At 49.2% G+C, this 141,207-nt stretch overlaps 4 protein-coding genes across 9 annotated transcripts; 3 read left to right on the top strand and 1 right to left on the bottom strand.

The window, feature by feature from the left end:
- Positions 1–2,123: 2,123 nt before the first annotated feature.
- CUNH20orf202 (chromosome unknown C20orf202 homolog) lies at positions 2,124–8,093 on the top strand. The gene is made up of 2 exons (XM_037143133.2): positions 2,124–2,279; positions 7,713–8,093. Exons 1-2 carry the CDS (start codon positions 2,214–2,216, stop codon positions 7,944–7,946), a joined length of 300 nt encoding a protein of 99 aa, XP_036999028.1. The 5' UTR covers positions 2,124–2,213; the 3' UTR covers positions 7,947–8,093.
- Positions 8,094–17,428: 9,335 nt separating this feature from the next.
- RAD21L1 (RAD21 cohesin complex component like 1) lies at positions 17,429–48,275 on the top strand. 2 transcript variants are annotated; one of them, XM_053671335.1, is made up of 13 exons: positions 17,429–17,572; positions 19,561–19,690; positions 21,203–21,296; positions 23,837–23,943; positions 25,683–25,853; positions 26,962–27,057; positions 28,264–28,371; positions 30,259–30,485; positions 30,722–30,821; positions 31,662–31,786; positions 34,615–34,698; positions 39,682–39,759; positions 48,087–48,275. In XM_053671335.1, the coding sequence occupies exons 1-13, from the start codon at positions 17,429–17,431 to the stop codon at positions 48,273–48,275; spliced, it is 1,653 nt and encodes a 550-aa protein (XP_053527310.1). The 2 variants fall into 2 exon arrangements, with proteins under 2 accessions (XP_053527310.1, XP_053527309.1); XM_053671334.1 differs by having other exon boundaries at positions 34,612–34,698.
- An 8,360-nt stretch (positions 48,276–56,635) lies between these two features.
- SNPH (syntaphilin) lies at positions 56,636–95,014 on the top strand. Of its 4 annotated transcripts, XM_037143148.2 has the most exons (7): positions 56,636–56,740; positions 56,988–57,095; positions 82,624–82,651; positions 83,399–83,973; positions 84,704–84,811; positions 87,720–87,869; positions 90,766–95,014. In XM_037143148.2, exons 4-7 carry the CDS (start codon positions 83,792–83,794, stop codon positions 91,934–91,936), a joined length of 1,611 nt encoding a protein of 536 aa, XP_036999043.2. In that variant the 5' UTR covers positions 56,636–56,740; positions 56,988–57,095; positions 82,624–82,651; positions 83,399–83,791; the 3' UTR covers positions 91,937–95,014. The 4 variants fall into 4 exon arrangements, with proteins under 4 accessions (XP_036999043.2, XP_036999045.2, XP_036999044.2 ...); XM_037143150.2 differs by lacking the exon at positions 82,624–82,651 and having other exon boundaries at positions 83,877–83,973; XM_037143149.2 differs by lacking the exon at positions 82,624–82,651.
- A 544-nt stretch (positions 95,015–95,558) lies between these two features.
- SDCBP2 (syndecan binding protein 2) lies at positions 95,559–111,924 on the bottom strand. 2 transcript variants are annotated; one of them, XM_037143146.2, is made up of 9 exons: positions 111,624–111,924; positions 104,342–104,414; positions 103,643–103,712; positions 102,800–102,900; positions 99,285–99,443; positions 98,538–98,713; positions 98,288–98,459; positions 96,263–96,354; positions 95,559–96,018 (listed from the first exon to the last, which is right to left on the bottom strand). In XM_037143146.2, exons 2-9 carry the CDS (start codon positions 104,393–104,395, stop codon positions 95,964–95,966), a joined length of 879 nt encoding a protein of 292 aa, XP_036999041.2. In that variant the 5' UTR covers positions 104,396–104,414; positions 111,624–111,924; the 3' UTR covers positions 95,559–95,963. The 2 variants fall into 2 exon arrangements, with proteins under 2 accessions (XP_036999041.2, XP_036999040.2); XM_037143145.2 differs by lacking the exon at positions 111,624–111,924 and having other exon boundaries at positions 104,342–104,570.
- Positions 111,925–141,207: the final 29,283 nt, after the last annotated feature.

Genomic DNA, 141,207 nt, shown 5'->3' with positions numbered 1-141,207 from the left:
AAGCAGCCCCAGGCCCCACTGCTGAGCAGCAAAGCCCCTACTCCAGCCTCCCTGATCGTCTGGGCTGTGCTTCCGCACTGCACTGAGTGCCCACCGCTTGGAAGATTTCCAAGCAACGCTTGCCTCCTACTGAGTCCCAATCTGCCTCCCTGCGTCCTGTACCTACTGCCCTGGCTCTATATTCCAGAGCTACACTCAATGTGCACTTTTTTCTTTAATTCATAAACATTTGCTACAGTTTGTACTTCTATAAATTCTATTTATTTCTTTTTCAAATCTGCCTTTTTACTGAGGTGTAATTGACATGAGCTCTCTATTAGTTTCCAGTGTATGACAGAGTGATTTGATGTTTGCATGTATTGCAGCATGATCGCCACAATAAATGCAGTTACCATCCATCACCACACATGTTACAGGGTATTTGTTTCCTGTGATGAGAACTTTGGAGAGTTACTCACTCAGCAACTTCCAACATGCAACACAGCACTGTTAACCACAGTCGTCACACTGGGTGTCCGGGTGTTGCACCCCCATTACTTATTTATTTTATAACCAAGTTTGCACCTTTTCACTCTCTTTTCCCATGTCACCCCCCACCCCGCCCACCTCTGGCAACCACCAGTCTCTCAAGTCTGCCTTTTAAAAATAGTGTCTTTATTCTTACATTTTTTATTTCTTTTTGTATGACTTTGATTTTTTAATCCTTTTCAAAATACTTTGTTAACCTCATCGGAAGTTCTTTGGGGAGGAGGGGTCTGACCCTGCTGTTGAACATGTCTGCGGACTCCCACTTACGGTGGGTTGTTTCTTTGTGTGTTTTGTAACTTTGGATTGTGATTCCTCTTCAGGGAAGTTTTATCCACGGGCAGCTTGGTAGCCTGGGTTCAGAGCAGCCCCTCCAGAATGGTTTACACTTGTTTTGTGGGTCACCTCACCTCTTTATCTGAGATCACTCTGTTAAGTTTAGTTTGGGGTTCCTAGCTCATGTGGATAAAATAAAAAGTCGTCACGAATCTACATGAGCATAAGTCTTCCTTATTTTCATCATAACATCAATTTGATTATTGTTCGTGTTTGTCCCCTCTGATGCCGGCCCTGGGAAAGCAGAACATGAGTCTCTGATTTCGAGCGATCGCTCCGGTGCCTTCAGCAGAACTCGACGCACAGTAGGCACTCAGTGTTTGCTGAAGGAGAGAATGAAGGCACATCCACTTCAGAGTGTGTCGTGAAGGGCACGTGGTGTGTCAGTTATTAGGGCTGTGTTCGCTCGTTAGAAATGCGGTTTATGTACATGAACAGCAATTAAAATACAAGAAAAGAAATGAGGTTTATTGTCTCACAAAACAGGCAAACGCTCAATTCTGTGAGGCAGGGGTTTCAAAAGCCTGGGCGATTTTCCTGTCTCAGGGTTGCAAGATGGTTACTGTAGCTCCAGGCATCACGTCCACATTCAAGGCAGAAGGATGGGGAAGAAAGTGGGAACAAAGGGGGAGCATCACTGACATTCTTCCTTGTATCAGCAGGGTGAACGTTTTCCTAGAGGTCAAATGGTAAATTTCTGTTTTGATCTCATTTGCTGGAAATGGGGTGGCTGGGCACCCCAGAAGCAGGGGGACTTGGAGAGCGAGCACCTTTATCTAGACTGTATGGATAGGTGTGGAAGAAAGGGAGGGGGTTGGGGACACAGGTGGAATAGATGGGGTATTTGTCCCAGATGACTCTACACATGTATATATCAAATATATTGTCATATATGACACATATTATATAATAAGTAACGAATGAGGTTTTACATATAAACAATAGACATATATACTTTATAGAGAGAGATTATAGGTACATGTACCCTACAGCCCTCAGAAGGGGACACCTGTCCTTATGACAATTACTGCTCTTATGACACCAAGCTTTGCAGTCTCTGTGATTCTACTGATGTCAGACCCTGGATCCCGGAACTCACAGGCACGGAGGCACCGATATCCGGGTGGTCTCCCTCCAGCCCTCCCTCCTTTTTCACTTCAGAGCACTGACGCCCTTTAAAAAAGAATCAACCTACATTTTCCAATGCGAGCCACTTCCTGATCTCATTAACTTCATCCTCGGTGACTTGGCCAGAGCCTGCTTCCAGCTCGCAGCAGGCGGGAGACGTGTAAGTCAAAGGTCCCTCAGCCCCATCTCCGGGTCAGCATCAAGGTCTCTCCAAGGACACTGAGATGAAGACAGCAGAGGAGCCAGCCCCGAATCTTGGGCAGACCCTGGAGTGGCTGAGAAAGGAACTGGTAAGGCTTCGCGTTTCTTTTTACCTGATGCCTGCACCCCAAATATCCTAAGGTCTGTTGGTGTCCCCTCCCCAGGTGCCCCACTGGCTGGGACAGAGACGGCAGGCTGGGGCGTAGGCCCTGCAGGCACCCCCTGGGGCCAGCCACGCAGTGCACAATTGCCATCTCAGGTGCAGGGATAAGTAGGTCATGGCCTACATAGGCGGCTCTGGGGGCAGTGCTTGCCAGACTGGTTCTAGAATATACTGAATCCTGGGTATGGGCCCGCCTCTGCCGCCAAGTGGCTCCTAGCAAGGGGCTTTCCCTCTTCGAGCCTCAGTTTCCTTGTGTAAGGCGGGGATAACAGTAGTGTCAACACTGCAGGGGTTACTGTGGGAATTCGGGGAGGAGATGTAATTCACTCGGTGTTGCCTGCTTGGCATATCTACGCAGGCTATTCCAGTCCTGACCCGGGTGGGCCTGGAGTACACTCACGTCTTAGCCTGGGTGTACAGCGGGTCCAGCCGGTCAGGACTGTAAACGGAGGCTCAGGCTCGCACACAGAGTGGGGAACTAAGGATTTACTTGGAGGTGCAAGCCCAGAGCAGTGAGAGTGAGGGAAAAAGCAAGTGGAGACAGAAGCTGAGGCTGTGGGAGGTGAGACATGCACTGGGTTACCAAGCTGACAGCCACTTCAGAAGGAGTCTTGAGGAGGCCCAGCGGATGGATCTCTCAGGAGTGGGCTTATCTGGCTGCAGGTTTTCTCTGCAGGGGTTGAGGGATGAGCTGCACCCCGGGGGAGAGAGAAAGAAGAAGAGAGGTATCTGCCCAGCTAACCCGGGTCTCCCACTGCCCGATGGTGAAGGTCCGCCCAGGGGCGCTAACTCTCCTGAACTGAACTCTCCACATTCTGTTTCTTCATCTCTCGGTGGCTGCTGCAGATGCTAGGTCTTATGCCACTCCCTGTGGTTTTTCCCCAAGTACAAAATTAGAAGGTGGCCCAAAGTGTAGGGGGGACATTAGCTAAGAGCAAGAGGCAGTTCAGGGAACCCCTGAAGACACCCATAGTGTATATCCCATAATACCCCAGATTCTCCTTCTCGGGAAGGACAGGTAGGACTGTCCAAAAATGACCTCTCTGGATCGTCTGGCAACAGATCAACAGGAATCCAGCCCTGTCCGCACCCAGGTGAGTGGGGCTGACCCGTAGGGCTTCTCTTGGGACCAGGGGACTCCAGATGCAGGAGCTGGAGCTTGTTGGAGTCCTCAGGCCCCCAGGGGCTGGCCAATGGGCCTTCCTCGTGCTCCCCTAAATACTGGGCACCTGTGCTTGGCTGCCTGGTGCCCATACCCAAAGTGCCAGCTTCCCGCTGATAAAGCACCTCTCTCTCACCCCGTGGAGAGGGAAAACAGGCAGGGTTGGAGGAGTCTATGTGGGGCATGGCCTCCGAGGTCCAGGAACCTCCCTGCACGCTATGCGAAAAGGTGGGAGCCTTGAGTCTCCTCTTGCCAATTCCTGACTCGTGAACTTCCCATTCCAGCCCATTTTTACCTCTGTCACGTAACTCCATCAGGTCCCCTGTGGAGCCCAGCCAAGAAGCCCCACCTGACTGGCAGGGGAGGACCAGCACTGGATAGTGACTTTCTGTAGCAGAAGGAAAAAATCAGTAACACCGGTGACTACCGTGGACCAAAGTTCAGTGCGCTCCCTCCTCCCCAGGATGGTGGAAGCCCCCAAGTTCTGCTGGGATCTAAAGGAGGGGAGACCCACCAATCCCACTTCTGGGAATATAATGTAAAAACCCCAAAACACTAATTTGAAAGAATCTATATGCACCCCTATGTTCATTGCAGCATTATTTACAATAGCCAAGATCTGAAATTAGCCCGTGTCCATCAGTAGATGAGTGGATAAAAAAAAAAACCTGTGGTATCTTTATACAATGAAATACTACTCAGCCCTAAAAAGAAGGAAATCTTACCTTTTGTGACAGTGTGGGTGACCTAGAGATTATTGTGCTAAGTGAAATAAGCCAGTCAGAGAAAGAAAAATACCACATGATCTCACTCATATATGGAATCTAATGAACAGAGTAAACTGAGGAACAAAATAGAAAGAGAGGCGTAGATACATGGAACCCACTGACAGCTGTCAGAGGGGAGGGAGGTTGGGAGACTGGATGAAAGAAGGTGAAGGGATTAACCAAGAAATACATGTATATAACACACAGATACAGGCAACAGTGTGGTAACCACCAGAGGGTAGGAGGAGGTGGGCCAAGGGGGCAAAAATGGGGATGAAAAGAAACTTGGCTTGGGGCGATGGGTATGAGATGCTGCGTGCAGAGGATGTCTTATTGAGTGGTACACTTGAAACCTGTATGGTTTGCGGAACCAGTGTCACCCCGATAAATTCAATTAAAAATAAATAAAAGAGGGGAGAGAGCTGCAGCCGTCTGTGACAACAGGGCAAACCAGCCGGATGACGAAGCGTCATCATTCAGGAGGGACAGAGCTGCCTGCTGCAGAGCTCCAGCCCCCTGAGCTCCGGCCTGCTGAGCCCCGCACCTCCCGCCTTGTGAGGCAGGACGCTTCCCTGCTGTCCAAGGCGGTTTAGCCTGGGTTTTTGGCCCTCTAGGCCACGGACATGGAGCCCACCACCTTTCTTAACACTGCCTTTATGTCCAGTGAACACATACCCAGACCTGGTGCTAAAGGGCAGACGGGTAGGGGGAAAGCGTGGGTGGAAAAACACAGACAACATTTTCCCAGGAATTAGGAAGGGATGGCCCTGCCACCACCCGAGGCGCAGCTGGGGGAATCCCTGTGTTCTCGGAAGGGGTCACCTTCAAGTGTCCTCTTTCTAGCTCTCTCCTCTCTTGGTAGCCTGGCTACTGCTGGAGTGGAGGAAATGGGCTTTGTCTTCTTATTTGTCAAGTAATTAGTTTGTCATGAGAGTAAAAATAAAAGTAAGTAGTATTTTTAATAGAGAAATGTCTGTCACTATCTTTTAGAGAAAGAGAGACAGAGAGACAGGGTGAGGATGCACATCCTGGTCAGCGGTCCTCCGGCTGCCTCGGCAGGGACACCTAGTCCCCGGGGTCACCTCTGCGGGAGGAGCCTGGGTTGTCACACAGAGGGATGAGGCGGGGGTACTCTACACTATAAGCCCCAGTGCGGCTTTGAAATTTTATATCATGGATAAGAATGACCTAGTCAGGATGTAATTTCAACATCTTACAAGAGGAGGCGCAAGAGGGAAAACGTAGGAAGGGAAAACACCCTCAGGGGAAGTGGGAGGAGTGGAGGTGATGAGGGAGCATTGTAGGGTCTTGAAGCAGCACTTCTCAAAGTTTTTGGTCTTAGAACCCTTCACATTCTTAAAAGTGACTAAGGACACAGAAAAGCTCTTGTTTATATGAGTTATAGCTATCAATATCGATCAAATCAGATGACAAAATTGAGAAATTTTTAGCAGTTATTTATTCATGAATTTAAAAATAACAGTAGTTGCCCTGGCTACTGTGGCTCAATAGACTGAGTGCTGGCCTGGGAACCAAAGTGTCGAATGTTCAGTTCCCAGTCAGGGCACATGCCTGGGTCGTGAGCCAGGTCCCCAGTAGGGGGCGCAGGAGAGGCAACCACACATTGGTGTTTCTCTCCCTCTCATTCTCCTTCTCTTCCCCTCTCTCTAAATATAAATAAACAGCCTGGCTGGTGTAGCCCAGTGGATTGAGCACGGGCCTGCGAACCAGACAATCACGGTTCGATTCTCAGTCAGGGCACATGCCTGGGTTGCAGGCTGGTTCCCTGCAGGCCAGTTCCCAGCAGGGGACGCACGAAAGGCAACCATACATTGATGTTTCTCTCCCTCTCTCCTTCCCTTCCCCTCTAAAGATAAACAAATAAAATCTTAAATATATATATACAAAATCTTTAAAATAAAATAAAAACAATAATAATAGCAATTATTGCTATTAACATGTAATAGCACTCATTACATGTTAATAAAATATTTTATTTAAAATAACTATATTTTTGCCCTGGCCTGGTGACCCAGTTAGTTGGAGCGTTGTCCTATGTACCAAAAGGTTGTGGGTTCAGTCCCTGGTCAGGGCACCTATAGATGATATTTCTCTCTCACGTTGACGTTTCTTTCTCTCTGTCTCTGTTTCTCTCTCTCTAAAATCAATAAGCATATCCTCCGGTAAGAATTAAAAATAATAATAGCAGCTATATTTTCCAAAGAAAATACTCAATGAGAGAGGGCACCGTTTCTCCACGTGGCAAATCTCCTTAGCGTCTCCCTCAATGGGGCAGGACTAGATTCTGTCCGCCTCTGTACCCAATCTGAAGCCATGTCACATGACATAGCTTGTGAAAAACTTTGCTGTATGTTCATCAGATGAAAGCGAAAAGAGCAATAATATCTTAGCATTGGAATGAAAGTTGCTGACTCCCTGAAAAGGCTTTTGGGACCCAAGGATTCCCCGGACCTTGTACTGAGAATCAGTGCTCTACAGCGCCCCTGCCAGCCTGCAGGGTGAACTTCACTTCGCTATGAAGTCACCATCACCTGAATAGCTTAGCTATAAAAGGATTTGTTACAGTGGGGATTAAAGCATATAAGTGGGGTCGTAAATGAGAAAAATAATATTTAATATCGATGATGATGATGATAATGAAGACAATCATACATCTTGGTAGGGCGGCATGCCGTGTTTTAGAGCGGGAACCAATTCATTTGGTCCTTGTAATGTTCCTGGGCCGATGTCTGTGTGCCCAGGGCTTCATAAGGCTGGAACTCAAGGCGTCAGGGCTTGGAGTAAGGGAAGGTGTATCCATCAAGAAGACACCAACCGAGAAGGCAGGACACCTACTGGTGCCTCAAATCCACCTTACTTGCTGGACTGGGTTAAGGGTTTTTGTGGGGTTTGGGGGAACCGGTATGCAAAAGTGCTGGTGGGGGACCTTGGTACTTGGCCATTTATAGTAAAGGGGCATCAGTATCAGGTCTTCCTGGATAACGGACCTCTGGCTTCTGAAAGGTCCCAGTGTTCAAGTTCTGGTTATGTCCTGGTCATTTGGTTCCATAGGGGGTAGGGATGGGGTACAGTGAACTTTGGTTCTGGCTGCAGCTGGAGGCCAAAGTTCTCTCCTCTGTGCCATGCCCCAGCTGCCTGACTGTGGTCTTGGTCCCTTGTCGGTGAAAAGCAGCTCAGTATCTTGTTCAACAGTATAATAGGACCATTTTGAGCTGGTTACAGTAAAAGCCTTGAAAAGTTACCGTGGTAAGTAATTTGCTTTCCACTTTGCAGAAGAAGAAGCTGAGGCTTTGGTGGAACCAGCTTCCTCAAGGTTGTAGGCTTGTCTCTGGTCAGACAGTGACGTGAATGGGCTTTCAGCAGGTCCAGTACTCTGCCCGCCCCCTCACAGACTTGTTTTCTCTCCTAGGCTGAGATGCAGATCCAAGACCAGAAGCTCCTGCTCACACTGAGGCACCTGCACAGCGTCCTGGAGGAGCTGCGTTCTGAGAGTGCCCACTGGGAGGACTCCAGGTCCAGCGGAGGGGCATCACCTATCAGAGCTCGAGCAGGCTCCGAAGGCAGGGGTCACCCTCCCATGTCATCCAGGCGGCTGGCCCAGCTCCTCCAAGGGGTAGATAGCAGGCGAAGCTCCCTTCCTTAACTGGCTAGAGGTGACCGTGGTCTTGAACCCCCCTACCACTAGTCTAAGTTTTGTGATGTTGTTGGGGGAGAGCACTGGAATGGGAGTCAGGGAGTCCCTAGTTTAACTTCCGCCCTCATCCACTGAGTGTTCCTGGGTGCCCCTGGACCCATCACTCAGTGTCTCTATGTCACTAGTCCCTTTTCTGTCACTTATCAGCATTTTTGATGAGATGTCACAAAATTGGAGGGGAATATGCTTTGAAAAACACAGCTATTTTACATGGCTTCTGGAAAGCACCATGAAGTAGGCTTATCTTTGGGCATTTCTCAAAAAATGATTGTTAAAACAAAAAGCTTAATGTGTGAGGATGTTCATCCAGCCTTGCCATCGTGAACAACATAACACTGTGTGATGAGAGGATGGTGGTTTGCTGTTTTCCCAGCAGGACTTCTCGTTCCCCTTGATCTGAAAGCAACAGACCCTGCCGCCCTCTGGCCATAGGGATGGACATGTGGTCAGGCCTGCCCAATTTTAATGCATGGTCACCCTGACAACATGATTGGCCCAGTGGGTTGGCATGTGACTCACCATAGCCAATTACAGCCCTTCTCTGGGATTGCTAGCTGGATATTTGTTCTTCTGCAGTTGCAAAGCTGGGGATGCCAGGGTCCATATTCCCTGGCAGGTGGGGCAGACCTGTCTGTGCTTGGAAAGAAAGAGCCTAACTTAACGGAGAAATAGAGAAAAGGCCACACAAGAGATGGAGTTACTCTTGCCTTCTTTCCAGTGACTGAAACTAGTAAATTCCACCACCATCACACACACCAATTTGGTTTTGCTTAAGCTGATTTGAATAGGGTGTCCCTCCTTTGCACCCAAAACAGTCCTGAGGAATACAATGCAGATGGTCAAAGAAGCAAAGGAGGGAAATGATGAAGGAAACAGCCCCCCACTCATTCAGAGTTGGCAGTAATGACGCTGTAACAGCAGACAGCAAGGTTTGTGATGTGGCAGAACACCAGGCTGCATGGGGTGATGGGGTTGAAACTCTGAAAATTTTGTCTGCCTGTGAGGAAGACTTTAAAATGGAAGAGGTAAATATAAAAAGTCCTGTTGTTAAGATGGTCTGATTATTGGTAGGCCTTTTTATTTTTGATTGACTTGCATGTTGTTAGAATATGTTGTTTTTGTGGCTTTGAAAAAGTAAACCCATTGCATATAGAAGCAAATTGAGGGTGTTGCTTATATGTACGTTTATTGTCAGACTAACCTGGGATATTTTATATGATATACGATAATATAAAAAGTAGCTCAGTTGGTTGGAGCATTGTCCTGATATGCCAAGGTTATGGGATCAAGCCCCAGCCAGGGCACATACAAGAATCAACCAATGAATGCATAAATAAGTAGAACAACAAATCGATAAGTAGAACAACAAATCGATGTCTCTCTCTCCCCTCCTCTCTCACTTTAAAATCAATAAAGTTAAAAATTAGTATTTCCCCATCCATTGACAGCCGAATAGATAAACAAAATATGATATACACATAAAATGGAATTTCATTGAGCCTTAAAGAGGAAGGAAATTCTGGTACATGCTACAACATGGATGAAATTTGAAGACATGATGCTAAGTGAAATAGGCCAGTCAGTTACAAAAGGACAAATACATGATTCCGTTTATGGAAGATGCCGAGAGTAATCAAACCCATACAGACACAAAGTAGAATGGAGAGGATGCCATGGCTTTGGAGAGCGAGGAGGGAGAAGTCGTTGTTCAGTGGACACAGAGTTTCAGTTTTGCAAGAGGAAAAAATTCTGGAGATGCGTGGCGTGGCGGTGAGGGCGGTACAACAATGTGTACACAGCTGATGCCACTGAACTATACACTGAATAATGTTACAATGGTAACACTTATGTTATCTTTTATCACAGTTAAAAATAAGTGCTTATTAAAAAACAACAACCTGTACTGTGATGCCGGGGCCGGGGCCCCAAGAAGCGCATTTCTGCTCCAGGTGAGAGTTTGTTAGACTTTGCCGACCATCAGGGTAGGCTGGAGGGACACCCCTGGGCTGGAGGAGGCAGAAAGAACTTGGTTCTTCATCTTTGATCTGTGTAGCTTCCCGTTCCTATGAGCACCACCCAGCAACAACGCTTCTTCATCTCACAGCAGCAATTCCTCCCCACGGCTCGAGCCAGCATGCCCTTCTCAAGCCTCTAGGTCCTAGACCCCGCAGGCATTCACCAGATACTGCAGCAAGGAAGATACATTTGGAGATTCACATACAGGGCCTTTCACACTTTAGTCAGGATGTGATGTGTGTTTCTGCCTCCCACAGCCCATGGGCTAGAATAAGCCATGGGGTCTGTCCCAGGAGGCAGCTGGGGCATGTGGGGAACAGAGGGAGAGGCTGGTGAGTGCCAGAGTGTCAGACGCATGCTCCGTTCTCTCTCAACAGCCCAGCTTCCTCGTCCTGCCAGAGCACTAGGAGCATCTCCGGTTCTAATACTTGTCTTTGACCTTGACACGGAACTCCTAAAACCCCTGTAAATTCCTAAGTGGCGTTGACTCTAGGAGGGCCCCTGGGTGGCTCCTGGATGGGGACTGGTCACCAGAAAGACTCATTATTAGAAGCTTGGGATTTTCAGCCCCACCCCCATCCTCCAGAGAGGAGAGAGGGGCTGGAAATGGGGGTAATAATTGTTCATGCGTGCTTGAGGAAGTCTTCATAAAATCCCAGTAGCAGGGAATTCAGGGAGCTTCCTGTTTGGGAAACACACCCACATACCAGGAGGCTGTAGATGTTCCTCTGCCCTGGGGACCCTCCCAGACCTTGTCTTATGTTATCTCCTTATCTGGCCGTTTGTCCGTATCCTTTAATAAACTGCTAAAGGTAAGTGTCCCTGAGTCCTGTGAGCCATTCTAGCAAATTAATTGAACTAAGGAGAGAGTCAGGGGAACCTCTGATTTTTAACCCAGTTGGACAGAAGTTGTCGGTAACCCGGGGACCTACTGCTTTCAATTGGCTTCTGAAGTGGGTGGGGGCAGTCCTGTGGGACTGAGCCCTTCAGCTGTGAGATCTCCAGGTAGAGTCAGAATTGTGTTAAATTGTAGGACACCCAGCTGTTGTTGCGAGTTGCTTGGTGTGGGGAAAAACACCCACACATCTGGTGACCAGGCGTCAGAAGTGAAGTATTCTGTGTAAACGTAAAGGAGAAATACACAGGAGGTGGAGAACTGGGTTCTTTCCTAATCAGGAGGGAAAGACTAGGTTCTTCTATTCAGGCTTAAAAAGCAATGGCCAAGGAAGCAAATGCAGGAAAGTCGAGAACAAATTAAACTGCCTGTTCGAAGTTTGGTTGGAATGGCTTGTGTACCTTAACCAAGTGCTGTCAGCCTAGGGTAACTACTCTGTGGGTGGGCGCCACCTACTGTCCGTGCTCAGTAATTCTTCCGGGAACCCGCCTGCTTTGGGGTGTAAGACCGGCTCCTTCACCACTTACTTTCTTACTGTGGGACATCTTATGGAGAGGGCCAAGGAGGATAAGGTTTTCTGGCGTTGAGGTCTGGGTTTGAGTTTCAGCTCTGCCCCTGAATGACACGGGGCAAATCACTTCTCCTCTGAGCTTCCATTTAACCTTAACTCTAAAATAAAAATGAGACCTCTCGGGTCTGTGAAGAGAATCTTGGGAAAATGCTTTGTAAACTGGGAATAACCAGAGGCGATGGAAAGAGCATTGTCTGCAGTTCCATAGGCCTGGATTCATTAAAAAAAAAACAAACCTTACTGCTCACCAGCTGCAGCCCAGCCACTATTCTGCATGTGGGAATGTAGCAATGAAGAAAACAGACAAAATTCATGTTTTCATGTAGCTGACATTCTAGCATTTCAGTTTCTGAGTCATTCATTCATTCATCTACAAATACTTTTCTGATATTATTATGTGCCAGGCACTTTCATAAGCAGTGGGCACAGAGGGACTCCCATACGGCTAGAGCACAGGAAGCAAAAAAACAGGGTTGGGCTAAGACAGAGCCAGGTTTTGCAGTACTTGAAGCTTTTCAGATTTGGATACTGTTTTCTTAAGAAGAATAAATGTCATACATACTGAATTTTGTTAGAAAGGAAATTTTTGTAAAACGACAGAAGAAATAACAAATTACCAAATTTAAAAATCTGACAAATATCACGAACATCATACAATCTAGACATAACATATTTTTATTAATTAGCTCCATGATATTGCTCTATAATAATTTTTCTTGTACAATTCTGCTGTAGATTCTGTGATCATCTAGTCCTAAGACAATTAGTTTTGTTGTCTTTCTATAAACATATAAAGACAATAATTCAGTCTTTACAAGATTAACTTTTGTGTGAATAGTTTAAACAATTTTCTTTAAGTAGTAAAACTTGATGCCATGTTAATTTTTAAGACTACTGTCAAACTTGGGACCCCCCTCTAAGTTTTTTCCAGATGCAAGATGTGGGTCTTTGGAGATAGTGACTGATTTTGAGTCTTTGAGTTGGTAGCACTTTGACCAGTTTATTTGCCAGTTCCTCCTGACATGATGAAATCTTCATCCATGCCAGTATTTTGTGTCAAATAAGTGAGAAATTTAAATATTTTCCCAATGTATTTATATAATATACTCTTTTTAATTAATTAGATAAGGAATTTTCAACCATTGTGTTGCCACAGACACACTGGTGAGCTGCAAGAATTTTTAAAACCTGCAATACCTAACAATTCAGTCAAGGGTGCTGACCCCTCTTCCCTCAGATTGTCAAATTAAAAAATGACAACAGCTAACACAACAATAGCCATCTGGTGTGAATAAATCCAAATTGTACTGATTTTTTGGTAAGATCAGCAAAATATATATATTTTTGGTGTGCTGCAGAATTTTAGTAATTAGTTTATGTGTGTCATGTGATAAAAAAAGTAGAAAATCATTGAATTAGATTATCCGACCATCGAAGTCCATTCATAACTTTGATTTGAAAGTTATGAGTATGATCTGCAGATCATTGCACCTTGTAAGCACCAGACATCACTAGTAATGACAAATAAGAATGACCCAACAGAATGAGATCATAAAACAGTAACTTCCCACTCACTGTTTACAGTATGGTCACATATTTGCCACACAGCCTACAAACACAGGAGTTTTATTTCTCTAGTTTGTGCAATCCCTACTACAAAGGAAGAAAAAAGCATGCAGGGTACACTTAATTGTATATGCTATTCAGCCCAATATATTTCTGATAGGAACGAACTTCTGCTTTAACTAAGATTTACTGAGAAACACATTCTCTGCTTATTGTTTAAGATGTTTGATGACTGGGAGAATTTTCCATAGACTAGCTTCTGGCTCTGCATATTTCAAATCTCGTCTCCAACCCGCTATGTGCCTACTCCTGATGCTAGCTAGGCACTAATACAAAGTATGGCCCTGCACCTTCATGTCACAATGCAAGGTGAGATGGCACTGTGGGCAGTAATTCCTACACTGAGAGGGACAGCAATGACGTTACTACAGATGAAAGTGACAGTGAACCATATAAATGGATCTCTCTTGCCTTAGTCTTTCAGGTTGCCATAGCAAACTACCATAGACTGAGGGCTTGAACAACAAACATTTCTTTCTCACAGTTTGAGTCTGGGAAATCCAAGATCAAGGTGCTTGCATACTCAGTGTCTGGTGAGGACCTGCTTTCTGGTTCACAGATGGCTCTTTCCTGCCGTGTCCTTCCAGGATAGAAGCAACAAGGGAGCTCTCAGGGGTCCCTATTATAAGGGCACTAATCCCACTCACGAGGGCTCCACTCTGATGACCTAATCACCTCACAAAGGCCACCTTCTGATTCCATTACATGGCGGGGAGGGGTTAGGATTTCAACCTATGAGTTATTTGCAGGAGACACATTCAATCCAAAATACCTTGGAACCTAAATGAAATGTGTACCTAACTCAGCTCTGCCTTGGCTGCATCCTCAGGTCTTCCTTTGCCACCTCCAACGTAGCCTGACAGAGGGAGAGTTGGAGTAGAAAGAGATATTGATCTTAAAGGATTACAGTTAAATATCTTACTTCTGCCACATTTACAAAAACATATGCCCAAATGAACACAGACTATGTTTCCTCCAGGGCCTTGGAGGGGACGATGCAAGCAAGGGCCCTGAAACTGAGGGTTCATTGTCGTCAAGGGAATTCCACCCCCATCTGAAGTGATGGGGTGGACCACAAGCAGTGTTAGAAGGGAGTTTGGGTTTTATTCTAAAGGCAACAGGAAAACTACAAGGGCTTTAAATGAGGATGTCAGGGGGTAATGTGATTTGACTTATGTTTTTCAAAGACCCCTCTGGCTTCAGTGTGAACAATGGGCTTAAGGAGGCAAGTGACATGAAAGGAGACTGCTGAGGGAGCTGCTGGAGCTTTTTCAGGAGAGTGGTGGCTTAGACAAGGGTTGAGTGAGTAGATAGCAAGATGCGAATAAAGTCATATTTGAAGGTGGAGTGATGGGCTTGCCGATGGCTTGACATTAAGGTAGAGGCAAGAGTGGCATCAAGGCTGTCTCTCAGATACTGGCTTGAGTGGTTGCTGGGACGCTGTTCCCTGAGGTGGGGAAGTGGGACATGGGAGCCAACCCTGAGTCTGAGTCCTGTCTCTACCATTCCCAGCTACGTAACCCTGCTCGGGTTGCTTCTCCTCTCCGGGCCATATCCTCATTGCAAAAGAGGCACTACCTTGTAAGGGTGTTTGAAGAGTGAACGAGATAACCTGTCAGCAAGGAGACTGAGACCTTATCAATAACCTACACATTAGATGCCATTGCTGTTCCAAGATTTATTACTATTTACGATGAAGCTCAAGGGAGAAAGCCAACCTAGAGAATAGCCAACCTAGGCTCTAGTATGATTTTTCTTTTATGTTTCAGCAAGAAAGCTGTGATATTCCAGGCAGAAACATATTTTCTCTCCCAAGAGGGTGAATCAACGTGAATAATCTTTTTAATAACAACAGTTAATAACAGCTAATATTTAGTAAGCATTAATTATTGCTAGGCTCTTTACATGCTTCATCTCATTTATCTTTTACGATACATAGGGCACAGATACTTTTATTATCATTTCTAGTTTTCAGATGAGAAAAACTGAGGTTCAAGGGATTAAATAACTTCTCCCCTTTAGCTAGTAAGTGGAAGAGATGCGACTCCATCCTAAGGATGTTCAGAGACCAGGGAGAGGGGTCAGAACTTCCCACCTTTCACAATCCTTCTGTAGCTATTGTTCTGTAGTCCAGGCCCCACCCCTGTCATCCCCCTGCACCTGTGAGATCCAAGGTCAGAGTGCCTCGCTGCGCCCTTTGCGCACTGCCCCGCCCTTAGCCCCACCTAACCCATGAGGACCCGCCCCATCCCCTGTAGCCCCGCCTCTAGCCCTGCGCTGCTCGTGCCCGCCCCACTCCTGCCTTTGCCCCGCCCATTCTTGGCCACTCTGCCGACTTGTCCCGCCCCTGTCTTTGCCCGCCCCGCCCCTCACTAGCTGACGCCCCGCCCCTGTGGGAGCGAAACACTTCACATCCGACCGGCTGACAGGGGCAGGGCTCCTCGCAGCCCTGACACCAGCGCATGTTTCCTCAGATCCTGCGCTAAAAGTAGGGCTCAGCCAGAGGGGCCGGGCGGGACCTGGAGGCTGAAAGCCCGCAGAGCGATAGAGCCCGCAGCACCCCGCATCCCCGCAACCTTGCCAGTCTCCTCACTGGCCGGAGCCCTGAGGCCCCCGCCTGAGGGAGAAACTCCCTGGGCTGGAGGCGCGGCTGGGTTCTCCCCGCTACACCAAAGTGGGGTGAAGGGTGGAGGGGTGGAAGGGCGCTAGCGGTCGCCGCTCTGGGAGCACCCGGCCTTGAACTCCAGGAGGCGTCTGTGGGAGGAGCTCTGGGTATCAATGCGCCCGGCGCTGGTCGTCTTCTCCCAACCCTGGACGCCCGCGCCCCGGGACCTTCCCTTTCCTCGCCCGTCGCCCCGGCCCCCGCGTGCCCCCCACCCCGGGAAGCTCCCCCTCGGCTCTCCCGCGAGCGTCCCGGTTCCCCTCGCGCACCGCGCTCCCCCCCTTCCCTGGGGCTCGGCTGGAGCTAGTCCGTTCCCTGGCTCCTAGGTCCGCGCACTGTCGTCAGCTTTACTTTGCACGGAGCAAATTCATCTCGGCGTCCCCTGGAGGACGTTCGGGGTGTGTGTGTGTGGGGGGGGGGGGTTGTTGTGCGGGAAGGAGGTGCTCAAGAAAAACTGATGTCTCAGGAATATTAAATCACAAGGCTGTTTGTTTTTTCTTTTTCTTAAAATACATTAATAAGCGTTCAACTGGGAGCAATTGTGAAAGATGAACTGGAATTTTTCCAAGGTACCAAGCACACAGACTAGGGAGAAGAAAAGTGGAACCAAGGCAGACACAGGCCATAAACATTAAAATCTGTAGCTGCCCCGCTGGGGAATGTGGTTTGGTGGGTTGCGTGACCTTTCTGTGGGGCCCAGTGATTTGATTCTTGGTGTGGAAATGGGCATTGATCAAAGCTAAATTTTTAATTCTGTGACTGATACTGTTTTCGTGTTCCTTTTGGCTCCATTTGCTCTCTTCTCAGAACTTAAGAAACAAAAAGAAGCTTTTATAGTGGCTGCTTAAGCTCACATCTGTGAGAAATAAATTAGTTTGATTCTCCTCTAGAAGTCAGCCAAAGTATTATAACATCCCTTAATAATGGGACCTTGTGATGTTATTGGCAATAGTACGATTTGTAGAAAAATGCGTAAATTCTTTGTCTTTGTTTCAAGTGGTTTACTTTTACCACTCTTATGTCAAAACATTTTAATTTTATTTTTGTTTCCTTTCTTGCCTTCTTATTCTTTTCTTATAGTTTCTTGTTTTATTTTAACTTCAAAAATTAATATATTATTGGATAAACCAGAGCATCTTAAAGAGAACATAGAAATTCAACTCCTGGTTATAAATCAATGATCCGACATTTATCGAATTCTTTAGTTTTAGGGAGAAAAAAAAAAGGAGACCTGGGTTCTCTTAGTTTGGTCTACCTTTTCCAGTTCATTGATTTTTCCCCCCGTTTCCATCTCCTATTTTTTCCAGGCTTTCTCCTCTATTTAGTTGACCATATTAATAAGAGAACTCACACTCCTTATAAGATAAAATAAGTAAAATGTAAAAAGTGATCAGGATACATTTAAACCAGGTGTGAGTCACAATCTAATAGAGCTCTGTAACATTTATTACTTTGTATTTCAACTAATGGTTCCTTCTTTACAAGAAATAATTTGAATTGAATCATGTATTGAACTAGAAGATAATCTGAGTGTTATTTTATAGAATTAACAATATTTTTGCTGCCTGAAAATTAGCACTAAATGGTTTTTGTAATCAAATTTTAAATGTCTTTTAATGTTCTCTCTAGTTCATTAAATACAACTAAGGAATACAGGCAATATGTTCTACACACATGTACTTATGAGTAAGAGAGGGCCATTGGCCAAAATCTGGCTTGCAGCTCACTGGGAGAAGAAACTCACGAAGGCCCATGTGTCTGAATGTAATCTAGAGATAACCATTGAAAAAATTATTTCACCTAAGGTATGCTATTGATTAAATTGTAGTATGTATTTGCCGTGACTTATGGAAAGGAAATGAATTAAAATACATTGTATCATGAAATACATTCCCAAGGATGTTTTACTTCTCAAATGGTCTTCACTCTTAGCTTCTATAGAATTTACTATCTGAATATATCCATATATTGGTTTTTGTTAGTAATTAACTATTTTATGTTCATCATAAATAGAGTGGACCCTAAAGGATAAAGACCACATTCTATACATATTTTGTAATCCTTTGTTATTCCCTGTCAAATTACTATATACATAGTAGTATCAAATAAGTATTTATTAAAAAAATAATGAATGAATAAAGAGGGAGAGTAGAAAAAAGGAGGATGGTGTATGACTGAAAATATATATGAAAACACTTCATAAACAATAAAGTACTATACTCATTATAAAAATATAATGAGCTATTAGAATTTACCTTAAAAGATTCTTTTAATATTTTATAAGTTAAGTATTTTTCTGCTTGAGAGAAGGGGAAATTATAATTGAAAACCAACCATGTGTAAGGCACTAGACTAGATTTTATGTTCATTAGTCTTTTTTTTTATTTTTCTTTCTTTATTTTTTAGATAGAGGGGAAGTGGAGGAGAAAGAGTGGGAAAGAAACATCAATGTGTGGTTGCCTCTAATGTGTCCCCTACTGGGGACCTGGCCTGCAACCCAGGCATGTGCCCTGACTGGGAATCAAACCAGCAACCCTTTGCTTCGCAGGCCCGTGCTCAATCCCCTGAGCTACACCAGCCAGGACTGTTCATTAGTCTTTTTAATCTGCACAACAGTCCTGTGTGATGGGCTTCTTTTGCCTCCGTGAAGTGAGGTGGTTAAGAGTATGAACTTCTGAGTTTGTCAAGTTTAAATTGAATTCCTGTTCCATCACTTAATACTTGTATTAGTTTGGGCATACTACTTAACATATGAGTCTCAGTTTTTTCTTCTGTAAATAGTTGTTGTTGTCAAAATTAAATAAATTAATGAATCAAAAGCCCTTAGGACAGTGACTGTCACAGAATAAGTAAATAATAAATTATAGCCATTATTAATAAATCAAAGTTCAGGAATATTAAATGACCCAGCCTCAGCAACTAAGCCAAGGCTTGAACCCAACTCTGCTTGACTTGGGACTTTTATTCTTCCCATAAAGCCAGTAATAGCACACACCACTTAAATGTCAAATTAAATTATCTTCATTGAAGAAAATAACTATTGGGTTGGCCAAAACGTTCATTTAGGTTTTTTTTCCATTAAATAAAAGACACATTTTCATTTTCACCAGTAATTTTATTGATTTGTATATTTTGAGTATATTGGCTTATCTCCCGCTATCGGCTTCTAGTGGGTAGAGGCCAGGGGTGCTGCTAAACATCTCCCAATGCATGAGACAGCCCCACAGCAAAGAATTATTTGGCCAAAGTGTCAATAGTACCAATAAACGTCACAAACCACTTTTGATACTTTAGATCAGTTACAGCACCTTCTCCACACACTGCTCAGATCTTTTTTTTTTTTTGGTTGTGTTTTTACCTTTCTTGAAATAATAAAGCATAATATGCCAAAAATGTCGTGTATTTTCTTCCATCTTCAATATTTAAATGGCTGCACAAAAATTCACCAATTTTGATACATTTTTAAAATGCACACTGATATAACAGCTGTCACAATACAATCTAACAAAATTGTTTTGAATGAAGTTCAATCTAAACACTAAACAACTAAATACTAAACAACTAAATATTACTTAAAATATTTATATTTTATGTCATATGGAAAAAGTAAATGAACTTCTTGGCCAACCCGATATTTTACAAGGTGAGGTAAAAGTTAAGTGGTTCACTTTAAATAAGAATACAAAATACCTGCTTTTTAAAGAGAGGAAATTCTTATGACTTTGTAATTGTCAAAGAACAGGGCTTATGAATCTAATTTTTCATATTCTAATACTTGAAAAATTATTGAAAGGTGAAAATTGCACTTCGAACTTCAGGACACCTTCTTTTGGGAGTCGTTCGCATCTATAATAGGAAGGCAAAATACCTTTTGGCAGATTGCAGCGAAGCGTTGCTTAAAATGAAGATGACGTTCCGCCCAGGTATACGTGCACGTGGACTTGTCTCGCTTGTCTTGGTTCCCTTTCACGTTTTACTTTGGGTGGGCTTTTCTCATTGACAGCCCTTTATGATCCCAGGGTGAGTAGAGTGAGAGTAATCTTTCTTTTGACTGAGTCTAAGTTCAGTTCTTTCCTTCTCTTTTTCCTGTGTTTTCAGGGAAAGATTCTGCTTTCAACAACTTGTAATGTTTCTGCATGTTTACCTGTGAAATATACTTAAAGCTACCACGCTTGCGCAACAAACTCTGATACTCAGTTTTTATCTGTTATGTGGTTTGCAGTATCTGTTTTTGCCTTTTGAGATAAACTGGAAGTAATGTGACTGATGAAACCTAGATATCAGTAATTGTCATTGCTTTCACAATTCTCAAGACTCCTTAAGTAGCATGCTAGTAATAAAATATAAAAAAAACTCTAGACATCTCAAAGCACTAGAGATTTACATATAATATAAATATAATGCCTTTAAATTTAACTTTAAGACATTCATCATTTTCCATCTTGTATTATGGTTATTTAGGTATAGGCTTGCCTCTCACACTGGTCTGTAAGCTCCTTGAAGGCAAAATGTTAGCATTTATTTCCTGAATTTCTTATAGTACTTTTATCAGTGCATTGCACATACTATTCCCTCAGTTAATATTTGTTGAATCAGGATTGACAGGCTTTTCCTTTTATTTAAAATATTTGTAGAATCTCTATGTAAATTTATAATAGTATCAAATATGGTTCATTTGTTCATTATTTCATTTATCTATTTCACAAATGTCTATTGACCTCATACTTTATGTGAAACACTATGCTAGGCTCTGGGATACAAGGATGAGCAAGATAAATAAGGTCCTTTGTGCTCTGGTGAGATAAAAAAATTTTAAGTATTAGAATACTTATAGATTGTGATTGTGCTGTGAAGAAATATAAAAAGAATGCTACAACAGAAAATAACAGCAAACTTTATTTTAGTTAGTCTAGCCAAGGGGAGGCAAAGGAGAGAAACCTTTTTGAGAGGATAGAATTTAACTCAAACTTGAAGAATGAGGAATATCCTGAGGGAATAGCATTCCGGGCAGAGGGAACTGGGAGAGCAAAGGTCTTGAGGTGAAAAAGTGCTTAACTTGTTCAGGGAACAAAAAGACCAGTATGGTTGGAGTATAGTTCATGAGGAAAAGAGTGTCCTTAGATGATGCTGATAGGTTTGTAGGGCTGCAGAGGCCCTGATTAGACATTGGGACTCTATTTAAATGCACAAGGGAAGTCACTGAATCATTTTAAGCGTGGGAGTGATCTGATCTGATTTCGTACTGAAAATATCACTCTGGTTGCCGTGTAGAGAATGGACTGAAGAGGGGCAGGAGTGGATACAGGGAAAGCAGCCAGGAGACTAAGCAGCAGTCCAGTGAAAGTCTCACTTAAATAAAAGAGATTTATTTGGGAATTTCTTATTTTACATAGCATCATTGCTTATTGAATGTGATTTTTTAAAATTCTTTTCAGGACTAGTTGACCTTCCAAAAGAGAATTTTGAAGCAACTTATACTGCTATCACACTGCCGGAAGAATTTCATGATTTTGAAATCCAGAATGTGAAGTAAATTGTTTTATTTATTTGCCTTCAATTTCTTTCTTGATACTGTGCTGTTTTCATCTTCAGATTTCACGAGTGCAAATGCCGTGTAGTTAACCACTGAAGTAAACATGCCATTGACAGAGACTTAAATTTAGTGTGCAATTGCAAAGTACACCAAAATGTATGTATCATTATTATATTTGGTAAATGCACTCAATATGCGCTGAGTGTCTTCCGTATGCCAGGCGTTATTCTAGGTATTGAAGAGATAGCAGTAAATAAAGCAAAGCCCCCAGTGGCATGAATCCAACATTTGCTTGGAGTAGACAGACAATAAACAAATAACTAGCTCTGCTGTATGTTAGAAGATGATCGTCCTTAGGAAGAGAAATCCAATATAAAATAAAATAAATAGTGGAATGGTCAAGCAAGGCTTTTCCGATAGGGTCAGAACAGACACTTGAAGGACGGACGTAGAGGAACAAATCTTTCAATCATGTGAGAAAGAAGGACTCATGCTGAGCAAGTGAAAGGAGCTAAGGCAGGGTACACTGGACACTCTCAAGGAACAGCCGGGAGGCAAGGAGACCGCAGTGGAGTGAATGAGGGTCTGAGTGGTAAGAAATGCAGTCAGAGAGGCAGCCAGGAATGCAGAGGTAGGCGTTGTAGGCTCCATTGAGGAATTCATTTCACTGGGGAGCACAGGAGGGTTTTGACTGGAGAGGGACACAATGAATTTGACTCGCTGTCCCTGTGCTCCTTAGGGCTACTTATTATATTATAAGGGGCAAAGAGAGGAAGCAGGGAGCCTGTGAGGAGATTATGGCAGTAAATAGTCCAGGTAAGATATGACAGTATATGTCATCGGTTCTCAATCTTCATCTTACTACAATGAAGATTTTACAGTATAAAGGAGAATTTCCCCAATCTGGCAAAGGAAGTAGACTTCCAAGAAATCCAGGAAGCTCAGAGAGTCCCAAAGAAGTTGGACCCAAGAAGGAACACACCAAGGCACATCATCATTACATTAGCCAAGATTCAAATGAAGGAGAGAATCCTAGAAGCAGCAAGAGCTAAGGGGACAGTCACCTACAAAGGAGTCCCCATCAGACTGTCAGCAGATTTCTCAAAAGAGACCTTACAGGCAAGAAGGGGCTGGAAAGAGGTATTCCAAGTCATGAAATCCAAAGACCTACAACCAAGATTGCTCTATCCAGCAAAACTTTCATTTAGAATGCAAGGACAGATAAGGTGCTTCTCAGATAAGATCAAATTCAAGGAGTTCATCATCACCAAGCCCTTATTATATGAAATGTTAAAGGAACTTATCTAAGAAAAAGAAGTTAAAGAAACATGAACAGTGAAAGGACAGCAAACTCACAGTTATTAACAACCACACCTAAAACAAAAGCAAACTAAAAGGACAGCTAGATCAGGAGTGGAAACATAGAAATGAAGATCTCAAGGAGGGTTAGCAACAGGGGAGTGGGAGGAGGAGAAGGGGGCAGAAGGTACAGAAAATAAGTAGCATAGACAGTAGATAGAAAATAGATGGGGGGGGCAAGAATAGCATGGGAAATATAGAATCTAAAGGAATTGAGACACATGGTCATAAACTAAAGGGGGGGTAATGTTGGGGATGGGGGGGTAGGGTGGAGGGGAATGAAGGGGGGAATAGAACAACTGTAACAGCATAATCAATAAAAAAATTAGAAAAAAAGATTTTACAGTCAGATTATGCATCTGTTTTGAAGTCAGAGCCAACAGAATTTGCTGACTGGATATGGCTTTAAGAGAAAGAGAGAAGTAAAGGATGACTAGGGGGTTTTGGCATAAGAATGGAGACACCACTTAATGGTATCAGGGTAACTATGGAATGGCAGGTTTAAGAGGGGCAGGGTGAAGGAATTATATTAGGTTTTGGACATAAGTTCTATGGTGATTGTTATGCATGTGAGGGGAGTATGTAGGTAGTTGAATATCTGGGCATAAGATCCAGGAAAGAAGTCTGGATGGGATATATAAGTTTGGGAGACATAAATGGAACTTCAACCATGAACCATAGGCAATCCCCAAGGGAGTAAGCATAGGTTGAAAAGGGAGAGAGGGCATAAGGGAGAGAATGAGATGGAGACCTGAGGATTGAGTGTTATTGGGTCTTTCCTAAGCGTTAATAGTCTGGGAGATGAGAAAGGACTAATAAAGAAGATGGAAAAGGAGCAGCCAATGAGGTAGAAAGAAAACCAAGATGGAGTGGTATTCCAGAGGCCAAAAGTAGAAAGTATTCCATAAGGAAGGAAGTTAACATCCATTTCAAATGCTATGGGTTAGGGTAAATAAGAGGACTGAGAGCTGACCATTGGATTTGGCAACCTGGAGATCATATACACATACAAGAAACTAGTATTTATAAATAATACTGTCGAGAAAATAAAAATCTCCTTTATTTTTATAATAAAACATAGGGTTTTTTTGTTTTAGGAGTTTTAGTTGTTGTTTTGCAGTATACTACAAAATATGTTGTGTTCACCTGTTTCTCTCAATCTTATATTTCTCCATAGTGCCATTAATGTTTTAGAAAAATTTGCTCAGAACCAAAGCAGACCAGAAGAAATCACGCTTAAAGACTATTATCACAATGATTTACTTTTCCGAGCTGTGAGCTTTGGTGAGAATATTTGGGAAATCAAAATTATATCATAACCAGTTATATTTGCATTTTTATATTGAAATGATGCCAGTAGAAATATCTTTAGAATGAATCTTTTGATGTATAAATGTAACCCTCCAATAATTTTAGCATTGCCTTTTTCTAGTATATGTGGGAAGAACGTGCTCTTCATATACCAACCGACAGACCTGGATTTGAATCTGGGCTTTCTCTGTTTACTTGCTGTGTGATCCTGGGTTAATTACCTGACTGCTCTGAGCCTTACTGCCCTATTCTTTACTACTTTACTCCCCTATATTGGGATACTACTAGCAACATCACAGGGTTATTTTCATTATACCCTCCTTTAGTCTTTTCTATCAGTAAGTTATTTTTCTCTTCAAAAACTAAATCAAACCTGATGTTCTTCAAGAACTGTTTGATATGAACCCATCCTATTCTGGATATCAATATAAAATTGAAGGCAGTGGTTATTTCATTAATTGTTTTGTAATAATCTCAGGTTCTTGGGATGCTCAGTGCTAAGAATACAGTGTCTCTTCATAAATGTTATCTTATTGACCAGACTTTTTCTTTTGGCAGCTGCACCTGGAACAAGTGGACATAGTCTTAGTTCTTTTTGAAAAGTCAGTCTTTTCTTTTGAGCAAATGTTTAGGCCAGGCCAGTGATGGCTGCCTTTTAAACTCTTACTTTCTAGAATATGAGTGCATATAGAAGAACTTTCAATATGAGTGATACTTCATTATTTTTTTTTACTGAATTGCACTTCCATGGGCTGTTAGAGGGTGGGCAGGAAAGACGAAATGCTGACCCTCAGGGCTTTCAGACTCCTGGGCCTAGAGATTCAAACCCAAGGCAGGGAAAGAATATGTGCTCTTAGCTAATCTTGAAGTAGGCCAGTTTGAAGTAGGGAGTTTATTTTATCTGCTGCTGTAAGAATCTTAGGAGTTTTCTGTCATAAATCTCCACTTGGCAAACTATTTTACCAGTTGACCATTCTAACACTGATGTGTCTGCTGGGTTCAGATCCTGGCTTTGCCATTTATTAGAGTTTGACTATGTGCACATACAAAACTTTTCTGTGATTGCATTTCCTTGTCTGTACAATGAGTATTGTAATAGTATTTCTATTGCATGATATCATGCACGGAGTAAGCACTCACTTAATGTGAGTTGACTGGTTTTTGTCTTTGTAATGGCTGTTTCTCCAGTCCCTAGCACATTGCCTAATACCCTGTCATTCAATGAATATCTATTGAACTAATGTTGTAAGCCCATTCTTTAATATTTTACCCACGTGTCCATTCCTAAGAAGGCAGATATGTTCCTTATTTTCCAAAGCCCCATTATGGAGAAACAACACAAGCAATTACCCTTCAAATAATATGAAATAATACTTGTTCAAGCAGAACATGACCTACCTAAAGTAGAAGAATCATTCCACTGCCAGTAACAACCTGGGAAAGTATTAAACTGTACCATAATCAGAAACTATCCTGATGTTTTAGCTTTTTCTTTTCTTATTGTATTGGAAAAAGTATTAGACTAAAAATCTAGTATCCGCTGATTAACTGAGTGACTTTAGTTTAATAATTCAAATCAGTGTTTTAGCTCTCATTTTCCTTGTCTGTAAAATGAGGGGGGTGCTATATAAGATGATATCTGAATTCCCTTCTAACCCTAAAATTCTGTGTTGTTCTGACTAATTCAGTATTAATGATATATATTTATTTAGGGGAGGAATCTGAAATTCTCAGAAGCCGTAGCTTCTTTGATGACAACATATTGCTGAATTCCAGTGGTGCTGTAATTGAATATAGTTCTGGAAGCTTCAATGGAGAAAAATCTCTCTTCTATGACAGTGGGGATGGATTTGGTGATGAAGGGGCTACAGGAGAAATGATTGGTATGCTGTCCCGTTCTATAGAAATTAAGTGTTTATTCCTATGAAATGACTGTAGTGCATTAGTAGATATGTTAGATCAAGCTAAACCAATCAGGTATGTGTCTACCACAAATCAACACATTGCTTACACGAGTTTTCAAAGTGTGTAGTATATTTAAACATTTAAGCTAGGTCTAAGTAGATAGCCATCTGTTTAAACACATTTTAATAAAGATTGTGAAATACCGATTGTTTTCATTTTTTTAAATTTCTAAAATTTAGAAGGGAAATAATGAGGTTAGTATATTCCTCACAAAATATACTAAATTATATACCAAAAAATTGTTTTCTTTAACAGAAACTATAGGAGAGCTATTATAAAAGATCTGTCCAACATTTTATATTGCTCATTTTATTTTTATATTATATTAATCATAGTAGCATAGGCAAAAACTAAGAAACCCAAATGCACATATTTTAAAGATATTGACTGCTACATATCACATCTTTTTAAAATTTTTCTAATTTATATCAAAAGGCTGGTGGCCGTGGCAGGGTAGTTCAGTTGGTTAGAGCATTGTCCTGATACACCAAGGTTGTGGATTCTATCCCCTGGTCAGGGCACATGCGAGAATCAACCAATGAAGGAGTAAATAAGTGGAACAACAAAATCAATGTGTCTCTCTCTCCACCACCTTTCTCTCTCCCTCAAACCAGTCCATTATTTTTAAAAAACTGGTTATGGCAAACTTCTGGAATTTTAGAAATATGAAAACACAGTAGCTCTACCTTTGATCTCCACCAAAGGAGTGTGAACACTTTCACTTCTTTATATGAAACTAAGCATGGTTTTGTAATAAGGCTACTATCTTGGTATTAGTTTAGAGTAAATGTTTTATGAAACTGAACATCTAAAAATAGATTTCAATAAAGGAAAGAAAATTAAGTATGTAAAATTATGTCATTCTACATGAAATGTGATAGTCTGTCCAACCAAATCTAATTAAGTAGGGCTCACTTATGTTTGTACCTTTCACAATTTCTTACATACAATCATATCAATCAAAGTTTAGTGAGCAAATGATAGCTTCAATCCTGTATCACAGAAGTATTTGTTGTGTTTTTCAAGACAATCTGTTGCAACATAATGAGAATGTCCTGTTAGAAGATGTGTCTTCGAACAGAGAGATTTCCCTGCCTCCTGAGCCTCCTGATAATATAGTGGGTATGTTGAAATTTTCCTTTGTGTAGAAAGCGAACAGTTGGTAGTGTTCAAATGGAGCCTCGGGTCTTTTGAGTCTGTGTATCATATAGTATATCAAAACATAATAAAAAATGTCCCTCCAACTCTTAGTCTGACTCAAGACTGTGTAGAATAAGAAACTGGGTTCTGAGAAAGGTACAATAATGGTTATTTAACCAGTACTGGGTAGATTTCATATGAGAGCATGTTTAAATACTCTGCCAAAATATCGTGCTTTTGAATCACTAAAATAACATGTTACATGGTAAAAACATTATTAACTTCTGATATAAAATGGTTATTAATTATGTTAATGCCATACTATGGTTTGATAACCTATATATGATTGGAGATAAATTGTAAATGGGGGGCATATTTTCTACTTGAAATTTATGTAAGGTACCTCAAATGATTTGAGTTCTTTTAATTGGATTTTTAAAAGAATTAAATATATGAGCCCTGACTGGTGTAGCTCAGTGGATTGAGCACGGGCCTGCGAACCAAAGGATCACGGTTCGATTCCCAGTCAGGGCACATACCTAGGTTGCAGGCCAGTTCCCAGCAGGGGCCAGTTCCCAGCAGGGGATGCATGAGAAGCAACCATACATTGATATTTCTCTCCCTCTCTTCTTCCCTTCCCTTCTAAAGATAAATAAATAAAAATTTAAAATAAATAAATTTTTAAAAGAATTAAATATATAATTAGCCTCATTTTTATTTTTTTACTCTTTTTGACATTACATGTGCTCTCTAACACAATAGTGAAAATTTAAAATGTGAAACAAGATGGGCAATTAAAATTTCATTACAGTTTTTTGTGGGTCAACTAATAATTAAGTGATTTAACAGAATACAAAATTTTTAGCAGGCACACAGATTTAAACCAGTCATTTATCATGGTTGGTACCATGTTTTCACTTTGTGACTATAGTCACAGTCATATCAGAGTCCAGCCTTAGATGTCACATGTGCAAAGGAAGGTAATGACACTTGACTCACCTGGACACTGTAGGTCCCAGACTACGTGATAGCTGATCCTGCCCAACTCTATTAAATACATCATTCTGAGAATTCATATGTGGCTCTACTTAGCAACATAAATCTTCAATTAGTTTATCCTTCACTTAAATGATCATAGAGTCCTCTGGTTATTATTTTTCTAATTTTTATGGTGATGTTCATTGGTAGAACCAGATCACCCAGAATGTATACATCTACTAGAAAATGGAAGAACGTATGAAACCACATTATCAAATGAAGGGGAAGGATTTACCCTTGACCCCATTGATGCTTCAGGTGAGAGTCATTCATGTTTCTATTTTTATTTTTGATACCTACTATCTTACTTACAGTTAGATATTTGAAAAATCTATGAGGTACAATAAAAGGTAGTCAGTCTAGTAATAGCATTTGTAATAAAATAGGGGAAGAGTGTTAAGGAAGTTTGAGGTGGTCTTTTCATTCCATTCAGTTATGGTCAAAACATATTTCCAGTCTGGGAAACTGGAAAATTTTAAACTGAGTTCAGTAGTAGTTATTGAGCCATTACTCTGTATTGAGCACAAATGAAGAAGACATAGTTCCTGCTTTTAAGAAACTTAATATAAATATTAATGTATATAATATACAGGGCCTGGTAGAAGTAATGCCATTGAGTGTGGTTGGTAGGGTACATGAATATCTTGCATGCGATGGACAGCAATTTGAACATTTCACCTAAAATGTCATAGGGTATGCTCAAGTGTGATGTTGTTATGTTACAGAATTACATCCTTGTAATTTTGTAATAAAAGGTTTTATGTAATAAAAAGGGGCATTATTTATGCTGGACCCTATATATTATTATATACTAATATATATGTGTATATACATATACAGACAAGAGCAGTATGGTGACAGCCAGAGGGAAAGGTGGGCAGGGAGTTGGATGAGGGCAAAGTGGGGATAAATGGGGACAGAAACAGACTTTACTCTGGCCAATGGGTGCATGATACAGTGTGCAGATGATGTTTTGTTGAGTTGCACCCTTGAAACCTGTCTGGTTTTGTTAACCAATGTCACCTCCATAGACTCAATTAAAAAAATTCACAATCTGATCAGGAAATAAATAAACATGTAAATTAATATAAAATAAGGCAGAATAAAAGAATCAGAAGACAGGCACTCTCCTGACATTTAACTTCAAGTATGTTTTTAGGAATAAACAATAAATATGAATCTAATATGTAACCAGACTTTTAAAGAATGCACTAGTTTTAAGTAGTGTAATTGATCTGGATTTTAGTTTACAAACTCAGGCATGTAAAGAATAGAGCATTCATATTTTTTTTTTCTTTACCAAATTTAACCTTGAGCCTCCATTCCACTGGGCTGGCAAGAATTTCAGCCTACATGGCTCCATTATCCTGCCCTATGCTGTGTAGTGTTGCTGTGTAGTGTCAAAATTTGGGGGCAGTTTGTGGCAAGTGGAAGGGAACCTTTGGTCATCAGCCATACCAGTCCGTAGTGCCCACTGTCCCAGCCTGCATGGCCTCTGGAGTCATCACGCAGCCAGCCCCTCTGGGATCTCATGTTCCCAGGATTTTACTGAGGCCCATCAGCAAGCTGGTGCCTATTCCTTCTGGCTCCATCTGATCTCAGATTTTCACTCATTCTTGGAAATGTAATCCTCCCTCCCCTTTTGCATCTTTACTAAGGAAAAAAATGACTTCCACTTTCTACCTAGTAAAATTACCTATAGGCACGAAATCCCGTGGGCTACCCACTTGGACTTTGTATATGAATTTCAGTGAGGGAAAAATACACTGGACAAATACAAGTTATTGTTTTAAAAAGTTATTCTGCTATGTAGATATTTTAAGGAACCTCAGAATTCAGTGAGTTTCCTATCAATATACCCTCTGTTCCCCATTTCCTCTGTTGTCCACTGTGTAGGTCAACAGAGTCCTCCCTCAGAAACTTTGAGCAACACCTTACAAAATGTGTGAAGTCTTGGCTTCTCAGACACTCTAGTTGTGCAAAAACTTTGTCAACTGTAATTTTCAGTAGAGAGAATGGGATTTTCCTCTCTGTGCAACTCTGTAGGTTGAATTGTGGTCAATATTTCTTTGATATGCACTGCCTAGAATACCATTTTACAAAGTTGTACAACCAATCACATTTGTGCCTATTTCTTATATTTAGACATTGCTTGGAAGAGGAAAAGCAAAAAGAGGAAATTGCTCATAGATCCAGTCAAGGAGATCAGTAGCAAAATTATGCATAAACAACTTACTTCCTTTGCTGACACTCTCATGGTTTTGGAACTTGCACCGCCTACCCAAAAACTGATGATGTGGAAAAAGAAGGGAGGAGTCGATACACTTCTGTCAACTGCCACCCAGGATCTGACTCATAATGAACTGAAAATGGTAATAGCTTCCATACTTTTGCATGTGTGAGGTGTTTAGTTATAAACAAATAAATGCATATTTATATTCATATATTCAATAATTTAAACTTATGAAAAAATACCCCCTTATTTTGAATTAATTGGCTGGATATGTGTGCATGAATTATAATTTTCACTTTTTGGCATATGTGCTTATATTTTATTGAGTTGTTTTATTTGTACAGAAACTAGAAACAAAAATGTGTATTTTTGCAGTTGTTTACAAAATGCTTTCTAGCCTGTGGCTTTAAACTTGGAAGAAAATTGATGCAGAAGGAATCAGTAAGGGAAGAAATGAGAGGTGGAAACATAGAAGGTAAGACATCCTAATTTTGTTGATTTTGAGGAATGTTGTAGAAACAAAAAATTTTCATTTTGCATTACAAAATGAGGATGGAATCCATTTTCATATTCCCAACTATCAATGCTATCTCCAGAAGAGTATTTGAATTTAAAAGAAATGTTATAGCATCATTATATTTTTCTGCTTTGCAGATTAATTTTTGTCCACAAAGCTGCATTAAACAGATAGTTTATATACAAGGTGCACCATACTTATTCTCATGCTTTCCTACTTCCCACGCCCCTAAAGGCAGTATTCGAAAACCTTCAACAAAGAAAATTTTGGTACCTAGTAAGATAATATTTCGCTTTAAAACAACTAACATGAAAAGTCACCTGGTGAATAAGAATAGCATTTAAACAATACAATTAACCTGAGACAGATATTTCCATATACCCAGAGGTTACACAGGGTATTAATAATTGCTGATTATTATTGTGACTATTATAAAGAAATAATGAAACCAACCTATGTGGTGAGTGAGCCTCTGCTTCCTAATAACCCTTCCTGAAATCATTAAAATCTGCCAAATGATATGCCAAGGGGGACTTGAACTACCCATGTTGTCTTGTGAGTAAATGTATGGGTGTGAGTGCTGAGGAGGGCGGTGGTGGAGGACGGGAAGTGGAGGTGACAGGGGCAGATGTGGGGAATGGGAAGATAAATATGTGAGATTTGGGAGCTGTAGAGAGTTTGTATACCCTCTGCTTAAATGGATTCCAGTGCCAAAAGTTTCCTTTTGTAACAATCATATTCTAATTTAAGTTGAAAAGATATTTTGATAAAATCTTCTTTACTTCCTTAATAATTCAGAGACCTCTATGGTGAAAGATCTAAATTCCCAGCAAGAGTTAAATCAACCCAAAACTTGGAAGGATGTGATTAATGGTTCAAATGGTAGCTCTCATGAGGATACCAATAAAAATATTAGTTCTGAGGTAAGTTAACCAAAAAGAATAATCAAAATATTATTATTTTTTCTGACACAGATATAGTGAAGGAACATCGAGACTCTGATTAGTATTGTCTTACATTTTTATAATTTATCTCATCATCCTATAATTTCTTTAGTAGGTAGCAATACTACAGGGTAAAACATTATTTTCAACTGCAGAACAGTATTTTCTGGAACTTTAGGATAGTAACACACAAGATAAGTAGTTTCATATGGAAATGGTATTTTGCATAGTACATTAAATAAGTGATTGTACCTGAATCTGGTTATATGCTGAGGATACTCCTAGGCCCCACATTCAATATGTCATGGAGTTGTAGGAATCTAGACAATACACCTATATTTTGATTTTGATCATAAATTCACCCTTCCCAGCTATAAGAATAATGTGTTTTATTGTTCGGAAGCACTCTGCCTGGTTTTGGAAGCTGTAACCCCCCATGGCTAAAGCTGAGTAAAAAAATCCTGGGACCATAAGCCACTAAGGAGACAAAGCTTATCTTCCTGGCTGCAGCACTGCCTCTCTCCCCTTTACTTCACCCTGCCTGGCCCCCAAGTAGATGACTGGTTAGCCAATGACTGGTAAGATTCCTCAAGAGAGGGACGACCTAAGACAGACATGGTCATGATGGGGCCACCAGGGAAGGACTTGGGGGGGCTATAGAAAAAGAGGGTGATGGACCTTCACCCCTCAGCTTTGACATAGCCTGAGTCCTCATTCTGTCTGTGAGAAGTCTCCTAATCTCTTGGCTGCCTTACTTCCCCTGCCTGATTTAAACCTGAAACAATGCTGGAGGGTGGTGCAGCCCTGGGCGGGGATGGGCGGTTCCCCAGGGCGATCAGGCCTGAGAGAGAATTTATAAAATCCCATGAAACCTGCTTTGGTAAGAATGTTCTCAATTTTCTGATAAGGGTCCAAGCATAAAATGAGTTTGTTTCCCAAAGTTTTATGGCCCTTTAGCTAACCGACCCTGACTCAGAATAAGCCTTCATAGTTCTTTGAATGTTATCTATTGTTTGATCATTACTTCCTGACAATGATTGATGAGCTTTACTTGTATACCTGTGCAAGTTGAACCCAGTAACAACCCACTGAGGAACAGAGTCAAGGTCTTTCTTTGAGAGATTGGCCATCTTTCCTCCCCAAGCAGAATATGTCTTGGTAGACTTATTCTCACCCATAGTGGGTGGGGTCACTCTGTGGTGGAGCCCCCCACATTTTAGACCTACCAGTTACCTCAGTCTTGACTCTAAAAGACTATCTAAAGATCCATGACCAAAATTAAATTTTTTAAATAATTATTATTTGAAGACATAACTTTTATTTGAAAAACATAGTTATTTGAAAACATACTTGGAAACAATTTACTTTATAATATTTTCTCAATTGTTACTTTATTGATTGTACAAATGTAAATATTATAGCCATACCAGATAAAAATAAACCAGTGCTTTTCTAGTCTGTTTCATCATCACTGTACTTTGATAACCACTCAGGGAATTCAAAGTCAGTCCACATTGAAACCGAATGCCCTTGGAAGGAAAGACAACTTCATAATGCATTAAAAGAGAAAGTGTTTTACTAAATATTTGATAACATGCTAGATATTGAGATACTGGGTTGCCATTACTATTCTCCTCTTTATTTGGGCTCAGACATTTCTTAGAGTACAACCACTGAAAATTCTGATTAAGCAAGCTTGTTTACTTTATGACTTTTTAACATATTAACAAAATTGGGTTTTCCCAGGTGCTTGAAGTAAAAGAAAGAGATTGGTGCACTTGTTCTTTTGAACCTTTTGCTTTTATCCTCTGCTTATGCTTCAACCTTCAATTCCATTCTTATTCTACTTACAAAAATGGTGAACAGATGTGAAATATAGTCAGTAATGGGAGCACAGTCAGTTTGGAGAGGCAGGAAATACTGATTCTGATTTGTCATTTTCTATCTTCATAAAAGAAAATGTTCTTGTCAAGTAACTGCAAAATTGAGAGTATCTAAAATGTAGGATATTCATAGAAATTAAAAGAGAAAAACATGGTTTTCACAAATATGTATATTAAAGAATAAAATGCAACTCCTTATATTCACTAAAATTTTAAAAAGCTGAAGTGAAAAATTAAGTAAACTGTTGTAGGAAGCTTCTAAACTTAATCAAGATCAGAAATGACAGCTGGGGAAGGAAGCTTGGTGACAGGGTGAAGTGAAAATGGGTCTGACAGCTTCTATAGCAATGAAAAAGGGAGAAGAGGGGGAATGGAGAATTTCTGGCTTTCTCTTCTTCCTTTTCCCTTCATGTCTTTGCTCTGCTTCCAGATACAGTTTTTCTTCCCTTTTGCCAGTGACAGCTCCAGCACTGGTGGCAAGAGCCCTGTCGTGGCTGTAGGTAGGGATATTAATATCCCTTGCTTTGTATCACTGCCTCTGTTTGCAGATCTCCTTCTTCTGCCACCTGGTACTGGCATGAGAATAGAGGTAGGGAACTGGGGCTAGATAAAATGCTTCAAAGGAAAGTGGCCTCCGCCACATAGCAGCAGAGACTTTTGATATGAGAGCTGCAGAGGCAAACGAAACAGGAGTGACAAGGATAGGAAGCAATGGGGGAAGGGGCATAAGAGCTCTTCATTTGTGGGAGACATGGAAAAGAGGGATGTTTAAGTCAGAGGCTGCCTGCCTGGGATATGGTACTTTAAATTAGTTTTATAAATGAGCATGCATGTGATTAAAGCATTTATCAGAATGTTATTGTTCCTGTGATGACTACTACTACTGTGATAACTTACCTATTTTTTTCTAATTTGCTTTAGCAGGATATTGTTTCTTTGGCTGCTGAGGAATCCTCTTTAGTGAATGCCATCTCGGCACCAGAAATTGAAAATTGTCCAGTTGAATTGGCAAGTATATGTATAGTCTTGGAAATGTTCTTAAAAACTTTGTTCCTAAATGTTTAACACCTTCTTTACCTAAGCATTAGTTTTTAGAGCTGTTGTGTTACTTTTTGAAATTATAATTTATATTGGTGATCTCAACAAAGATGCGTATGAATGGTTTGATAATACATATTCAGAATTACTTTGACTTTTTATTTTGAAACTTCACATAATTCTAAAGGAAGGGAAGAAATTTTTATGCTTATCAAAAGTAGTCACAGATTTAAAATGTTGAGAATCACTATTTTAAGTTATTCTTATAACATCTCTAGAGAAACAGAGCTATATTAGGGATATGGCCCGGGGCACTTGAAATTTTACTTTAGAGGGCTTCCAGTCAAGATGGCAGCATAGTACTCACATCCTCCCGCAACCACATCAAAATTACAACTCAACTACAGAAGAACCATTGTTAAGCACTGCCTGAAATCTTCCTAAATGGAAGTCCTACAAGTAGGGAATTTAAAAAGCCACATCAAGACTGGAAGGAGAGGTGGAGATACGAAATGAGCTGGTCCCACACTTGTGTGGTAGATAAAAATCTGGAAGGAAATCTTGGCTGTAGAGGTCCCCCATGAGGAGCGAGGGGTCCCAGCTCCACACCAGGCCCCCAGCCCAGGGCTCTAGTGCCAGGAAGAGAAGTTCCCATAACTTCTGGCTATAAAACCAGTGGGGATTGAGGCTGAGTGAAACAGAGGCTTCTGGAGTCCCAGACAGTTCCCATTTAAGGACCTGTGCATGGATTTACTCATACTCACTTATTTGAGTTCGGGCACTGGGGCAGCAGCTTAAAAGGCACTGAAGACATGTGGGAAGGAACTGAATGTCCAGTATCAGGGTGAGAGCTGGAGGGGCAGCTTTCTCCCAGACAGAAGTGCTAGCAGAGACCACTGTTCCTTTGATGAGCCTTCCCTTGACAGAGCTGGCAGGCAGGCATCATCTCTGAGACTCCATCAACCTGGCTCACACTGTTTGCCCCACCCTGTTGATTCTCTGGGGCACTGCCCCACCCACTTCAGGCCCACCCTACCTGTTTCCAGTGGCTTTTTCATATGAATGGCCTGTCCTGGTTTATATTTCAGGTTTTCTTAAAATCTCTCAAACAAACAGCATCTTGCATGGTCAGAGTTAGCCTGTTCTGGGATAAATGAGCTCATCCCATTACTAATGTTGATTTTTGTTTTTGAATACATAGAATGCTATTTTTGAAATATAAAAAGCAATTGTCCAACTCTTTGTTAAAAATTCATGAGACTGAAGCTTCTCCCATACTGTACAACTAAACTAACCAGGAAAAGGCTCAGGAGAAATAGTGTGTGTGCTTTGCTGAAGCCTGTCCAATCGATCCATCTGGACACCCTACAGCTGAATCCATTGTGTGGAAAGCTCAGTGGATTATTAAAACAGCTGAACTTGTGCTGTGTTGTACTTTGCTTGACCCTGTATGAAAATAACCTGTGTCTATAGAGGCAAAGAGAAAGAGAAAAATGAATCAGCCCACTTCTGGCTCAGCTGTTTAAATGTTTCGGATAAAAAGTTCAGGTATTTATTCTGTCCTAGCTTACCCAGAGAATTCAGTCCTTTTTTCTCACATATGAAAAAAACAGTAATAGTCTTAGAGCTCATCATAATGATAATTTGCTTAAAAGCAAAAGTAATATCAGGCATTACATGTTTTGATATTATTTACTAAAAAAATGTCTAAAATTCATTACAGTCTTAAAATACCTTTATACTCTGGGACAAAAACTACAGACATAAAACAATACTATATATGGAATTAGTCAGGTCAGATGTTATTTCTAGCTTTGCTATTGACTTGTGGCCCTTTGAGCAGAAGTCATATATATAGATATGGGACTTGAGTCATACAATGTTTTAGAAAAAATACATTTTTTCAGGCTCATCAGCACATTTCTGTTCTCAACTCATAATGTTATAGTTGGTAAGGGCTTGGAGTGAATTCTTGTAAAGGGATTTCAATGTTACAATTTTTCAGTACTGAAGTGTTTCTGAAGATTTAAAGATTGAAAAGAATGAATCTATTCACATAACATGACAGGCAATTGGTTGATCTTCACCCTCAAAATCTGAGTTTTCTACCCCAATTGTATACAAACTACTAAATATCAGTTATTGTTAGAGCTTCTGTATTTCTAAGTTCAGATAAAGGCCTTTACAAGGCAATTTTTTAATAGTTTTATGTTTACTCCTGTTAACTGAGTTTAGATTGACCAGAGCTGGGATAAGTTCTGGCCACAAGTGATGGTCTTTGCTGCCTACTTTTCAAAGTAAGGGCCTGATGCCCTGGGATGCATTACCAGTAAAGACTGAAGATTCTCCTACTCTGGAGCCCCTGATCAGAAGATAGCCTGGGCAGATGACATGATACTCTACATAAAGAACCCTAAAGATTTTAGCAAACTACTGCTAGAGCTGATCAATGAATTCAGCAAAGTAGCAGTATACAAAATAAATATGCAGAAATCAGTTGCATTTATATACACCAACAGTGAACTATCAGAAAGGGAAACTAAGCAAACAATTCTGCTTACACTTGCATCAATAAAAGTAAAATAAAATAAAAAAATAAAAAATACCTAGGAATAAATTTAACCAAGGATGTAAAAGACCTGTACTCAGAAAATTATAAGACACTGAAGAAAGAAATTAAAGAAGATACAAATAAGTGTGTTCATGGATGGGAAGAATTACCATCATTAAAATGTGCATAGTACCCAAAGCAATCTATAAATTCAATGCAGTTTCTATTAAGATACCAATGGTATATTTCACAGAACTAAAATAAATATTCCAAAAATGTATAAAGAACCCAAAGATCCCAAATAGCCCCAGCAATGTTGAGAAAGAAGAAGAAAGTTTGAGGAATCAAGCTGTACTACAAGGCCATAGTAATCAAAAGAGCATGGTACTGGCATAAAAACAGACATACAGATCAATGGAACAGAATAGAAAGCCCAGAAATAAACTTATGCTTTTATGATTAATTAATATTTGATAAAGGAGACAAGAACATACAAGTGGGTAAAGGTAGTCTATTCAGTAAATGGTGTTAGAAAAATTGGATAGTTAAGTCAAAAAAAAAAGAAAAGAAACTAAACCACCTTCTTACACCATACATAAGAATAAACTCAAAACAAACTAAAGACTTAAAAGTTATACTCAAAACCATAAAAGCCCTAGAAGAAAACATAGGCAGTAAAATCTCAGACATTGCTCATAGCAATATTTTTTCTGGTATATCTCCTTGGGCAAGGGAAACAAAAGAAAAAATGAACAAATGGGACTACATCAGACTGAAAAGTTTTTCAGCAAAGGAAACCATCAACAAAATTAAAACACAACCTACTAAATGAGAGACCATAATTGACAATGATATATCTGATGAGTTAATATCCAAAATGTATGAAGAACTTATAAAACTCAACACCAAAAAAGCAAACAGCCCAATTTAAAAAAATGGGCAAAGGACCTGAATAGACACTTCTCCAAGGAGGACATACAGATGGCCAATAGACACATGAAAAGATGCTTCATGTCACTATCATCAGAGAAATGCAATTTAAAGTCACAGTGAGTTATCACCTCACACCTCCCAGAATGGCTATTGTCAGTAAATCAACAAACAAGTGTTTATGAGGATGCAGAGAAAAGGGAACCCTTGTGCACTGTTGGTTGGGATGCAGATTTGTGCAGCCACTGTGGAAAGCAGTATGGAGCTATCTTAAAAAATTAAAAATGGAACTTCCTTTTGACCCAGTGATTCCACTTCTGGGAACATATCTGAAAACACCTGAAACATTAATTTGAAAGAATACATGCACCCCCTATATTCATTGCAGTGTTATTTCTGATTAGTGATGTTCAGCATTTTTTCATATGCCATTGGCCATATGTAGCCCAAGTGACCATCAGTAAATGGGTGGATGAAAAAGCTGTGATTCATTTATACAATAAAATAATATTGATACTTGGCTGTAAAAAATAAGGAAACCTTAACCATTTGTGACAGCATGGATGGACCTGAAGAGTATTATGCTCAGTAAAATAAGCCAGTCAGAAAAGGCAAGTACCATATGATTTCATTTATATGTAGAATCAAATGAATAAAATAAACTAACAAACAAAATAGAAATAGACTTACGGATACAGAGAACAGACTGACAACTGTCAGAAGAAATGGGGGTTGGGGAGCTGGGTGAAAAGGTTTTTTTTTTTTTGTTTTTTTTAACATTTTATTTATTTATCTTTAGAGGGGAAGGGAAGGAGAGAGGGAGGACATCAATGTATGGTTGCCTTTCTGTAGAAAGGTTTTTTTAAAGCAAGGTCTTAATACAAATGAAACCTTTTTTATGTTTTTGTTGAGGCCAAATTCTACTAGGCATGATTATGAACAGTATGTGTAAAACTAAATACGGCAGTTTGTTTTTTGGTGTTTACATCAAAACAATTTTAATCAGAAATTCTTGTTTTTAATTTTTTTTTTTGCTTTTTTAAGCAAAAAAAAAAAACCCTCATAGACACAGACAACAGTATGGTAATCATCAGAGTAAAGGGGGTTGGGGGGGTGGAAGAGGTTAAGGTGAGGGTAAGTGGTGATGGAAGGAGACTTGGGGTAGTTAACATACAATACAAAATACAGGTGATGTATTATAGAATTGTACACCTAAAACCTATATAATTTATTAACTAATGTCACCTGATGAGTTCAATTAATTTTTTTCGTAAAAGATTACCTGGGGAGTATAGATGTAATCCTGCAACCTCTATGCTACTTTTATTCTCTCTGCTATCAGACTGTAAGCTCTTTATTTGGCAGGACCCACTGTTATAACTGTTTCTTGCAGCAGCGAACACCATGCCTGACAAATAGTAAACATTCACTAAATTTGCTTAAGTGAAATATTTTCTCAATCATTCAAACAGGAGTCACTGGGAAGTGAACAAAATGGTGAGGGGGAGAGATGGAACCAAAGAACACGTCAGATGTTAAACGCTTTGCAGGTAAGATGATAGAGTTTGTTAATCCTATTTTTATTTTTAAAAATAAGTAAACCATTGACTTCAGTTTTCTAGATATTAATAAAAATTAAACCATTTTTATTATGTTTTTGTTGAGGCTAAATTCTAGACATGATTATGAGCAGTATGTGTAAAACTAAATTCAGGAGTTTGGTTTTGGTGTCTACATCAAAAATTTTAATTAGAAATTCTTTTTTTTTAAATATATTTTATTGATTATGCTATTACAGTTGTCCCATTATTTTCTACCCTTTATTTCCCTCCACCCTGCATACCCTCTCCCACCAGCATTCCCCCGCCCCCTTAATTCATGTCCATGGGTCGTACATACATATAAGTTCTTCGGCTCTTCTATTTCCCATACTATTCTTAACCTCCCCCTGTCTATTTTGTACCTACCATTTATGCTTCTTATTCCCTGTACCTTTTCCCCCATTCTACCCACTTCCTCTCCCCACTGATAACCCTCCATGTGATCTCCATTTCTGTGATTCTGTTCCTGTTCTAGTTGTATACTTAGTTTTTTTGTTGTTTTTGTTGTTTTGTTTTGTTTTGTTTTGTAGGTCAGTTGTTGATTGTTGTGAGTTTCTTGTCATTTTACTGTTCGTAGTTTTGATCATCTTTTTCATAGATAAGTCCCTTTAACATTTTATATAATAAGGGTGTAGTGACGATGAACTCCTTTAACTTGGCATTATCTGGGAAGTACTTTATCTTCCAGTCTAAATGATAGCTTTGCTAGATAGAGTAATTTTGGATGTAGGTCCTTGCCTTTCTTGACTTTGAACACTTCTTTCCAGCCCCTTCTTGCCTGCAAGGTTTCTTTTAAGAAATCAGCTGATAGTCTTATGGGAACTCCTTTGTAGATAACTGTCTCCTTTTGTCTTGCTGCTTTTAAGATTCTCTCCTTATGTTTAATGTTGGGTAATGTAATTATGATGTGCCTTGGTTTGTGCTTCCTTGGGTCCAACGTTTTTGGGATTTTCTGAGCTTCTTGAACTTCCTGAAAGTCTATTTCCTTTGCCAGATTGCGGAAGTTCTCCTTCATTATTTTTTCAAGTAAGTTTTCCATTTCTTGCTCTTCCTCTTCTTCTGGCATCTCAATGATTTGGATGTTAGAATATTTAAAGTTGTCCTGGAGATTCCTTAGCCTCTCCTCGTTGTTTCTGAATTCTTGTTTCTTCAGCCTGTTCTGGTTGAATGTTTATTTCTTCCTTCTGGTCCAAACCGTTGATTTGAGTCCTGGTTTCTTTCCTGTCACTGTTATTTCCCTGTACATTTGCTCTTATTTCACTTTTCATAGCCTTCATTTCTTCCTCTATTTTGCAACCATACCCAACCATTTCTCTAAGCTTCCTGATTACCAGTGTTTTGAACTGTGCATCTGAGAGGTTGGCTATCTCTTCATCACCTAGTTCTATTTTTGGAGCTTTGATTTGTTCTTTCATTTGGGCCATATTTTTTTTTGTCTCCATGTGCCCGTTACATGGTAAGGGGTGGAGCCTTAAGGTATTTACCAGTGTGGGGCAACCCACTTTGCTGCACTGTGGCACTGTATGTGGGGGAGAGGTCCAAGAGTGACCAATGTCACTTGCTTGGCTCTTGGCTGGCTTCAAGTTACTTCTGCCACTACCCATAAGCAAATTGGGTCCTTCTGGTGCTGATTCCCAGATGGGTGGGTTGTGTAAGTTCTAGGATCCTGTGGGTCTTTCCAATGAACTCTTCTGTGAGGCTGGGAGTTTCTCCTGCTGCCACAACCTCCACAGTTCTTTACAGGTTTTGAGTCTTTCTTTTCCCTCCCTGGAACCCTGGGTTGAATGGTCTGTCTCACTCCCCAGTTGTTTATCTGCACACCAATGTGGGACTGCCTGGTCTGCCAGCCTCCACCTTGCCAAGAGCCCTCTCCACCCCAGCTGCTGGTCTCTGCCACTCTTACTGGTCTGGATGAATGTTTCTTATTTAACTCCCTAGTTATTGGGCTTCCATACAGTTTGATTTCCTTGCAGTTCTGGTGATTTTTTGTTTTTAAATTTTTGTTGTCCTTCTTTTGGTTACACAAAGAGGAAAAGTGTATCTACCTATGCCTCCATCTTGGCCAGAAGTCCTTAATTAGAAAGTCTAATTAATGTCTTATGCATACTCATGCCCCTAGACATCTATTTTATGTTTCATTCTCATTTTTAGCAGACTGCTAGTAAATATTCAATGTGGACCTTGGTTTATAACCATTTAAAAGTGAAATAGAATATTTAAATTTAACTGATATTTTTATCAAAATAATACATGTATGTAATTTTAAAAGTTTAATAGTACTATGCTGAAAAGGAAACACATAAGTCCTTTGCCCTGCCCCTTCTTGTCACTAAGTCCTGCTCACCAAAAGCAACTTTATTAAAAGTTTCTTTTAGCATTTATATCCATATTTCTGATGACTTATTTTACTGTTTTTTCTTGATAGTTTAGAGTTAAATTTTATTTATTACTTCTTTCAACAGAAAAATGAAAATTCAGCTTCATTACATCTCTCTCTTCCTCAGTGTATTTTTAACACAGTATTCAGTGCTCACAGTGTCATAATTTTAATAATTATGGAGCATGTTTAATTGTGACAGAAAGCGAAAATATCAGTGACTTAAAAAGATGGTTCACTTCTCCCTCCTGTAAAAGTACAATCTGGTGTGGCAGCTATGCTCACGAAGTCCTCAGAGACCCACTCTCCACCCCATTTTCATTATTCTCAGGGTCTGAAAGGACTAACTACCCACCATGCCTGCATTCCAAGCAGCAGCAAAGTTCTTTGAAGGGCACAGTGTAGTTATTGTGTGTACATTTCTCTCATTTCACTGACTAGCACTTAGTCTCACCTTGCCACGTGTCGCTGGGAAATGCAGTCCTTCTCTGACAACCTGAGGCCCAGGTCACACTTCTGTTGCCGTGGAATAGGAGGAGAGTGGACATCAAGGAACAGCAAGCAGTTGCTGCCCAAAGGCTATGTCAAAATTAGTTCACATCAAAACTTCGTAGTGTAATTGCATTTCTTTTCTTGTCAACTTTATGGGGATTGGGGACAGGGGGAGAGTTAATCATTACTTCAGGTTTTCATTAGCCTAGTGTCTAATACCCATCTCAATTCTCTCTCCAAACTCTCTGACACCATAATAAAACCCCTTTTAATACAGGCAAATATATCAATTAGTTTATCAGTTCTACTCTCCTTTTCTTGAAGATGTCCCCTCTGGAGCTCACCATCCTGTTGTTCTAATCTGAATTAGTTGCTCCCTAGGTCTGCTCCACAGTTTTTGTCTTGGGTCATTTCTTTACCATAACATGGGATTCCCTTGTCTTTTCCCTCTATTAGTGCTTCTGCTTCCTGGTACTTTGATCTTCCTTGGTTAACATCCTCTCCTAATTTCCTTAGGTAAAGAGTGCATAGGAGTCCTGGCTGGGAGGAGCTCCGTTGGTTGGAGCATCCACCCACCAAAAAAAAAAGGTAAAGGTTGAAGGTTCAATCCCCAGTCAGGGCACATAGGGAGGCAACCAATAAATATTTGTCTTTCATGTAGGTGACTCTCTCTCTCCCTTCCTCTCTCTCTAAAATCAATAAGTATATCTTCAGGTGAGGATTTTTTTTAAAAAGTGTGCATAAGACACCTTACATACAAGTCTGAAAATATTTTAATTTTACCTTTAACTTGTTTGGTATGTCTCTGAACGTGGTTTGAAAATATTATATCTCAAATGTTGAAGGCTTCGTAACATTTCTGGGCTTCTTGGTTGTTACTGAAAAGTCAGGTGCTGCTTGGTTGGTGATCCTTTGTCAGTGACCTTTATTTTCACACAGGAAGCTCTTAGATATTTTATTTATCCCTATCCTGGAATTTCATGATGATGTACTTTGGCATTTTTTTAAATTGGGCTGAGCATATAGTAGGTTCTTTATTCTGAAAATTCATATCCTGAGTTCTAGAGAATTTTTGTATTTCTTGGATTTCTTCCTTGTTCTCAGTCTATTCTCTCTTTCTGGATTGCCAGATGGGACCAGATGAGTCAGATCTTGGATCTCCTAAATTGCACCTTTAATTTTTTTTAAAAATTCTTGTATCTCCTATATTAATTTCCTTTGTTGGTTTTTTCGACTGTCTAGAAGATTTCTTCAACTTTATCTTCCAGTCTATTGAATTTTATTTCTGCTTTTCCTTTTTATGTTTTCCAAGAGTTTTTTTTCCTAGGTTTTAGTTATTCTTTTGTTTTATAGCATCCCAACCTTTTTATTTAGTTAGTTTCAACAGCTTGATTGAGGTATGACTAATATACAATAACCCATACCTATTTAAAGTATCTGGCTAGATAAGTTTTGACATACGAATACCCTGTGAAACCATCACCACAATCGAGATCGTGAACATATGTACAATCCCAGCAAGTTTCCTTGGGCCTCTTGATAGTGCCCTGTCCCGCCTCTCCCATCCCCAGGCAAACCACTGCTCTGCTTTCTCTCTGTCTCATCCTAATCATTTTTCACTGATGCAGTGTCTTTTCTTAACTTTTAGATGATATAGGTTTCTTGGGCTCCTTGCACTATCTGCATTTCCTTAGTAATTCTTTTGAATTCATTGTTTTTTGCTCTCGGACTTTAGAAATTTTACTGAAGTGTCTGGCAGACTTTGGTTATCTGTTTTTATTTAAGAGTGATCACCCAAAAATCTGATTGGAAGTTATAAATGCATGAGTGCAGCTTGTAGGTTTGTGGTCTTCACTGCAAGGTAGGTAGGTAGTCCTCCCTCCCTGGCCCTGCAACAGATGTCTTTATCTGCAGGTGTTTTTTCCTCACAATGGACAGTTTTCCCAGCTTAATCTTCACATCTACTGCCTAGGAGATATAAGCATGCTGTCCATGGTCTGGGAACCAGAAGTGGGTCAGGGAGAGGCTGGCTCTCTCCTTGTTTAGGGTGTAGAATTTCACTTAACCCCCTTGTTTCTGGTCTGACACTTCTCTACCATCCACAGCGCCTGGTGTCCTGAGGCTCAAGTCTCAGTGGTTCTTATCTCTAGAAAAACACTTTCCTGTCTCTTTCATTTTAGAGGGTTTTCTGAAGGAAACAGGATAAACACGTGTGTTTAGTCTCGCACATTTGCCCCCTTGGGGTATTTTTCAAAAGGATTGTTGAACTTGGAAAGACTGTCCCTGATCTCTCCCAAAGAAATAGTCTTGCTAGGGTATGGGAGTCGCCTGTCTTGGTTCAGTGAAGTGGTGCAGGGCTCCTGAGGGTCTCACTGTTGGCAAGACGACTTTCAAGAAATTCTCCTGTTTGCTGCTTCACCCCCTATCTCCAGCTTATCATATACAGTTACTTCTAATTCCTGAGCTTTCCAAAGGCTCTGTAGCTCAAATTGGCTTCCTTTTTTGTTGGCTGTCTTCCCTGTTGGCACTAGTTTCAGCTTTGTCCACTCTGCTAAGTCAGCTAGTCTTGCCCTTTCTTTGTCTTTATCTCCTCTCTTTGTCACCTTTTATTTTTTTAAATATATTTTCTTGATTATGCCATTACAGTTGTCCTATTCCCCCCTTCACTCCCCTCCACCCTGCACACCCCTTCCCGCCCATTTCCCCCATTTAGTTTATGTCCATGTGTCACAAGTTCTTTAGATTTTATATTTCCCATACTATTCTTGCCCTCCCCCTATCTATTTTCTACCTACCATCTATGCTACTTATTTTCTGTACCTTCTCCCCACTTCTTCTCCTCCCACTCCCCTGTTGCTAACCTTCCATGTGATCTCCATTTCTATGGTTCTGCTCCTGATCTAGCTGTCATCTTAGATTGCTTTTGTTTTAGGTGTGGTTGTTAATAATTGTGAGTTTGCTGTCCTTTCACTGTTCATATTTTTTTATCTTCTTTTTCTTAGGTAAGTCCCTTTAACATTTCATACAATAAGGGCTTGGTGATGATGAACTCCTTGAATTTGATCTTATCTGAGAAGCACTTTATTTGCCCTTCCATTCTAAATGAAAGCTTTGCTGGATAGAGCAATCTTGGATGTAAGTCCTTGCCTTTCATGACTTGGAATACTTCTCAGCCCCTTCTTGCCTGTAAGATCTCTTTTGAGAAATCAGCTGACAGTCTGATGGGAACTCCTTTGTAGGTGACTGTCCCCTTATCTCTTGCTGCTTCTAGGATTCTCTCCTTCATTTAAATCTTGGGTAATGTAATGATGATGTGCCTTGGTGTGTTCTTTCTTGGGTCCAACTTCTTTGGGACTCTCTGAGCTTCCTGGATTTCCTAGAAGTCTGTTGCCTTTGCCATATTTGGGAAGTTCTCCTTTATTATTTGTTCAAATAAGTTTTCCACTTGCTCTTCCTCTTCCCCTTCTGGTACTCCTATAATTCGGATATTGGAACGTTTAAAGATGTCCTGGAGGTTCCTAAGCCCTCTCCTCATTTTTTTGAATTCTTGTTTCTTCATACTTTTCTGTTTGGTCATCTTTTTCTTTCTTCTGGTCCACTCCCTTGATTTGAGTCCCAGTTTCCTTTCCAATACTATTGGTTTCCTGTGCATTTCCCTTCATTCCAATTAGTTTAGCCTTCATATGTTCCTCTAATTTGTGACTAAAATCAACCAGTTCTGTGAGCATCCTGATCACCAGTGTTTTAAACTGTGCATCTGATAGGTTGGCTATCTCTTGGTCGCTTAGAATTATTGCCTCTGGAGCTTTGAGCTGTTCTTGAGCCATAATGTTTTGGTCTGTTTGTGCCTGTTACATATGAGGAGTGGAGCCTTAGGTGTTCACCAGGGTGGGGTGACCCAGTCACTGGGTTGTGACGGGGTCTGGCTGAATGGTTCGTTGTTGTCAGACTTCAGTACAGTTCAATTTTCTGTGTTTGGCTGCATTTTTGTTATTAAAACTTTATTGTCTTTAAACTTGGTTGTCTGAGGAGGCACAGTGTTTCCACCTCCACCTCCATCTTGGCCGGAAGTCCTTATTTCTTTTCCTTCATTTTAGAGGTGTTTTTGGAGGGAACAGGACAAGCACATGTGTTTAGTCTTGCATATTTGTCCATAAAGGGTGTTTTTCCAAAGGATTCTTGAAATTAAAGGGGTATCCCTGCTCCCTTCCAGGAAAAAAGCCACCCAACCCACATCTGCTGGGGAGGCACCATATTTCCTCAGGAGTGGGAATGAGTGAAGGCTTGTCAGGCCATTGCTGAATGGCCGCCAAGATTGGGCCACCCTTTGGTTGAGATAAAGTGTGATAAAGTATCAACTTATTAATTTGTTAAATGTTATAAACTGGTAGGAAAAAACTTGTATATCACATTTCTAAAAGTGCTTCACAACTGTTTGGGGGGCACAGTACTCACAGGGATATGGACCAGTATTCATCACAGTATTATACTGAAAAGTCACACTTCTGATGCCAAGTACCAGTCTCATAAAAGGAGTTATCTTCATTCATAATTGAACACTTTACTGGACCTCAACTTTTTGCAGTAGGTTCACAGGTGCCCTATGGCAAATCCAACATCTTTTAACTTGTGCGAAGAACTGAGAGATGTTTATAAAGTGATACTGCCCTGCCGTAGAGGTGTACAAATATAATTCTACATTTAACACTAGAGTTTTGTATTCAACGCTTCCACTCTGCAGTACCTTTGAGAAAAAGGAGTCTGGTAGGCTCATAATCTTCATTGCATTTAAGCCTCCCAAGTCCCGTGGACTTTTTTATCCCTATAGGTCTAAATTAATTGGAGCCGTTTATGTTAACATCAATTTTTTAAGATTTTTATTTGTTTTTAAAACTAAATTGTTAGCAGAATAGTTTTAGATTTACAGAAACATGGTAAAGACAGTGGAGCAAGCTCTCATGCACCCCACAGCCAAAGTCCCGTGTTAGTCACATCTTGCACACTCGTCACAATTGGTCAGCCAATATTGAAACATTATCATTAACCAAAGTCCATACTTTGGTCAGATTTCTTAATTTTTTTTCTGTTACAGGATCCCATCGAGGATACCACGTTACATTTAGTTTAACATCAGTTTCTTTAATGACATGACATTTGTATAGCACATTAAGCATTTTCATAACACGTTAGAGTTCCTTTGCATGCATTTTCTCAATGGCCCGAGCTTGTGATCCGTGGCCTGCATGGCTTTTAAGCTTACTAAATAGTCATTTGAATTTCTCCATTTAAGGATTTTGCAGTCACTTATCAAAAATGTCAATGTTTTGTTGTTCATTATACACCCACCTACTCTGCTTTTAATTATCTTGTCTCCCTTTCCTTTCCTCTTTTCTAATTATTTTCCCAGGAATCCAGCAAGGCAGGAATGAAGCGCTTCAGTCTGATGACTCTCTGCAGAAATAGTGACCGGAAACAAGCTGCTGCCAGATTTTATAGCTTTCTTGTTCTGAAAAAACACCGGGCTATTGAGCTGAGCCAGAGTGCCCCCTATGCAGATATTATAGCTACAGTGGGACCCATGTTCCATAAAATATAAAGGGAATCCCAAACCTGCAGATTTGTGTCATCACTGAAATTTCTTATAGCTTGTTTGGTTTAATGCAGCCGCTGTCTGCAAGCAGCTGAAGGTCTGATCCATTTCATAAGCAGGTTAACCTACCATTTCTTCTTTGTAAGTTCTGAACAATCATAGCCAGAACTGGAAACTTATATGCTTACAGAAGTACTGAATTATAGCTAAGTAATAGTTTGTATCCTCACCCAAGGACATTCTTAATGATTTTAGAGAGAGCAGATGGAAGAGAGAGGGAGAGAAACATTGATTGACTGCCTTTCACCTGTGCCCCGACTGGGACCGAACCCCAAACCTAGGCATGTGCCCTGATTGGGAATTGAACCCAAGACCTTTTGGTTTATGGGACAACACTCCAACCAACTGAGCCACACTGGCCAGGGCTAGCTAAGTAATATTTTAATTTAGCTGGCTTGAATGTATAGCATTTATTACCTCCCTGACTTGAATGCTGCATTTCAAATACATTTTGTTAAATACTACATGTCTTCAAGAAACATTCAAGGATGTTATTAAAAGGCTATCTTACATTGGATTATTTACTTAAAAGTTATGGGATTAATTAATAATTAACACTTCCTTATTTCTCCACAGGCAATAATTATTTAATTCAAATTCACATCATCCTTGATTTGACGTAGTGCCATGGTTTTTAATCTAATATCTTAATTGAAGAGTTATAAAATTCATCTTCATTTTAAGTTATCTGAGGGGCTTTCAGTCCATTTATAGGTCATTAAGCCTTTTTATTCACTCTTTAATGATTATTATAACCACCATTCATGTGTCAGCAAAATTAAGTATGTTTCTTATGTTAACAAATTAGCATAGTGTCTACAGATGGGATTCAAGTCACTGAAATAAATGTTCTCTTACATGGTGCTTATTGAACACTTTTTACAGTAACACTATTGTTCTTCTTTTTCCTTATTTGAAGTTTGTTGGGAAATGTTCATACAGTGCTCTGGGAGCTCCCTAATACACTGTACAATGAAGCCTGTGGTCCTCTCTAAAACCCTGGTGTGCTACAAATGGGATTCTAAATGACCTCTTTGAATGCATCAGCTGTAAGATTTAAATGTCCAGTTGCCTTTTTAAAAATGTATTAGTTTTTTTAATTCTTATACAGAAAAATTGACTTTCTCATTTTGGTGCACAGTGCTGTCAGTTTTTACACACAGGTGGACTCCTGTACCCACCAGCATAAGCAGGACACCAAGAGTACTGTTGTCCCAAAACACTGCCTTGCGCCAGCCCTTCGGACTCAAGCACCTCCCCCATTCTAACTCCTGGCAGCCTCTCTTCCACACGAATATAGTTTTATTCTTATTTTTCCCTTGTCACGTAAATGGAATCATATAGTATGTAACCTTTTGGAGTCTGGCTTATTTCACTCAGTGTAATGTCTTTGAGATTAGCCCAAATTGTTACACATGTTTATTGCTGAGTATTATTCTGTTGTCTGGATATCCCATAGTTTATGTATCTATTTATCCCCTGAAAGACACTTGTTTCCAGTTTTTGACAATTATAAACATGGGTGCTACATAACATACACTTGTGTCAGTTATTGTGTAAATATGTTTCCATTTCTCTAGAATACGCATCTAGGAGTAAGGTTGCTGGGTCATATGGTAAGTGCATGTTCCACTTTATAAGAAATTACAAAATTATTTTCCAGAGTGGTTGTACCTTTTTGTGATCACACTAGCAATGAATGAGAGTTTTCACTTGACTTTCAGTTTGCTCTTTATTTTCAGATAATTGTAGGCTCACATGCAGTGTAAAAAATAACACAGCAAGATCCGTGTGCCCTTCGTCCAGTTTTCCCCAAAGGTAACATCCTGCGTAATTATAATATGGTATCACTGGAAATTCACATTGATACAGTCCACGCACCTCATTCATATTTCATCAGTTTTGCATGCACTTATTTGTTTGTTACTGAGGCCATGCAATTTTATCACCTGTGTAGCTTCATGTAGCAGAACAGGAGTCCCATCGCCGGGATTGCTCGTGCCTCCCTTTTGAGTTCACCGCCGCCTCCTTCCATTCCCCTCCCTTGCCCCTGACAATCACTAATCCGTTCCCCATTTCTATAACTTTGCCGTTAATACAATGGACCTTTGTAGATTACTTTTGTATCCTGAGACCTTGCTGAACTCACGCATTTCTTCTAGGAGTTTGTTTTTCTATAGATTCCTTGGGATTTTCTACCCAATCATGTTGTCCACAAATAGAGACAGTTTCATCTTATTCTTTACCACGCGTCCCCAATGCAAGGAGGGACACACTCACTCTTTGCCCATGAAGTATGTTGTTAGTTACAGTATGTTGTTACAGCTGCTTGTGTGTGGGGGGTGTGTAGGTAATTTTTATCAGGTCGGGGGATGTTTCTTTCTATTTCTATTGCTGAGAAGTTTGTGGATTTTTTTAAATCATAGAAGTATGTTGAATTTTAATTACTTTTCATAGATTGATTGGATCATGAGGTTTTTCTTCTTTAGACTGTTAATAGGATGGATTTTTAAGTTTTTAACCAGTTTTGCATTTCCAGGATAAACTTTACTTTGTTGTGGTATTATTATTTTTATGTATCACTGGCTTCAGTTTGCTAATATATTTCAACAGCTTTATTGAGATATAATTCACAAAGCATAAAATTCACCCTTTTTAAAGTGTTCAGTTCATGGCTTCCGGTACACTTACAGTATTATGCACCCATGACTGTTACCTAGTTGTAGAACATTTTCATTATCCAAAAAGAAACCTCATGCTCCCTAGCCATCACTCCGCACTTCCTCGCTCCCTATAGCTCCTGGTGGCCACTACCTTTCTTTCTGTCTCTGGCCTTTTGAATCTGCCTTCTTTCACTTAGCATAATGTTGTTAAGGGTGATCCATGTTTTAGGGTATATTGTGCTTTGTGGGTTTTTTTGCGGCCAAGTGAATATCCCATTACGTGGATATACGTTTTGTTTATCCATTCATCAGTTGGTAGACCTGTGGGTTGTTTTCCACTTTCTGACGATTATTAATAATACTGTTATGAATATTACTATATAAGTTTTTGTATGTATATGTTTTCACCTTTCTGGGATATATATCTAGGAATGCAACTGCTGATGTATCATGTGATACCATATGTATATGATAAGTCGTGTTTAACGTTTGAGGAAAAGTGGCTGCATCACTGTGTGTTTCCACCAGTAACACACGAGAGTTCCAATTTCTCTGTACCTTTGCTGGTGCTTTTGTTATTGACCCTTTTTTTGGTTATAGTAATCCGAGTGCATATGAAGTGGTATCTCATGGTTTTGATTTGCAGTTTCCTAGTAGCTAATGACGTTAAGCATCTTTGCTAATATTTTGTTTAGGATTTTTGCATCTGTGTTCATGAGGAATACTGGTCTGTATTTGTCTTTTCTTGTAGTGTCTTTTTCTGAGTTTTGGTATCAGGGTAAAATATAAGTAACTTGGAAAGTGTCCCTACCATTTTATTTTTTGGAAGAGACTGTGTAGAATTGGTGTTATTTCTTTTTTAAAAGTTTGGTAGAATTCACACACGAAGCCATCTGGATCCAGAGATTTATATTTTGGAAGATTTTAAACTATGAATTCAATTTTTAAATAGTTGTTGAGCTATTCAGTTACCTATTTCACTTGCTGTGAGTTTTGGTAACTGTGGTTTGCAAGGAATTATTCCATTTCGTTTAAATTAATGATTATGTATATGGTTGTTAGGAGTCTTCTCTTATTCTCTTTTTATTGTCTAAGTCCACAGTGATGATCCTTCTTTCATTCCACGTACTATTAATTTATATCTTTTAGTTCTTTCTCTTTTCAGTAGTTTTAGAGGTTTACTAATTTTATTGGTCTCTTCAAAGAACCAGCTTTCAGTTTCATTGATTTTTCTCTTTTTTTTCTTTTGTTTTCCTTTTTTCCATTTTACTGATTTCTGCTCTGATATTTATTTCCTTCCTTTGGCTTGCTTTGGATTTATTTTGCTTTTATTTTTCTAGTTTTCTAAAAAGATTTTATTTATTTATTCTCAGAGAGAGGGCAAGGGAAGGAGAAAGAAAGGGAGAGAAACATCAATGTATGGTTGCCTCTCACTTCACCCCATGCTAGAGACCTGGCCTGCGACACAGGCATGTGCCCTGACAGGGAATCGAACTGGTCACCTCTTGGTTTGCAGGCCAGCACTCAATCCACTGCCAATCAAAACAGCCAGGGCTATTTTTCTAGTTTGATTAAGGTGGAAGCTTAATTGATATGAGACCTTCCTTCTTTTCTAATATAAATGCTTAACGGTATATATTTTCCTCCAAAAACTGCTTTCGCTTTTAAAGATTTTATTTATTTATTTTCAGAGAGAGGGGAAGGGAGGGAGACAAAGAGAGGGAGAGCAACATCAATGTGTGGTTGTCTTACACGTGACCCCTACTGGGGACCTGGCCTGCAACACAGGCATGTGCCCTGACTGGGAACTGAATCAGCAACCCTTTGATTCATAGGCCAGTGTTCAATCCACTGAGCCACACCAGCCAGGGCTGCATTGCATAAATTTTGATATGTTGTATTTTCACTTTTGTTCAATCCAAAATATTTTCTAATTTTCCTTGAGACTTCCTCCTTGACCTGTGGAGGAATTATTTAGAAGTATATTGTTTAATCTCCAGCAGAGATTTTCCTATTCTTTTTCTGTAATTCGTTTCTAGTTTATGTCATTAAAGAACATACCTTAAATGATTTTGATTCTAAATTTACGTAAGGTTTGTGTTATGACCTAGAATAGAATCTGACTTGGTAGGTGGAATCCTCCTACCAATTCTGGGTCCAGCTGGAATAGTTGAACATTTTTTAGAATTCCGTTTTAATTTATCTGTTTATTTTTACTGCATCTTTTGTTATATTTTTACACGAGTGCTCTAAGAAATAAATACAAAACGCATGCTTACCTTTTCACATTCTACTTTGAATCAGTATTTGACCACTTCCAGTAGAGTGTAGGAAGCTTGCAGCATGTGAGTTCCTTTACACGCCCTCCTTTATATGCTGTTGTCTTATGTTTTAGATTATGTACATCGAAAGCCCATCAGACAATGTTGCAATTTTTTCTTTCAACTGTCCAACATACCTTAAAGAATTCAAGAGGAGAAGAAAAGGCTATTAAATCTACTCAAATATTTACCATTTTGATTGTTCTTTCTTCCCTTCTGGATGTTCCAAGTTTCCTTTTAATATAGTTTCCCTTCTAACTAAAGAATTTTGTTTAGCAGTTCCTTTAGAGCTGGCAATGAATTCTCTTAGTTTTTCCTTATTTGAGAATGTCTTTATATTTCCCAGAGGGTATTTTCTCTGGGTGCACAATTCTGCTTGACTACCCTCTTCTCTCATCAGTTTAGATTTCTTCCCCCGTTGTACTGCTGCCCTGCATGGTTTCAGCGAGAAATTTGGTTATTCAAATCACTCCTCCTGTATAATTAACACATCATTTTTCTCTGATCGCTTTCGATATTTTTTCTTCGTTTTTAGTTTTCAAAAGTAACCGGAAGTTATTGCTTTTTCTATTGTATCATTTGGTTTATCCTCTTTGGCATTCACCAGAAAGCCGGAGCCCGGAGCCTCACTACTCTGCTCTGTTTCGCTGCCTTCTCCCCACAGTTGACCCTGCACCTGGAGCCAAATGGTGGGGGACAGAAAGACACACAAACAGCAGAGGCTCATCCTCTCCCAGCACCAGAGCTACTCCGATGGAGAAGCTTCTCCTCCCTCAGGAGGGAGGCCCCTGTGGGTCCCTGTGGTCACAGCCACCACTGCAGCGTTGCCTGAAGGGTCATGAGACAACAGAGAAAAGACTGGAAAAGAAAAGAAAAACTATTTTCCCCACTCCCCCTGAGCATTTGGGGTCTGCTTTCCTGATCCTCACGTCAGAACTAGGGAAACTTTGAGAGCCCTCTTTGTGTTGATTATTCTACAGTTTGGCTGCCTTGATCAGACCAGGGATATCGGAGGAAACAAAAATTCAGTGGTAAATCAAATTTTGGCCTTCCCCAATTTGCCTGCTAGTATTTTCTCTTCAGAGTCCTCAAGTAGTTGTTCTATGCGTTTTGTTCAGGTTCTGCTGCTGCATTCACTGGGAAGGATGTGCTTAGCCAAAACCAGAATCAAAATTGCCTTGAAACTAAACAAATTTAAGTATTTTCTGTTTCGTATGAAACAAAACTACTGAGTTTTTAGAATAATTTTGTTTTATGCTTAAAATGCTCATTTGTTGCGATTTACATTGTAACTGAACACTGGTACTTCCGACCACATGCTTGATGATGAGGAGGAGCGGGCCCTGTACCAGCTCCCACCGTTCTGGAGGGAGAATTGTGGGCGGAGGTGCTTGTAACTTAGGGAAGTTCCTTGTGGAGGTTGCTGGGAAATGTAGTCTTCTAGGTACTGAACCAAAACAAACAAACATGGGGATCAGACAAAAAAGTATATTTTTAACCAGAATCTCAGTAATTATCTCCTGATAAACAAACAGTAATTCCACAGCTTCCTTTGGTTTTACTTTAAGTATAAAAAATGTTGCTTATATAATTTAGGTGGGCCCGAGGGCAGAAAAAAACATTTAATTAATTAACTTGGACAATACAACATTAGGGTTTTTTTAGACAGCGGGCTTTATTTCACGTGGCTTTTTCAACTACAGTTTCCTATTCCTGCTGCAACTGCTCTCCATGTTTTCCCACAAAGCATAATGTGCTGATGGACATTGGCCCTCCGATTAGAACATTCGATTTAATTGAACAGAGGGAGAAATATAACCAATGATGTATAGGCCTTTGTTGCAAGAGTATAGGCATTATATTGTTATAGGCATCATAGGCAAAGAGTGATTTATCACAAATCAGGGCTACAGAAAAAGATTCACTTTTGAAAAGTCACAATTAATTGAATATTCATTTTATTTAACTATTAATTCTCTTTCACGTGCATTAGAAATAGTAACCAAGCCGGTATTGCAGAGTCACCATATAAAATCAGTGAAGTCACTTTACAAGTCCTCTGGAAAAGTCTGCCTAGGGAGAAGGGTAGAGGGTCCCAAGTGCATTCTTGCTGCAAGAAGACAGAGACTCAAGGACCTGGTGTTGGTACGGAAGACTAGTGCCCGGCACCATGGTGCTTGCTCACTCGTTCACTTCGTCAATATTTATTAAACACCTAAATAAGTGTTGGGCACTATTCTAGGCACTAGGGACACAGTAGTAGAGGAGAAAGAAAGTCCCTCCCCTCACAGAGTGTACATTCTAGTGGGCGTGACCGTGACGGACTAACAAATAGTATACTACACATCAGCTGGTGGAGAAATGCAGCGAAATAGGGCAGAAGGAGAGGGGAAGAAGGGCAGTGCGAAGGCCTCTGGGGAGCAGCGACACTGGACAGGGATCTGGAAGAGGTGAGGGGTGGCTCTGAGCAGCGGAGGGACTGATCCCATCGCCAGGGCTGCTTCGGAAGGAGGTAGCCCCTGCCCACTGCTCCCCACTTCCCACACGGGCACCGCCTGAGAAAGCAGGCCCGGAGAGCGGCCGTCAGGAGAGAGGCTGGACAGGGAGATGCGGACACCCCTGCTACCCAGCAGCTAAGAGAGGGAGGGCGAGGCAAGGACTCCGGTTTTCTGGGCTTTCCCCCACGTTTCCCTCTGGTTTCTCCTGTGATAGTGGTGGGAGACTGAGGGAAAAGCTGTTTCACCGACATTTACTTTAGATTGTGATTATGTACATTTCCATCTTTCCAATGGTTCACCATCCTAACTTCAAAGAAAAACATTTTCGTTCTCAGTTATTTAAGAGTCTTGCTATCATTTTTCTTAGTAGTCCAAGAGCAGTTTTCTGTAAATCACCCTGGTACTTGGAGGTACTCGGTTCGGGGGGTGGAAAATGTTCCTAAAGAAAATCGGATCAAATCACTATTTCACGTAAGTCAACTGTGTGCCGGGAAGCGAGATTGGTCTCACCGTCCCGTGTCACAAGCCAGAAAGCCGAGGCCCAGAGAGGTCAGGGACTCGCCGGGGGTCACACAGCCTGTCCGGAACCAGCGCGCTTCCGGCGAGGCCCCGCGGCCCAGCTGTGAGCACAGGCCGGTGAGTCAGTGCGAGAGGACGCTTCTCTCCGCGCTCGCGCCCCCATTCCCACGCCCTTCGGAGCGAGGTGCCAACTATCTCTTTAAGAAGGAAAGTGAAGACCAGCCGCTTACGCAGCCGCCTGCGAGCCGTGGACTGGCTGGTCCCTTCCGTCCGCCTCCCCCTCCCCTGCCTGCCCCTCCCTCCCGGCAGCCCCAGCCCCTGCGCGCACACAGTTAGCGCTTCCAGCAGGGACTCCGGAGAGCAGTCCGGCCGCCCTGGCGGGGCAGCCGAAGCCATGGAAGCCTCCGCAGGTGATGACGGGACCCTGGGGACCTCCGGGGTCACCCCCCCAGCGGCGCCCTGTGCAGCCCAGAGTGCCAAGTGCGGGGCGGGGGAGGGGAGACGCGGACCGCACCGGCGAGCAGAGCGAGGCAGCCTGCCCTCCCAGGTCCGCGGCCGTGGCTCGGCCCAGCTGTCAGCGGCCGAGGGCTCAGCTACCCGGGTGTCTCCGCCCGCATTCATCCGCATCTGTCTGTCCTTTTCCCCCCGCCGCCGCAGGTTGCTGATCAGGGCCAGGCAGCTGCAGCAGCGACTGCAGAGGCGCTGCGCCAAGCCGGGGCCGAAGTGGTGCGAGCCGGCCGAGCTGCGGAGGGCGAGTGGACACAGGTGAGGAGGCCGCTGCGGGCCAGGAGGGACCCGTGCGCTGCACCGCGGTGGGCGGCGGGCGGGGGCCGCTCGCTGCGGTAGAATCCTCTGAGGGCACCGGCCGAGGAGGGGTTAACTGTGACTCATTCTCACCCTCCTTCATTCCCCTACATCCTTCTAATTGCACCCCCCTGCCGCCACCACCACCCTGAAATTCACAACTAGGGGATGCTAATTGCAACAGGAAAGATGCCCAAGGTGGGCGATTAGGAGGGTTTTAGGGTCTACCCTATTCCCATTTGTTTTCCTCTTCCAGCATCTGGCAAACATTCAAGCCTCTTTTCTCTTGGAGAAGGAGAGGGGTACCTGGGGGTGGGAGAAGGATGGAACCCCACACCCAACCCAAGGTCAAGGGCCAGTGACTGCCTCCTTCCCCTAATCCCCCCTGCCCCTCCCCCCCAAGCATCAGGGCCCTGCAGTAGATCTGGAAAAAATGCCCATGACCTCTAGGGTGAGAGATCACGGCCTCAGGCCTCAGTCTCCCCGCAGCCTCCATGGGATGTGGAGCTGAGCTGTTCTCCTGGCCTGGCCGGGGAAGCCCCATATGTAGCCCCATCCTCGGCCCTGCAGATGAGGAGGGGCTGGTTACTCCTTGCCGGCTTCCTCTGTGAGCTCTGCCTGTCTGCAGGTGTGGGATGGGCTGGAGTTGCTCCCTGGGAAAAGGCGATCTCCGCAGGCCGGGCGGTGTGGGCAAAGTGCGGCAGACTGGGGTTCTGGTCCCTTTGCTTGCTGCTAGGCCACTAGTAGCCATTTTAAAATTCTTTAGGCGTGGGTGTCTTTCTGCTCCTCTGTTCAATGCAGGGGTTGGATTAGATGGTCCAGACAATGGTGATGTGCCACTCAAGCGGCTCTAACACCTCAGGGGGCCTCTGTCTTAAAGCAACCCAGGGTTTAAACTTGAGTGCGTGAAATAAGTAGGGTTTCCTCAGTTGATCGCTTTCAACTCTGGACTTCTCAGGTGAAACATTGACCTTGTGGGTCTCGTGGAACCGAAGGCGTCAGGCAGCCCTGGGCGGGCGTCCCTGTGCCCTCACTGGGGTAACCTGGGTCAAGTTACTTCCCTTCCCATGCGTCAGTTCCCTCACCTGTAAATCTGGAAGGAGGGTACATGTCTCAGAGGGCTGATGTCAGGGCTAAAGGAAACACTTAAAATTGCACCTGTGTCCAGCACGGAGTAGGTCCTCAGAGACAGGACGGGATTTGGCAGACAGACTGGGAAAAGAGGAGTGGCTTCTCGTAGTGCTCTCCCCACCCCACCCCACCCCTGCCAGTCTCTTCTCCACCCCTGTGGATGGTGCCCCTGCCCAGGGGCAGTGAATGCCAGGGTGTGCTGGGCTGCTGGGCTGAGGGCCTAGGAAGCAACCAGGAGACAGAAATGTTTCCACTGCAAGGGCTGTGACATCATTTTAGCAAATGATGGTCCCAAGGAGGCACATACAGCCCAGCACTGTCTTTGGAAAATCTTGGCTTCTGAGAGCAGAGTTCTGAAGAGAACAGCAGCCTCAGACTCCTGGGTGCCAGCGGAGGGGCAGGGACCAAGGCCTCCTGATGTCAGATGGCCCCGCGGCTGCTCCCTTACCCTCCCCGGGGTCTCACACGAGAACCTCCCCGAGACGAGGCAGCTGAGCTTTTGGTGTCCGGATTTTCTATTCTTTACCTTCACTCCTGCTCTCATCTTCAGCCTCGCCTTCACCCTTCCTTGCTCTGGCTTGTTCCACAGTCTGCCTCCTGACAGCACGGGAAAGAAGTCTCCCCGTGGGAAGGGGGGGACATTTTGCTGCTGTACCGTTTCGGCCAAAAGAAGTTGTGCTGTCTCCACCTGCCCTATGTCCTCCCTGCAGAGGCCCCCTTACTGCTCTGTGTCTCCAACCTCTAGTCCGTGGCTAGGCGCAAAGTAGGTCTTCAGTGAGTTTGAGGAAGTTACGCCCCTAAGCCAACTAGGTTAGGGAGCAGTTGCTGGGATGTGTTGTTGGAGGTGTGGGCGAGGGCACTTTGAAGCCCAGGGCATTGCGCACTTGTCGGTTGTCATTTCTGTTCTAATACTGTTGCCATCACGATCGCCAGCGGCCACCAGAGGTTTTACCCTCTCCTCAAGTCAGGTTCAAGGGGGCCAGATGTGCCTGGGAGAGTGGCATTGTCAGTAAGCCGATGGTGCTAATACGACCGTCAAGGGAAGACAATTGGGAAGAGTGATGCTGTCCACTTGCTGTGTTTGGGGCAGGGGGTGGCAGAGAAGAAGAATCAGTTGGTCAAAATGGATGCACAGTAGAAAATCAGAGGAGACCCAGGTCCCAAGTCTCACTCTGCAGCCTCATTGTGTGACCTTGGGCCAGTCTCACCTCCACTCTAGGCCTCTGGGCCTCCGGTTTTGGAGGACTGGATTACCTGATTCCTAAGGCCCCTTCTGGTTCTGACATTTGTTTCTAGTGGATTTTGTTGGGTAAACTTGAGACCAGTATTACTCTCGGTATCATTGATGGAGCGCCAGACCATGAGTATCGCAGGTAATCCTCATGACGAAGTGAACCCGGTTGAAAGGTGATGAGACCGAGGCTTAGAGAGGTCGACTCGCCTAAGGCTGCGCAGCTGGAAGCGGCAGAACTCCTGCCTGACCGCGGGTCTGTCTGACTCGGAAGAGCGTGCTGGCACGAAGGTTTCGCTGCCTCCCCGTCAGACCTCACTGTCAGCGCTGTGAGCTGTGTGCGCTGCACGTGTGCGCAGGGGTTTGAGAAGGGAAAGGGGTTTCCCCAAAGTGATCACCGCAGAGCACCGGCTGGGGGGAGAGTGCGTAAGTCAGTGCTGAAAAGCCCTCCTTTCACTGTGAGCCCTGCTGTACGCGTGGGTGGCGGGTGCCCCTTTACCACGGAGGGCGGCTAGGAGTGAATGACAGTCACGACAGACACACTGTCTGAGCCTGTCCTGTGCGTGGTGTTGTCTTACAGGGGTTCATTTTTTTTATTGCTCGGACGATCCCGTTATGTGGGCACTAGGATCTCACCCATTTTGCAATGAGAAAGCCGGGGCAGAGAGGCAAGGGGTCTGGCCCAGAGTCACATAGCTGATCTGTGGTGGAACCAGAGAAGGTTTTGCTGGAAGAGGGTGGTCTGCACTGGGAGTCGGGGAGACCTGTCAGCCTGGGCCGTCTCATTGACTGATCAGCTTTGCGGAAGCCAGTTCCCTCTGAATGTCGGTGCTCCCATCCCCCAAATGGGCCGATGCATCTACTGGCTCTAAAAGACCTGAATGCCACGCTGGCCCAGAAGAGGAGTGGAGGGGATTCCTTGTCTAGCTAAACATTAATCAGCATTTGTTTATTTGTCAGTCACGCCCTGGATAAGTGCACGGGATACAGGAAAGAGTAAGAGTTCACCTTCAGTTTAAGAAGCTTGCGGCTGACCAAGGAGACAAATACTTAAATGGTCTGGGAACTGTGATGACACTGACGTGGGGTGGAGTGGGTCAGGGAGAAGGGTGGTCCTTCCCACTCAGCAGTCAGGAAAGCTTTAGAGAGATGGCACCATTGTCAACCCCTTATTTTTGGTATTGCGTTTGTGTGTGATGATAATGAGGAGGAGGATACATGTTCTACCTAGCTTTGGATATTACCAAACAGTTTTAGAGACTCGTTGGTTGTTGAACCCAAAACGTGGCCGCAGACGTCTGGGGGACAACTCAGGCTCACTCTGTGGCACGTTCTGGTGGAGCTTCCATCTGTCCCGGTGGGTGCAAACCTTCTCAGCCCTACGTGCGTCCAGAGACAGGGCTCTGACATTCATTCCTCTGGGAAAGCCCGGTGGGCACCTGCAACCTCGCAGTAGGCTTGGGGACCTCTTCCTCACGTCTTTTCTCAGCCTTCCTCCTGTCTGCAGCACCCAGCCCGGAGAGGTGAAGGCATTACCCAGGATTACTCAGCAAGGCTGGGAGCACAGCTCTGGCCCGATGGGAATGGCGCTTCTCTGCTGTGTGCAGTCATTCTGCATCCAGGTCACCCGAGGCCTGAGGGGCCATCTCTGCACCGGATGGGCAACTCGTACTGGGGGAAGGTTTGACGCAGGTGCTGTGAAGCTTGAGCCCAGGGCCCTGGACAGGGAGACGCCTGTGTTCCCTTGGTTGCTTTGCACTTCTTAATAAACAGATGTTTATGAAGCGTTTATCACATGCTCTGCACTGTCCTCCAAATTGAGGTGCTGAGTCAACCAAGAGGGACTCTCTGGGAAGCAGCCCGGTGCAGTGGGAAGAGCCAGGGCTGGGGAGTTAGGGGACTCACCTGGGCTCTGCTGTCCCTGCCACAGGCTCCCTGGGTGGCCTGAAGCCCGGCCCTTATGTTTCCACACCTGCAAAATGAGAGTCAAAGGTGATCTCTAAGGGCTTTTCAAGCTCTGACTGGCTCACAATTCAGCAGCTCTTGCTTCTGTTCTGTAGCCACTTTAGGGGGTGCGGGAGTGGGGAGGACACTGATAACTGGATAACTGTAACTCGAGGAAGGATGAGATAACCACAACAAGAGGCGTGAACAAATGCTCTGTGGGGTTGCTGCAGGGAGAGAGCTTGGGAACGGCCGGTTCAAAAGCCGCCTCTTCGGCGTTAGGATGAGATGCAGATACAGGCGGTTCGAACCAGGAGGAGCAGCGGAAGCGTGCTGGCGTTCTGGGACAGGAGGGCTTCATAGCAGAGCGGTGGCCCCCAGACTTCAATTTCAAATATGCATACTTTGGGGGAGCTCTCCTAGGTTAGCCAGGGTTTTATTTTGCCTTATAAGAACATTCAAATGGCATTTATTAGCACCAGGGTCTAACCAGCCGAGCTACCTGGCCATCCTCGAGTGATGGTTGAGTCCTGTTTATTATCACCATCGTATAGTGAAAGAGCATTGTAACACCTCTGTCCCCAGAGAAAGAAGGCTAGGTAATTCCAGGGAAGGAAAAGGTACTCCTTCAATTGAATGCATTTTGCTTCATGAAACACTCACTGCATTGCCTGTATTTTGCTCATTTTACCGCAGACTAGTGTCCTTGTGTTTGACTTTGGATTCGGGCTGCTTGGGTTTGAACTCTGGCCAAGTTACTTTTTTTTCTCAGAGCCTCTGTTTCCTCATCTGAAAAATGGGGAAATGATGCTGTCTACCTCATAAGGTCATCAGGAAGTCCACAGGCCATAATGATGCATGCGAAGTGAGAGACCGCAAACCCGGTTGTCTACACGGGCAGAATGGGTTGGGCTGTTTGGGGGTTATAGCAAACTGAAAAGTGCTTGCTTGAAGGAGGCAGCTGCTAGCCGGCACCTGGGCCCAATACCGTCAGATGTTCTGATTTCTAAGACAGAAATCTGGATGTTTGTTTGTGACATCTCTTAATGTTTAACATGTAGCCAACTAGGCAACATTTTAAATGCACCTATTAAACTGTATCTGCGGCAGGTCATCCGTCTGTGTCCTGTGGTGTTAAGTTCCAGATGCTGGACACGTAGTGCCTGGTGGATGTCAGCTGAGCATGGGGGCGGAGATGGGAGATGAGGCTGCAAAGGGGGGCCTGGGCCAGGGCCTGCCTTGTCTGTGAGGCTGGGCACCACGTTCCTTTGGCGGCTGGTGATTGTCTGCTTCTGGGCTCTCTGCTTCAAAGGTCCTGTTTGTGTCCCTTTCTGCGGCCCTGTCGGGATTGAGTCTCTAGGGACCGAGGCCTCCAGACACCTCTGTGCCCCCTTGAAGTTGGCACTGGCCGGGCTTCCCTAGCCCAGGGTCTTTGGAATCTCGGTCGGCAGCCTCAGAAGTGGGAACTTGGCTGATGGCCCGTGCAGCCTGGCACAGAAGCCACCTTGAGAGACGGGCGTGGCGAGAGGCTCTGGCGGCTCCTCGGTGGCAGGGAGGGGTGGCTCCTGGCCTTTGGAAGACACACTGGCCTTGCTGCCGAGGTCCTGCCACCCTCTGCTTGCACCGTGTGAGGTCCGAGCCGTCAGCAGTCTCTGTGTGTACATCTCTGCCACACGACCACCCCTGAGGAGAAGTGGGGACCTGGTTGTGGAGGAAGCCTAGAGCGTCCTCTGAGAAAGCCCTCGCGGAGTTCCGGATTAGGAGGGGCAGCCGCGCTGACCAGGTCTCAGGGCATCCTGGGATTCAGATTGGAGCCTCTAATGACAGTTTATACTGTGCGGCTCCAGTTAATCAAATATTCATCAGGCGCCTACCGTGGTACGGCTTTGTCCCGGCCACTGTGGGGAAACGCAGAGAAGTATTTACATCCATCCATTCTACCAGTATGCACGGAGCGTCCAGGCACCGAGACGCAGTCCTACCCTCGGGGGGCTTTTTGGCTTGGTAAAGGTACACAGAGGGTGCCCAGGGCCTGACTCATCAGAATATTAATGACAGCTGCCGTTGGGTGTGTCACTGAATATTGGGCACTAGCCGTGCAGTACCGTTTCAGAGGGTGGAAACGGGGACTGACTGCAGGGCACACAACGCGCCGCCCTCCACGCAGAGAAGCTCCGGGAGAGGGCGGCTGCGTGCGCGCTATAACCTGGAACACCGCGAAGTTCCAGAAGAAAGGTCAGGACGCGTGCGGGTCAGCGAGCACAGGGGCAGCTAACAGTTCAGGCCCACCCAGCACGTGGGCAGGTCAGGGTATAGGTGAGGACGCGGAGGCGCGGAGAGGGTGCGGTTTGTCCAGTTGCCTGGCCGCTGTGCAGCGGAGCCTCCACGTCAGTGCTGGGCTGCTTGGCCGGGAAGCTCTGCTCTCCCCTAAGCCGTGTTGCCTCTAAACTAGTGATTAATGATAAAAAATAATGAAACTACCACACACAGATGATGAAGCACAGTTCCCCTGGTGAGGTAGGGGGTTTGTAGTTGAGAAAACTGGGACCTTCGGAAAGAGGACACTGGACAGAGTTACATGTAACCATGGAGCGGTGGGGTCGGGACCCCAGCCCGGGTGTATTACACGTGGCTTCCCACACTGTCGGGACAGAATACTCTTCAGGGGTTAGCGATAACTGTCTGCAGATACTCAAAGTAGAGTCACTGGAGGGCGCCTGGGCTGAGCACAGAGGTCTGGACACTCTGGAAGGAGTTCGTGCAAGGGGGATGGAGTTTGGAATGGCCGTGCTTGACAGTCTTGCAGCCCAGAGGATCTGGAATTCCAGTAGGACCAGTCACAGGTGTTGCGAGTGGTGGGTGCCACTGGCGTTCCCAGGAGAAAGAATAACTGTAGGCTGGGACTATCTAGGAAGACTTCCTGGAGGTGGAGGAAGAACTAGTGCAGGAGCTAAAGGTCTGGCAGAGTAAGGGCGTGGGAACAAACCCTAGGGGAGTGAGTGCACCGGTCTGGCTGGGCCACAGGGCTGGGGCCCCTCAGCAGAGGGCATCTCCCAGCTCTCTTGAGTTTTTAAATGGTGGGAATGGAGGCACGGCGAACCCTGGGTCTTGCCCAAAGTCTCCTGCGGAGGCCAGTTTGGCTCCACTTCCACCTCTTACCTCCCCTCATTGCACCACTCACCTTCCTCCCAGCCTCCCTTTCGGGAGTGGCAGACTTTGGACACCAAGCCTGGTGGGGAGAAAGGCACGCCAAGCTTCGCCTCTGCTGTGAAGGCCATGATAGGGCCTAAGAGGGACAGCCTAGGCCATCTTCTTCACATTTGGGGCACAGAGCCAGCGTTTGGGGAGGCTTGGCTTATTCCACTGCGGCAGCCCGGGGCCTCCTAGGAGCTACTTGCTGCTCAGGGTGAGCGCTGGCTTCAGAGTCATCTCCAGTTCTGCTGCCTGTTAGCCTGGGATCTCAGCCCAATCCCTTACCCCCAGGGCCATGTTCCCGTCCACCAAAGAGGGGTCTGCTAGGTCCTGTGTGTGGAAGGGCCGGGAATACAGCAGATGCCCCCTCTCGACACACGTCAGTTGCTTCCCTGCCCCTCTGCAACCCAGCTCTTGTCCGGGCTAAAGAAGAAGCTACACTGCACAGCAGGTGCAGGGTGTGTACCTTAGAGCATCGTCCTGCAGCTCTGCAGAGGGAAGTACTATTATGGAGGAAGTGGAGTCACAGGGGATTTAACAGCCCACCCACGGTCCCACAGCCGTTACGTAGGGCTGAGCTACCAAGTCCCTGGCACCGGGGCCTGCGTCCTCCATGACCACCACTACCACCCTTTTCCTTCCTTTGCTTCCTCATTCTTTCTCTCCCTCTTTGTCCTCTCAGGCCTGTGGATATCCATTCCTTCCTCCTCAGCCCTTAGCTGGATTCATAAGAGTGATTTTCCCAGCCTGGGGCCTCGCTGGAAGGAGCCTGCCTGAGACCTAGAGAAGAGCATTGGGAAGCTTTGTCACTTCAGAGATGTCCCTAAGGGGCCCTCGGGTGCATTCTGCCCCAGGTCTGCAGCACTCGCTCCATGGGCCATTCCTTTCCACCTCAATTACTTTTACTCACCCCGGTTCCCTCTGCCTCCAATTTTCTTCCTGCCACCACTGCTGTCTCCCGTGTTCCTGTCTGTCTCAAGGCGCAGCTCAAATGCCATCTTTCAGGGCCCCTCTCCGGACCCCCAGAGCCCCTTCTCAGAGCCCAGGCTCTGAGGCACCTGCTACGCTTCACGCTGTCAGGGGGTGAACAGCACCTGACCCTCCCTGCACACCCCTGCTGCCCTGCAGGGACTGGCCATGCTGGGAGGTTACTGGGCCCAGACTGGAGCTGCAGGCCAGCCAGAGCTGGCTCCTTGTCTTGTGGCTTCCTTCTGGCAAGCCGCTCTCCACCCCCACAGGAGGGGGCCTCTCACTCTGAGGGTCCTGTGCCTGGGAAGTGAGGAGCCTCAGAGTTTGGTGGGCCTGGCAGGAGCTTGTCATTGTGAGGAATCCCAGAGGTCCGCATCCAGGTGAAGGAAACCAGGGTCCAAACCTAGAAGGTGGCAGACCCTTTGCCTGGAGAGGTCAAGAACAGAAAGCATGGACTTGGGAGCTAGACACGCCTGGTGGCCATCTTGGTCTCTACCACGGACTCACCTGGTGACCGTGAGCAAGTCTCTGGCTTCTCTGACCCTTTGTTTCCTCGGCAGTGAAAATGGGTGCCCTAATCACAACCCTGGCCTCTTCGGAGCAAAGTTGGCATGATAATTAAACTAGACTAGAAATTTCACATGTCTGAGCACCCTGCACAGGGTTTAGCACACAGTAGGTGCTTCATAAATGGCATACCCTTCCATTCGCAGTCAGAAAGATAGAACTTTATAACTTGTCTAGTTTTCCAAAGATCCATTGCATCTTCAGTCAGTAGTGAGCTCCCCTCTCACCGGAGGTATTCAAACCAGGCCTGAGGAATGTTGTTCAGAGAAATGGAGCTTCAGACAGATGGCTGTTGGGCTTCGAAACCTTCATTCTTCTCTGCCCCGAATGCCTGTGATTCTGTGAAGACTTGACTCAGACCTCATTAGTCAATTATTAGAAATCAGTTGGGGTTTGGCGTGGATGCCTGTTTAGCACAGATAGAAGGATGCTGCTGGAGCTGGGTGTCTCCCGGGAGGTGACGAGGCCGGAACCACATGCAGGCCCGGAAGAGCTCCGACAGGTCCTGGGAAGGGAGCCCGGCTGGGGTGGTCGGGGCACGTGGCTCCATGTGTGGGCTGAATTCCGGCAAGGCTCTGCCGTGACTGACAGAATGAACCGTCTAAGGCAAGGACTGTATTTGACTTACCTCTGCTTCTCAGTGCCCAGATCCTGCCAGGCACACAGGAAGTACTCTGGACAAAATAAAACGAGCAAATGCAAAGTAGCCTTGGCGTCTGTAGCAGGTTGAATCCTGGCTTGAGTGGCTCTCAGAGTAACCCTAGAGGCCGGGCAGCCGCTCCGTACCCCACACACGTGTCTGTGTGCACACACCTGGCTTTCTGAGCAAAACTTGTCCTGCCTGCTGCTGTTCCTTCCCCTGCTTCTCCTGTGCCAGCTTCATTGAGCTGTTGTCAGCACACAACAAGCTGCATGTGTTTAAAGTGTACGGTTGGGTTTCTACATGGTATACAACTCACAAGACCATCGCCACACTTAGTGATGGGCGCCTCCATCACCCCCAGACGTTTCCTCTCGCCCCTTTGCAGTTCCTCCCTCTGTGCCTTTCCCCACCTGCCCCCGGCAGCCACGGCTCTGCTCTTACTATCGTTTACCTCACATTCTCTAGAATTTCACATAAATGGAATCATACAGTGTGCACGTTTTTGGGGGTCTGGCGTCTTTCCCTCGGCATAATTATTGGAGATTCATTTTCTGTGTCTCAATGGTTTATCCCTTTTTACTGCTGTTAGTACTCCATTGCGTGGAGGGATAAGCCATGGTTCATTTATTTCTTCATTTGTTGAACATTTGGAGGTGTTTTAAGAAATAAAGCTGCCGGAAGCATTTGTGTATAACTCTTTGTGTAGGAACATACTTCCCTATTCTCCTGGGTACATACCGAGGAGTGGAATGGCTGGATTACTCAGTAAATCTGTAGTTACGTTTTTAAGAAACTACCCAAGTGTGTCTCCAAAGCGGCTGGACCACCAGCATACGAGAGCGCCCGTCCCTCCACATCCTCACCAGCACTTAATCGTAACCATTCTGACAGGTGTGCATCGTAGCTCTTCGTGGCTTTCATTTGCATTTTTCAATAAGTAATGATGTTGAGCACCTTTTATGGGCTGGTTTATCATCCCTAAGCCTTCTTTGGTGAAGTGTCTGTTCGAAAATTTTGCCCACTTTTAAACCTTTAAGTGTTTGGTTGTTGGTCATCTTATTATTGTGTTGTAACAATTCCTTACATATTACGGCTGGAAGTTCTTTGTCAAGTGTATATTTTGCAGATATTTCTTCCCAGTCTGAGTCTTGCCACAGAGGGCCCCGTGGGAGCTTGGGGCTCTGCACATATGTGAGTGTGCGTGTGAATGTATGTGTGAGAGAGAGAGACCGGCTTCCTGAGAGACTCCCGCTCTGGATTCCGTTCTTCCCCAACAACATCTAGAAGCCTGGAAAGGCAGCGCCCACGGGTGCTAGAGTTCACGCGTCTCACCAGCTTCACTTTGCAGACAGGGCACCTGAGTGCTTGAGACCCCGTGGGGTGCAGGCCAGAGCTCACACGGACCTCCGACCTCCCGCAGGAGCAGGCCCTGGGCTGGATGCCTTGGCTTCTTTCACTCCTGTGACTCCGGGTGAGTCGGGTAACTTTTCCGAGCTCCTCTCACCCCGGCCGTGAGGCGGGCACGGTGGAGACTGCCTGTGGGCGAGCAGCTGGGGCGGCCTTCCAGCCGACCACCCGCACCTCAGGCACCCTCTGTTGCCATCCCAAGGCCTTTGGGAGGCAGGGGCAGGCAGCCACGCCCGGCCGGGTTGGGGATGTGCCGGCTGCAGCAGAGCCGGGCTGTGTGGCGCCAGGCTGAGGGCGACTTCACTGCTTCTGCCGCCGCCCCGCACAGCTCACCAGCAGCACACACGCTTCAACCAGATGCCTCTGTGTGGGAGGATGTGCACGAGTGTGTGAATGTGGTGTGCAGGAGCGTGAGTGTCTATAGGCTCAGGAACTCTCCAAAGATGGTCTCCAGGTGGAGACGTGTGTACACAGCCTGGGCCTGTTGGGGTGAGAAGTACTTTAAAAACAGCGAGTGCAGCGCCCTCCCCGGGGGGGGGGGGCAGACTCGAACTCCGTGTCCCATGAAGCTCTGCCCAGGCGTCCCTGCCTGAATTGGAAGAGAAGCAGGTAGAGGAACCTTGGAAGGGTTTTCTAGACAAAGGGCACCCCATGGGCAGAAGCATGGCAAGCCCACAGTGAGCCCGGGAGAGGATGTGCTGGGGGACAGAGCTGACAGGACAGCAGAGGTCAGGGGTCACAACAGCTCTGTGAGGTGGGGGGCGCTATCTCCATTTTACACATGGGGGCCCTGAGGCACCACGAGATGGAGAGAATGTGTCCTTAGACCTGTGTGTCAGTGGCAGAGCTGAGTGTCGTGGCCCCCACTGCTGTGCTCTGTCTGCTGTGTCCCCGGGGAAATGGCTCTTCCCACGGCCCCTTGTCTGGTCCCTGGCTGGTGCGTGGGACTCTCAGGACTCCAGGCCGCCTGGTGGGCTGCCTGGCTCCCTTCAGCAGGTGTTGGCTGGGCCCTGACTCTCAGTGCAGCCCTTTCCCAGCACCTGGGAAGACTCGCAGCCGTTGAACACATGGCGCCCACTCTGCTGGCAGCGCTCACAGGCTGCAGGACAATGGGCCAAATTCTCAAGTGCAGCCATTGCCACGGACAGTGCACAGGCCACTGTCGCTCTGGGGACTTGTGTGTGTTAAACTGGCTATATTGCCACCCTTGAACAAAAATGGGGTTCTGTTACTAAGGGAGGGGGCACTGAATGTTCGGTGGGCAGCTATTAGCCTCCATTACCCCTACCTACCCCGAGACCTGGTCACCACCACGATTCTGCCCAGTCCCACGTTCCCGACAGCCCAGCGCCCCAGGGGCCCTGGAGAGTCCACCTCTGATGTTTCCCTCGAATCCATCTTTGCTCTCCCCCCACTCCTGTCTCGATGTCCTGGTGCCTCTCATCAGAGCCGGTCCAGGGTTGTCCTCTGTGATATAAACCTGACCTTGTCACTCCTCTGCCCAGAACTTCTTCCTGCAGGCTCAGACGGCACTCCCAGCCTTGCGCCCTGCTCCCCTCCTGCCCCCACACTATCTGGTCTGCGACACCCAGCCCCTTGGGTCTCGCCCCTTCATGCCCCTGCAGGGTAACTCCTGTCCCCTGCTTTGAATGGAGGGCTTCTGCACAGGCAGCTGCACAGCCAGTTGTGCAGACCCTCAGAACCCTGCTCAAGGGTCCCTCCTCCTGAGCTCTGCGCCTGAGACTCTCGCCCTCCTCCACCCGGCCCCTTCCTGGCCCGATCACTGGGACTGTCAGAGGAGGACCGAGCACAGTGGACACTTGGTAAATGTGGACCAAGATGGCCCTCCCAGAGCTGCCACATGGAGAAACCCTGCCATTGTGAGAGGGACTTTGGGGGGACTTGCTTTCAGTCTTGGAGCTGGGCCACGACTGAGCCAGGTCTCTCCTGGGGGCCTCGGCGTTCCCCTTCACCACAGGGCCGAAGAGACAGAAAGATCATCTGGGGTGATGCTTGAGTGTGAACTTGAACTCCTGGCCTTTTAGGAGGCAAGGCTAAGTGCCAGTGGTATTGTCGAGTGGAAAACACAGCTGATGTGCCTGTTACGGGGGAGGGGAGTCCGCCGGCAACTCCGCCGTCTAGGAAAGCAGTCTGGCAGCATCTTTATACTTTTTGACCTTACGCATCCCCTGGGGACCCATCCTGAGGAAATGAATCTAAATATGGAAACGTGATTATGCACAAAGATATCTACTATAGCATTCGTTTTGATAGGGAGAAAGTCTAAATGTTCCACAGAGAGGATCCATGAAATGAAATGGTACGCAGCCCATAAAATAATTCGAATAAAGCATATACCATATTATGGGCAATTCTTACACTGTGTTAAATTTTTTAAAGATACAAAGGTCCATATTTACCATGAACTGTGTGGCTTTAAAGGTTATAACTGTATGAAATTACCCCCCAAAAAAGTTTTCTTCTGTGCCTAGAAAAAAACTAGAAGAGGCAGCAAGAAAATTAATCAGTGGTATATCTTTAAGTGGCAAAACTGGACTTTTTTTTAAAGGTATATGCTACTCTGAGACTGTAATAACTACTGTCATAAATATATTTAACGTTTGAAAAACACCCAGGCAGAGGTAAGGGAGCACGTTTTAATTCATGACCTTCTTGGGATGAATTATTCACTTGTCTCTGGGCCTTGGTGTATAAAATAAGGGAGAGAAGCTAGTGTTCATCGGGCAGTGTGCGCCAGGCCCTTCGCCGAATTATCTAATGAAATCATCGGCGTTGAAACCCTGTTTTGCAGATGAGGGAGCTACGGTTCGTGGTCAGTCTGCTCTGAACTAGGTTCCCAGCTGCATCCTGCCTGAGAACAGTGCCCCTGCGCTGCAGGCCTCCCCAGGGCCCCTGTGATTGTGACGGTCCCTGCCTGCCCCAGGTGGGGGGGGGGAGGTAGAAGGGACACCTGAGAGCACTGTGTCAACAGAGCCTCACAGGAGTTTCTCTTACTGGGCGGGAGGTCGGTGTGTGCCAGCAGGTGGGAAGAGGAGCGGTTTGCTGCCTGCAGCCAGAGCTGGTGCTCACGGCTGTGCCTCTAACCCAGCAGCCTTTTCCTGCACGGGATGTCCCCCTCAGCCCAAGTCCCCTGTCCTGTCTTCTGGACTTCCTTGTGCATCCCAGCTCCTCGAATTCAGAGCTGCAAGCCTAGGGCTCCAGTGCTAGGCGGCTACCACGACAGCCCAGGGGCGAGAGCAAGAGCTCCGATAAAACGAGGGCCCACCTTCGCCATGCTGGAATGAGATGCGTGCACTGCAGGATCTTTGGGGTTCTTTGAGACAAGCTAGAAATCTGGACCTATTAAAATATGAAAGCTCCCAATCTGTAAATGCTGACTAAAATTAAAATACATGCACATACAAGGAAAGTTGTCTGCGGGCACTATGGGAACTGTGGGCTGCTGGTCTGGGACCCCTGTGGTTGCCTGACTCTGAGCCCCTCTGGCATTGACCCTGTGGTTCCGGATTCCTGCAGCACACACCCCACTGGAGATGCAGTGCTGCGCAGAGGGAGGGCAGGTCTGCCAGAGTAGGAAGGTCAGTGTGCCAAGTAGAAACGAGCCCTAAGATTGGCTCTCCTGGGCCCACGTACACACCCTAGGCAAATACTCAGGCCTTATAAGGCTCTGTCCTGCTGCCTGCCAGAAACTGTCCCAGCTGTGGCTTGTGGGTTGCTGTGTACCAGCCGCTGTGCTTGGCAGCTTGACCCCACTTCCTGGTCATGGCAATGATTAACCTCAGGTACAGATTGGGAAAGTGACCCTAAGTGTGATTGGGCTGAAGGCACCTAATGCTCGGGGAATCCAGACAGGGCTGAGTACCCACTGTGCGCATGCGTGATAGTCGTTCGCCCCAGCGGGGACCACTGGTGCTCAAGGCAGTGTTCAGGACAGGGAGCGGAGAGCACGCAGATGAGTGTGATTACGTGTGCACACACGCGTGAACACAACTAGACCTAATGTGTGCACGTCTGTGGACTGGACAGATGTGCCCAGTATAGTTGGTTCTCCTTGTCTGTAATGGCTGTGTTCTGCAGAGCTGCCGTAGACCCTGACCTAGCCAGTGCAGACCGTTGCTCCTGAGAACACAGGGCCAGGTCCCCGCGGGCCTCCGGGCGCAGCAGCTTCATCAGCTGATCGATAGCTAACCTCGTTTTCTGTGTATTTCCGCTTAAAGACGCCTTCCTCAATATAGATTGTTGATTCCTTCATACTGCGCTCACGCCAACAGCCCTGTGATTTACACCCGAATGGAGCTTCTCGGACACGTCCTCTGCATCAGGCACGTCTCGGGGACACTAGACAGCACGTCAGCCCTGCACCCTCGGGCCACATTAAACAACCACGTCACCAAAAGTGCGTGACATTGATAGATCGCGGAAAGGAAGCTTGTTGAGGGACTGAGAAATGAAACAAGCAGGTTGCCTTGTTCCACCTCAACAGAAAATGTGGGCGTCAGGCAACTCACATGGGTGTCGGGCACGCTCAGCGCATGTCCAAGATTGACATGCGAGAACCATGGGTGCTGACTTGAGGGTTACCAATAAATTGGAGAGAGTGGGTTCATTCAGAGTCAGAATCCGCAGATCAGGAGGACCGGCTGTGTGTCTTTCACCTTTTTCTGGGGCTGCTGTTGGGGTTTGGGGTTGACTAATTGGATTTGCTGAGTGCAGGTGTCATTTGGAGGGGCCTCTGGCATCGGTTCTGCGTCCCACTCTGGGTGTGGCCACCGACTTGCCGTGCGCCCTCCTGCAGATTCCCTGGTCTCTGCAGCCTGAGCTTCCTTGGGGGTAAAATGGAGAGACCACCCTCTATAGTCTAGGGGACTACGTAAGAGGGAACTGAGAGAATAAATGTGGAACACACTCAAGACGGTGCCTGGCCAGACGCCGATGAAGTAACAGCCTGGACACCATGCCCCTCGAGTTCCTGCTTTCCCGGAAGATGCCGTTACTGGCAGTTTAGCCCTCGGGACCCTGCTAGATGCTGAAGGCTCAGAGGTGACCGAAACCCTCAGGCTCGTAACAGCATAGGAGAGACAAGCCACCTAAATGGATACTGTGTGTTAAGAAAAAAACGATAATGCTATGAACAAAGAGGCACCGAGCTTTTTTGCCCCTTGTTTGATTTACTGAGGAGCCTGCCCTCACTGGTGTGGCTTCATCAGTGAGTGTAGACCTCCACCTTCACTCAGAGATATTTACTGAAGGCCTGCGGTGCCCTGGGCACTGAGAATTAAATAAAGAACAAAATGGGCAGAAATTCTTGCCTTTCTGGAGCTTATAGTCCAGAGACAGTACACAACATAAATGTGTAAACATATTAGCTGTGTCTAAGAACTGGGGAGAAAATAAAGCATGGGAAGAAAGAGGGGGGCGCTGAGGGAGTGAGGGATGTAATTTAAATGAAGTGAGCAAGGTCAGTTCACTGAGAGGGTGACGTTGGAGCGAAGACCTGGAGGGAGAGAACATGCCGGGCAGAGGGGCAGAGGGAACAGCACCTGCGAAGGCTCTGAATGCGCACGGGCAGCAGCGTGGCTGGAGCAGCGTGAATGAGGGGTCGTGTTACCGGGTCAGAGGGAGAAGGGGGCGGGGACGGGGCGGGGGCGGGGCTTTACCTGAGCCCCAGTAAGGACCTGGGCTTCTGTTCCAGTCCAAGAGCGTTCAGTCTCCCTCACCGCCAGAACAAGATGGGAGCACTGGAAAAGGTTTTGAGGGGAGGAGTGACATGATCCGATTCATATTCTAGAAGGATCCCTCTGGCCACTGTGTCGTCTGGGACAGAGGTGGTGGCTTGGACCAGGGAGGGAGCATAAGACGCTGAGTGGTATCACATTCAAAGCAGGAGTTCCTGTTCGGACCAAGTCACTTTAAGATGCTCTGCGGGATCAACGTGGCGATGGGCTGGAATCTCTTGTTTTGTAGACAGTGATTGGTTAGTGACTTTTTTCCCTGCTGCACCGCGCATGTGTGAGAATGACTGTGCAAGAACCGTGAGTGCTGACTCCAGGGTTGCCAGTAAACTGGAGGCAGTGGGTGAATGCGGAGCCAGAATCCACGGATCGGAAGGATCAGCTGTGTGTCCTTCACCTCTTCCTGGGGCTGCCATCAGGGGTTGGGACTGCTGACTAGTTGACTTTGCTGAGTGCCATTTGGAGGGGCCGTTGGCAACAGTCCTGGGTCCCACTCTCGGCGTGGCCACTGACTTGCATGTACTTCGTGCAGGTTCACTGGTCTCTACAGCCAGTGCACCTAAGTAGGTATAAACAATTCTGTAGTCAAGGACCCCGAGATACAAACTATTACAACATTTCAGATTAAGATTTTGGAGTGGGATAAAGATGTAATTATATATAAAGAACACTAAGAATAAGACTGTACTTAGGTGGCTGTAGCCAAGTGGCTCAGTTGGTCGGAGCATCGTCCTATACACCAAAACGTTCTGTGGGTTTGATCCCTGGTCAGGGCACGCACCTAGGTTGCGGGTTCAGTCCCCGGTCCGGGTGCATACAGGAGGCAACCAGTCAATGTTTCTCTCTCACGCCAACGTCTCCCTCCCTCTCTCTCTTTCCCCTCCTCCCCTTCTTTTCTCTAAAAAAATCAATAAGCATATCCTTGTGTAAGGATTTTTTTAAAGACTGTATTTGGGGGAATAAATAGTCAGTCAGTGCGAGGTGTGAGGCACGCACTCTCACCGACCGTGACCACACACAGCAGTGGTGATCCGCCCGCCTGGCAGAAGGCGAGTGCTGAGCGACAGGAAGTGGCTTCCCGCCGCCATAGAGGTAGAGCATGGTGGAGTCTGGAATCCAAAGCCAGGTGTATCTGAGCCCACAGTTTCTCTCTGTTAGGTTAGTCGGCTTCTCAGCAACAAAGGGCTTTTTAAGTAGGACATAGATATTTCTTTTCCCCTTTGAAAAGATTTTTAAATGTTCACTTTAGCTAAATTAACACATAGGACAGCTTCTCCAGAGAGGGAAGGCTTCTTGGAAGAGGGGTTTGTACTTCCCAGACCTCAGCAAGCCCGAGCCGTGCGGGATCCCGTTGAAGGCCCTGGACCTTAGCAAAGGCAAATGAATATGGCCTGACATGGGAAATGCCATTGGAAATCAGCTGGACAGGAGTCAGCTGCGTGGATGGCCGAGAAGCTGGCAGCTGGGGAGCAGAGATCTGGGAGCAGAGATGAAGGCTTCTGACTCCGTGGGTAGCAACTCCACGCAGAGCCTCCAGGAACTGCCAGGAGATAGATGAGACTTGGCTTCCAACAGGAGCAGTGTGTCCAGAGTGCTTGGTGGGACCGGGATCAGCTGGCTTTCAGCCCCATGCGCCTGCTTCTGTAGCTCACACTGTGGCCTCTGGCAAGTCCTCTGTTTTTTGCTTAGAAAATATGGCAGTTGGACTGGATTGCCGTGAAATGCCAGGAGAGGGAGAAAGGAAATGAATGAGAGCGAATTTGCGGGGTTCCCAGCTTGGGATTCCCAGGAAGAGGTGAAGTTCTGGGATTTCAGGTTGAGTCAGAAACGACCTCCATGCAAAGGGGCAGTGGGTGGTCCGAGGCAGACGGGATTCACCACCGCATGCCCATAGCTCTCCAGCCCTTGTGTTCCCCGGGGCCTTCTCCCTCGCGAAGCACAGCACACACAGGGCGACTTGGGTGAGCTCCGAGGGCGGCGCCTTTCCTCTGTCTTAGGACCTCCTGGTCCGACAGCAAACCCCATGCAAAAATATTTCTCTTAGCGTTCCTTTGAGGGAGGGGCTTTATTTCTCCTAAAGAATTGGTCTGCTTCCCACTCCCCCTAACCCTGAGAACAAGAAGACCGGGCATAATTTCTCGTTTTGTGTGTGTGTGTGTGTGGTCGGGCTGTGGTGTCCCTGTCCTCCTGGGCCTCGGTTCAATGTCTGCTTTACAAGGCCCGTGTGCTTCGTGAGCTGCCTGCGAGTTGGTGTGGCTCCTCCTGTCTTGCTTCTGGGCTTTCCTTCCATGACTTCTTTACTCCTAAAGCTGCGCTTCACTCTTATTTGATCACGCTTCTGCCTGCATTCAAATGCGAGGGAGGGGTGGGGGCTGTGGCGCAGAAGCTGGAGTCGGAAGGGAAGCTCCCGGCCCAGGCTCCGACCCAAGGCCACCTCAGACAAATCACAGGCTCGCTCTGGGGGCTCAGTTTCTCTTGTAAAACAATGGGCCGTGACAAAGTCTACCCAAGATCCTTTCCATTCTAGAATTCGGAGAGTGTGTTAGCCCTTGTTGGTACTTGGGATTTGTTGTACTTGGGATAAAAGCAGGGAGGGCACCAACACAAGGACCCTGAAAACCAGGACAGAGATCTGGGAAAAAGGGAGAATCCCTAGAGATGGAGCCCCCATCTTCTTCCCCCTCCCGTGATGCCTTAGAGCTGGCACCTCAGGAGCAGGGGCAGGTCCAGGAGCCGGGCTGAGGCTTGGCAGCTCCGTCAGCCAGGAAGCCCAGGAAAGCATATGCTGCAGCCAAGGTCGCTGAAGGGCCTCCATCTGCCGGGAGCCACTTGCCAGGCAGCCACCGAGCTGGGACTGGCCCCACGGCCCCTCTGTTTCTGACTCCTCCCCACGGCTGTCTGCAGAGGGGCCGCCCTAGCACGCGGCTGGCTGGCAGGGGCATGGAAACCAGCACTCCACCTGCTGCTTCTCCCCGTGCTGGAGGCCTGCCAGACGTTGCCCTGGAGAGTCACCCAGGGCAGATGGCCTGGCAGAGGTGCCTGGAATTTCAGACTCACCCCCCTGGGCCTGCTCTGACCTCGAGGGGTATAGCCATAACTATCTCTGGAGAAGAAAGGGAGAGACCCCCCCCTTCAAGAAGTGGTGGTTGGAGTAACAAAAAATGTTCAGTCTTTCAGTTGCCCAAGAACGTCCCCCGTCCCTGCATTCCTTGCCTTGGCTGGATCCCCAAAGAGACAGGCAGGGTCAGGAGGGAGATTCCCAACGAATACACGAGGCAGCTGAGACTGCAAGAGGTTAAGGCCTGAGGTCACTGAGCTGGCAACATGCCTCGGGGAGCCGAGGGCCTCTCAGTGGTGGGCTGGCACAGGACCCAGTGGGCTACAGACTGGGTCGCAGCAGCTGTTGGAAGAACTGAGAACAGTGGTCCTCATGGCGAGGGCTTCTCCTTGGCCCCCGTGGCTGATCATTGGAGGAACAGGGAAAGACACACAGTCTTCCTCGCCCTGCCCGCCTCCTGTTTCTGGGAGGTCTGCTTTTGTGGAAGCACAAGGAGACCAGGATGTAGGGCTGCAACCCCGCTCCTCTCACCGTGGCCTGAGAGTCTCCTGGGAAGGTGGAGTTCTCCTCTTTTATGCAGCCTTTAAATGACATGTGCCCCAGATCTCTCGTACTGTGCGACCTTCGTGGGGCAGTAGCAGTGCAGGCGCTCGTGACCTGGAAGTCCACGGCATGACCTTGAGTGATCTTACAGCCTGTGCAGCCTCGGGTTTCCCGGGTGTCACGCGGAATAGGCTCCACCTGGCCTCCCTCCCCAGGGGTCAGATGGGGTGTGCCTTTGCAAAGCCTTCCAACGGGGTGGCCTCAGTCGCTGTCCCCCCCAGGCTGACCGGGAGTCGGGGCGCCAGGGAAGAGCCCGAAGTCAGGAATACGGAGAAGGGCTGGTTCTGGTCCCTGTCCCATCCTGTCGCCATCCCGGGCAGCTTTCCTTGCCCTCCCTGGACCACGCTGTCCGTTCACAGCTGTTCAGTTAAAACAGACAGCTTCTAGATTTTTACATTTGTTTTTATGGAGATACCATTCACATACCGTAAAATTCACCTTTTTAAAATGTACAAAGCAAGGGTTTTTAGTGTGTTCCCAAAGTTGGGTATCCACCATCTAATTTCAAAACATTTTTATCAGTCCAGAAAGAAACTTCACACCAGTTGAGTTATTTCCTATCTCCCCCCTTCTGCCAGGCCTTGGCAGCCACTAGTCTGCGCGCTCTCTCTCTCTCTCTGGATTCTCTTGTACTGGATGTTTCCTGTAACCGGAATCATACAACATGCCGCCTTTGTGTTGGGCTTCTTTCCTTCAGCCTAAGGTTTGGCCCGTGTTCGTGGGTGAGGTGGAATGCATCAGGACCTCAGCAGCTTTCATGACTAAATGATGTTCAGTTCTGTGTGCCCCGCATCTGCTCACCCGTCGTCCGTCGGCGGGGACCCTCCTTCTGGCTGTCGTGAATAGTGGTGCGGTGAGCGTTCCCGGGCGGGTTTCTGTTCTCTGGGGTGCGCACCCACTGGTGGGGTTGCTGGGTCACGTGGCAACTCTGTGTTTAACTTCTGAGGAACCACAGACCGTTCTCCATCCCTCCAGGGGTGCGTGAAGATTCCCATTTCTCCACACTCTCACCGAGACTTGCCCGTCTTTTTTATAATGGCCATCCTAGTGGACGTGAAGTAATATCTCATTGTGGGAAATAACATGTTACGTAGATTTTTAACCCACGAAACCTTCGTAAAAAGTGGTCTTCCTTCCGACAGTCCATATGTGGATCCCACGCAAGAGGGGCCTCCTGGGGTGTGCCGGGGAGGAGGCCGGGCTCGCCCCGCAGCAGCCCCAGAGGCTCGTTCTCTGGGGGCATCCAGACCGCTGCGCCCCGCACCCTCCAAGCCCTGGAATGCGAGTCTCACTGCCAGTCTCAGCCTGGTTGCCGGGGACGCCAGACAGCCTTGGCCCCGCTGTGGGCCTGCCCTGCCATTGTGCAGGGGTTGCCACGGTGAGGTGGAGGGGTGCAGGGGTTCCCATCTGTGGTTCCAGCTCCGGGGGACGCTCGGGCAGGAGACTCGAAGCAAGCTGGAGAAATGCCACCCCCGCCTCCCTTCCCAAGGCCAGGAAGACCGGTCTCAGGTCTCCCTGACAGGGCAGAGGAATGTGGTGGCTGATGGGGTCTCTGAGCCAGTGGGAGGTTTACTGAGGTCAGCCCTGAGTGACCACCGCAGCGCTAGTCCTGTGAGAGCCAGAGTGAGGCAGCCGGGAGGCTCCCGGGCCGGTCCTTCACTCCCGGGCCGGTCCTTCATCTCCCGCTTCTCTCTGCATTAGAATTCTGGAGCGCCCTCCCGGCCGGGCACTCTGCTGTTTGATGGGTGGGATGTTCTGCGTTCCGTGTTGCCTTGGCAGCGAGACGGATCCCCCATCCCTGCCCCCCAGGTTCTGTTCTGTTGGTTGTGATGCTCTGCTTTCCACAGCCACGGAGGCTCGAGTCCTAGACATTGATTGTTCCGTTCCCTGGACTGGGTTTTAGGGCAGCTTGCTTCTTCTGTTGACAGCTAGTGTTTTGGAAAAAAGACAACTTATAGTATACACAGGGACTTTCACTTAGCTGGCATATTAGATCAACTCCAGGACCTGGTTTCTCCCCCGTGACTTGCTGATTCAGTAAAATGCTAGTGTCTCTTTGAAGAATGCAGCTTCCCAGGTTTGCGCAGCTGTGGAACCGGGAACCCAGGAGTCCTTGTCGTCGAAGGGGAAGAAAGCGTCCCCAGAGGTCCCTCACTTCATTCATAGGCCTGGAATCCTGTAACTCTAGAATCAGCGTGTTGGATCCAGAAACGTCTTAGAGACCATCTGATCCCACCCAGCCGGCCTTTCAGACCTGCCTGTGTGAACCATTGTGTTACCTTCAGCTGCGTGTTGACTGTGCTTATTATTATGAAATTCCCCGGAGGGAGGTGTTCCAGCCGAGCATGGTTTGCTAAGGGGCCCAGACTGGAAGTTCCGGGAGAGGCCCCGGCGGGTGGCGTGAGCTTGAGGACGGGGCAGGGACGGAGCTGCTGGGTGGGCAGACGGCCCAGGCAGAGATGTGGGTGCAGAGGACAGGGCTCCCCGGGGGGTCAGCAGGCAGCAAGCGCGGGTTGGAAAGGGTGCAGAGGAGAGGGCCCTGAGCGCCAGGATCAAGAGTTTGCCCTGATCTTACCTAACCGGGGGCCTCCGACGAACTTGGAGGAAGTTTCAAGCCCTCTTCTCCACTGCTCCCGCTGGTGCCCTGGCATGGGCCCGTCTGGTTTCTCACCTGGGAGCTTCGGATAACCTCCCGACTCCTCTCCCTGCTTCTGTTTTGTCCCTTCCCAGCCCTACTCCACACAGGCCCCCTACCCAGGGGCTTTCTAAAATGCAAATCTGATTGCGTTTCCCCATCTTTTAAGGGCTTCCATGACACCCTGTGGCCTACAGGACAAGGTCCTGGCTTATGTCGCTCTGTGCGGTTGGGCCTCACCATCCACCGGCTCGCCCCACGCTGTGACTCTGCCCTCAGCAGGCCTCCTCGTTTCCTGAGCCGTTCTGCTGTTGAGTCACAGCCTGTGCCCAGGCTTCCTTCTTGCTACTCACTGTCTCTGCCTGGCGAACTCCTATTCACCCTTCAACACCCCGTGTAAATTTCTGTTAGAAGGTTTCCCTGACCCTCCTGAGGCTACCCCTGTGCCTTGAATGCATTTCTGTTTTGAAGTTCGCATTACGTTGCGGTGAGGCCCTTCCAGAACACTGGCAGTCGCTGTTTCTGAGTGGTGGTTGTGCGACGGGCACTGGGTGAGCCCCGTGCGTGCGTTATCCAGTGTTGTCCTCACAGGGACGTGCGAGGTGCACTCCGGCGTGGCCCCACACACAGATGGGGAAGCTCACACCCAGAGAGGGGGCGTGACGGGCCCGAGCCATGCAGCCGGGGGGCGGCAGAGCTGGGGTTTGAACCCACATCTGTCAGGCTCTATTTCTGCGTCTTCCCTCCGCTGTTTCCTGGATCCTGCGGTGTCCCCCGCACCCCTGTGTAGGTCCTCAGGACGTGCTGGGCGTGTGAGGGGCCGATCAGAGAGGTGACATAGCAGGGTGGCCATGGGGAGACGGAGGGAGCTGGACTGAGAAGGGGCCGGCCAGACTCTGGGGTTGAGGGGACAGGAGACTACAAGCCCAGCCCCTCATAGCTCTGGGTTTGCTTTCCACCCTCTGTTCCAAGTGGCAGCTTCTGGCCACCTGGGGACTGGCCTGTGGGACTCCGGGCCGAGCAGGCAGCACAGTGACAAATGCCATAGCAACCTGCCTCCTCTCTGGGGCCTACGGGGGGAGGAGGAACTGAGAGCACAGCCCCACACTGAGACTTCTGAGCTGGATCCTAGAGGGGTGGCTCCTGGTGAGCCTGGGTGACTTCTGCCTTCCCATGAGGGACCCCTGCCTACGAGGTCTGATCCCTGCAGGGGAAATGCCACTTCCACCTCCGTCCTGAATGAATGGCTGGCTCTTGCCTCCCAGGAGACTGTAGGCTCCATCCAGATACAAACGCAGTCCCCTTCCCACCCCCGGCCACAGAGGAAGGAAGAGGGAGCTCAAGAGGAGGAGGCATAGGGTTGCCGAGCAAGGTAGGAGCAGAGACAGCTGGGACAAAGCCCTCATTGTACCCCGGCCACACGCAGCTCCAGGGCACACCGGGCGTCTTGCCTGCCTAGGCCTAGACTGCCACCTGGCCTTTCCAGGCTAAGCCACTTAGCAGCCCTCATCCAAGCTGGCCTGGAAGCGGGAGGCTTGTCCTCAGATCCAAGCCTGCCTCTGCTGGGAAGTCCTCCCGAAGGCACAGTCTCCTCTGTGCATCCTGTCGAAAGCCAGAGGGAGGGTGTGATGCTGGGAAAGTGCCATGGAAGCCAAGCTGGGCGGGGCTAGAAACCAAGGGCTGTCGGACCTGCAGCCGCATGACCTTGGCGGAAATGCGATAACAAATCCTGACCGCCTTGAAGGATTGCTCTTTGAAGAAGTGGACCGGGGCTCAGAAAAGCACCCAGCATGGTCACCTGGCCACAAAGGGTTTAGTCCGTGTGCTCAGGGGCAGGTGGCAGTCAGCCCCTGGTAGCCTTCTTGACAAGTGTGGGGGCACTGTTGTCACCCCAGCCCCTGTCCCGTGGCTCCTCCTCCAGGTGCCGGCCCTGCAGTTCCCAGAGGCCCTGCCTGGGGGATTGGGGCGTGATGGGTGGGACGTGTTGCCAACCAGGGGCGAGGAGCTCAGGTGACAGGCATGGTGTCGGAGGCTCCTGCGCCAGCATCCGACACCTCTGCACAGACAATGCTGGCTGTGTCCAGGCCCTCCTGGGGAACAGGCTGCCTCTGTGTCACAGCCAGGAAACAGGCCACCTGAGTAGTGCCTTTGTCTGCTCAGGAGGCAGCTCGCCACTGGCGGGGATGACCAGGCCCCCCACCCCAGGAGGCCCTGACGTGGGAAGGGCGGTGCCCTTGGCCGGGGACTCCAGGGTTTGAGGTCCAGCCCCCCACCATCAAGAGGGTGTGACTTGAGCAAGTCCCTTCGGTCTTGGACTCCTCACCTGTAAGGCACTAATCACAGCACTTCCTCATAGGGCTGTTGAGAGGAGTCCATGGCGTGATGTACGTAACGTGCTTGGCCTGGGGCCTGACGGCCAGCGGGGCTTGGTGGACGCTTGTTTCCCAGCATGGGGGAAGGTGCGAGGTGCTGTGTCCTCAGCCGAGTCTCCTGTGGGCCAGGCTACCGTCCGTAGTCCCAGGCTACCGTCCGTAGTGACCTGGAAGAAGAGAACGGGGGTCTGCATGTGGGCTGCAGAGAGCCCGGGCGCCCCCACCTGGGACTCCAGGCAGCTGCTGATGCCTGCCCAGCAGGGGGCGTCCCCCTCCTTAAACTCCCGTAGGGCTGCCCTTGGAGCCCAAGCCCCTTCCCAGGAGAGGGGCCCAGTGACTCCTCAGCAGGAGCCGGAGGGCCTGAGTCCCCCTACCGGCTTGTCAAGAGGACCACAGATGGGTCTCTGCAAACACGGTCCCTTCCCACCGGGCCCAGCCCAGCGAGACGGCCCCGTGGGAGGGCTCCTGCCCCTGCCCCCCCCCCCCGTCATCTGCTCTGAGCCTGTTCCCAGTGCCTGGTGCATGCCCCAGTCAGCATGGGCTTTCGCATGGATGGGTGCGGGCCGCGTGTGTGCAGCGCGTGTGCGGGAGGGCCCGGCTGCATGTCCTGCACTGTGCGTAGTCCCCTGAGCATGTCCCCTGAGGCCTGTGCAGCACGTCATGGAATGTCAGGGCTGTGGTGCCTTTTTGTGACTGTGCGTATCCATGTGTCTTTCTACACGTGTGCTGGTATGTTGGTCTGTCTTGTCTCCCCTGTAGACGGGAAGCCCGAGCCACATGCCAACGGGCACTCTGGGAAGGTGACGTCAAGACTAGCCCAGCATATCTGGGGTTCCTGGTCCTGCTCCAGGAGTCCTCCGACCTGCTGCCCCCACCGAGGAGGGAGGATTGACCAGCGCAGGGGTGGGGTCCGAGTGTCAGGGGTCCGGGGGCCTGGCTCGTAGCATAGAGGACACAGCGCTGCGCCGATGCCCGTGTGACCTTGGGCACGGCCTTCGGTCTCTGTGGGGCACGGCCACTCATCTGGAGGACACGGGGTTGGACTGGTGATTCCTGGCGGCCCCAAGGCTCTGCCAACAATTTTAAGTCGGGCGGCCAGAGCCAGCTGTGGCCAGAGCCCGGGTGTCCTGCTGAAGGGCGAGAGGAGACGCCATGCCAGGCAGCGGCCCCAGCGAGAGGATGACGTGGCCCGGCCCGGCCCTCCCCACGGCACCCCCAACGCGCCCTCTCTCCTCAGCCCCCGGGACTCCACCCATCCCGCCCCTCACCCGGACCCGCAGCCTCATGGCCATGTCCCTGTCGGGCAGTAGACGGGCCTCGGCTGGATCCCGCAGGTGAGTCTCCCCCTTGCCCGGAGCCTTGGCCTCAGAGGATGGGGGAGGGGCGGTGCCCACTCCACCACCGGCTTGCAGTGTGACTTTGGACAAGTCACTTCCCTAGTTTTCCTGTCTTTAAAATGGACTTGCTCACACTGGCCTCCTCCTGGAGCTATTAAGGGCTCAAATGACGCAGTGGATATAAAGTTCTATATAAAGTTCTCTGACAACATGAACCGTTGGGTTCCGGCCGACATCAGCACTGTGTGATCGTCACCGTTGCCGGGTGGCAGCGGGGCGGGCGCCGTGCGGCCTTCCACTCGGCTCGCCAGGCCCCCCTTCATTTCTGCCCCCGTGTGCTCCTCCTCCTGTCACTGCTCCTGCCTGCCCCATTCTTCTCCCCCTGGACTCAGCCCCTGCGGGGACCTCCTCTTCTGGGCTCCGAGGACCCTGGAAGCTGAGGCCTCTTTAAGGCCACATGGGGCCCCAGCCTTGGCCTCCACCCCGCCCAGCCTCCATTCTTGTCTTGGGGGGCCAGGAGGACCGGCCTCCTTCTGATTTTCCATCTCGATTTGCACTGTCTGTTCTGTGACCCCTGTCTGTGCACCCCCATTTCCCCTCTGCTTCTCTCTCGGCGGTGACCCCGAAGTCGGGGCCCTCTGGGCCGCAGCGGCCTGGCAGTGTTCGCCCACTGTCCGCAGCTGCCCACCGGCCAGAACGAGCACCTGCCTCTTCTTCCTGCCTCCAGGCGCACCTCTCCACCCGTGAGCGTGCGGGACGCCTACGGCGCCTCTTCTCTCAGCAGCAGCAGCAACTCGGGCTCCTGCAAGGGCAGTGACAGCAGCCCCACCCCCAGGTAACCGCCCGCCCTCTGGCCTGGCCCAGCCCGGCACCCCTGGGAGCCCTGGGGGAGGGGAAGAGTGGGTGTGCTAACCGTCCCCAACACTCATTGGCTTGCGACCTTAAGCGAGTCACTTCCTGTCTGTAAGGTGGGTGTGATACTGCCCAGCTACACTGCACATAAGTAGACCATGTATTGGACAAACTAGGAGTGATGCTTTCAGAACGAGCGGCCAGAGGCAGGCAGCTCTCCGAAGCGTCAGAAGCCCCGTCTCCTGCCTCCCCACTCCACTGTGCTGGGTGTAGAGCTCTGGTCCTTGGTGTCACCAGGTGGCTCCTACACCTCCAGGTGGATGTCCAGGAAGGACAGAGGATGTCCAGGAAGGCCAGAACCCCCACCCCCTACCCCCCACCCCCAGGGGCTCATGTTTTCTGACAAGGGACGCCTTCCCCAGAGAGTTCCGTGTGCACCGCACTGGCTGGAGCTGGGCGATGTGGCTGACAGGCAGCAGGACCGGGAGGAGGGAGAGTTAGTGGTCCCCCTGGTCCGAGGTGGGAGGGCAGCGTCTGCCCCTTCCTTTCCCCGGGGGCCACTCTACGGCTGAGAGAGGTGGAGTGGGTTTGGAAAGCAAAGCGTGTGACCAAGGCTACGCTGTGCTCCCAGCAAAGGCGAACAGAGACTCTCAAAGCAGGACTGGGTTGGGGAGGCAGGAGAGGGGAGCGGGGCCTCGAAGACCAGGACATTAGAGCCATAATGGTGCCAGAGCCCTGCTTCCCCAGCTCTGAAATGCTGGTGGAGGCACAAGAACTCGGGCTTGGGATTTGGTCGCCTCCCTCCTCCGTTCCATGACGTGGAAAATGGAGCTGGCCACCCGGAGGCTTCAGTGGGTTGCTGTCTCTCGGTGGCCCGTAGCAGGACTCCAGTCCTACTTGGGAGTCGTGGGCCAGAGCCGCGGGCTGCGGCCCCCGGGGCCAGACACCCCCGGGCAGGCTCCTCTTGCCCGTTCTAGTGGAGAGGGTGTCGTTTATGTGAAGCAGTGCCCAGCTCATGCTGAGGCAACAGTTCTCTGGTTTTTCCACCATGGCATGACTGGTGGGCAACACACGTGATGAGTGACACACGCATGCAGGCCTGACCCCCAGCACTCTGTCTGCAACCACGCCCCAAACCACGAGGCGTGAGTAAGATGGATGCACGTACTCACGTTTTAGAAAATACATGATTGGCAACTTTAAACTCTGGTTTCGGGGGAAGATTTTTGTGGTGCAGGTCATAACTGCAGCCCCTGGGGACAGTCCCTACCCCGGGGCTGACAGCTGCCTCGGTGGAAGGGTCTCCTTGCCCGGATGAGAGCCGCCGCCGCCGGGGGAGCAGGGGGCCAGGCATTCCAAGTCTTGAGTCGCTGAGAGACAGGAATTGTAGTTAATTTTTCTTCTTATCTATATATACATTTTTCCCACAAAGATAGAGCTAGTGACTAAAAATGTTAAATGTTATGTTGGGGGAAATACTCATGAGGGCGAGTGAAACAGTTAAAATAGTTACTTCCTCTCTGAGCCTCACCACTTCCTCGCTTAACTAACCCTGGTCCCTCCACCCAGGCGCACAGGCCTGGCGTGTGGGGCTTTGGGCCCTCGGGGTCCATGGTGCTTGCTGGCTGCCTTCTCTTTTGGAAAGAGGTTTCTGAGAGCCCCCCAGAGGGGTACCCCCCGAGCTCCCAGCCCACGCCATCCCTCTGCCCTCGGCCACCCAGAAAACAGGAGCGCTTGTGATCTGGCCGGAGGTAAATGTAAGGACCACTCGTTGAGTGCCGAAAATCGTTTCTTTCTCTCCACCTCGGTCTCTGCTTTCTTTTCAACAATTTATAGTGAACGAGTATGCTTTCCTTGGTAAACATTAGGCAGTCTCTACCAAGCTTTTAAAACTGCCTCCAGCTGCAGCCGATGGCCTTCACCAGGGCCTGCCTGTCTTTTCCAGGCCCATGATATGTCATTGCCCCTCCTTACACTTGGGAGGCCCCATCCCTAAAGAGCAGAGCTAGGTAGCAGCAAGTCTCCTGCCAAGCTGTGTGAGAACACGTCCAGGCTTTCAGGCCAAGATGCAAGGGGGTTCCTCTGTGGACAGAACAGCCAGCAGCTGGGAAGTCAAGGAGGCCGGGCCGTGGTCTGCTGGGGGAGTTGAGGTGCCCTTCTCCCCTGGGCGCAAGCCTCGGCCTCCCTCCTGCGCCGTACCGGTGGGACCAGAGTGTGCTCACTGCGCATGCGTATGCGCCGCCTCGAGCTAGGTTGCACGGGGCCACCAGGGCAGTGCTGCCACCTCAGGCTCAGGGTGCAGCGTGTCAGTGCCCAGAGCCAGCAGCATCCACACATGTGTTCATATGTGTGTTCACAGAGGGGCACGCACATTTCTATGGGTACACGCGTGGGCTGGTGCCTGCGAGGCGTCAGAGAGAGGGTGGGATGCGCATGCACGCACAGGTGTGTATATTCACGTCTGTGGATGTGCAGGCGCAAGCAGACGGGGAAGCCACGTACTCAAATGTGCACTCAAGTGAATGTGTGCGCGCAGATTAGGAGGAGGGAGGGTCCGTCCCAGCCTGGCCTCCAGCCCCAAACTCGTTCTCCGGGTTGGGAGGCTGGACGGATGGTGACGGTGCCAGGCTTGTGCGCGTGCTCTGCAGCACACCTCCCCCACCCCAAGGAGAGCAGTCGGGACTCCCCGCCCTGACGCTGTAGTCTTCACCCAGAAGAGCTTCGAAAAAGCCCACCTTCCAGAAGAGGGCTGGGTGTTCTCCTGCACCCCCGGGCCCAGTCGGGGAGGCTGACCTAGGACCCTCTGGTGGTGGTGGGACCAGGATGGCGAGTCTGGCCTCCTGCTGCTGCTCTTTTCTCCGTCCCTCCTGGTGACAAGCGTCCCCTTGCAGGCGCTCCTTGAAGTACATGCTGTGCAGCGACAACCATGGCATCAAGCCGCCCACCCCCGAGCAGTACCTGACCCCCCTGCAGCAGAAGGAGGTGTGCATCCGGCACCTGAAGGCCAGGCTGAAGGACACACAGGACCGGCTCCAGGACCGGTGAGCCGTGGCCAGGGCCAGCCCTCGGCAGCCCTGGGGCCATGCTCCGCACTGGGAGGAGCCAGGGCTCTGGGGCGCCTCTGGGAGGAAGGGGTGGCCGGAGCCCATGTCCACAGCACCTGCCTGTCCAGACCTCCCCGCAGCTGCTCTCCTAGACTAGGCAGCTACTTGGGGCCAGGGCAGGAGCACTGCCCCCTGTGAGGGCTTGTCAGACTTCCCCCAGGCCTGTCCTGGCTTTGTCCTGGCAGCCCCCTTCTGGCCCCTTCTTCTGCCTGGCTCCTCCCTACGTGGGGAGGTGGGGCACAGGGCTGTCTTCCTGGTTTCCCTTCTCTCTGGGGGGAGAAACAACCCACTGGGCTTGCTGGTCACCAGGGGACTCTCAACCTGGGCCCCAGAGGCCTTCCCCTCATCTGCTTATAGATGGTGCAGTCAGGAGAAACTTTGTGCTGAGGGCCAAGGCTTCCCTCCCAGCCTCTCCCTTCCAGGCTGGTGGCTTCATCCGCATGATGGCCCCTGCTGTCCTCATCTCCTTGACTCTCTTCTCCAGACTGTGTGGATTTTAACGTGCAGCAGAGCGAGAGCTGGTGAGGGCGCCATGCGAGGCACCACAGGTCAGGGCAGGCCACCTGACCACATGTCCCGTGGTCTTTCCTCTTTTTCTATACGACTTTATCAAGATGTAATTCGCATCCCACACCACGCGATTATTTTTACTGTGTTCACAGAACTCTGCACCCGTCACCCGTATCTGATTCCAGAACATCTTTTCATCCTAAAAAGAAACCCCACCCCCAGTGGCAACCATGCCCCTCTTCTCTGCAGTCACCCCAGTCCCTGGTAGCCGCGAATCTCGCTGTCCCTACAGCTTTGTCTGTCCTGGACACTGCAGATGAATGGAGGTGTCCAGCCCGCACGGCCACATCTCCTTGACCAGAGTGCAGCCGGTCCAGTTTGGCTTTGCTGCGGTTTGACCTGTGGGGGTTACAGGTGGCCCTCTGTGCGCCTCCCTGCCCGGATAGCTGGGACCGCATTTCCCTGGCCTTCTCGGAGGTGCCCCAGGTCTGCTCGGCTGCCGCACTCATGTCCTCAGGAAGGAGGCGGCCCATCTCACAGCTTCCCTTCTAGGCCTGGCCTTGCGGCCCAGAGCTGCCCTCTGCTGTGTGGTTAGGCAGGGTGCCACATGACGAAGGGCCTTGATCCCTGGCTGCTTCCCTGCCTGCCGCCCTGGCACGAACCTGCGGCATTTCCTCCCCTGCTTTATGGTCACACTCCTCGCTCTCTCCACATACGCAGTTGGCGCCGGCCGTTCCGGCGGCAGCCTACCTTCTCCTGGAAAACCTTTGTGCCTTTGGAAGCTGTGTCCCCACTTCCTGCAATGGCCTTTCTTGCTTCCTTGGCAAACGTTTCCTTTAGGATGCAGTTTGGAAATAATATTCTAGGCAAGGCTGGGTGGCCATAACTCCCAGGCGTCTTGCTGGCTCCAAGGAGAAGGAGCAGGGCCTGCAGATCTGAGCATGCGCAGGCCCTTCATCCAGACTCACTCTTCCTCCCTGGGCTCAGTGTCAGTGAGGAGGGTCAGCCTGCAGAGCCCCCTCCCTGAGACAGAAGGAGGGAAGGGCAAGTACCCCCATGCCTGTTGGCATAGCTGTTGTTGCCGGTCTGAGCCCTCTTGCTGCCATCACCGAGTTGTGTCCCTTAAGTGGTCTATCCCCTTTAGGGTGGTGGCCGCTGCAGCTCCGCAGCCCAGGCCCTTCATCAGACTGTGGTGTGAGGTTCCTGGGCCTGTCCCCTGAACTGAATTCCCAATCTCATGCTGGAAATACACGGTGCTTGATCTGGACCTCAGCTCCAACAGGCTCTCCTGACCCCAAAGGGGCGTTGGGCCCTTGGTGGGTTTCATGCACATGGGTGCGGGGAGCGCCTGCGCACGCGCCTCACCGAGAGGTGGGCCGAGCGGGCCGCCCAGGGCAGGATTTCCAATCTCCCTCCCTTCTCACTGCCTTCCGCCCACCTGGTTTTACCTCTGGACTTGAGGGCATCCTTGCCTACCTTGCCCCCACTGCCCTGTGCCCCCCAAATCATCCGAGACTTGGGGATTTGAAAGGCCCGTGAGTTTCGAGACAGGAGGAGTCTGCTGTCTGTCCGCTTTGCCTGGCACTGGCCTCCGCTCTCAGGAGTCGCTGTGTGCTTTTCTCACAGTGTTTAGTTTTGTTGGGTTTTGGGGTTTGCTTTGCTTTGCTTTCCTCTTTACAGTGGGCATGAAAAAGAAGTAAATGCCCACCTGGATAAAAGAACACCGCCCTGTCTTCACCGTTCTCCTCTGGTTCATCGCTTCTCCTCTCTCCACGTGAGGGAAGGCGGCACCTGCTCTCAGGAGAACCACAGTTGTCCCTGCCCCCTCCCCGGGGCCTCTGGCCAAATACCCCTGCATTTCAAATTTCCACAGCTGAGCTGGCTGTTATAAGAGGCCACGTCCCTTTCTACAGAGCAGAGCTTTTAGGGTTCATTTTGTTGTTTGATGTTAAGATTTTTAAGGGTGTTTTTGGCTTTTACAGTAGTAGCATTTTTAAATTGAGGTAATGGATTTAAATGTGGACAATCGGGGGCATTTCGAACTCTGGGCTGGGACTGCCCGGTGTGTCTTACCGCCATTCCTTCTCCTGCGCACCCAGGAGGAGGCCTCTCCGGTCTTCACCGCCTGACCCCGCCCCCACGTCCCCTCCCTGCCCCGCCCCCGGGAATAAAGACAGGAAGGGAGGGGCGTGGAGAAGTCCCTTCTGTTTTTAACTCCGTGGCAGCGCACAGGCCCTCGGAGCTTGGTGTCCGTCGCTCCGTGCCTGTCCTTGGTGGTGGTGCCAGGCGAGGCAGTGAGCCCGTGCGTCCCGTCTGCCCACAGGGACACGGAGATCGACGACCTGAAGACGCAGCTGTCACGCATGCAGGAGGACTGGATCGAGGAGGAGTGCCACCGAGTGGAAGCCCAGCTGGCCTTGAAGGAGGCCCGCAAGGAGATCAAGCAGCTCAAGCAGGTCATCGACACTGTCAAGAACAACCTGATTGACAAGGACAAGGGGCTGCAGAAGTACTTCGTGGACATCAACATCCAGAACAAGAAGCTGGAGACGCTGCTGCACAGCATGGAGGTGGCCCAGAACGGCGCGGCCAAGGAGGACGGCGCCGGGGAGTCGGCCGGCGGCTCCCCCGCCCGCTCCCTCACCCGCAGCTCCACCTACACCAAGCTCAGTGACCCGGCCGTCTGTGGGGACCGGCCCCCTGGGGACCACCCTGGCTCCTACACTGAGGACGGGCCCGACAGTGGCTTCGTGGCAAATGATGACACAATGAGCCGGACAGATGTGCTGGAGGCCAGCAGCCTGCTGTCGTCGGGGGTGGACTGCGGCCCCGAGGAGGCCTCCCCGAACAGCTCCTTCAGCATGGCTCCCCGGTTCCCGGCCGGCAGCGCCTACTCGAAGCTGCTCTGCGGCACGGAGGCCGGCGTACAGGCCAGCTGCATGCAGGAGCGCGCCATCCAGACAGACCTCGTGCAGTACCAGCCTGACCCAGACGCCATTCTGGAGAAGGTGGCCATGGCCCAGGTCTGCGGGGCGGGTCCCCAGTCAGGGGACAGGTGCCTGCAGCTGGATCCCCACCCCCCAGGGCCCAGAGACCCCAGCTCAGCAGTGGTGGTGACAGTGGGTGATGAGCTTGAGGTCCCAGAGCCTGTCACTCGTGGGCCGACCCCGCACCAGCCTGACGCCAATCCCAACCCCCACCTGTCAGTGAGTGTGGCGTGCCCCGTGGAAGAAGAGGAGGAGGCGGCTTCCGCCGAGAAGGAGCCCAAGAGCTACTGGAGCCGTCACTACATTGTGGATCTGCTGGCCGTGGTGGTGCCGGCCGTGCCCACGGTGGCCTGGCTCTGCCGCTCCCAGCGGCGCCAGGGCCAGCCCATTTACAACATCAGCTCCCTGCTGCGGGGCTGCTGCACCGTGGCCTTGCACTCCATCCGCAGGATCAGCTGCCGCTCGCTCGGCCCCAGTACGGCGGGCGGGGGCAGCTCCCAGCTCTGAGGAGGCCGGCCCAGCCAGTGGCTCCGTGGCCTGACCGCTGATCGTAGGGGTGCCGTCCTCCCTCTCACACATTCCCGTGGAGCACCATCTTATTTATTTAGTTTTTGTTTTGGAAGTGGTTCTTTCAGGATGTTAGCAGTGCTGGGAGCTGGGAGTCAGGGCGTTGGTGGAGGTCATCCCACAGCTTGGACAGGAGAGAAGGGAAGAGAGACCCAGGGCAGGGGGGCACGCCGTGGGACAGAGCGCAGGGGGGGACCAGTGAAGTCCTCAGCCCAGCCCCTTCCACTTGGCCCCTCGCAAGGGCGGCCGCTGCTCAGGAAGCCTCTGGCGTATTGATCTGGGGAGGCCGGGCCTCGGCTGCCCCACCTCTCCCCCTGCACGTCCTGCTCAGTCCCCTGATCACCCCACGCCACCCCTTGCCCTCGGCCCGGCTTCGGGGGCGGTGTTATTCCTTCGAAGAGGCAGCTGCAACCCAAAGTACAGGCACCTGACCCAGGACTCCAAGCAGGGTCTGGAACTGCCAGTCCTGGGCTGGAGCCCCGCCCTCCTCAGTCTGCCCACCCCCCTCGCGTGGAAAGCCAGTGATGGGCAAGAGGTGGCAGAGGGCAGTGTGGGCTCGGTGTCTGTCTGTCTGTCTGTCCTGGACCTTCCCCATGATCCATTTTCCCCTTGGCGCTCCCGGGTGTGTGTGACGACTCTTTTCGTGAACGCTAAGCCAGGCAGGCTCTGCCCTGGGCAGGAAGGCTTTCCTCCAGAGCATTTGCCAGCCAGCGCAGGAGAGGAGGTGGGGTTGGTAGCTCAGGGCTCGTCCTCCCGCCTGGCCTGTAGAGATGGGACTCTGTGGCCTGGGAGGCAGGGCTGGACTCATTGGTCCTCAGCTGGTGCAAAAAGCCAGAGGCCACGATGGCCCCCGGAGCTCACCCTGACTTTCTCTGGGGCCTCAGGCCCAATTTCTGCTTTGCACTATACTCACTTTGGGCTTGGTTCCCACGCATCCCCGGATCTCCTGCAAGGTGTCTGCTTACTTTCTAGGGTGAGGGTTCCTGATCTTAGACTTACCTGCCTCAGGGGACATTTCTGGCAGGATGAATGGCGAGATGGGTCTGGGTCGAAGCAGGTGCCCTGAGACCTGTCCCTGGTTGGGGGCAGGGGGCCTGGCTGGTGGGAGCCCTGCAGCCTCCTACTCCCAGCCAGAGCCCGGTAGGCCTGGGACGGTTCACTGTCCTCCCTCCTTCCCCGGGACACCCCCCCCCGGGCCCCCAGCCAAGCTGCTGACATTTTACTACCATTATTACAGAGCAAACCCAGTTGTTGCTCCCTGCAGGGTTTCCACCCATCTGGTTGTCCCATCCACTCTTCAGAGTCAGCCCCACATTTAGGGGGGTCGGTGGGACCCGGCGTCCTACCCACCGCTCGGGCCTCGGGGCCACTCTGGTTCTCTGCCAAGGTTGCTTGCCCAGCCCTGCTGCTCCAGCAGCCATTTCCTGACTCGTGGGCTCTGTCCGTCCTTCCTGTGCCCCCCACTCGAGGCAGGGCACCTGCATGCACCAGGAGTGGGCGGCCACCCAGCCATCGGGGCAGCAGCCCCTCTGCCACGCGCTTTGTGCCTCCGCAGCTCCCCCTCCTCAGCCGGGGCCTCAGACCAGCCATCCTCTGTGGAGCGCCCCCGCCCCAGCTGAACGAAGCCCAGCTCCTGGGGCCTGGCCAGGGCTGCCCCTAGGGCACTGGGGTTGTGGTGGAGGGGCAGCGGGCAAACCCACTCCAAAGCCAAGCCAGGACCGGCCGCGGCACCAGCATCCTGTGCCGTGTGCTCACGGAGCTGAGTAGTGTCTTCTTAGAAGTAGTCAAAGCTTTGCTGACAAAATAAATGTATGACTCTACTTGACAACATAAAATCTATTTTCACCGCCGGCATTTACTGGAGCTGCACAGGCCCTCTGCTCCCACCCGTGTCTTGCTGTCTGTGGCCTTCCTGTTGTGTCCTGTGTTCTGGTGGATGTGGTTGGGGCTGGGGCCACAGTCCACGCTGTCCCAGCTGCTGGAGAAGCCACTGGCAAAAGTCTGACCAGGGCTTGGACCCCAGGCCTCCCAGGGAGATGAGGGGCCAGCTGCCGTCCTGTCAGCCTGCTCCCGCCGGAGACCTGCCTGTCTGGGCCCTCGCCCACCGTACGGAGGGTCCTGTCTTTGGGGGAGGGGGAGTCTGGTGGGGCCTCCGACAGGCTTTTCTCCTTCCTGTTCGTGGAGGAGGCAGCTTACTGGCCAGCCCTGGAGCAGACCCTGGGACCCTGTTGGTCAGCGGCCCTGAGCGCTCCCGTGTGTATGTGTGTGTGTGTGTGTGTGTGCTCAGTGTCCGCATCTATGCAAAATGTGCAGCTCTAGGCAGTGGAGGGGCGGCGGCCTGTCCCCGACTGTGCAGGGCACAGAGTGTGGGGCTGGAGGGCAAGGCTGGGGCCGGGCTGTGGAGTGCTGGTCCTCCAGACGCCTGCTTAATACCTCCTCCTGTTGGCCTGTGACCCTCCCCTCCTGCCCTCAGCTCCTGGAGCAGAAATCTCTGGGGCCTCCACTTCCCCTATAGCCTTGACCAGAGCTGATTAGATCCTAAGGGACAGTGTTTCCAGGAGCCACTTTCTGGAACTGCTGGTCCCTTGGAGCCCAGCAGCCGGAAATGGCTTCTTAATCATGACGTCCAGGCCAGAGCGGCACCGCCGCCGCTTCTCTGGTCCGGGCTCAGGTGGGCGTCAAAGTCGAGGCTGGGACTCTGCACACAGAGCTGGCCTCGAGCGGAGTTCACTAACACCTTAGCTTTTCACTGTACGCCCTTCCCAATCCCCAGGTGCGCAGGGGGGTCTGACGGCGCCGTGGGGGTGGGTGGGCAAGTGACCAGGTTCTGGGGCAAAGGTCTACTGCGGGGCCTCTGCCCAGTGACCTCACGATCCCCTCTGTGACCCAGGGGCACAGTGCAAATGCATCCCAGGGCACTCTCACATTCCGCCACCCCCTCGGCAGAATTCGGGGGATCGGGAAGGGGGGAGGGACGGAGGGGTAGTCACTTTTGTCTCCTTTGTCCTTCTGTTCACACAGAGCTGTCCCTGCAGCAGACAGCTCTGAATTAAAGCATGAAAACACACGGGATCCTCGGCCTGCTTTCTTTACGTGGTCGTTCTCCTGAGGGGGCCGGGCTGCGAAGCCGGCTCACGCTGTCCCCACCTGCACCGGAGGCAGAACGTGCGATCTTTCCCCAGGTCAAGGGAACGGGAGAGCCGCCTGCTGGTTCAGCTCTGCGGTGCAGCTGCGGGGGCAGCTGGGCCACCCCTCCTCTCAGGCACCCCTGAAGTCGTTCTCACGCCCATTCTGCGTGTGCAGAAGCCGTCTGCAGCCAGGGAGCCGGTGCCCCTCCTCCAGAGCCCCACACTGGCCCCCCTCTCCACTACCCCCCATCAGAGGGGGGCAGCGTGTGCCAGGGTGTGCACGCACTCAGAGGCAGTTCGGAGGAAAGGCCTTAGTCTCACACTTGCCTGAAAGAAAACCAGCCCTGGCATGTCCCGGGACCGAAATTCTGGGATTTTCAATTACTTTTCAGGCAGGAATTTTATTAAAACCAAAGCTTTATTCAAAACACAGGAGTTACAACTATGTACAGTTTGTGACCAAGATCAAGTGAAGGAAAAAGAAAAAACTTGTGCAAAGAACGTGTTTCTGTTCTCAGTACGCAGGACTGTTTTTCTTGGAGAGGCAAAATGTTGAGAGGGACCAGGCTGCAACTGCGAGAAGCCCTTAGCCGGTCGGCCGGCCTGCCCGCCCCGAGTTTCAACCGGCTCGGAGGGCAGGCCGCCCGTGAGCGCTGCCCCTGCCTCAGTGCGGTCAGGAGTCTGAGGCTCCAAGGAGGCCTGCGTCAGCAATGACAGGTGACGTGATCCGCCGTCACCCCGCCTGGAACACACCCCCGTGGAGACACCCGTGCCCGAGGCGGCAGGTCCCAGAGGGCTCTCCCTTTCCCGCCGGAGGGTGGGGGAGCCGAGCTGCGCCTTCAGACATCGGGGACGGAGTGGTCCATGCCGTGGTGGAGCAAGGTCGGGGACAACCTACAAGCAGCAACAGCGACAGTGGCCAGAACGGCCAGTGCCTCCCCTCCTCCCTGCAGCCTGTGCACCCCACCTGGGCCTCCACTCTGATTTCTAAGACCTGCAGACCACCGGGAGCCACCAGGCACCGTGAGGGAGGCGGGGGGGGGGGGGGAGGGGGGGTGGGCGGCGCACTGGTGAGCCTGGAGGGGAGGGGGGGCAGCGGAGGGGGGGTGAGATGGGGAGGGAGAGGGGCCCGCCTTACTTTTTGACCATGTGCTCGTAGATCACAGTTGGGATGATGGTCAGGGTGACGACGTTCCCGGCCATGGCCAGGATCTCTGTGACCTTTTTGTCCTACAGAGGAGGCAAGCGAGCGGTCACCCTGGGGCCCAGACGGGTCAGTGTAGCACCTGCTAGAGTCAGGCACCACTGCCACCCGGCTGCACAGTCCGAGCCACCCCTCCGGTGAGGGCCCCAGGCAGACACACAGGGGAGGCTCTGCTGGAGCGAGACTGCGGCCCGTCCCCGAGGAGCCCCATGGCAGAACGAGCGTGCCACTCCCCACCTCCAGGGACAGTCCCAGGGGCCTGGCCCGTAACAGGGCCTTGCAAGCCTTACGGCCCTCCTTCCCTCCCCGACTTAGGCCCCAGAATCTCACCAGGCCCCATCTTCGATCCCATCTCCCTGGCCCCAGTCATACTGGGCTCCCGGCCCCAAAGCAGGAAGAGAACCACCAGGCAGTGGGGGACATCGGGGGCACCCTCCCCCCGCCCGGCCCCTGCCAGCCAGCCAGCCGGCCTGAGCTGAGCCCACAGGGGACGGACATCTCCCCCTTACATCATGTTCAGTGAAAAGAGAAAGGCCACAGAAGCCGCTGAGATTCCGGGGAGCACGGGAAACAAGAGTCTCCACGCAAAGTACGCCAAGCAGGCCGAACGTGACGCAATGGCAACAGCGATGGCCCTCACTCGGAGGCTGACGCCCTTGACCTTACTTGTTTCTCTAACTCGGTTTGTGTTTTCTTAGTTGTTCCAGGATAAATGGGAGAAGACGTGCCGGGTAGAACTAGTGATGGCCACAGAGTGAAAGTAGGTAAACTCTGAAAACATAATCTCAGGAAGCAGAGCCGTCTGGGGCCATTCAGAAAAGGGACCAGCCCCACCGTGAGAGCTTCCCAACAACTGTGGTTTGGCGGGGTAACCGGAAAGTCCATTCTGAAGCCTGGTGCGTACAATGGCTGCCCCTCAGCCGTTAGGGTCAATGAGCTGCAATGCTTTGAAAGGGTGCATTCACTACTACCTGAAAGAGTCGGCTGCTCAGAATCGTTATCAGTGTTCTCTGCATTTCAGTTTTAGTGGGTTCCCTTTGGATCGTCCTGCCTGACCCCTGACGGGGGAGATGCAAGAGCAGGGACCTTGGACAGACCTCAGGAAGAACTTCCTGAACCTCCAGAATAAGCCTCTGGGGAAGGTGGGAGTGACTGTCAGGCACAGGGAAGCAGCCATGTGACCGCAATGGCTTGGTGAGGGGTGGGAGGCTGGCCTGAAAGACCGTGGCAGCTGAGGAATGAACAGCACCACCCAGGCCACTTCCGGCAGGGGAACCCTGCCACGTGAGCCCAAAGCCCTGGCTGCGGGAGGCAGAGGGACCCTCCTCTAAATTACACCTGGGATGAGGACCACTCGGAGTCCAGGGCACATCAAGTCAGGATAAAATCACTTTCACTTGTCCAGAGCCCTAAAGGCATGTGACTGGTCATCATCCACTGTCCCTTGGCTGAAGGCACCTGCCTCTCAGTCCACACCCACAGCACCGACTCCAGACCACCGGCTCCTTCTTATGTTTCAGAGATAAAAGTCGCCACGCTCACCGGCCTCCAGAAATGAGCAGAGGTCGGTAATGGGTTTCCGAATACCAGCTTCTGAAATACGCCTGTCATGTGAACCAGGACGCAAACAGAAGCACCACACAAAGGAGGGAGGTGTTTGTGCAGCCAGTAGCCACCTGGTCACCTGGGTCCTTTCACGGGTCACCACATCTCCTCTTTCTGCCACATCACTGGCCTCCATGTGTTAATATCAACACTAATATTTATTCAGCACTGAACTACGTGCCCAAAGTTTTATGTACTTATTATCTTACTGAATCCTTGCAGCAACCTCAGGATGAAGAAGCTGAGGCTGGAAACTCGGATGGGAGCAGCAGCCTGCCCACAGCGTGGGCCCTCCCGCCGCCCAGCCGTCTCCCTGCCCCTGCAGTTCTGGGACGGAGCCGGCCGCTGGCTTACCTTCAGCCCGATGACATTCTGCCCATTCACTTCACACACATAGTGGTTGGTGAGGAGCCCGTTGCGGGCCGCAGAACTGCCTTTGACTATGGAGACCACCTTCCCCTTCTTGATGACGAAGCCCACGTGGCCAGTGCCATCCTTGTGCATGGTGACAGCCCGCTGGAATGGCCTGCCGGGAAGGGACAGTGGCTTGGACCTGGGATGTGGCTGGAGGCGAGCAGAGAGGCTCCTGCAATTGGCTACTCACCTGTCCCGAACGACCATGACAATCTTCTCCGCTGACGCCTTCTTCACTGCGCGGTGGGCCTTGTCTGCGCTCCACCCGGCACAGTCTCGCCCATCAATCTGCAGGATCTGGTCTCCAAAGCGCAGCCCCACGAGGGATGCGGGGGTGTTGGCCTGTACCAACTGCACAAAGAGCCCCTGGGAGAGGCAGGGCCCCAGTCAGCTCCCCTCGCCCGGAGTCCAGGTCGCTCCTCCCAGCTGGTGTTTTCCTCCTGGTTCTCCCGGGCCACCAGCAGGTGCGCTGGTTACCCCATCCTCCCGGGGAGGAAACACTCCAGGCCACACAGCTAGGGAGCAGCTGAGTCCGAAGTTCAACCCTGGCTGGAGGCTGCACCCACAACCACTAGACTGCACAGCCTCTCACAATGGCAGGAAGACCCTATAGACAGCCGGCTGGCCGCAGATCCCCGTGAACTGGGGGACAGTGGAATGGGAAGCCCCTGATAGGCTGGTGGCAGGTCTCTGCTGCAATCCAGCACCAGCCCGTGAGCCTTGGGGGTGGGGTTGAGAGGAGGAGCCTGGGCTGGAGGGTTAGGAGGCTTTGCTCCCAGCACTCTGCATCTTCCTCACTGTGGACGACCACTCCACCCCCACTCCACGCTGTCCTGTCCTCTCCGGGCTTGGGTGGCTCAGAATGCTTAGCGTGCTGTCCTGCCCGCCCATCGCCCTCCGAAGGGCCCCTCCCCTCCCTCCCGGCCCCCAGCCCCACCTTGTCGATGGCCCGCAGCCGCAAGCCGGTCTTGCCACGCTCATCCTTGCACAGATGGATCTCCCGCACCCCGGGCTTAATCTCCGCACGCCGCACGCCCAGGTTGTTCCCGGACACCGGCGCCACCACCTGGCCGGGCAAGGGGCCAGAGACCACAGTCTGCAGACACCAGGGAAGGAAAGGGTCAGCCAGCCCCCGGGGCCAAGGAAGGATGGGGAAAAGAGGATTCGATGGTCCCTGGGGCCCATCCCACCCGCAGTTCACACGCTTCTCCGCAGGAGCCGAGAAACATGACTCCATGAAGCCACTAGGGGGCACCAAAGTCTATACTCTTGAGAAACAGCCAGGCACTATACAGGAAAGAGGCCCTCGTTTTCCAAGGCTCATTGATAACAGGAAAAGACTCCTTCAAAATTCATGTAAAAACAAAAGAAACATTTCATAGCAATAGTGACCAATGGGAAAAAAGTGAGCTGGATTTGTTTTTTGTCTGAAAAAAATAAGCTATAAGTGTAAAAATGAATAAATGCTTTCCCCCTAAGATCCAGAACAAGGCAAAATGCCCAAGTGCACCACCACTATTAAGTACAGCACCAGAAGAACTAGCCAGGGCAATGAGGCAAGGAAGGAAAAGAAAGGAAAAGGAAAGAAAAGGCCTACAGATTGGAAAAGAAGAAATAAGATGGCCCCTATTTGCAGATGACATTATGCCCTACTAGAAAATGTCAAGGAATCTATGAGCAAACTCCTAGAACCATTAAGTGAATTCAGCGAGGCCACAGGGAGCAAGATCAACACACAAAAATCAAGTGTCCTTTAACATACTAACAATGAGCTTGTAGAGCGTATGCTGAAACTGACAAACACTGGTGAAAGATACCAAAAATGACAGGAATAAATGGAAAGACAGTCTGCATTTGCGGATTGAAAGAACAAAGTAAAGCTGTCAGATGTCCCCAAATTGATGATACAGATTGAATGCAATTTCTATCAAATTACCTATAAGATGTTTTCTAGGTACAGGCAAGGTTATTCTGGGCTATATGAAAAGACAGAGACTGTCTAAAACTATCCTGACAAGAAGGATAAAGTGGGAGACACACTCAGCCACATGCGAAGACTTACCCTACACCACAGTGATCAAGACAGCGAGATACCGGCGGAGGGAGGGTCGCATATGGAACAGAACAGAGAATCCAGAAAGAGCCTCACACGAGTGGGGCCAGCTGTGCGTTCGCAGAGAGACAAGAGGAGTTCGGTGGAGAAAGAGGAGCCTTTTTCCACAAACGGCGTGCCAGCAACTGAACATCCACAGGCAACAATATGAATCTTGATGTACACCTCACCCCTTATACAAAAATTAACCCAAATTCAATCATAAACTTAAATGCAAAGCACGAAACTATAACAGTTTTAGAAGGAAATCAAGGAAAAAGATCTTCAGGACCTAGAGCTTAGTGAAAATTTCTTAGGACAGGGAAGCATGACTCATAAAAGAAAAAATATCAATAAACTGGACCGCACCAAAATTAAAAACTTTTGCCCCGCGAGACTCTTTTAATAGGATGAAAGAAAAGCTACCTCTGGGAGAAAATATTTCAAGCCACATATCGTGAGGTTAAATGTAGCCACAAAGGATTCCAGAATAAAGAATTCTCAAAATTTGACTTTAAAAAAAGCATACAATTCATTTAGAAAATAAAAGAAACAAAGAACCATTTTACTGAAAAAATGTATACAGATGGCAAAGAAAATCAGGAAAAGATGTTCAAAATCACCAGCCACGAGGAAAAAGCAACTTAAGACCATGACGAGACATGACTTTGCCCACGATAGTGGCTAAAGCTAAGAACAGTGATCACAGCAAATCCTGGCGAGCACGTGAAGAAACTGGAGCTCTCGTGTGTTGCCGACAGGAAAAGAAAATGGCCAAGCCGCTCTAGAAATAGTATAGTTGTCTCTTTAAGAATTGAAACATACATTTATCATTCAACCTAGCAATTGCACGCCTGGGCATTTACCCCAGAAAAACGAAAATTTATGTTCATACAAAACCCTTCATTGGTAGTAGCCCCACACTGGACACAAAGGAAGTGTCCCTCCCCGGGTTAGACCAAGGGCGGTGCGTGCGCACCGCGGCCCCGCTCAGCAGAAAAGGGCTGTGCTGCTGCTGCGCATCACCACCAGGAGGGGGCTCCAGGGAGCTGCGCTGAGTGAAAAAAGCTTGTCGGAGAAGGCCCCGCCCTACAGGACTCCACTTAGGCGAGGTTCTGAGAGGACAAAGGTCGAAGGACAAGAAGCAGAGGAGTAGCTGCCCGGGGTTGGGGATGGTGGGGGCCTGAGCAAGACGGGCAGCGTGTGGGCGGCCTTCGGGTGAGGAGCTATGCTGATTGTGCGTGGGTCGCCTGACCCCGTGAAGGAGGTAAAACGACAGAGAACTCTGACATGCGTGCACGCTTGCACACATGCACGCACGCCACACCCGTCGCGGTGGCTGCTCCCATAGCGCCCTCTGGTTACGGAGAGTGCAGCCCTCGGGGAGATGGGCAAAGGGCACCGTCCGGGGTGCTTTTCTCAGTGCCCTGTGACTTCCTGAGAATCAATGATCATTTAAAAGCAAAAGGCTGAAAACAAAACCAAATCTTTTAAATATTATAAAATGCATTCAACTGTCATATTTTTATCATAACTTAGGTTATGTGCATTTATATCCTAATTATTGGAACAGAGAGGGTTAAACCAATGAGGTAAAGTTGAACTACAGACACATGACCTTGCTTTGTGTTTGCATTTCACAGCATGACTATCAAGGGGTCAGTCAGAGGAACACTCCAGGGGGTCCTCCTCAGGGCCCCACAGGTCCTCATCCTTGTCATGTTCGCCTGTGAAATCCTCATTTGTCCAAGGCTTTGTGTGTGGCTGTGGCATTTCTCACTCCCCTTCCACCACCTCGTGAAATCCTCCAGACTGGGCAAGACTCGCCCTTGCACTTTGCCATTGGTTTTCAGGGGCTCAGGGTGAGTTTGGCAGACAAGGGTGTGACAAGTGGCCTCGGGATTCCGGAGCTAACTGGGAGGGGCCTGCATGGGGACTGAGTCCGTAAGTGCACCCGGTTCTAAAGTGTTTCTGTGTCAGGGTTTTTTTTTGCTCCCTGAGCCACAGAAAGCAGGAACCAAGTGGTATTGTTTAATGTGTGGGCCAGGGCTAGGTGCCAGCTCCTCCCCCGCACCTCTGCCCGTCCGTGCAGCCACGCCCAAGTCACAGGCAGCCCTTCAGGAGAAGCCCCCAGACTCAGGCCGGGTTGAATATCCTTCTCATTCAGCAGCCAGAAGCCAGCAGTCAAAGGGCAGACAGCGGCCCTCCACTCCCAGGGCCCACTGGACACCATGAAATTCCACAGCACTTAAAACAAAGGCTAAAAGTGAAATGTGCCACCAACAAACAGAGCCGCAAGACCAAGAAAGAAGGAGAGTTGGAAGACCTTTGCCCACTTCCGGCATGAGACAGGTACCTACACTGGCAGCATCTGGAATCTGAGGCAGGTTCTCTTGGACTTCTTGGCTGGAGAGGGAAAGACCCATATAATTTTCCAGTTCTGCCAGGTTGGGGTACAAAACTGATGGGAAGGGAAGAAGGAAGAAGAAAGGTGTTACTCGAGTGCAGAGCTTAGCCACACCTGCCTGACTTCAACACAGTCGCTCAGTTTTGAGAAACAGGGTCTGGGAATGTTGTAGGTTCCCGGGGAAAGCCGTGTATCCATGGGAACGCTGTGCGTCCCCAGAGTGCGGCCACTGCGGCAGAGGAAGCAGGGCCACGCACTGGTGATGTGGCCCTCTCCTCAGAAGGTCTGAAGGGCAGCCGTCCGCCTTCCCCAGGAACAGCCTGGGACACCGAGTCCCTCGTGTTCCGCTTTGGTGTTTAGCTCAACTGGCTTTGCTTGGCACCAGTCAGCCAACACAAAGTACAGGGCTGGCGTTGTGGCCATGAGGCCCTGCTCTTAAGAAATCCACAGCCAAAGGGAGGCAGGCGTGTGTCCAAGGGCGTCTCTGAGGCCCGTGTGTCCAGGGAGGAGGGGGAGAGTTGGGCCTGAGTTCAAGTTCACTGCAACAAAACCTGAATCAAGACAGCCATGAACAGATCTGGGGGCCGTCACAAACATCCTGGTCCCCTCATGCAGCACCAGAGGAGATGGCCCCAGATCAGGAAAGCGCGTGCCCTCCCTAAGCCACAGTTGTCTTCGTGTCCATCTTGGGGAAGGGGAGCCCTGCCTAGAGGGCACAGCACAGTGGCAGGCAAGAGCCGGAAATAGCCGGAAGGGGTCACTCTTGGTCAGGACCACCCCCATCCCGCTCACTCACCTGAAGGCTGGGGGGAAGCTGTCTCCTGCGCGGGCAAGGTGGGCATCTTGGGTGTGTCTCTGGCCTGGGCCTGGGGAGAGGTTGGGGGGAGCTGCTCAGCTGTGTCTGGGCCCCACTCCCTAAACCCTTGAACGTGGGAGTCAGGGCACTGTGTGTTCTGGCAAGCCTCAGGGGGGTGTCCATGGAGCTCAGGTCATGTGTAAATCTGGTCTCTGGACATGTCCACGCTTCCCGGGCAAGTTCATGGTCATTCTCCATGAGCCACCAAATGTCATGACCCATTTGCTCCCTGAGGCAGCTGAAATTTAAGGCCCAAGTCCCAACCAAGTTCCTAGTCAAAAAGTTCCGAAGTCTCAAAATCCACTGCGCCCACGGGTGGGATGGAAAGAAGGGGGGGGGGGCTGTGCAGGCCAAACACCTGCCCGGCAGTGCGGGGCTCGAACCCGGGTGGAGGAAGCACCGGGACAGAGAGGGCACGAGAGAGGCCGGTCAGAGGCTGTTTGGTCTTTGCTGTTTGTGCTATGACTCCATTGCCCTGACCTCGGGGCACTGGTCCCACCCAGCAGACCCTTCAGTGGTGACCCGCATGCCTGGGGCCCCCACCACCCATCCACTTCCAAGACAGGTTTCCCTTAGTTACCCCGGGGTATCCCGAAGGCTCCACCAGGGGGCCCAGCCGAACCCGGCCCGGCGGCTCACCCGAATGGCTTGGTCCACCTTCAGGTCCTCCAGGGATGGATACAGGGTGGACATGGCTGCTCCCGGAAACACCCTGCGGCGCACAGCGGGGAAGGAGGGATGAGAGGAGGCACGGATGCCCACCCCCATCCGCCTGCCACTCAGCACTCTCAGGATGAGAAAGGTATCAGCAAGGCATAATTACTTCTCATTTTGGAAATGGGGGAGCCGGGGTTTGCACCCAAGTCTCTTTGGTTCCCAGGCTCATGGTCCCCACCCTTGCAGAATTCTACCTCACCACATTGAATTGATTCTGGGCTTTCGAACCTGGCCCCAGGGAAGCACTCAGGACATGCTGGTCAGGAACAGCAGCAGTAAGGACCGTGTCCCTGCCTGCCCTGTTTCAAAGATCAGACATGCTTATGAGACCTAAATTCACCCAGCAGGTGCATGGTGCGTACCTGCTGCATACCAGCCTATGTTACAGGTTTGCAAAGCATTGTCCGACAACCACACAGAATTCAGTCCAGTGTCAAGTGGGTGGGGGCTTAGTGTGACGACAGAAAGGCAGCAGGCCCTTTAGAATTCCTTCCCACTCCCCGCACCCCTTGTCACCTCTGGGCATTAGAGTTCCTGCTGTGTAACGCCCATTCCCAGCCTTGATCTTGGCCGCAGAGAAGCAAGACCAATAGAAACCCTTGAAAACAGGCATACAAACTGTTGCAACCTTGTCAAACTCAAAAGAGCTTTGTTCCTAAGGGTGGAGGGAATGCGGATGTCGGGGAGCACCGTGAACATTTACTAAATACCTTCCAACTGTCCCAGAGGAGAATTGGTAGGACCTTGCAGCACGGTACCCCCAGACACTCAAAGGAATTACGGGTGGTGCTTTATCTCGTTCCTCAATGAAATGTGAGGAAAGGGACACTTTCATATCCTTGAATAAGTCAGGTTTTTTCACGTCTCGAGGTCTTTGCCTGTGTTATTGCCTCTCTCTGAACACTCCTCCGCTTCCTGCCACCTACCTAACCCATCATTCCCGTCCCGCATCAGAGCGCTCTTCTTTCAGGAAGCCTGCCTCGGTTTTCCCCCAGCCCCACCCCATGTCCTCACTATTCTTGTAGTTGCCTCTTGTCCATCTACCTTGTTTGACTGGGAGCTCCAAAAGGGCAGGAACCGGGGCCTTCTCGTTTGCTACAGAAACCTCAGCCCCAGCATGGACACTAATTCAATAATATTGCCAGAAGCAGTAAATTCCGCTGGGCTCTCACTTTTTTCCTTCGAGGCAAAGCTCTGATGTCCTCAGGACACCTACCCTCCTAGGATGGAAACAAGGCCCTGAGCTCTCAAATGTGTTCTGTGAGCCCCTCACAGTCTTTTTTTTTTTTTAATTCTCACCCAAGGATTAATTTACTGGTTTTAGAGAGAGAAGAAAGGAGAGCACGAGAGAGAGAAACATTGATTGGTTGCCTTCCTTACCTGCCCCAACCAGGGATCGAACCCTCAACCGAGGTATGTGCCCTGACTGGGGATCAAACCCACAACCTTTTGGTGTATGGGACAACACTCCTACCAACCGAACCAGCCAGCCAGGGCTCACAGTCTTGCTATTTGTTTTTTATTTGAATTAGTGCCAACATTTTAAAATACAGAAACATAAAATTCTTCACTTCTAATTGTATTGATAAACAAAAATATGTGGCAATGCAAGAGCAGCTATTATGCAGACAACACCGAGCCAGGGCTGAGCTGCAGCCTACCTCCCAGATGGAGCCGCAGGGCTTTCCCCGAGCACCCACCCAGCAGATCTGCACGGCCAGCTTGGCTCCTGGAGGCAGGGAGTTCCAGATCCTTGCCCTACCCTGGCCTTCGGGGCGGAAGTGATCCTCTCATGAGGTCAGCGATTGACCTCGGAGGAGAGGGAGACTGACTCTGACCTCTTTTAGCCCAGCCGGGGCCTCCACCACTGTGCACATACTCTGGGCACATGCTTGAGACAGTCCTCAGCAGGTGCCATCTGCCAAAGCATGCCCTGCCACCCGGATCATGCATGACGGGCAGATGTGAAAGTAAGAGGCCACCCCTGACCTGTTTTTTTCCAACGCTGAAGCCACAGAGCGGTCATATTTTTAGCAGCTGCCCTCTGGGAGAGCAGAATCAAAGATCTACCTCCTGGAAATCACTCCCAGGTCGGGACCATGCAACCCTTTCTCTGCTTCTGTGACACTTTCACGACGGCCACCTGCTCTGGGCCCCAACAACTCCCTGCCCGCAAACATGCTCTGTGTCTCACCCGATCATCCATCCATTCACTCGCATTTGCATGTCCACTGTGTGCCAGGGACCCCGGACCTGTTCCAATCGTGCCGATCCCTCCGCCTGGCACACCGCCTTTCTCCACCTAGCGCTCTTTCAAGGCTCAGCCCCAATGCTACTTCTCTGCTGGTTTTCCAGGTCATGGGATCCTCTGCTAGTGGACTGGGGCTTCCTTTGTTCCTAACCCTGACTCGTACTGCCTGTATTGTCAAGCCATTCATCACAGTATACGATTAATATCTGGGTATTTTCTCCTAACAGAGCCAGCCTCAGAAGGGCAGGGTCTTTGTCCTCTTCACCACACTAGGCCTCCCCACCCAAAGTGCCAGCATGTACAGGAAATGTGGACAAAAGTTACTTGACTGGATACATCAGTGGTTTTCCAAAGATCAGAGTGGAGATTTGTGCGGGCACTACTGGGGGTCACGACACTGAGGGGACACTACTGGCCTGTGGGAAGCAGGGAGCACAGATCTGGGCCGCTTGTCATGCACAGAATAATTCACCACAAATCATCCTCGGTCCTGCACGGCTTCCCAACATCCTGCAAACCTTCAGGTGGGCACACACCTGTTGGACATACAAATGCAACTTTTCCTTGGTTTTAACGTAGAATATATACCATCCAGAAATGCATATGCCAGGTTAACGAGGGAAGTTTTGTTTTGTTCTGTTCACTGTTTTGGAAAGTCACGGTTGATCCTTCTCACCACGGGTTAGTCACCAGAACACACCCATCTGTATGTGTCTGCAGTTATAGCTGTGATTGCTTGCTTTTATACAAATACAGTTAGCCTTCGACTTAATATGTCAAATACAAACTGTTGGAAAGATTCATTTGAATATTATGGTTTATTAAATCCAAATGTAATCAGTTTAAGTTAGGTGCAAGCATGATCAGGTGTAATCCAGTCTGAGCTTTTACATAGTGAAATGTAAAATCTCTTATTGTAAATTAAGAGATTGCCCTCATTTCTCCTTTGTAATAAGATAGGGACTGATTTTTTTTACCCAGAGGAAATGGCCACTGTAGAGGAACCCGCCCCCTCCCTCCCTCAATTCCCGCTCTGTCAAATGCGAGCAGCCAAGTACAGATTCCATGCACTGGGGCATCAGAGAAAGCCCCAACGGTCCCCAGGGTCTAATCTTCTCCCCAGGTCTGCTTCCCAATACGTCAAACCATCAACGATCTTCAAACGTCTAGGACTCCCAACCCCGAGTTCAATCCCGGCCCAGCCGGAAGCGACCTCTTCCGGTTGCTTTGAACTACGGCATCTGTGCAGAGGCCCCGCCAGGCCGCTAGGGTGCGCTGCGGGATCTAAGGCGCATGCGTCTCGAGCCCGGCCTTCGAAAGGCTAAAGGAGACTCCCGGGATGCCCTGCGGTTGCGTGGCGGAAACCGGTTGGTTTCTTGCCCGGTTGGTTTTTGGCGTGGTGGGTTACTAGTGTCTACTGGGGCTCTCGCTTCCTTCAGGCGCCCGTAGCTGGCGCTGCATCCACAAAATACTCCAGGTAAAGCAGCAGATCAAGGGACGGGAAGGTTCGGCCAGTCTCCGCGTCCTCTTTACCGGACTGGAGGCTGAGCGAGTCAAGTCGCGCTTTAAAGAAACTAGTGCCCCTAGGAGGGCCGTTTAAGGACTCGGCAATAGGAGGGTGCAGTTGAGCCGCTCGCTGCTGACAATCCGTACTCAGGCAGCCATGGCAAAGGAGGTGGGCAAAGTCAGCACTCCTGCGTTTCTCGAACTGAACAGGAATCCTCCCCCTTGCTCCCTAGGATTTTGAAGCGCCTTCGAGTTACTATTTCCTACCCGTTGTGACGCCACAGTCCCTCCCATTCTCTTATGGGTTTCTTGTCTGGCCCCGACTCCTCCCTGAGCGGGTGCGGAGCGACATTTGCCCAGCCCAACTGTACACTGATTCACCCTGCAATCTCAGCCTGGTGACTGAGTGATTTGGGCCCCCGCTGCCAGGGTAGGGGACTTATGCTTGGCCGAACAGATCACTTCCCGTAGCAAAATTGGACCCACTGCTAAGGGACTCAGGCAGTTGAGTCTGTGAGTTGCAGGACAAAAGGCTAGGACAACGAGGAAGTCCTCTTGGAGGAAGGAAGGAGACCGTGAATTCTGGAGGGCTCAGGAGAATGGCAGGGGAGAATCCTCTTCTGGGAGTAGGTGGCCTGAAAGCCCAGCTGCCTTCCAGACCTTTGGAGTCTCCTGAACTCATTTCCCCCAGCTTTGCTGCTCCTCTACAATAGCCCTTAAGTCCAGCCCACAGTGTGAGCCAGAAGTCTGGGTTACCATCAGCTCCAGCTCTTGAAGCTGTCCATACCCAGCATTTACCCTTAAGATAAATCTCACACTTCAACTTTGTATTCAAATTTCGATGACCTGACTTCCTCACCTCGTTCTTCCATACTCATCCTGCATTTCATTCATTCCAGACGGCTGATCCTAAACCTCACCCGGCTTGTTCATGACTTTGTGCTTTTGTGGATGCTGTTCACTTTGTCTTGAATGCCGTTCATACCTCCTCTCTCCCCCTTGTTCATCTGGTGAACTCCAGTTCTGAGTCCCCCCCCAAACGCCCACACCCATAGGCTCCCTTCTCTAGACCACAAAAATCTCATATTCAGCTATTCATCATTCATTTGACTAATACTGATGAAGCACCCGATATACAATGTTCTGTATTTGTTTGCCTGTCTCACTCTCTGGGTCAAAGAACGATGCTCAGCAGGTGTCCAGTGAACCATTTCTTAAAGTGGAAAAGCAGACACAGAGGGAAAAGAAAGTCCCAAAAAGTCCTTTGAAGAAAAACACTGGCCCTAGAAAGGAAGCAAAATCTGCCTGAGGTGGCAGATTGAAAGTCTCGCTCCTCCACTCTGACAATGGAAGGATTTGCTCAGTTTGGTACTGATAGATTAGTGCAATTAATTAGCCCCTCCAAAAGGGAAAGAACCACCTCTCCCATAGAATTTATCCCGCACTTGCCAGAGTTTCCATCCCTGGGCTACAGCACTTTTTGATACAAAATGTATCAAAACAATAACAACACCCACAGTAAGTCAGCAGTCAGGCCCTCCGAGTTCAGCACGGCTGAAAGGGGTCATCAGCCCCCATCTTTGGACTTGCGATGAGGCTCCTCTGAACGCTCTGTTCCAAAGAGCTGAAACTAGGGGCCTCCCACTTGTTCTGTGGACAACTCATCCATCCTTCAGAAGACTGTGCAGGAGGGAAGCGTGGGTTAGAGTGTCAGAGGAAGAGCTCTTGGAAGGCCAAATTAGCCCGGGGATATTGTGAGTTGCAAAGAAAGAGGCTGTTGCTAGGCCACCAGTTCTACTCTAGCCCCTCCTCCTCCGGATGCACTGCCGGCTGGAGAGAAGCTGGGGGCCTCTTCAGAGAAGGCATAGGCTCCCCAAACCTTGCCCAGGAGAGGCAGGGCAGGTGCAAGAACTGAGTTCAGATTGCTGCTTCTGCCTTGAGAGAACAAGCATGGGCAAGTCCTAAGGCATATGCTCCCCAGACCAGGCCCAAGAGGGGCAGGGCAGGGGCAGGGACCTTGGGGGCAGGCAGGACTGAGTCCAGATTGCTGCTTCTGTCTTGTGGGAACAAGCGCAGACAAGTCCTTTTGAATGTCTTCATTTGTAATACAGGTAACATTATTTGCATCACAAAGCTATCTTGGAGATTAAAAGATTCTTAAAAAAAGATAAGCTACATATGGAAAGCACTTAGCACAGTGTCTAGCACATAAAGGGCACACAGTAATCGTTAGCTCTTGTTCATTCGGTGCACCTTTACTGAGCACCTAAGTCCCAGTCCTATTCTAGGTACCACTAGTAAGGCAGTGAACAAAAGATATCCGACCTTGAGGAGGGTTAACTTTCTAGCTGGGGATAAATAAGTGTTCACTGTGTTAGATGGTGGGAAGTGATGGAGAGAAAGAGCATGGTGGCGGGTAGAGCACCAGGAAGCCAAAAAGCCTTGTTGCTTAGGAGCTGGGGGTGATGGGGGACTTGGGTAAAAAGCCTAAAGGGTAGAGAAAAAGCTCTGGACACAGCCACTGCCGTGGCCCTGAGGCAGGGGCGCCTGTTGTGTTTAGGAACATCTGACCAGTGAGTCTGCAGTTAGCGGTTCAGCGGGGAGTAGCCAGAGAGGAGGTTGAGAAGTAGAGGGGCCAGATCCTGGAGGGCTGGTGGGTCACGGCAGGGACTTGGCACAGACCCTAGTGAGATGGGGCCCTGCAGAATTTTGAGCAGCAGAGTGACTTGGTCCAACTTTCATTTTAATAGGTTCCCCCCTGGCTGATGTTTCGAGAGTAGAGAGACAGGGTGGACACAGGGAGCCCAGATGAAAAGTGACAGTGATACAAGAATTGTTATTAGTTGGGGATGCTGTGTGCCAAGCAGCCAGCGCAGCACCTGCCCAGCGCACCAGCCTTGTAAACGCCATTTTCATCTTCCGTGTGGAGGGCACCTACCTGCCTCTCATGTCCATTATCTCATTCAGTTCCCTTAACCTTGTGGGGCCACTTTGAGTCTCCCAATGAGGAAACCAGTTGTTAGAGAGGTTAAGCCACTGGCCCAAGGTGTTTGTTCCTTGCCATGGGAGGTGGGGGGAGGCTGTTGATAGCACAGCTTCAGGCAGAGAAGTTAGTAACAAACTGATGCCCGCGCTCCCAGCTCCTTGTGGAAATCGGCTTCCTTTGGTCTGGACTTTCAAGGGCCCACTTCAGGAAGCAAAGTATGGCTCCCATCTCCTTGAGCACCCTTGTAGGCAGTCAGAAGGAACCCAGGGCTCCCATCTAGATAAAGAAGATCTCTCAGCCCCAAGCCTGGCCCAGGGCAGGGGTCAGATGAGGAAACCCCAGTTTACACTTGAGGGGAGCCACCTGGAAAGGAAACTGCCTGGGACAGTCCCCGGAAGGCTGAGGTCAGGGTGAGAACAAAGCCCACTTATCCCAGTCCCGGTATCTAGGGGGGCTCTTACCTGCGGTCCAGGAGCTGCCACAGGTCCTTCTCCGGCCACTGCTGAGAGTGTCTGTGCTTCCTCTGGCGGGCGGTGGCCCTTGTCCCAGCGGGGTTCCTGCTCCTGACAGGGTGGTGCCTGTCCCCTGGTCAGCTGACTCACCCAGGCCTGGGACTGGCCCAGGTGACTCTTCCTGGCTGCGTAAACAAAAAAGTCACCGGGCCCAGAGGAGGGCTTTGGCCTTCGTCTAGATGCTGAGATGGGGTCAGGGGCACACACAGCTGCTACTGTCACAAGGGGTTTGAACCGACACCTTGGCGTTGAGAAATCAGATTTGGATTGGACACCAGTCCTGCTGGACATGAGGACAGTTGGATGGGTATCCAGGGTCTTGAAAAATTGTAACCCAACATTTCCTCTTCTAGGAATTTGTTTAAAAATAAAAATAAAAAACAAGTAGGACCCACCGCCGTGTTGCTTATTACAGAGAAATGTCGAAATCCCAAGTGCCCGTCCCCGGGGTCTGGTCCAGTCAGTCCGTGTCCCTGGGAGATCACACAGCCGTCGAAGCCACGTACGGAGGAAGCCATGAGGAGACGTTCCCGCGATGGAAGGCAGATACCGAAAGGCAGCGATGTCTCCTCGCGCCTCTCGTGACTCGTTCTCAGTATCTGAACAGTGGCCGTGCACTGAGAACAGCCTGGCAGGACGCAGACTAGAACGCCGAAAATCGGGGGGGGGGGGGCGGTTCGCACTTTTGTGTCTGTTGGTTTTGTTTTCAAGTTAGTTTTCGCTTTGAATGCTTATGATTTTTGCAAGGAGGAAGCAAATTAAATTTGCTTTAAGAAGGAATTCAGATTGGTTGTGTCCAGGAAGGGAAACTACGGGGCTGTGTGCCGGGGTAGGAGGGGATTTTTTTTTAAGGATTTTATTTATTTTTAGAGAGAGAGGAAGGGAAAGAGGTAGAGAGGGAGAGAAACAGCAGTGTGTGGTTGCCGCTCACCCACCACACCCCCTACTGGGGACCTGGCCCGCAACCCCGGGCATGTGCTCTGACTGGGAATTGAACCGGCGACCCCTTGGCTCATAGGCTGGGGCTCAATCCACTGAGCTGCACCAGTGAGCAGGATTTTTTTTAATCCTGCACATTTTTTGGTGCCTTTTAAATTTTGAAACATTTGAATGTATTACATAACCCAACAATAATCATATAAAATTAAACAGAAAAGAGGGGTGGATTTCATTCCCAGTAGGGTGAGTTGCACAGAGGAGCCTGTTACACTTGCTGCCTGGGAAGGGACCAGGGACTTGTGGGTGGGGCAGTCCCCTGTGAGTGACACGGGGCACCCATGCAGGGTGGGGCGAGTATCTGGCTGTTCACCAGGCGGCCCACGTCACAGTGCCCAGGACAAGCCTGGGTGGGGCTGCACTAGCCGTGGGTGTCAGGTCGTGACTGGGGCCCCGGCTGGTGCTCGGCCCCAGGGAGGAGGTAACTGTTCCTCTGAGGAGCCTCCAGCCCAGAGTCCCCACAGGAAACGTGACAGGGACAATAACGAGGGCATTTGTTTTTGAGTGCTGTGGATGAAAAAGGGCCACACACTAAACCTGACAAGCTCAGGGGAGGCCTGCGTGGCGGCCTTACAAACTCAGAGACTGAAGCAACCACATGGGAAGGTCTGAACATAAAAACTCCTAAGAGTGGGTCTTGGGGGCAGAGTCTCATCCTCGGCCTGTGGCTCCCTTGCCAAAGTCAATTTTCACCTTCAGTGAGCCCATCTATTGTGCTTTGCGTTTAAGGTAACAATATCTATGGAATGTCAGGGTGTCTTTTCCAGACCCTGACACCCCCACACCACAGCGGAGACCGCAGAACCCTCCGAGTTATCCTGTGCCCCGTGTACCATCGCTGCGCGCTCATTGTTAACTATTAACTAGCCTGCACCCTCCGGTGTGACGGAGTGCGCGTCTCTTTTTATCTGGCCCCAGAGATTTCTTCCATTTGCTTTCTCCCACCGCCAATGACTCTCAAGGAACCACCCTTACTGCTTCTCCTTTGATTCTGATGTACTCAGTGAGCTGCAAACTGCCATCCTCTGGAGCCTTTTCTTATTTCTTTGAGACTTCGCTTCTCAGCAGTTGTCAGTTCGATTCAAATAAACTCACAAAAACTCTCCACTGGTCCGGACGCCCCTGCGGCCCTGCCTGCAGAGCAGAAGGCGCTGGCCCAGGTGCTTTAGGGGCCTCACTCGGGTCCCTTTCTTCCCTGTGAAGCAGGTGGAGAGGCGCAGTCCCTCTCCAAGTCACACAGCTGGGAGGTGGCTCTGAGGTCTTGGGTTCTCTTTGGTGAGGAAAATGCCACCTGCAGCTGAAGTGGGGACACACCCAGGGCTGCGCCTGAGGGTCGTGAAGCATGATGTAAGCCAGGAGTGATGGGCCCGCCTTAGGCCAGGTCTTCAAGGCCAAAGAAAAGTAAGAAATTGATTCCCACTGAACCAAGTGAAAACCCTCCCCCTCCCACACACACCCCTCATGGTCTAAAAGGGCCTTTAAGTAGAGAAGATGGAGGAAAACCAGCCCAGAGGGGCAGAGCACTTGCCTGTGGTCACACAGCACCTCTTAGGACTTAGGACTTAGGACCTGGTCCCCGAAGCCCCACTTACACACAGGGCCTGTCTTTACACTCCACAGTGTTCCAGCCACCCCCATCTCTGACTTATCCCTACTCCAGCCACTGAGAAGTACCTTTCACTGGGCGTGACCTTGCTCAAGGCCTCCAGCAGCCCCCACCGAAGGATCCCGGGGTGGGTTACGTCAGGCCCAAGCTCCCAGACCCGACACTGAGGCCTCCGTGGTCCACCCCAGCCCCGTTCATCAACTTTTCCACCCTGTCCTCCCAACACCTCTGCCCCGGCCAGGCCGGAATCCCCTCCCGTCCCCACTCCAGCCCGCCCCCTCTGCGTGCTACTGCTTCTGGACGGCCTGCCCCGCCCCACTGCACACAGCCAGGTCCACTGGGCTCCCCTGGCCATCGCCGTCACGTGTCCCGCCCCCCCCCCCCCCCGGGAGGGCTGGGTCAGACGTTCCAGTTCCCTCTGTGGCAGTAACCGCCTTGTGCTGCTCATGCGCACCGGGGGCTGCCAGCCAGACCCCAGGTTCCTTGAAGGCAGGGCCCACTTATCCTTCCCCAGCAGTGGCTATTTTCAAAATAAAAATTGGAACATGGGCTTCAACCAGGATATATTTCTGCTTCCTTATACATTTGTATGAACAACCTTCAAAAATAAAACGAGTGTCCAAGACACAGCGTACGCTTAGAAACTTCCTAGCAGCGCCTTTGGCAGACCTGAGTAATCAGCCTCGACACTCCCCGCTGAGCCCAGAAGTGGCTCAGAATCCTCCAACGACAGCGACAGTGAGATCGAGGTCCAGGTCCCAGGCAGCTGCTGCCACCTGCACTTGGCCCAGGAGGCGAACGGTTCCGTGCCCCCTGCTGGGAGCTCCCTGAGGGCGGGGCTTGTCTGTGAGGCTCCATCCCCGGGGCCGGGGCCCTGCCAGGCACAGAGTGGGCTGTCAGGGCCTACTTATTGAATGAGTAAGTGCCCCTCCTGAGAAAGTCCATCACAGTGACAAACAATGGCTCACTCACCGAGGAGATGGGTGGGCAGGCCGACATCATCAAATCTGCGTCCCAGATCTGTGACGCCGCACAAATTACCGTACCTCTCCGAGTGACAGTTTCCACATCCACAAAGGGGAACGCAGGGACCCGCTTTACAGGCTTGTCCTGAGGATCAAATGAATTAGTCACAAGCAGTGCCCAGGACACCGTGGGGACTCAGGCAGTGCCCTCGTTTGGCCTCCCCGTGGAACTGGTCCAGCTGTACGCTACAGAAATGATAGTTACCTGGCTCAGGTGGCAGTGCTCTTACCTGAAAAAGGGGCAACGGTTGGTTGCTGGGGAGAGAGAAGGACCAGCTGCGCCCCTGCCCTCCGCGTGGGGTCTGGGCGGGGCGGCAAACCCCGGTTATGACGTCATCAAACGATGACGACAGGGAGAGGCCTTCTGCTGGGCTCCTCCACGTGGGCGCTGTGCTGGGCCGCGGGGCATAACCCGGTCTCCCACTGCTCCCAGCAGCCCCAGATCCTGACAGCGAGGCAGCTCGTCCAAGGCCACATGCCTGAGCGGAAAGGCCAGGCCTTGACTGTGCACTGAGTGGAGCTGCCGGGGCAGCCAAGTCGCAGATGTCCCTGGTAGTAGCCGAGGACCCTAGAGGGCCAGAGGCCTGGTGAGCTAAAGGGCTACAGCCCCTCACACCTGCACCCCATTTAGTCCCACCCGGCACCTCAGCCCCTTGCCTGGAAGCAGACACCAGCCAGAGACCCTGGCCTGTGGTGCCCTCATAAGATGTGACATCCTGAAGGGGGCACAGCGCAGGCTTAACCCCTGCTGTTAAGCCATGTGACCTTGGACAAGTGACCTCTCTGGGCCTCAGTCTCCTCACCTGTGAGATGGGGAAAACAATATCACTTTGATTCTATTAGCACAAATAAAGTGCTTGCTTAGTGCCTGGCTCAGGGGCGGTGCTAACTACAGGTGAACTATTACATATCCATCCATGTTATGGGACTGCATTATCCGAGGGAGAAAAACGCACCCGTCGTGGTTCTCAGTGTGATAGAAAATCAGATCCAGCGAAAGTACCTGCATCCTTCCTGGCCCGCGAGCTCAGGTTGGATTGCCCCTGAGACGGTCACTCTAAAAGCTTCCAGTGAGGGGAGCTAGCATCGCCCCCACCCCCGGCGGCCCGGCCATCTGCCCCTCAGCCCCTGCACCCGCCCCCTCAGATCCTGCATTTCTCCAAGTGTGGTGGCCCCAGCCACCCACAGCAGAGGCCTCTAGGCAGGGACACACTAAAAAGACAGATCCCAGGGGCCCCCAGCCCACTGGATCTGACTCTCCTCTCCAGGCTGATTCTGAAGCAAACAACAACATATTACTTCACTCCTCCTTGCTGACCCAGTGTCTCCTCACATCCAGTGCTCACAATGTGCTAGGCCTGGGGCCAGGGACTTCCCGTCCCTCACGTCCTTCAAACCTGTGGGGTGTGTGACAGATAGGGAAACTGAGGCTCGGAGGTATGCGGTGGGCCCCAGATCACACGTGTAAGTTGCAGAACTGGCCCCTTGCAAAGGTCTACTCTCCCATTTATGCGGCTTCTGCCACTCGGGCCCTGGACCTGGGTCTTATTTTGTAATTGCCTGGGGAAAGCCGGCCAGAGATGCCTACGCAGCATCTACACACACGGGAAGGGGAAGGTCAGCCATTCAGAGAACAGCCTTAAAGGGAGCGCCCGCAGCATTCGGGCCTGGGGAGACAGTGGGGGTTTGTGGTCACCGTCAGCCGAAACTGGCCACGGGTGCCTTAAGCAGCAAAGGAACGTATCCAAGGACACTGGGGAGCCCACAGGCTCAGGGAGTCAGAGAACCCAGCTTGGAGGACTATGGCCTTGGCCCCGTCTCAGCCCCCTCCCTCCGGGCATCGACATAGCACGCTGTGCCGCCGACACCCAGACTCGGCCAGTCCCTGCAGACACTGTCCCAGATGACTGCAGACACTGACAGAATGGGTCTGCGTGCCCCGGCCCCCGTGGGCCGTGGATTTCCCCAAAGGTCCGTGCCCGGGGCTTGCGATTGGTAGAACCTGAATCATGTGCTCAGGCCCTCACCGGAGGGCCTGCTGGTAAACAGGCTCTCCTCAGTGGGAAACATCATTAGGTGGGGGATTCACCCCTCATGGGGGAGGGTTTGAAACAGGGGAGCCAGTAAGAATGCAAACGTCACTGAGACCAGGAATGTGTGAGGGACGACCCACCTGTTACTGAGGGGCTGCTCCGCGCCAGGCCCCAAACTAGGGGCTCGCATGTCCATCGGTGTCAATCCCTGTCTCCGGGAGTCACGACGCCCATTTTGCAGATGGGAAAGCTCAGGCCCAGGATCACAAGGTCGTGAGTGGTGGGTCACACCGTTGGCCCCAGATCTGCCAGACACCGGACCGGGGCTCCCGGGGCTCCTGACCACCAAGGCACATGTCACTGCTCTTTGCTTCCTGTGACCGGGAGTGACCCGCTCAGCCAGAGTGCACGCTGGTCCTTTCCTTCCTCCTGCCTGCCTCTCCGCTCAGAGCAGGGCCCCTCCGCACCCCTGGGAGGGAGGTGGGGTTAGTATCCCTGCCTCGTTTCACAGACGGGGGGCCTGAGTACAGGTTGGGGGGTGGTTTCTGGCTCACAGAGCAGTCAGCGCAGGGCTGGGGTCCCTCCCACGGGACTTCCCTCACTGACTCTCCGCCCCACATCTTGGTGGGGGCGCCTGGCTGCCCTTTCAAAGGCCTCTGGGAGAGTTGGGGAGGGAAACTCTTGTTCTTCCTACCTCGGCCTTGCTCATGCGGCAGAAGGCTGTGGGGTGGGGAGCATGGCATCTGGGGGCGCTTGGGCAGGAGAAGGAAGGCGAAGGGAACTCTAGAATGTATGTTCAAAACCCCATTTCCCCAGTCGTCTGAGTTGCTCTGCCTGAGTGGCCCCGCTCCATGGCTGGAGAAAGTGTCCCCAGGGCCCTAAGCTCACCCGGGGACAGCTCTCCTAAGCCGCTCCCGTGACTGACCTGATACAGGGGGGCAGGGCCTCTCTAGCTGGGCGTCCTCCTGGAGAGTCAGCTGCAGAGGAGATTTTATGAAGCCTTCGTGATGTACTGAAACACCTTCCCAATCGTTTCCATTTTCACACCCGCCGTGGACTCTCTGTTCCACCCAGTGTGGCTGCTGGGCTCGCAGAGATGACAACTAGCAACTGCATTCCAGGCAGTGGGAGGAGGAAGCAGGACAAAAAGTTTCCCTCCCGTGAGCAGAGCTGGCCTCCTCCAGGATGCCCTCCAGGAGGTCCAGGGAGACTTCAGCTGACATAGTCAGGCGGCAAGAACTTAGTCCCAGGGCCACACAGCTGCACAGGAGACTAGGAAATGGAGTTTGTGCTGGGCAGTATCAGGGTTCTGTTAGAGAGGAAAAGGGGGAGAACAGCTGGTGGGCACTCACACCAAGATGTGCTAAGGTCCGACAGGGGGCCAGCTCGCCAGCACTCCAGTCCCTGCTGAGCCCAGACTCCACAGATGCCCAGCCCGGACACTGGGCATCGTGCACCCCGAGCCAGGCCTCCTCCACCAGCTCCCGCACCCAGGAGGCCACATCCTTCCCCTTCCTCACCTCATAGTCAGGTGCCCGGCAACAGGAGACCCCCGTATAGCCCAGGGCCAACCCGAACTGTTCCCCCTGCCCTGCATTGCCCGCAGAAACCTCAGTCAGGCCGAGGTCCTGGCAGCCTCCGCCCCAACTCCATCCTTCTGACAGCGCTGGTCTTTTCCCAGGTGGCCCCGTGTGACATGAGCACCTCCTGTCTCCAGGACCCGTGGGTGTAAGAAACTTGGATTTCCTAGTTTGAGGAACTTGTAAGAGGCTCTCCTCTGTGGCTGCACCTGACTGACCACGGCGTGAAAGAACACAGAACAGGTCTCCAGACACAGAGGGTCCTCCGCGCTGTCCCTCAGCTCCCATGTTGGTTTGCTCTCTGAAGCTCTGGACTAGTCAAGGCAGGCTGGGTCATGCTGAGGGACAAACCAGCCCAAACCTCAGTGGCTCCCGACATGAAGGCGTTGGTTGCACACTCCGGGGAGCTGTGGCGGGCTGGCAGGGCCCTTCTCGCTCCAGGGCCCAGGGCGCTGAGGCAGCTGCCGTCTGTCTCAAAGGCCGTCAGCAGCCTCCGCAGTGGGAGAGGGTCTCAGCCTGGTAATAAAATGCCCCAGGCCAAGGGGCAAATGTCACACCTCATACTTCCTTGGCCAGGGCTAGTCACATGACTGACCCTACCCAATCACAAGGAAACGCCGTCCTCCTATCTGTGAGGGCAGAGCGTGGGGAATAATATGGAGAATGACACCAATGACGACCTAAGGCCTCTGCTCAGGGTGTCTGCCAGGCCACTGTGATCACCTGGGCAGGGGCAGCGGGAACAGCCGTGTCCTGGGGTGGGGGTGGGGACCCACCTGGGGCATGAGGGTGCTGAAGGGCGGAAAAGGCAGCTCACATTCTAGAGCCCGGGGCTGTCCTGCCCGACAGCCCTACCCTCCGATCTGGCAGGAGCCTCTGGTTCCGTCGCTGTAAAAGCGGGACGGTGTCTCCTGACCTGTGGAACCTTAGTGACGATTACATGAAATAGGTGCGTAACATGGGGAATCGTGCCTTTGTACTCCAAACAGCCCTCCACAGAAGGCGGCTGACTCTTTCCAGTGGCAGAGCCTGCTCCTACTGAGCCTGCTGATGAATCTGGTGGGCAAACTCGAGAGCAGGAGCCAGGCGAAGGGAGGCTTGGAAAAGGCCCGCTGGAGGGGCTCACTCCGAGACTGTGTGTTTACGGTGGCACAACATGTTCCTAAAATGTCTCTGGGGGTGACTTGATTTGCACTGGCTTTGAGGAAGTGGATGAGCATTATGGGAGCATGCAAGCCCCCTGCACCTGCCCCCATCAAAGCTGGGAACCAGTGGAAAGCGGGGAGCCGCACAGAGGGGAGCAGGAAGGCAGGCATGGCAATGGGGAAGGCCTGCGGCGCCGGAACCTCGCGGGGAAAGCGGCTTCCTGCGAGGTGTTCTGAGTACAGGGTTAGGCTCTGAAGCTGCGATGGAGGTTTCAGCCCCTGTTCCTCCTCCTGAATCTTGCGTGAACTCCCTCTGTGGACGGAAGGTTCACCCCCGCGCCCCGGGCACTGGCATGCGGTCTTGTGTTGTCCACACCATGTCAAAGCCAGCCTGTGGACACAGAGGCGCCCTCTGTGCCCTGAAGCCAGGGCTCGGGGACAGCAGAGCAGACGCCTGGGCCTGGGCCTGCCCAGCGGGAGGACAGGCTGCAAAGACTCTGATTTACTCTCCAGAAGCCCGACCCGAGGTGTGGCACAGGTCCTCTTCTGAGCCAGCGACAGAAAGATAAATGAAATACCTGTAGATCAGGAGGAATCTCACTAATCTATGTGCACATACCATTTTGCAGGTAAAACAAACTGAGCCCTGGAGGGGTCAGCTTTCCCGAAGTGACCCGACCAGCCAGGGCAGTGCGGTCAGGGGGGAGTGGGGGAGCCACACCTGCCTTCCTGAGCCAGTGGAGCAGAGGTCCCCACCCTCCCCAGGCCTGGGACCTTACTGGTCTGGGTCTGCTAGGGACCTGGCAGCGCAGTAGAAGGTCAGATCGAATGTAATGTGCTTGCATCGTCCCCAAACCGTCTCCCCACCCCTGGTCCATGGAAAACTTGTCTTGCACAAAACCGGTCTCTGGTGCCAAAAAGATTGGGGACCACTGCAGTAGAGGAAGGAAACTGGGGAACAGAGGGGGAAGGCCTTGCCCAAGGTCACACAGCAATTCAGAGACAGAGCCAGGATGCAGGGGCTTCAGATCCTGCATCTTCTGGCAGCCAGCCTGGAAAAGCTGCTCAACCCTTTCACTCACTTTCTGCCCAGTGCTCGGGGAAGGGGCTGTAGGGAGAGGCAGCGTGATCTGAAGAATCTCTCTGGGCCCAGACACTAAGGGCTAAATCAGTGCCCCGGCACCCAGCTGGGAGCTGCGTTCTGAAAGCTGGCCTGAGCCGGTCCCTTTGAGGACTGAGGTGCTCACGGCGGGAAGCCAGGCACGGTGCTCAGCCTCCCGCACGTGTGGTCTCATGGAGCCCTCCTGTGTCCCTGTGAGCTGGGCACCTCTGCTGTCTTCCATTTTTTTTTTGGAGAGGAAACGGAGGCCCCAGGACTCACGGCCTGGTGCTCACACTCCCCAGGTGGGCACTGGAGGCAGGTGGGCCCTGGCTGACCGTCCATGAAGGAGGGAGAGGGGCGCCTGGATGCCTTCCCTGCCTGGGCTGGAGCCACTCCCGCCGGATTCTCGGAGAGGCCAGCGCAGGAAGGCAGGAACAATGGGCAGCCGGCAGCTGCGGGGCATCGGGTTCCGGAGCCGGGCTGTAGGAGACTGTGGGAATGAGGACCCCGCACAGGAGGCCGACAAGATTAACCACTGACATTGTCTGAGCACTCACTGTATGCCGGGACCGGAGTGAAACACCTTAGATGGACTATCTCATGGAATCCTCCTCACCTTACCCCTATTTTACAGATGAAGAAACTGACTGACACGTAGAAAGTTTAAGTAAAATGCCCAAGGTAAATAAGAAGAGGTGGAAGCCAGATTTCATTCTAAGCAATCTGGCTGCAGATCCCAGGCTCTTAACCACTGCGCGTTTTACACAACACACACACATGCACACACACACGCACTCTCATGCTACATATACCTTCTCACAGTTTCCCTTCTCCACTTATATCATTGGCAGCTTTCTAAGTCATAAATATTGTCCTCAATCGCATCCTTGTTTAAAGGATGGGAAGATTCCTACCAGGCTGGGATGATTTTGTTCGTGTCTCATGGGAAAGGGGCTGGGCCCAGAGCAGGTCTGCCTCAGGCCAGCCTGTGGTGCGCGGGGTCCTGACTTGGTGCGGGAAAGATCCCCCAGTGCGAGTCCAGGTGATTTTGAAAGTACGTTTATTACAGCCGGGGACAGTGAGGTAAAGGTGGGCTTAGGGTAGAAGCAGCAGCAGCAGCAGCAGAGAGCCCAGGCGGTCCTCTGCCTCGGCTCCTTGGAAACAGGATAGGAAAGGAGAGAGCCAAGGCGGGGCTGCTGTGAGCTCACCGGGAAGTCAGGGAAAAGGGGGCTTTGGAGACAGGTTGGGGGGGTCAGCCCAGGATGAGCTGCTGCTGCCGCCCGCTGCTCCGCTGTCTGAAAGTCTAGTGGGGACCCTTAGAGTCCAGGGGAAAGAAAGGTCAGGGGCCTGAGAAAGGGGAGGAAAGGCGTGGGCACGTTCCAGAGGGAGCCTGCACCACAGGCTGGTTCTCTCACAGCTGCCTACCCTTTCCAACCACCTGCGCGTCCCAGTCCTGAAAGTTCAGAGGACAGGGCCCACGGGGAAGTCAAACATGAGTGCAGGGAAAAGGGCAATTTAGACTCCCAGCTAAGTTCCAATGTCCACTTCTGGAGACTTGTATTCGTCCTTTGAAAGCACAAAAGAAGAGAAGGGAGGTTTTGATGAGGAAGCTAAGCCACACTGTTGGAAGGTTCCCTGCCTGCTCACAGAACGGGGTGAGCAGTGAGCCGGGGCAGCTGCTGCAACCTGGGTGCTGCATGGTGACTCGATGGGTCCCAGCTGAGCCGTGAGGGGCACTGCCGTGGAGGTTTCCTCTCTGAGGCTTCTTGCCTATGTCACTGAGCAGCTCAGTTGTTAGCACTTTCCTGCTCTGGGATAACCATGCACTTTACTGCAGAGTTGCGTTTTCTTAAATCCTAAATGATCACTGTGAGCCTTTATCTGAGTTAATACTAGAACATGGGAGGAAAGACAGAAGGAGCAACTTCGAAGAGGTGAAAGGCCGCTCTTTCCCTACGGATGGTTTCGTGGCAGAAAGAGAGGACACAAGGACAAGACTCAATTCCATTTTACAGGACAGGGGCCCCTGTCATTTTACGGCTTCCTGATTCAGTCTGGGCAACACCCTTGTTCCTGACGAAGACAAAGCACCTGCCGGCCAGGTTTGCGGAGCACTTTGGGCAGTGGAAGCAACTGTGGTGCCTGGGTTGTCCTTCAGGGGTCGCCACACTGGTGCGCTTCCCGCAATCCTTGGCAAAGCTGGCCTCGTGGCAAGTCACACAGTTCAAGTTTGCCCCTTAGAAAAGGAGCTTCCAGTCCCGATGACTGGCCTGCAGCCTCTGTGTCAGACCACCTCCTGGTACCCCGCATTCTGATCTTCTGCCACCATCGGTTTGAAGCGGCCCTTGCCCTTGGGGAGGTCCTCCCGCGTGGTGCGTTTGCTGCACAGGATCTTGTGGTCCTTGGCCACGAAGGTCTCACTGCGGGCATGGTGGGAGCAGGTGTTTGCCAGTGATGCTCTCACAGCGCCCCTCCTGGGCATCCTCACTGACCGGCTTGTGGCATTCACTCAGGTGCACGCGCACAACCTGTTAAAGCTCTTCGGGCCCGGGCGGGGGTCATCTTTATCGCCACACTTCTTCCCCTCTGGGGCCCCTGCCGTAGAGGCCTAGAGGCCGTCAAACCTCTCAGTCATGGTGCCCACCTTGTACCTGGAGGGACCTCACCCAGTGAATGGAGAATGGGAAGCATTCGGCAAGAGCTGGCTGTCGCCGTCAACACTGCTGCCCTGGGACATGGCGCACCCGGAGGCGGACTGAGCCCCCTGGCCCAACGTGCGTCCTCTAATTTAAATTGGTGACCGACAGTGAGGGAACCAAGGGGTGAGCTGGTAGGTGCTTGACCCCGCTGATTCTCCATCACAAACCCTCCCATCACCAGGAAAAGAAATGACATCTAGAGAAAATAAGGTGCTTATTATGCAAACGAAGCTTTAAGACAAGCCCCTCCCACCAGATTGCCGCACCGAAGCCCCCACCCACAGAGGATTTCCAGCGACCGCCCAGCTGCTGGGATCTTGCTGGCTTGGTTGATGTGGAAACACTGTAGAGAAGTCGGGAGGAATCAAACCTGGGAGGGAGGGCGGCGGGAGCTGCTGGTAGCTCGGGAAGGGAGAAAATGAAATTCCTTTTTCACTCAAGCCAGTTTGAAGTGTGGTTTTTTTTGTTTTGTTTTTAAAAGTTAATTGTAAAGAGGAAGGGAGGAGGAGGGGAGCGAAACATCAGCTTGTTGTTCCACTTACTTATGCATTCATTGGTTGATTCTTGTATGAGCTCTGACTGGGGATTGAACCTGCAACCTTGGTGTACTGGGACAGTGCTCTAACCAACTGAGCTACCCAGCCAGGGCTTGAGTGGGTTTTCTGTTGCTCACAACCGGAAGAATACTGAGTGTTTTGCTGGATTTACTTGATTTTATGGCATCAGCAATTACAAGATGTTTTTTAAGAGAAAAACATTATATGTATTTAATAACTTTTGGATGGAAAAAAGCAACATATCAGTGTTGCCCCTTTAAAAAACTGACACTGGCCCTGGCTGGTGTAGCTCAGTGGATTGAGCACGGGCCTGTGAACCACATGATCGCGGTTCAATTCCCAGTCAGGGCACATGCCTGGGTTGCAGGCCAGTTCCCAGCAGGGGACTCGTGAGAGGCAACCATACACTGATATTTCTCTCCCTCTCTCCTTCCCTTCCTCTCTAAAGATAAATAAATAAAATCTTTAAAAAAAAAAACCTGACACTGGACACTGGTATGTTTTTATTTATGAAGTTGTACATCATAGTCTCCTTCAGTGATTTGATCAAAATTCTCCACAGTTGGAGTCTAAACTTTCTTTGGCTGAATTTGGCAATTTCCACTTCTGACTGCGTTGTCTGGGCAGTGGCGGCCTTGTGTGCACTCGGTGACCCTGCAGGGTCAGGTGGCATCCTTTTAGAAGTCATTTGAAGTGAAACTTGGAGTCTAGTAAAGTTCCACCAGCCTTCATCCCAGCCACCCAGGCAGCTGGACAGCAGACAGTGGCTAAGTCACCCTCGGCTGGCACGTCCCCTCCATGTCAGCCGTGGGGCACGTCCTCATTCCAGAAACGTTAGGTGTGTGGGAGGGGGGCTGGTGTGTCAGAACTAGTTACCTTTTCCCGTGAGTCACGCACTGAGCTCAGCAGAAGAGAGAGAGCTACGGCATGGGGCAGGTTACATCACCACTCTGGGACTCAGCTGTCACAGTTATAAATGACAATGATGCTTCCGTAGTTCTTCGGGAGACTTAATGAGAACCCTAAGCAGAGTGTTGGCATATAAGAACCGTCCAATACCCGGCATCATTAGTCTGATTAGTTCTCACAACCACCCTTCGAGGTCAAAACGATGACCCTACTTTACGGTTCAGGGCGCTGGGATTACGGGCGAGCAGTGCTACGTCCAAGGTCACGCATCTGGGAAGGAGGTGGTGGGTCTGGGACTCTGAACCAGGTTTACGGGTTTTTTGTTTGTTTGTTTTTTAAAAGATCTTATTTATTTATCTCTAGAGGGGAAGGGAAGGAGAGAGGGAGAGAAATATTGATGTATGGTTGCCTCTCATGCGTCCCCTGCTGGGACCTGGCCTGCAACCCAGGCATGTGCCCTGAGTGGGAATCGAACTGTGATCCTTTGGTTCGCAGGCCCATGCTCAATCCACTGAGCCACACCAGCCAGGGACAGGTTTACGTTTTTAACCATAATGCCATCCAGCCAGGGGCTGGACTCCTTATCAGAGGTGCGGGGTGGGGTGCACCGGGGCACTTGGGGTCCAGTTCTTAGACATGGGGCAGGGCAAATTCATAATCACCAGCCAAGGTCAGTGCCCAGACCACTGTCTTAGCTTAATCTGTGGAATCTTGGGTCTTTGAAGACTCCAGAGAGGGAACACCACGGCCATATACCCAGGAAGTGACAGGACTCCAGCTGGAAGCCCTGTTCCCTGACTCCTCACGTGGTCCTCACTCTTCACTGCCTCCAGGAAGCCCTCCTTGACTGCCCCAGCTCACGTCCCTCCGCCTTGCTCAGGCAGGGTCTCCACACTCGCTGCCATTTCAGACACACCCTTTGGAGCCAGGCCGACCTTAGGTTTGGATCCCCCTCCCGCCACTTGCCGTGTGGTCCTGGATCCACACGGCCCCCGTGGCTGAGCCTCAGTTTCCTCACTTGTAAAATAGGTTACAGAAGCCCATCTCCTGAGGTCGAGGTGAAGTTTTGGGCGAGGGCTGCCAGACACGGAGTTGGCCTTCAGGCACCGGCTGCTTTCTGTCCCTCCCCATGCCACATAATTATTGTCCTTAATAATCACAAAATAAAATGAGTCATAAGAATAATGGTGAGAGAAAATGCAGAGTGAAAATTTTCTTTTACTGAACTTCACAGACATACACTGTGGCAGTGAAGAATAATGAACGAAACAAACACAACATTATAGACTAAAAAGGAAAAGTGTAATGAATATTTTGTCATACTAATATATTTTTTGCAAAAGGGAAAAATGACATGCTAAGAAACACTTTCGAAGACTGAGTCTATGAGGCTCGGGGTGTGGCGGGCGTGCGGAACGGGCCCGAGGCCACGGGGGCGGCGGTTCTGCCTCGGCTTCCTTCACACCAGCTGTTCTCTCGCTGGGCCGGGCGGGACGCGGTGGAGCACCGCCTGTGTCTGAGGCTGAGCTGAACTGCCCCCACTGTTACCGAACCTGACACAAGTGCCTGCAGTAGAGCCCGGGTGTGCCAGGGGCCGCGGGTACAGAGAAGTTCTCTGGGTCAACTGTCGTGTGGAATGCAGTGTCTATTACAGGAAAAGTGGTTTTAAAACGTGCTGATATCATATTCTTAACAGAAACCCCAGTGGTTGTTTGTTTATTTAAATATATTTACTGATTTGAGAGAGCGAGAGAGAGGAAAGAAGAGAGAGGAACATCAATTGGTTGCCTCCCATATGTGCCTTGCCAGGAATCGAACCCCCAAGCTTCTGGTGTGTGGAATGATGCTCTAACCAACTGAGCTACACTGGCAGAGCCTCCCCCTGCCTGTGATTATTTAGTACTTAGATTCACAAAAGATTTCTAACTAGAGGAGTAATTTCATCACCGCTGTGGTCAGAATTGCAAGTGTAGTGATCATTAAAAACACAGGCCACTTTTTGTGGTTTTCTTATTGTCTTTAAACGACTCCCCCTTGCTGCCTACACGGGCAGACCTCCCCCACCCCCCCTCAGTACTCGATTGAGCTCAAGTCATGGTGAGCGTCTTTTTCGTAATCAGTCATAAGACAGTGTCGCTGCAGGAAGCCCAACGGGGAGCCATCGCTTCTGAGCTCTAGGCCTGCCTCAGTTAGCACATGCTGTGTGTCTTCAGGGAAGTCACACCCTCTCTGTGCTGCTGATAGGATGGGACATCCTTTCCCTGCTTTACTCAGCCTGCAGGATGGAGCTGTCAGGCCGAGGACAGTGGCCAGTGCATGCCTGCCCCACGCCTGGGCACCCTCTAGCAGTTCACCCATGCGGGCTGGCCGGGCCAGGCCCTGCTCACTTGCTGTTACCCCTCCTGCTCCGGCCGCCTCGCGGTGCCCAGGCCCGTAGGGGTCGCTTACATGCAGGGGCTGACCTCCGAAGCTCTGGACCTCCTCAATTCCCAAGGACCCTGCCATTGGAGTTGTCTCATGGCTGCCACCGTGGCCACCTCTTTTCCCGGTACTCCCAGTGTCCAGCTGTTATGGAGACCCCAGAGCCCTGGGGTGTGGCACAAGGTGACATCTTTCAGTCCTGTGGCTTGGCCGTCTCCCTTCTGCTGGACTGTGCTGCAGCTGAGGCTGGTTAACAGGTGGCATCATTGCCTGCCCGGAACCTCTGCTCTCTTGCTAGTTTTATTTTTTAAAAGATTTTATTTATTTGTTTTTAGAGAGAGGGGAAGGGAGGGAAGAAAGTGGGGGAGAGAAACATCAATCAGCTGCCTCTTGCATGACCCCAAGCAGGGACCTGGCCTGAAACTCAGGCATGGTCTCTGACCAGGAATCGAAACTGTGACCTTTCGGTTTGCAGGACGACACCCAACCGCCTGAGCCACAGCGGTCTGCGTTCCCCTCCGGCTTTGACTCACGTGGCTGCTGGGCCCACTGCAGAGCTGAGGGGACACTGGATTGCCAAAAGGAAGCAGAGTTCACAATGATTTAGCGAAGGGCGCAGAGACAGTGGAAGCGAGGTGGCCCCAGGGCAGAGCAGATGCAGCAGGCTGGGGCCCCCTGCGCCTCCTTCCCCCCAGGCTCCCTCTGGGGCCGTGCGGGTGCTGCATTCCTCTGAGCAGGTAGGGTCCTTCCAGAGCAGAGAAAGCGGCTGAGTTATTGCTGCACCATGGTCTTTTATTTATTCAAGGTGAGATATACTTGGCATATATTGTACTTATAAAGTTGTCTTTATCGTTAAAGTGGGTTTCTTGCAGACAACGTACAGTTGGATCTTGTGTTTTTAAATTATTTTTATCCAGTCCGACAATGGATATTAATTAGTCTTTATCATTTTTAAGAATATTTTATTGATTATGGTATTACAGTTGTCCCACTTTTTTCTCCCCTTTATCCCCCTCCGCCCTATACCCCACCACCCTCCAACATTGCCCCCCCCTTAGTTCATGTCCATGGGTGGTATATGTAAGTTCTTTGGCTTCTTTATATCCCACACTATTCTTAACCTCCCCTTGTGTGTTTTGTACCTACCATTTATGCTTCTTATTCCCTGTACCTTTTCTCCCCATTCTATCCCCTCCCCCACCCCACCAATAACCTTCTGTGTGATTTCCATTTCTGTGAGTGTGCTCCTGTTCTAATTGTTTAGATTCTCTCCATATCTTTAATCTTGGGAAATTTAATTATGATGTGCCTTGGTGTGTTCCTTCTTGGATCCAACTTCTTTGGGACTCTCTGAGCTTCCTGGATTTCTTTGAAGCCTATTTCCTTTGCCAGATTGGGGAAGTTCTCCTTCATTATTTTTTCAAGTGTTTTCAATGTGTTGCTCTTCCTCTTCTCCTTCTGGCACCTCTATGATCAGATGCTGGAATGTTTAAAGTTGTCCCACAGGTTCCAGAGCCTCTCCTCCTTTTTTGAATTCTTGTTTCTTTTTTCTGTTCTGGTGGAATGTTTATTTCTTCCTTCTGTTCTAAATTGTCAATTTGAGTCCTGGTTTCTTCCTCTTCACTGTTGATTCCCTGTATATTTTCCTTTATTTCACTTTGCATAGCCTTCGCTTCTTCCTTTATTTTGCATCTGTACTCAGTCATTTCTGTGAGCATCCTGATTACCAGTGTTTTGTCTATCTCTTTGTCCTTTAGTTCTACTTTTGGAGTTTTGATCTGTTCTTTCATTTGGGTCATGTTTCTTTGCCTTGGTGAACCAGTTACGTTGTAAGGGACGGAGCCTTAGGTATTTGCCAGGGCAGGGCAACCCACTTCACTGTGTTCTGGTCTATATGTGGTGGAGGGGTCAGAGAGGGAACAGTGCCGTTTGCTTGGCTCTCACCCTGCTTTCAGTCACTTCCCCTGCTACCCACAAGCAAATTGTGCCCTTTCGGGTGCTGTCCTGGTGCTGATTCCCAGGTGATGGGCTTGTGTTCGTTCTAGGACCCTGTGGGCTCCTTCAGTGGATTCTTCTGTCCCACTGGGAATTTCTCCCGCCACAATAACCCCCACAGGTTTTTATAGCTAGAGGTTTTGAGGCTTTCTTTTCCCACACTGGAGCTGGGACTCTGGGTTGTGTGGTCTGTCTGGGTCCCCAGTTGTTCCTCCGGTTTATCCACAAATGAATGTGGGGCCACCCCGTCTGCTGGCCGAGGCCTTGCTGCAGGTCTTCTCCCTGCCGGCTGTCGGTCTCCATTCCTCCTACTGGTCTGGATGAATGCTTCTTCTGTAGCTCCTTGGTTGTCGGACTTCCATGCAGTTTGATTTTCTGGCAGTTCTGGTTGTTTGTTTTTTTAATTGGTTGTTATCTTTTTTTTTGGTTATGTGAGGAAACAAAACATATCTACCTATGCCTCCATCTTGGCCTGGAGTTATTTTAATTAGTCTTTAATTGGTGTATTTAGATCATTCATATTTAAAGGTAATTATTGAGGTGGTTGGATTAATATGTACTGTGTTTGCAACTTTTTGTATTCATTCCACTTTTTCTTTGGTTGTATTTCAAATTTTATTTTACCTTTCCCTCTTTCTGACTTATCTGGTTTTAATTTTAAATGATTCCATCTTCTGTCCTCTCAGCATATTAATTGCTTTTTTTGAACTGTTACTGGTTTGCAATTAATCTAAGTCCACTTTCAAATAACACTATCCCACTTAATGGGTAGGGCAGGTGCATTATACGAGTTATCACCTAGTCCTCCCTTCTCTCCTTACAACGCTGCTGCCCTTCACCTCACTTATCGCTATGCCACCATCGTTCACTTCACCTTTGCTACTGTTACTTTAGACCCAGAGTTCTCTCCGTGATTGGTAGGTGTACAAACAACGAAGTTCTTATTTTACTTTCATTTCTTCCTTCTCTGATACTCTTCTTTACGTACAATAGATCTGTTTCCAACCTGTTTCATTTTCCTTCTCTCTGAAGAACTTTTAACATCTCTTGCAAGGTAGGTCCACTGGCCACAAACTCCTTCAGTTTTTGTTTGACCGAGAAAGACTTTATTACTCCCTCATTTTTGAATAATTTTACCTAGATACAAAATTCTAGGCTAGTGGCCTTTATTCTTTTAGCACTTGAACCATTTCACTCCACTCCTTTTTTTTTTCCTAAAGGAAATTCACTTAAAAAAAAGATTTTATTTATTTTTATACAGAGGGGAAAGGAGGGAGAAAGAGATGGAAAGAAATGTCAATGTGTGGTTGCCTCTCATGCACCCCCTCCTGGGGACCTGTCCCTCAGCCCAGGCATGTGCCCTGACTGGGAATCAAACCAGCAGCCCTTTGGTTCACAGGCCGGCACTCAGTCCACTGAGCCACACCAGCTGGGGCCCTCCATGCTCTTCTTGTTGGCATGTTTCCTGATGCAAAATCCAGTTTAATTTTCATCCTTGTTCTTCTGCAGGTCTTCTGCACCACCCCTACCTTTGGCTTCTCTCAAGATTCCTGAGGTTTGAATGTGATAGGCTAAAGTGTAGATTTTTTGCTATTTATGCTGCTTGCCATTTTCAGAGCTTCCTGGATTTGTGGTGTCTATCATACATGTTGGAAAACTGTCAGCTATTAGTATTTCAAGTATTTCCTCTGCTTCTTTCTCTCTCTCTTTTTTTATCCTTCTGCTTTTCCCATTCTGTTTATGCTATACATTCTGTAAATGTCTCACAGTTCATAGGTATTCTGTTCAATTTTTTTCAGCTTTATTGATATAACTGACATAACACTTAAGACTGAATTTCTTAGTGACTTTCAAGTACAGAACACGGAACCCTTCCTGACAGCCACATGCTGTGATTAGACCCCCGAAGCTAATCCACTTTATAATTGGATGCTCGTACCCTCTTACCAGTATTTCCCAACTTCCCCCACTCAGGCCCCAGAAGCTACCATCCTACTCTCTGTTTCTATGTTTGTCTTTCAATGCAAACCATTTCAGGATTTTAAAGTCTTCTCGGTTTGGGACTCACACAGCTTCTGAAATCTGCAGGTTTGTCTTTGGCTAAGTCTGGGAAGCATCCCACTATTTTATCTTCAGTATGTTTCCACACTCTGCGCTTTCTCGTCTCTGCCGGGCACGCCCGCGACACGGGTGTGGTTCGGTGCCGCCCCAGGGAGCCGGCGTTCTGCTCGGTCTGTGTGGGCTGTTTCTCTGTGTAGGCCGTACAGATGTCGCTGGCCTGTCTTCAGGTTCACGGCTTCTCTTCTCGGTCATCTCCTCCTGCCACCGTGCCCACGTGGTAAGTTTTTTACTTGTTACTTGTTACTGTATTTTTGAGTTCTAAATCTTCACTTTTCTTTTATAGCTTCTATTTCTTGGCCAAAACTTTCTATTTTTCTGTTTCAAGAGTGTTTATAGTGGCTTGTTGAAGCTTTCTAAAGTTCCTTTTAATTGTCTAACTGCTTTAACATCCTGGTCAGATATTCCCACAGTCTGTATCGCATCGATGCTGGCGTCTGCTGATTGCCCTCTCATTGCAGCGGCAACCTTCTGGTCCTTGGTATGACAAGTAATACTTGATTTTATTCTCAACTTTTTGCATATTATGAGACTCTGGCTCATTTTTAAGTCTCCTGTTTTAGCATACACTCAACTTGTTGAAGTTCCCAACGCACACATCCTGGCTCACTTTCATGCTCTGCGAGTTTGAACGTCGATTTGGTTCCAGATTCAGTGCTATTTTGGTGTGCCCTTCTTCTGTGCCACCCCGAGCCCGTCTGAACCCGTGCACTATTCCCCATCGTTTAATTCCGGCGTGTTTCACACGTCGGCCCCTTAGGGTTGTGCCTTGGTCTTCGCAACTGAAAGAACCTCTCTCTGCAGCTTCTGCTTCTCCGTGACCCAGGCCCCCTACACTCTAGCCGTGAGCGGATGGGTGCTGCCTCTTTGTTACCTTTGTCACCTGGTGCAGGGCGAGGACTGTGACAGGGCTCCACCCTTCAGTCTCCACAGCCCTCTGTGGGGGTGGGAAGCAGAGGGGTATCCCCGCTGATCACATCAACGCCAAGTGGAGAGGATGGAATGCCGTACCACAGTCATCATGGTAGTGAGAGGACAGCTGCCCCCTTCGGCGCCTGGCAGGGATGACTGACCAGCTCGGCACGCAGCCTCCGCAGAGCCTGATGGGGGAGGGAAGCCCCCAGCTCCTTTCGTGGCGTTTGCCTGGAGAAGAGCAAGTGTGGTCACAGGGTCTGTCCTTAATGGCTGTGCTCTTCTCAGTCCTCTGACCTGGGAAAGCAGGTTTCCCTTGGCACTTGGTGCCTGGCTGTGGTCTGGGGTCATGACTTCCTGCGGGGCCCAGGCTGGGACATGGGAAGGAGTGAAGCCCCTGAAGACTCCTGGCCAGTCGACCCTCGAGACCCAAGCTGCCTTGCCAGCCCACCTTCTTTTTTCCGCTGTCAGAGTATCCTGATACTTGCTTTGTGTATTTGATCAAATTTCTAGTTGTAATAAGTAAAAGAAACACGGTGAAATCCATTTGCTCCATCTTGTCTGAAAATGGAAGTCCCATACACACACACACACACACACACACACACACACACACACACATATTTAAATCCAGTTTTCAAGGTACAGTTTATGCAGTAAAATGTATCCATTTAAAAGGTGCCTCTTCATGAGTTGTGACACATACACATACCCATGTAACCACGGTCGAGGGAGACAATACTTCATCACTCCAAAAGGCTCCCCCGGGCCCCTTCCCAGCCAGCGCCCCTGTCACAGCCTTCAGACAAGCGTGGATCTGATTGTCACTATGGATTAGACTTGTCTTTTCTAGAGTTTTCGATAAAGAAAGTCGCACATTCCGTGTGATTTGGTAGAAGTCTGCCTTCTTTTACTAAGTTAATCTGAGAGACCATCGATGTCACTGGGTACCCTGACGACTCCTTCCCTCATTCTGCTGAGCAGCACCCCATTATATTTCTGTCTGTGCTCCCATTTGGGCTGTCACTACCCTCTGCTCGTGCCTGACAGACACCAAGAGCCAGCTGGCCACAGTCGCCCCCACCATGACCTTGCTACAGTTCTGCTCTCAAAGTCCCTGTTCTTTGATCCAGGGAGGAAAACATTTTTTAAAGAGTGTTCGACCCACTGGCCACACCAGTCAAGGCCAAGGGTGGAAAATTTTGATACATCACTTAGTCCTTATTTCAGGGCATGGGTAGAATAAGATTTCAGAATAAAAGGATGGTTTCTTTTCTAGATTCCTGGATTGATACGCTGCATCATATATTTACTAATCGCCTGCTCAGAACAAAGTACATTGAAAAAAAGTCATTTTCTTGCCAGAGAACGTTGGGGGTTGTAACCTTGGTCTTCTATTGCTGCCTATGTTCAATGAGTTAACGACAGGAAGGAGCTCGGCACCTTCACCGTATGCAAGAATAACTACCAGGTAACAGACAGACATGACTAGCACCGACCGCCCTTCAGGTTGGATCCCTGGTGGCTTATGAGGGGCCGATCACCTCACCAAACAGTCTTGTCCACATCCTCAAGTTCTCTGTCCAGTCCCGCACTCGAACTCCTGCTGGAGGAAGTGTGTTACTCTGGGTAACACACTAGCCGGAGGCGACCTGACTCCACAGTCTCTGCTGGCGAGTTACATTTACCTGGCGGAGGCGTGGTTTCTCTGACTGCCGTCTTCCCAACGTTACACCATCAGACTCCCCAATGCAATGCTAAGTAGTGTTTGTGCTGGGAGACAAAATCAGGTTTAGTTTCCACCAATACAAGGTTGGATACGGTCTTTTAAAAGAGATGACTGAATATTTCCCATTTAGCCCAGTCCTAAGATAAAGAGTTGGTTGCCAGGTTTCCAGTTATATTGGTTTCTGTACTATCTGTTCAGACACCAGCTCCTTTTAAAATGTGTCTGGTTGGAATTTCTTCATATATTTCAATCAAAACAACACATTGTAACAGATGGAATGCAGAAGTAGAAGTGAGGGTTGTCTTCTATTAGGCCAAGATTAAAGAGATATGCAAAAATGTGAAATAACACTGCTTCTCTAATATGTTTTTGGAGAAAAGAGATTTGTGGAGAATACAGCTATCAACTGAATAAGTAAAACGTCCAAACTGAAAACCACATTTCCAGATTAAAGTGATTTTCCAAATGCTCAGTAAATGAAAATCAGGAGGAGAAGAGAAAAGAAAAGACGACGGGCCACATTATGAAATTTCCTAAAACCACAGATAAGCGGAGACCCCGACAGACTTCAGAGAGGAACAAGAGAGACTGCAGGCAGAGGAACAGCAACCGGCATCACCTTTGCCTGCATGGAAACCACGAAACGACGCGGCAATGCCTTCGCTCAGGGAGACGACAACCCATCGAGAGCACTAACCCCGCCAAACTATCGGTCATTCATGATGCAGGGGACATTTTTGATGGCACGTGCTCGCGTGTTACAATGGTCCCCAAAGAATCACACCTCCCGTGGCCACGCCACCTTGTGATGGAACTCCCTTGGCCGTCCAGTGAGAGGAGGTTATTTTTTCGCTCCTTGGAACCTGGGCAGGCCTTGTGATTTGTTCAGACAAACGGAGTGTGGCAGAAGTGACACTGTGGGTTCCGCAGACAGGGCTTTAGAGAAGCCTCAAAGCATCTCCTCTCACCTTCTTGGAAGCAAGGCCTCCATGCTGTGAAGAAGCCTAGGCATGTCTACCGCAGGGCGAGAGGCCACATGGGAAAATGTCGAAACATGACACAGCAAGATGCAGAAACGTAAAATTCCTAGAGCAGCTTAATGCTATTTTCCATGGGATTATCTTTTTATTTAGTAATGTATATATATTTAGGATGTAAAAATTGTTATACTTTGCAAACACTTTCTCTCCATTATGGCTCCATCTTTTAACTTTGTTTATGCTATCTTTTATATATATTTTTTTTTCTTTCCATTTTTCAGTGGCCACATCTATGAGTAATTTTCTCTAGGTCATTGAGGTTTCACTTCTTAAGTCCCTCCACATACAAGTTCACATGTATCTTATTTTCTTTCTTGAGAAAGAAAACAGTACAAGTCACTGGTGCTGTATGGTGGTGACTGTAAGAAGAGAGAGCTAAGCGTTGAAAACAGTTCTCTTTACAGAGTGGTCTGGGGTGAGGGGAGCCAGGCAAGTTCTGTTCTGACTTTCTCACGGTTTGCCTGAAGTTACACCAACAAATGTATCCTGAATCTGAGGACTCGCTAGTCTTGGCCAGTCTGGTCAAGGCCTCCATCATCTCTTGCCTAAAAGACCCCAAAGGCCAGCTCACTGCTGTCCTGCCTCCTGCCCTGCTTATTTCCCTTACCCATTGCTATGAAATAAACCACTTCAAAACCAACTTATTGTATCTCATAATTCTGTGGTTTTCTTGACCGAGGGCTGTTCCTCTATTCACGCGATACTGCTGGGCAGAATGTCCAGGAGGCGCACCCAACCTGGCTGGTGCTGGCAGTTGGCTGGGTCCTCAGATGGGGCGTGGTCTTCTGTGCAGCTTGGGCTCAAGAGCTAGTAGTGTTCCCAGAGGAAGGAAGTGGAAGCCGGCAGTCCTCTAAGACCGGGGCTTGGAAGTCCCAGAACCTCTCTTCCACTGCCTGCTCGCAGCGGTCAGCGCAGCCATGCAGCCCGCCAAGCCTCAAGGGCATGGAGGATCGTTGGGGACTCTCTTTTGAGACTAGCTACCAGGATCCCTTCAGGCAGTTTTCCAGTTTCCAGAGACATCTTTTAAAAAACAAATAGGTATCACCCCCTGCTGAAATTCACCCACTGTATCATTATGCTCACATACCTGTCACGTAATGCCCCGCCTTACCTGGCCCCGTCCCAAATCTGTCCTTCACACCTCTGCTTTCCCCGACTGGTCTTAGCGTTTTCCCAGCACCTCTAACTCACCACCCCTCGGTGGGCTGGATAGCTTTTGCACCTGCTGTTCCGTAGCTCAGAACAGTTTTCCTCCAAGCCTTTGCTGGGCCACTTCTCTCCCCTCACTGCTTGCACACTCTGGGCAGCTGCCATTATTTATCTCTTCCCATGCTGGGTTTCTGCTAGATCGTAAGGTCCTTGCAGGCAGTGAATGCCTTTCTCTGTCCTATCCCGGACACAGCCCCAGCACCCAGGACAGCACTGATCACCGGGATGATCTACAGTCAGCTGGAAGTATTTCCCTAAATCTTGGGCATGCACTGCATCGAGACATAGATGAACTAATTCCAAAATGGGAAGCACTACAGTGGTAATTAGCAGAGAGATCGGTAATATACCAGCCCTACATACCTACTGGCAAATACTTCTACCTTCCTAATAAAGCTGACAGCTGTTTTCCTGCGTGGCCTGTGCGGGCAGCTGCTGCAGCAAGCCCAGCCTCTGACGGCCGTGACCAATCTGCCCTGTGCATGCCTGGAACTCAGGGAACTTGGAGGAACTCATCAGACACACTCTGGGCAGCAGCCAGGGGAATGCTGCCCTTGACATTTCAATTTTAATCCCTTTTCGGTGTCAGCTGTCCCTCATTAACTCACTGAATTTAATTAGAGGGCTGAACGAGCATCCCTCAACTCCGGTTTCTCCGTGGGTCCTAAGAAGCAGTGCAGTCCCAGGCTGTTGGGCAGTGAACCCAAACCCACCTTCACCCAGGGAGCAGGCGCGCGTTAAGGGCAGAACTCTTAGAGGCGCATCCCACATGTCGAAGACAAATCTACGTCCAAGACACAATTAATAAGGCCTGTTCATAATGCACTTGCAGCAAAACTCCCTTCTGCTCGCACCCTTGTTTCAGCAGGGGTTCAAAGGCGTCGGGGAGCATGTATTATTACAGAAGTACCTATTCCTATTCCTGCGGAAAAGGAAACGTGGACACACTGCCTCAGTGGGAAAGGTCCTGTTAGGGGGATTTGTGGAGTGCGGGTGAGACCAGCTGGTATTCAAGTACACTTGGCCGTGACAGTTGGCTGCGAGGAGCAGGCGAGCAGTTTGGGGACATTTCAGAAGAGGAAGGGGTGGCGGGTTTCTGTGGCCAGCCACTTCCTGGAACAAGAAGGGTCAATGGGGTTTGTTTTGTAGTCGAACTGTCATCATGGTTGGGGGTGGGTGGGAGTGGCTGCCATGGCAGAAAGTTTCTCCCACAATCACCAACTTCAAATGATTAGTTCTGGAGGTGGAAGTTTCCTTAAGTTCACCTGGCCACTCGGACGAGGGGAACCCGCACCTCAGCCCCCACCCCAAATCCACGCGATGAGTGGGAAAGCTCAGAAGCAGGAATGTCGTGTCTAAGCCTTAGAAGTCAGAAGCACAATCAGAAAGTTTTCCTGAATCCTAGGACTATAACCATCATGCTTCTCAGAAAGATTTAAAACAAAAAGGGAAAAAAAAGTAACAACATAAGCCAGTTCTAGCTGGGCCCGCTGATGCCCCCAGTATGTCATTAACGGAACCTTGTTCAGGGGCTCAGGGCGTCAGGGCCCCCGAGCCCCTCCCCACCGCTAGTGTTCGCAGGGGTCCTTGACTGGTGCAGACCAGCCAGCTCTCCAGATTCAACGGTGGCCAACAAACCCAGGGAACAGGGGGGTCAGGAAACACAGACTTTGAGGTAGGTCCTGCCCCTCCCGGACCACTGGGTGTTCCACCCAGCCCACCCTTCGGAGTGTCTCCGCTTCCTCTCTCTGTGACTTTAAAATAATGTAAACACACAGGAACCGGTAACATAGGTAATTCTCCGCCACACAAATGCGTCCAGTGAACATTGCCGATCACGGCCCTGTGCACACTGGCCGATACAGCCAGTTCCGTTTCTACTAAGCGAATTCATTTCAGTGTTCCTGCTGGGCTTATCATATGGCAGGTCCGCAAGTGGCGTGATTTCATTTTAACACGGACAGAAAGATCGATCCCAGGCCGCCACCTGTGCGGGGTGTGCCCTTTCTCTGGGGACCCGCTTCCTCTCCCACCCCACAGATGTGCCGTTGGGTGGACTGGTGTCTGCACCGGCCCCGTCTGAGTGTGGGTGGTGTGTGACCTGCCACGGGAGGGGTCCTGACCCTGTCCCCTGAGCTGCCAGGAGCGGCTCTGGCCACCCTTGACCCTGAACTGGAATAAGCAGGTTGCAAAGGAATTATTTTACTTGTTTTCTATGTTTATTAAATGTTAAGTATAGCTCACCTTTATTTCAATGTTTAATATTAGAAGTGTTTGGGTTCTTTATTTACACGTTTGGTGATATTTTTGTGACCAGAAGTATGCCACGGGAACTTAACTCGTGTTTACATGAATCAGCCTGCGGTAAAATCGGTCTGTTACACAGTTTTGCTTCGAGCTGGTTTCCCGGAATCAGCAGACGACAGGAAGTGTTACTGTACATTGCCTCACCTTCCGGATTCGCCTTCAAACCAAATAAAACATCTAGTTCTCTCATTAACAAGTTAAATAAAAATCTTTGACGTGTTCATGGTGTATTTTAATCATTTTACTTTCTAAAAAAATGTATCCTTTAATATTTGGTGACTAATAACTTCAGTACATTAATTTGATTTTAATTGCAGTCTTCCTTGAAGTAGTTATAAAGACCATAAAGCAATATAAATACTCTTGATAAAACATTATGTGGGGAAAAAAAGAAAAACATGAAATTTGTAGTAGGTTGTGATTGAAACTAAAAATTTTTAAGTGTCTAAGACGAGACTGGAAGGGAAGAATAAAACTGAATTCCGATTTACCAGGGTGGTAGGATCCTGGAGAGTTTTTTTAAGATTCTGAGTTGCTGTCATTCTGTTACGCATTCAAACTAAGAAATGCCCCGTATCAGTTTCCTACTGTTACTGTGACAAATGACCTCAAACTCAGTGTCTTAAACAACAGGTATTTGTCATCTTACGCTTCTGGCAGTCAGAGTCCAGGTGAGTCTCACTGGGCCAGAACCGAAGTGCGGGCAGGGCTGCTTTCTTCGGGAGGCCCTGGAACTTGTTTGTTGCCTCTCTCAGCTTCTAGTATTTCCTGGGCTCAAAGTTCCTGCCTCCTGCCTCTGGTGTGGAGGCCGGCAGCATGGCATCTCGACGTCTTCTCCTACTTACTTCTCTGATTCATTTAATGACCCTTATGATTACAACAAACCCACATATAATCCATGATAACGTGCCGCCCCAGGGTCCTTAGCGTGATCACATCTGCGAATTCCCTTCTACCTGTGAGGTGACATATTCACGGATTATAGAAATTGGGACGTGGGCGTCTTTGAGGGCCACAGTTCTACCCATCACCGACCCTGTTCCTGATCCAGAGGATTTCTGACCTTTAAATTCCATGAAAACTAACAGCTTTTCTATGTGTCTGAGTGGAGGTACCACCCTGAGTGCTAAGTGTGACAAGACAGTGTAGAATCTCATTTAAACTCTGTAACAAGCAACATTATGGAAAAAAATAAAGCCACTGCTGCTGCTGGGGTGGATGAAGACTGACTGGGAAAGGGCACAAGAAAACTTGAGATGGTGATACTCTCCCTTTGTAGGGGTTTAGGGTACAAACGAACACTGAATTCTAAAAACACATATTTAGGGGCACTGTATGGATGTCTCCCTTTTATTCTGAAATGTAACATAAAAAGGTGGACTGACAGATGGATGAGTAAATACGTGATGGGATGTTTATGGTAAAAGGCAGGTATGTGTATTCACTGCGAAAATCACCTTGACAACTTTTATGAAAGAAGTTTTTGGAAAATATGATACAACCCTGAAGTATTACTCTGGTGACTTAAATTAATAAAGGGATGGATTTGGAATATGACTGAGCAAGTCCTTGAACAACCTACTAACAATCAAAGGTTCTTCTCTTCCTGGGGGCCGCTCTGGAGACGTCTGCCGGGGGTGGCGGTGCCCCTGGTGGTCTCTGCAGTGACGGGGGGGCGGGGAGGATGTACAGAGCAGAAGCCAGGAGACAGCTGCCACCACCCCGCCGTCCACCTGACAAAACCTCTGCACCACGCGTCACCGAGGGACACCAATTTGAAACCACGTCTTCTCTGCCCTGGCCAGGTGGCTGTTGTTTGGAGCATCATCCCCTCACCAAAGGCTGTGGGTTCGACCCTTGGTCAGGGCACATGCTTGAGTTGTGGGTTTGGTCCCCAGTCAGGGCGTGTACGTGTGGCAACCGATCGACATTTCTCTCTGACATTGATGTTTCTTTCTCTCCCTTTCTCACTCTCTAAAATCAATAGACATCCTTGGATGAAAATTAAAAGATAATAATAAAACATTCAAACCATGCTGTCTCTTTGTAATTCTTTATTAATTTGCCAGCAGCGCACCTTCGACTTCTCCGTAACCCCCCAGACGCCCAGGCACAGTGCTCGACCCAGAACGTGTACTTAGTACCCATTC

The sequence above is a fragment of the Artibeus jamaicensis genome, unplaced genomic scaffold (assembly GCF_021234435.1).
Source record: "Artibeus jamaicensis isolate MK-2021 breed Jamaican fruit bat unplaced genomic scaffold, CSHL_Jam_final contig_685, whole genome shotgun sequence".
NCBI lineage: Eukaryota > Metazoa > Chordata > Mammalia > Chiroptera > Phyllostomidae > Artibeus > Artibeus jamaicensis.
This window is presented reverse-complemented; position numbering and strand designations above follow the sequence as displayed.

Coding starts and splice junctions, on each gene's coding strand:
- SNPH (XM_037143149.2), top strand. CDS start 83,792: ATGCCAGGCAGCGGCCCCAGCGAGAGGATGACGTGGCCCGGCCCGGCC. Junction 83,974..84,703: donor GCCTCGGCTGGATCCCGCAG/GTGAGTCTCCCC, acceptor TCCTGCCTCCAG/GCGCACCTCTCCACCCGTGA. Junction 87,870..90,765: donor CAGGACCGGCTCCAGGACCG/GTGAGCCGTGGC, acceptor GTCTGCCCACAG/GGACACGGAGATCGACGACC.
- RAD21L1 (XM_053671334.1), top strand. CDS start 17,429: ATGTTCTACACACATGTACTTATGAGTAAGAGAGGGCCATTGGCCAAA. Junction 19,691..21,202: donor GAAGATGACGTTCCGCCCAG/GTATACGTGCAC, acceptor AATTCTTTTCAG/GACTAGTTGACCTTCCAAAA. Junction 39,760..48,086: donor AGATGTTAAACGCTTTGCAG/GTAAGATGATAG, acceptor TTATTTTCCCAG/GAATCCAGCAAGGCAGGAAT.
- CUNH20orf202 (XM_037143133.2), top strand. CDS start 2,214: ATGAAGACAGCAGAGGAGCCAGCCCCGAATCTTGGGCAGACCCTGGAG. Junction 2,280..7,712: donor AGTGGCTGAGAAAGGAACTG/GTAAGGCTTCGC, acceptor TTTCTCTCCTAG/GCTGAGATGCAGATCCAAGA.
- SDCBP2 (XM_037143145.2), bottom strand. CDS start 104,470: ATGGGGGTGGGCATCCGTGCCTCCTCTCATCCCTCCTTCCCCGCTGTG. Junction 99,444..102,799: donor AGATTCCAGATGCTGCCAGT/GTAGGTACCTGT, acceptor TGGTGTCTGCAG/ACTGTGGTCTCTGGCCCCTT. Junction 96,355..98,287: donor AGAATGTCATCGGGCTGAAG/GTAAGCCAGCGG, acceptor CCTCCTCTGTAG/GACAAAAAGGTCACAGAGAT.